Here is a 144,179-nt window from a genome sequence, read left to right as displayed (position 1 = left end):
AAGGACAACAGTGCCCAGGCTGCACTACCAGCTAAGTACACAACCCTTAGCTGGCGGTCTTTTGTCATCGGACGACCCGTGGAAGCGTGAGATAGGGACTTGTGGGGACCAGAGCTCTGTTGGGCGCTCCTTCCTTGATGTCAACCCACCATTTTGCAGCCCTCGCCCTTGTTGGAACGGACGAACCATTTTTACGGGAAAAGCTTGAACGATCTCCCGATTTTCGTTCAGATTTCTTCATGTGAAATGAAAACTCATCGGCATATTCTTATCACCTTATCTTCCTTTTTCGCCATCTGACTCGGTGAATGTTGGGAGTTAAGTGCACCATTTATGCAAGACCTGTTTGCGGTTTTCAAGGAAAAAGGAAAATACTTAAAGCTCAAGATAAGTTGGGCAACAAGAAGAGCTCTCTGAATGATTTACCACCGGCGATGTGTCGTCTGTCTCTTTCCGTCCTTCGAAGAAGTGTGATTGTGGATTGTGGTGTGAAAGATAGTTTGCGCTTTTTAAGGAAAATGTTTCGCATTTCAATAAATACTTAATCAAATGGTACTTATGAATCACAGAGCGATACATTGAAATGTGAACAATGATATTTATACTTAAGCTTATACTTTCTGAGACACCCTATACTCAAAATTTGAGTAAAATATATAACTTCGATAAAATGATGATTCCGCTCAAACTAGGATCTGTATGCTGTAAAATGTACTCGGTTAGATAGAAAAACTTGATGGGCATCATGTCCATTTTTTTAGATTTTGAGGATTTTGGTGTTTTTGGGATAAAAACTAACCTCCCTCTCTCCCTTCCGAAAAAAAATTCAAATTTCCAATGATGGAAAGACATGCTTTACTTTCACGAAATTATTATTTATATATTATTTCATTGAAGTAGTATCTTTTACTACATTTACAGTTACAACGTATATGAAAAACCCAGCAAAAGTGATTTGGATTCGACTCAATTTTGAGTAATTCATTTTTAGGGTGTAGACACTATTTCCAATTTATCACATTTCTCAATTATACCCAAGGATCTGAAGAGATAGCTAATTCGTCTAACAAATTCCTGAGGATGATCCTCCACATCCCTCCCAGGACAAGAACATCCGAGGTAGATGGTGGACCGGGCCGTTACTGGCCGGGATAAAAACCTTACATGAACGCTTTGGTGAGTATGAAAAAAAGTTTAGGGTCCGTTGCCTGCACTCGGACCAAGAAGCGCTTAGGGCGCTAGTTCCAATCTAGGTAATCGAATTCTTATTGTAAATATTAGTGTACCGTCGTCGGGGGTGACAATGGGTCACTGTTTCAATTGCTTAGAATGCTTGTAGAATAGATTGAATGTATCTGAGGGCAAGAAGACTAAAATATAAGAGACCTTTTTGAACGATTTTGCTATACGATGACCCATTCTCACCCCCTGACCCATTGTCACCCCCGATGGCAGTACATATTAGTTAGGTTATCAAATTTTCTAAATTAATCAATGCCTCCTTAAGGCTATTCTGATACAGAGATGTGCTGCGTAGGTTGCCTTCTCCCTGATTTGGCTCATACAGTGAAATGAGCATAAGTGTTGAAAGCTTCAACCAGAATTTACAACCCTTCGGTGGTTCACAAACCTGGTCACTGGTGGCCACAATCAACAGGTTGGAAAGGTGTCAATGAATGAGAAGATATGTGATCAGCTCACAGATTTCCAAGAATCCTTGCACCGGAACCAGGCACACCGAGTGGTTGTAAATGCCAATCACGTGACTTCTCAAGCCAGCCCAGCTCAATGCCCTAAAGCGAAACAGTCACAATGTAGCATTACGCATGGAAAAGCGAAGTATTGACTTTATGTGCCACAAGTGCTTCGGGGGTGGACGTCGTAAAATTGTTCGCACACACATCATAATATACATACACACCCCCACATGGGCTCATATCTGTATTCATACTCGATAATCGCATTATCAAGATGGAACACGTTCGGGCCGTAAAGACGCGTTTACTGTCTGAGGTTGATGCGTTCCGTCGGTTGTCTTACCGCTCACTCTCTGGCCACACAGTGAGGACGGTCAGGACGAGGGCGTACTAAGTTCGCATGATGACCCAAATGGGAACATTGCCGGTCATGTTTGCTGAAGACAAAGTTCGAGTGCCCTCGAAGGATGATGTGCGGAAAGTACGTACATGTTGTGCATTACCGTGGATGGGGTGAGATTTGCGGTCGTGGTGCGGTGGGATAAATTTGTTTTATGCTTCGGCAGGGACGTGACGATTATTTTTGGTAGTAACCAAGTGGTATATTTTGGGCTTGAATTTATTGCATTAAGTCACTTGTTCGATTTAAGTAGATAGACAAATCAAATTAATCCTTTGTTATTTAGATAAAGTATTTATTGCATTATCAATACCGTGCTCCTGTATATTATTATATTCACAACGCATTGTTATTTGACTTTGCTATCTGATAGTATTACCTACAAATATTGCTAGATCAACATTTTAAAAGGGCGTAACAGCCAAAATGTATTCCTTTTGATTCGTCGTCTACATACGCTACATAGCTATATATTTTTCAAAATTATTCAAAATTTCGTTTTGATCATTGCGGCTACATGAAGTGATGTTTGCTTCTAATTAAAACTTCTAGAAACAACATCGTTTGAAGTCTTGCTTTGCTCCGTCCTCAGAATGATTTAACTGAACTGTGAACAGTACCCTCACATTGATTGAGCTTCGTTGCTTTTGTCATCGCGTGGTTGTTAGGGCCCAAAGGAAGCACAAAAGTAACAAGGCCGAATGCCTCGTCTTGAATGCCAAGATCGAGCTGCACAGCTCTTGCGTATAGGAAAGGTCCATGTGCAAGCCCAACGTTATGGTATCGAACGGTAAGTGGCATTACCTAGCTAGCTATGGATACTGACGACGACGTTGACTTCCATTGTTTGCACAAACACATCCGCTGCTTGCCACAATGTCTGTAATGAAACGACATATGTGCGACTTGCGCCAGAGCTGGTACTAACGCTGATTACCTCACATTCATTTACCGCATTTTCCACTATCATTATTTATACAACAATTCTTATTTATTCACTTTAATCTTTTCCATTCATTTTCACTTTCATGCACATTCCCTCGGCATTCCCCATCATCCGGCGACACCCATCATCCATCATCTGAATCTGAATCATCGACCATATGTGCCGGGTGGCCCATTTATCCCACGGTGCATGGACGTCACCTGAATCAATGGAAATGTGCCTCCGCGGGCCACCCTGCTGACATCCTCAAACCAATGCCAATCAATGCAAAACTCAAGTACGATGAGCTCGAGCGTCAAAAATACCTGATCCTGAATGGCCAATACAGTTGGCACAATTGTCCTCACCGTCTGATTCCGCTGCACAGTGTCGTTTTGGTAAGGATTCAATTTCATTATACATAGCGCTATTCCAAGGTTTATCTATGCTGCATCAGTTATTAATTAAAAATATGCGGCTTGTGCGTATGGCGCATCACTAACAATGAGCCCAATTTGGTTGTCTTTTTCTGTGGGTAAAAGTGTATCAATGCCAGAAAAGGAAATATTCATAGGAATACCAATAATCCTGGGATTGTTAGTATTTCTTAGTTAGTTTTTGTCATCATGAATATTGTAAAAATCTCTAGTTAAGCTAGGTACCATGTATGAACGATTTAAAACCATATACTCGTTATAAAAATGAAATTATATAAATCACCTCCATGATAAATAAAAATAAAAATACTTGTGATTAGACGAGTTTATACTATCCCATTTAAATCCACTATTTGATTGTACCTTTGACGGATACGTATTTCGACCTTAACAGTAAGGCCGTCTTCAGTGTTTCGTACTTTCAGCCCGAGGCTGGCTAGTCTCGAGTCCAACATTTGAAAAGGGCTTAACAATCAAAGTTTATTATTTCTGCTTCCTCGTCTACATCTATAGATATTAGAGTGGGGCACCCGCACCATGTCTCAATTTTTCAAATCAATAGTTTATGAAATCATTTGGGGTCCCGAACAAAATCTTAACCCGATTGATTGCTTTCTCACTTTCAACATCGCGATTGAAGTTTGTATGTAAATAAGTATGGGAAAACGTAGATTTTTGCATTTTTTACTCCTAGAGGTTCCAGTTTATCGAAACCAAGTGATACATTGCGCTAAAGTATACTCCAAAGGATGCCGGAAAACTTTCCTGAAGGATGTGCGTTCCTGGAACGTCTGCAAAAAAGTTATAGCGCTTCGGAGATTGGTTGTTCAGTCCACATGCAAAAAACCGTTTATTCTGCCAGTACTGCTGAACTAGCTGAATGTTGTTTAAAAATTATTTATCTTGGGTTGCTGCTTGGAGTTACTCGGTATCATTTCTGCAAGCTAAAATCCAGACAATAAGGTATTACCCTCCAACTATTATAGGTGGCCCGGTTATGGTGGCAGAAACATTGTTTTCTTTCACAAGGCTTGAACAATTAATCTTCGAAGCGATATTACTTGTTTTTAAAGACGCTCCAGCAACGTGCATTCTTTGGAAAAGTTTTTCGGTATCTTTCAGACTATACACTAACGTTCTGAGTCACACTATTGACGACAAATTTAAACAGCAGGAGCAAAAATGCAACGACCAAGGCGACAAACAACGGTTCACGATTGGAAGCTTGGAACATGGCACTGCAAGTCGCTAGGCTTCGCATGTTGCGACAGGATAATCTACGATGAATTACATCCCAAGACGTCGTAGCGCTACAGGAAATCTGCTGAACAGGACAGAAAGTGTGGAAAACGGGCATCGAGCGGCTACCTTCTACCAAAGCTGTGGCACCACCTACGAGCTGGGAACCGGCTTCATAGTTTTGGGCAAGATGCGCCAACGCGTGATTGGGTGGCAGTCAATCAACGCAAGGATGTGCAAACTGAGAATAAAACGCCGTTTCTTCAACTACAGCACCATCATCGTGCATTGCTCGCACGAAGGGATGTCAAAATCATCATCGGCGACATGCGAATGCGCAGTGCGAATATTGAATCCGACCACTACCTCGTTGCAGTATGTCTGCGCTCAAAACTCTCGACTGTGTACAACACGCGTCGGAGTCGTCCGCCGTGGCTAACTAATTGGGCGGCTACAAGACGGTAGACTAGCCCAAGACTACCGGCAGCAGCTGGAAGTGGTACTCCCAACGGAAGAGCAGCTAGGCGCAGCGTCTCTTGAAGATGGCTTGAGAGATATTCGATCCGCCATTGGAAGCATCGCAACCGCTGAACTAGGCATGGTGCCCTCGGATCAGAGAAACAACTGGTATGTCGGCGAATGTGAGCAGTTAGTTGATGAGATGAATCCAGCGGGTCCGCGACGTTAGGCATAAGTACGTTAGGCATGAAGACGTTAGGCATAAGTACGTTAGGCATAATGGACCCGAATCCAGCATGGGCGAGATTGCTGCAACACCGAATCACCGCGAACGAGGCACGATACAAACGGGCGCCGAACAGACAAAACTCAATGCTTTGAAGCAAAAACCGCCAGCAGGAAGATAGAGACCGTGATAAGACGGTTCAAAAAAATAAACACCAGAGTGTCCATTATATGAATATTTCGGGGGGTCCATAATAGGGAAGAAGAACGTCCCGAAACGGGACATAAAAATCAAATGAAGTGTCGACTATAGGGAAGCAATTTCCTATAATGGACCCCCAGAGGGTCTACTATAGGACGAATTCAGTCAGACTTTAAAATTTTAATTTCAACGAATAACGTCGTGTATTTGAGTGTTTTATGTATGTATCGTAAAGAGGAGATGCAGAACTTGTTATTAGATATCAAGCAGAAATCTCGCTTAACTTTTCAAAAGGTCCTAAGTAACATTTTTTTCATGAATTAATTTGAGTACTGCAATCATAAGCTTTCATATAGTGATGAACTTTGTACCATCTTAATAATCACTTTAATAAAGATTAAAAAAAAAAAATAAGCTTTCATATTGTTTTATTGATTGCGCTGTTCAAATTAATTCATGAAATAATGGTTACTTAGGTCCTTTTGAAAAGTTAAGCGAGAAATAATATGTTGAAAATATCTAATCCTTATGACAGGAAGAGCAGAATTCCGCTACTAGGGGGTCCACTATTGGACAGTATACCCTAAATGGGAACCTTCCTACAAATGAGCGTGAGGTGATCCAAATGTGGCGGTAGCATTACGAAGAGCACCTGAATGGCGATGTGGCAGACAACGGTGGCGGTATGGAAATGAACCCAGGAGCATGCGTGCAGGACATATGACTTCCGGTTCCGAATCTCCAGGAAGTCCAGGAGGAGATCGGCCGGCTGAAAAACAACAAAGCCCCTGGAGTTGACCAACTACCAGGAGAGCTGTTTAAACACGGTGGTGAGGCACTGGCTAGAGCGCTGCACTTGGTAATTACCAAGGTTTGGGAGGATGAGGTTCTGCCGCAGGAGTGGATGGAAGGTATCGTGTGCCCCATCTACAAAAAGGGCGATAAGCTGGATTGTAGCAACTACCGCGCAATCACATTGCTGAAACGAACTTCCAGATAAACTGATAGGTTGATCCAGGCGACGATGGATCTAGTGATGTGAGTAGTTCGAGTTTCAGGGGCATTCTCGAGTTCCTTCGAAACGCGCAGAGGGTTACGGCAAGGTGATGGTCTTTAGTGTCTGCTAACATCGCTTTGGAGGGAGTAAAATGAAAGGCAGGGATTGAGACGAGTGGTACGATTTTACAGTACGGATTGGACATGTCATCAACACGTTGAAGACGACGTACATGATACGAAGAGGCTCGAGAGAGGACAACGTGAGCCATTCACCACGTAATTGTATTGGTGGTGACGAAATCGAGGTGGTTGGAGAATTCGTAAACTTGGGCTCACTGGTGATCTTCGATAACGATACCATCAAAAAAAAAATCGGAGACGCATCATGGCAGGAAATCGAACATACTTTGGTCTCCGTAAAATGCTCCGATCGAATAAAGTTTGCCGCCGTACCAAACTGACTATCTACGAAATGCTTATTAGACCTATACGGACACGATACCTGGACGATGCTCGTGGAGGGCCAACTCCCATTGGTAGTTTTCGAAAGGAAAGTGCTGCGTACCATCTATGATGGGGTGCAGATGACAGACGGTACGTGGAGGAGGCGAATGAACCACGAGTTGCATCAGCTACTGGGAGAACCATCCATCGTTCACACCGCGGAAATCGGAAGACTGCGGTGGGCCGAGCACGTAGCCAAAATGTCGAACATTAATCCCGTGAAAATAATTCTCGACAACGATCCGACGGGAACAAGAAGGCGAGGTGCACAGCGAGCAAAGGAGTTGATCAAGTGGAGGATGATTTGCGGACCCTCCGAAGACTGCGTGGTTGGCGACCAGCCTTGCGTCCAGAGACGTAGGATTGCCAATCCAAAGATGGCGAGCATATAGGTCCTAGAGGCCATGTGCATGATACATGATCGAGATATGTTCAAACCGGATGTTCTAACTTAGGTTCTAAGAACTTAGGTTCTCCAGATCGTTCTATAATTCATACCAATTGATCTACCACGTCAACTGGGCATAATACAAAGCCAATAGCAACCCATGGTGTTCATACAAACTCTAAGAGGTCATATGCATGATTTACGATCTAGATATGTCTAAACCGGATGTTCTAAAGTTCTCCAAATCATTCTTAAGTTCAGAACTATTGATCTACCATATCAACTTGCCTAAATACAAAGCCAATAGGAACTTATACAGGCCCTTAGAGGCCATGTGTATGATTTACGATATAGATATATCCATTATATGTTTAAGTCAACTGTGGTTGGTACAAAGCCTGTAACAATCCATTGTGTCTGGCTATTGGCGCTCAGAAACAATGTGCATGGCTTACGATTTAAATCTGTCCAATTCGAATGTTCTAATTTATCCAAATCGTTCTGGAGTTCAGACAACCTTGTCTACCAAGGCAACTGGGCTCGATACATAGCAATATCGGATGGACATATAGCCGCCTTAGAGCTGTAACCGTTGGTACAATGAAATCCAATAATTTTTTAAAACGCAACATGTAAATCGAACATTCAAATGTTCAAATTAAAATCGTATCGCTCAAACCCATGGGGCAGTCCGGCATGGCCATGTTTAACGGTTGGATGTCGACTAGCTTAGTAAAATGGGGATCTGGATTTTGGCGGGAGGCTGAAGGGTTCGTAGGATGCTCTGTGGACGGCCATCGTTCACTTTTAATCAGTGGAGCGTGTAGATCAGAAGTGCGAGTGGAGTGTCAAGTAAATTCGTGAACCCGGAAAGTTAGTGCAAAAAAGTTGTACAAAGGCCACCTGAAAGAGCGTACACTTTGATTCAGGACCTTTTTTCCGTTTTGATTTAGTGCTTCTGGTTGGCGAGTCCGAGGACCGCCATTTCATGGTAAGGTCAGTGACCTTGGTCACAAAAGGACCTAAACGTAAAGGACGATTGTTCCTCTAGCCCATAGCCATTAGCGTCACATCGCTGAAGACCGTTATTCCAGCCAACCGACCGACAATCTGATCCATTACCAACCCCAACCGACTTTGCTGACATCGTGAAGATCCTTGAGGAGGTGCAGGAGAAATTCCACCGGTTTGGATCCGGTAACTCACAGCGAGCGCTCGCAGGATTGCTGATCAACGAGAAGGTACGTGCCGTAAGCCCTGTGAAATCCACACCAAACTTTCGCTAAAATACAAGTTGTCAACTAAGCCTTAATTGATTAGTTTATTTGAGTGATTGAGTGCCATTTTGTACCCGCGTAGCCCCTCCGGTTGCCCAGTAGTGCGCCGACCCTGTGACTAGCTCCGAGTCTCGCACTACTGAGTTGTTGTCGGGTAATAAATCAGTTTCAAAGCCATGCTTGCGCATGATTTACGATCCAGATATGTCTAAATCGGATATTCTATTATGACTTGAAGAGCTTAGTCATTCTACAATTCGAACCGATTGTTCTATCATATCAGTTGTTCTCGGTACAAAACCAATAGCTACTTATGGATCTAAATATTTTATATCACTCAAGAGTTCGGATGAATTGATCTACAAGGTCAACTCGGCACAAAGCCGATAGCAACCCAAAAAAAATTCGCTCAATCGATTCTTTGACTTATTTAAGGTCAACTTTCCCAAACAACGCCTCTAAGTATTTTTAAAATTTAAAACAAACATCGAAAAGTGCTGCTTTTTTAGATTGGCCCGCTTTTGAACGAACATCGGGTGAATTTTTCAGGCCGGTTATCACGAGCAGCACTTTTTCGGTTTTTGTGTTCAATTTTAAAAATAGTTAGAGGCTTCAAAAAATATGGGTTCTTCGGGAAAGTTGACCTTAATTAAGCCAAAGAATCGACTGAGACAATAAAACGAGATACAATTTTTGACGGGAAAGGTCAATTTGGACATAGCAAAATCACAAACCATGCGCATGGCTTCCACGGGCCTACATGGATACCATGGGTTGCTATTGGCTGTATATCGGGCCCAGTTGTCTTGGTAGACCAACTTGTCTGAACTCCAGAATGATTTGGAGAACCTAGAACATCCGGTTTGGACATATATAGATCGTAAATCATGCGCACGGCCTCGAGGGGCATGTGTGGGTTTTTTTTATTCCTTTATTTATTTGGTAGGCACTCTGTGTTACTTAACCGCTACTGTGCCGTGATCTACTGTGGTATTCTGCTGCCAGAATCCACACAGCATCTATTTTTAGATTTTTTACATTATTCATTGTTGTTGTCATTGCTGGTCCATCTCACCGTAAGTCCATTGTGTCCATTTGTCCGTGTCGTGAATTCAATCTCAATGATCGTTGCGCATTGTTAGGTTACCATTTTATCCGGGTACGTTGGAGGAATGCCTCCGAGAAGAACAATTTGTCAGTTGTCATCAGGCAGTCGTAACGGCAAGGGCGCTACCCAATACGCCACCGTATAACGCTGCGCATCCGGCGACTGACGAAGGTTTGGTGGAGGGGCTGGGAATCGAACCCATGACCATTCGCTTGTAAGGCGAACGTGTAGCCAACTACGCTACGGGACCCCCCTACCATGTGTGGGTTGTTATTGGCTTGATCTTCTTCTTCTTATTGGCATTACATCCCCACCCTGGGACAGAGCCGCCTCGCAGCTTAGTGTTCATTAAGCACTTCCACAGTCATTAACTGCGAGGTTTCTAAGCCAAGTTACCAGTTTTGCATTTGTATATCATGAGGCTAACACGATGATACTTTTATGCCCAGGGAAGTCGAGACAATTTCCAATCCGAAAATTGCCTAGACCGGCACCGGGAATCGAACCCAGCCACCCTCAGCATGGTTTTGCTTTGTAGCCGCGCGTCTTACCGCACGGTTAAGGAGGGCCCCAATATCAAGCCCAATAATCTTGGTAGATCAATTCATCTGAACTTCAGAATTATTTGGAAATCTTAGAACATCCTTTTGGGACATATCCAGATCATAAATTATGCGCATGGCCTCTAAGGGCTTGTATGGACATCATGGGTTGCTATTGGCTTTGCATTGACCCAATATTAGGTACATTTTTAAGAAAAAACAGCAAAAAATCGTCGATTCGCGATATTCGTGTGCAATTTTCTTCAATAAAAAGTGGCCAACTGACGATCCTTCCTACGACGCTTAAAGCATGTAGGTGTGACCGATCAACAATCTGAGGTCAGTTTTGGAAAAAAATTGAGCTGCCGATTATTTTGTGTATATTTACATGTGAAGTCCAATCCGGGTCAATATAACCCGAACGCCATAAGTGTGAGATTTTTATTTGAGCCCTTCAGGAACGTCGTACAAAGAAGATCAACATTGCGGATTATAGTTTCCACGAAATAGGAAAAGTAGAGAAGTTTCAGACCTTCACATTGCTGCGTAGAAGGTTATGACAATTTGAAAGTGCGATTCGGGTTATATTGACCCGAACACGTTAGGAAGGTTTCCAAAATGTTGGAACGGTAGAAGACCAGATTTTATATCTTTCGAAGGCCCGTGGCCCGTAAATATTTAATTTAGAGAATTTGTTAATATCCATAACAACACTTGGAGGCCATCATTGTAAAAATGTATTCGTAATATAAATTTTTTGTCCTACTCGTTTTTCTTGTTTTATTGTATTTTGGATGAGATATTGTGAAAGTGTCATTTGATTCGGTTTGTAGCTAGTTTTAAATGTCAGATGGGTTCAATTAATAATAAATTAATAGATAAATTACAGCAAGATTGATGTTTATGGATGAGAAGCAGGGAAACCGCAAGTATTTTCGTTAAGGGGTTAAAACCAAAGAAGGCAACGACCAAATGAGCTTTCATCTTACAAGTTAGTACTTGGACGAAAGCTTTCAAATATATCTATCAGCTGAGGGTAATAAAACGGATATTGGTGTTAAAATCACTCCATACGACTTGATCAAAGTAAAATTACCCTGCGGCCCGCGGGCCGCACTTTTGTTTTGCTTTGATCGTTTCGTACGGAGTGAATTTAACACCAATATCCGTTTTATTACCCTCAGACGGTAGATATATTCGAAAGCTTTCGATCAAGTACTAATTTGCATGGTTAAAGCTCATTTTTATTGTGTGAGAAGTAAACCACTGTGCTAGAACCTAACAATAGCAAAACGTTTCTCCTGATCTTACGATTTGGTACAGAAGAGTTTGACAAAAAAATCAGAAGGGTTATGTACAAGACACAACCGCCCAACGTAAACTACGTAAGGCAGTTTTGTTCATTGAGGATTGTAGTGCCATCATGCATAGGGTGACCATATGAAATTTTTCCAAAGGAGGACAATTCACCCAAATCGTAGCGAAAAAGGAGGACATTTGGTTAAATAGGAGGACATAAAAAACATCGATCGATTTTTGTTTTTTAACATGATACATTTTTTTTATCATGTTTTTTAACATGATATGAATATTTTTATTATATTTGTTAGAGTTTTGCACACTAATGTTTATGGGAAGAAGTTTTTGTGAGACCAGTAAGTAACTCAGCAAACAAAAGATCATATAACATTGCGAATAGGTGCACAAAGTCAAGATCATATACGAACACTTTGCATGAACTCAAATAAAGGCATGTACCTATATCGCCTCCAACTTACACTTATTTCCTAGCACATGCAACTTTGTTTTAGCTGGGAGATTTATTTATTTATCATCAGACTAAGGCCGGAGCGGCCTGTGCTGCACATAAAAGACTTCTCCATTCAGCTCGGTTCATGGCTGCACTTCGCCAACCACGCAGTCTGCGGAGGGTCCGCAAGTCGTCCTCCACCTGATCGATCCACCTTGCCCGCTGTGCACCTCGCCTTCTTGTTCCCGTCGGATCGTTGTCGAGAACCATTTTCACCGGATTACTGTCCGGCATTCTGGCTACGTGCCCGGCCCACCGCAGTCTTCCGATTTTCGCGGTGTGAACGATGGATGGTTCTCCCAACAGTTGATGCAACTCGTGGTTCATTCGCCTCCTCCACGTACCGTCCGCCATCAGCAACCCACCATAGATGGTACGCAACACTTTCCTTTCGAAAACTCCCAATGCGCGTTGGTCCTCCACGAGCATCGTCCAGGTCTCGTGTCCATAGAGAACTACCGGTCTTATAAGCGTTTTGTAGATAGTCAGTTTGGTACGGCGGCGAACTCTATTCGATCGAAGCGTCTTGCGGAGTCCAAAGTACGTACGATTTCCAGCCACTATGCGTCTCCGAATTTCTCTGCTGGTATCGTTATCGGCGGTCACCAGTGAGCCCAAGTACACGAATTCTTCAACCACCTCGATTTCGTCACCACCGATAGAAACTCGTGGTGGGTGGCTCACATTGACCTCTCTTGAGCCTCTTCCTATCATGTACTTCGTCTTCGACGTGTTGATGACTAGTCCAATCCGTTTAGCTTCGCTTTTCAGTCTGATGTAGGCTTCCTCCATCCTCTCAAAGTTACGTGCCATGATATCAATGTCGTCGGCGAAACTAAATAACTGGACGGACTTCGTGAAAATCGTACCACTCGTGTCAATCCCTGCCCTTCGTATTACTCCCTCCAAAGCGATGTTGAATAGCAGACACGAAAGACCATCACCTTGCCATAACCCTCTGCGGGTTTCGAAGGGACTCGAGAATGCCCCTGAAACTCGAACTACGCACATCACCCGATCCATCGTCGCCTTGATCAACCGTATCAGTTTATCCGGAAATCCGTTTTCGTGCATTAGCTGCCATAGCTGGTCCCGATCGATTGTATCATATGCGGCTTTGAAGTCGATAAATAGATGATGTGTGGGCACGTTGTATTCGCGGCATTTCTGCAATACCTGACGTATGGCGAACATCTGGTCTGTGGTAGAGCGTTCACCCATAAATCCCGCCTGGTACTGCCCCACGAACTCTCTTGCAATTGGTGTTAGTCGACGGCATAAAATTTGGGAGAGTACCTTGTAGGCGGCGTTCAGCAATGTGATTGCGCGGTAGTTGCTACAATCTAGCTTATCGCCCTTTTTGTAGATGGGACACACGACACCTTCCATCCACTCCTGCGGCAGAACCTCATCCTCCCAAACCTTGGTAATCACCCAATGCAGCGCTCTAGCCAGTGCTTCACCACCGTGTTTAAGGTGGTTATACAACAAAGCCACAAATCGGCCATCTTGGAAACCACGTGCTTTTTCTAGTGATTTTTCAAGGGCACGAATTGAGAGAACTACAATGCCCATGGGGATGAAACATCCGTAGATCGTTTGGTTACTTATGCTAAACAATCGACTTTAATTTCAGCATTGTACGAAAAATATTACGCTGGATTTGAACTTTTCATAACAGGAGTAGAAACCGAGTGGTGAATTTGAAATTCACCACTTGGCTTGATTGTATAATCACCTTAAACAGCTCTCCTGGTAGTTGGTCAACTCCAGGGGCTTTGTTGTTTTTCAGCCGGCCGATCTCCTCCTGGATTTCCTGGAGATTCGGAGCCGGAAGTCGCATGTCCTGCGCGCGTGCTGCTAGGTTCATTACCATACCGCCACCGTTGTCTGCCATATCGCCATTCAGGTGCTCTTCGTAGTGCTGCCGCCACCTTTGGATCACCTCACGCTCGTTCGTAAGAAGGTTCCCGTTTATGTCCTTACACATATCGGGCTGTGGCACGTGTCCCTTACGTCTCATAGAACTTTCGTGTGTTATTAGCGCGGTACAGCTCCTCCGTCTCTTCACGGTCTCGATCTTCCAGCTGGCGCTTTTTCCTCCGGAAAATCGAGTTTTGTCTGTTCCGCGCCCGTTTGTATCGTGCCTCGTTCGCCCTCGTGCGGTGTTGCAGCAATCTCGCCCATGCTGCATTCTTCTCCTCAACTAACTGCTCACATTCGCCGTCATACCAGTCGTTTCTCGTTATAAACTTCCAGCACCTTCTTTGTAATGGTAAGATTTTAGCTTCAACTAATTTTGAAATCAACAGTGAACAGAATTTTAACAAGAACTGCTAATCGCATACAATTCTGAAAATTTGTAAATAGATAACTGACTGAACATTAGGTTATATAAGGACGGAACACACGATGCATAGGGAACCAAGTTCTTAACTGAATCAATTTAAAAATGCTAAGATTTAGACTAAAGAAACTCAACTGTTCAGATTAGTTCAGATTTCTATTCCATTCTAGGCATGGCATAGGGACTGCTCTTTGCCGCACATATTCAAGAAACGTACCGTGCGATGCGTTCCAAAGGCAATTCAATGGGTGTTTACTCGTAGAAAATTTTGAAAAGCATTTGCATTTTTCCAAATCCATTTTCCAATCCAATACCTATTCTTCTGTTATCTTCGACATCTGTGTTACTGCAACTCAAGCATTTAATTTCCGATATTAATAGTAATTTTATTCAAAAACTTAAAGAAAAATATTTCATATTAGAAAGCAAAACACCATAATATGTGCAACGATTAATTTGCGAATGGATCTCTGTTGCAGTAACTAGAATTACTACGGGAAAAGTTTTTTTTTAAATATTCAAAAAGGAGGACATTTTAGTGCAAAAGGAGGACATCTGATTTTTAATGAAAAAGGAGGACATAACCTCCTTAAGGATACCATATGGTCACCCTAATCATGCATGAATATTTTTAGAAAAGTCATTTGATTACTTATGTCACTGGTTTCGAACAAAACTAGCGTATCTTAAGATATGAAAATGGTTGGATACGACAATTGTTTAAAAATTTACTATGAAAACCCAAATTTATTCCTCAGTGGTAATGATGCCTTTCTTGGATCCGAATTGCCTACATTTGGGTTTTGAAGCATTTGATGAAATATTTCAAAAGAAAGAAGCTTTAGGGGAGCATCTTCTTTTCCGTTTGCAACATTTATTATTCAGAAACATTCCAATTATAGGCATATCTTGTTTTTCGTGCATCACTAGATATCATAAAATGTCAATCATGTACCAAAACCCAATTAATTTGGTTGTGATGCGCGCGAGTAGTAAACGTTGCGGACGGGAAAAGAGGGTGTGTGTGTTATTACAATCTAACTCCCACTGTCTGTCAATGTCACCAGTGTTGGTAAAATCTCAAATTTTCAAATCATATCGGCGATTCAAACCATGCGTGATTCAAATCCCATCAGAATCATGGCCCAGAGATTTGCTCATGATTTGAATCGCAAATTGCATCATTGCATGATATTTACGTGTTCTTCATTGTTGAATGCATTGAATTAACTGTTTTTCGTCTATATAAACAATATATAAACAATAAACAATATATAAACAATAAACAATATATAAACAAAACATACGCCTCGATTGCGTTTTGACGCTTTTTAGAACGAAATCATTTTTCGGTGAGTGAGCGAAGCGATGCGATTCTGGCCGAGAAACTCAAGCGCGATGCTCCCTCTACAGAATCGCAGGCGAGTTAGCTCGTGCATGAAACCTCGATGATTCAGATTTGAGTATGATTCTACCAACACTGAGTGTCACTATGGATAAAATATTCGTGCAACCATTTTATTAATATCATTGCAAGACTTTTGAATCAGGGAGCAATTGAATCAGGGAGAATTGGACAAAATATTATTAGGCCGATATAAATATTTTTTTAAAATATGTCCCACCCCTTCGGATTGTTTTGCTAAAAAAAAACAATTTAAGGGGCAACAAAAAAAATTTCCGTTGAATTTTGAGAACTTTAAAACTTTTTTTAAAGAAATCCGAGCAGTTTATTTTTTTCTTTTTTCCATTTTAATATTTATTTTTTACTAGCAGACCCGACGAACTTTGTTTCGCCTAAAATTGATTTATTCTCTGATTAGTTCTCGAGTTATGCAGAAATCTTTGGTTCATTTGTATGGGAGCCCCCCTTTCCAGAAGGGGGAGGCGTTGCAAACAATCACAGAAACATATCTTCCCTTCCAAAACCTCCACACGCCAGGTTTGGTTCCATTTGCTTGATCTCGAGTTATGATGAAATTGGTGTTTCATTTGTATAGGAACCAGGATTCAAAGAGGAGAGGGGTCTCGAACCATATTAAGAACCCGACCCCACAAATCTCTGCATTCAAATTTTCACGCCGCTCGATTCAGTAGAAGAAGAAGAAGATTATCCCCTCCCTCTTGAATTTGCGGAGACCAGTAGACTGTGACCTTGCGTAGACCATAATTTTTAATAAATATGTGTAACGGCCTTATTAGTTTTCAGTTTGCCTGTAAGTGATGAACATTGTACTACACTTAAAAATCACTATATGTAACGAAGAAAAAAAAATTCGGTTTGCAAAAAAAAATGCTCAACATTTTTCAAAAGTCGTTTTTTAATATAAACATGTTTGCACAATTACATTGTGATGATTGCACTACTAGCAAGGCCATTGGCATTGATAACAATTGATCGTTTCATGCCTGCACAAACATGTCCCTATCTGCTTCACTTTTACACCATGCACATTACGCATTTTTGTTACATGTTTTGTTTCGACCGCGGTCACTGGTCCGGCTCCATTGTTCTATTTTTTTTTGCGAAACACCGCACAAAAAGCAGAGTCCAAAAGCCAACCGCACTGAACAGCGACGGCCGAAATGAGACTCTTGCGGACAAGAAAAAAGAGTGCAGCCAAAATGATCCGATACCCTATTTTAACGTTCATAACCCAAAGTTTCAATATAATTGACAAATTGGTAGAGAATTTCCGAGTCGATTGATATATAAATCTCAAAAATCCATCGGAAGATAAAGGCGTGACGGTTTCGAATTTGGAAATTTTCATTTGTCACCCTTTATCCGAGTCTTCCCCTTAGACGTAGTTTACGTCAAAAAATCGAAAAAACAAGATGAAAAAGCTCAGACAGATAAGACGAATAAGGTAGAGGGATAGGTAGAAGGAAAAAAAGAATATCACCTCTGAAGATTGGCCCCAACAGTCCATTACTAATGGTTTTGTAAGCTTAACTAGGACGGATTTTGTTTTCTCATTTTTACCATGAATGATCACTGATTCTAAAACCATAAAAATGATAAAACAACTGTTTTGCATTCTAACACATCGTCTTTAAGATGTATGGGTTTAAGCTAGTTTTATTTTTATTCTCCACTAATTGACCCAGCAGACATAATTCTTCATTGTAGGCAAAAATGCGCGGGGCCATGCGAAATTTCCATACGAATCTTAATTTTGATTTTTCACGGTTTAATCAACCTTACTAGTGATTTTCGCATGAGGTGATATCATATAAACCCGTAGGAAACGATGATGACCTTACCCACTGAAGGAATGAAAAAAATCCATCCAGCCGTTTTCGAGTTATGTGGATACGAACACAGACCATTTAATTTTTTATATATGCAGACAGAAGATATACACTTTCTCGTACAACTTGATTCCATTAATTATCCACATTGAGAAATTCTCACTTTCTTATACTAACAGTGCATATAATTATTCTATTCCTTTCTAATTAAAGGCCAAGGAGCTCGAGAGGGAACGTAACCTCATCCTTTCCGGAGCCGGAGACTCCATCCCGGATGATATGAGCAGTTCGGTTTTCACGGTCAACAAAAAAACAAACCAACACATCTGCAACAAACGCGAAAAGGTTTTTCTTTCACTAGAAATAATTGGAAACTACGTGTTGAATTTCTTATTTTCTTTTCCAACCTTCAGCTCAAAACCATCCGCGAGAAGAACGCCGAACGGTTGATTAAACAGGGGCTCCGATGGGAACGGGAGCGTCTCCAGATGGAGGACCACAACCGTCAGAAAGAAATCGAACGCAAATCCCGGCGAGAAGCGCTGCTCGAAAAGGAAAAGCTCTACATGATTGAGGATAACGAGCGAGCTTTGAATTTGCTGCGAATGAAAACAAAAAAGGGTCCCTGTCGAGATATGGATTTGCGAACGCTGTTGATGCAACAGCGGGAAGAATTGGGACAGAAAATCCAGCAGCGTGATTTCGATTTGAACGATGACAAACGAATGGATGCCGACAGGAGCAAGGAGAAAAAACAACGCCGTAAGAAGCATGCAGCTAAGAAGGGAGCGGATACGCAGCTTTCCTCCCCGGAGGAAGGTTATAGCTCGATGAACCAGCCGGCCAGTGATATGGAAACTTCGATTATGATCAAAATTGATAAGGACAGCAAGGACTCCGGTGATGACACGGATGCACTGGATGACGTTAGTACGGCTGAGGTTTCGGAGGTAGCCGGTGGATCGGAGGCCGAGGACGCCGAAGCAAGTGAGGCTGCGGACGCGCTGGATCCGGCGGAAGTAGCAGAAGCGGAAGCCATGAAGGAAGAGTTAAACAAGGCTCTGGAGAAGAAAAAGGTAAAGGCACGTAATGAGGATCCCAAAATTACCAGATTGAAGGAGGCTGACGTGAGTGTCCAATTAGCATCGCATCGCGATACTTATTGATGATTCTATTTTTACTTACAGACGGTAAACGAAATTTACAGCATTGCTGATGAGATAATTGTTTTGGAGAAGAAGAAAACTAAGAAAGGCTTTGGAATGAAGTAAGTGCTGGTTTAGTTTGTGGCCTAGCAGAATTTTAGTCCTGTTATGTGCTCGGTGGGCGCATGTAAAATTGATTGTGATAACAAATGACCCAACTTAGAATAGTTCAATTTATGGGAAATAAAACAATGTTGAACAGTTTTAAAAATCATTAATTCATTGAATACCGAAATTTGCATAACATGCCAACAACCAGGCAAAGAGAGAAACTTTTTAATTCATCAGTGATGTATGCAGTTACAACGCAAAATTACACTCTATTATATAGAGAAAATTGCGCGAAAAAGGGTGAAACAAAATTTGGATATAGGTATTTAACTATCAATCTTTTTTTTTCGAGCTCGTTTATTAGGTAGTCTCAGGCGTGCGTAACACTTTACCATGGTTCTTTGTGATATACACCTAATCAATATCATTTTATTTTACGGTTAGTAAAAGAGGAGCAAAAGCCAACGTACTCGTGGTGACTCGAGGTTAGTTTACAATGTTTAAGCAGTTTAAGGATGTACGGGGCTTAGGATTTGGGTTCAGGAAATTTCAGCTTCTCATTCGGGCTTTTGGCGTCAAGGATGATGTCTCGTCGTGCTCGAGGAATTGTTCGACTGGGAGCATTCTCCGGATGGCAAGATCTATGTGCTCTATGGAACAAAAAGGCAGAGACTAAACAGACAAACTTTGAAGAAAGAAAAAAAAACAAAATATCAGATTTTTATGTCAAAAGTAAAAAGCAAACTATAATTGGTCTGCATATAGGCAATATCACGATCTCCCAAAACACCTCAGACTTCCCTGAAGGGTTGTTACCTCGGACCACAAGGGTATCCAATAAAATTGCTCTCTGGTGGCATAATTTTCCGAGCAGAACCAAACTACGTAATCGATGTCATCGTAACCGGCTCCGCACCTACATAAGTTGTTATCGACAAGGTTGATTCCGTATAGATGTGCATTTAGTGAATGATTGGACATAAGTCTCGACATAGCGCGAAAAAATCCTCGACTTACACTGCCGTTCTACGCATAATTGTCACAGGGGTTAGACAAAAAGGTTGAGATAGGTAAAAATAAGTCGAATTTCAAATCAGCATAACTTTGCGTATAATAATCCGATTTTGATAAAACCAGGACCATCAAAAGCGCACACTCTTCTAGTATACTGGCTACCTGCAAAACCTGAGATTGGTTCTTGGCCACCGGAAATGTTCCGGGTTTTCCGAGGGTATGTTCAAGATGCGTTTTTTCCACTGCTTGTCATTTTATGTGACGTTAACTTTCATCATGTTTTATGCTTTCTCCGAAAACTAGAACTAATATGCTGGCCAAAGAATGTGCAGGTTAAGGATCAAAGGCCGGTTCTTCAACTTCAGCATAATCAACGTCCATAGCCCACACTCCGGTAACACTGATGATGATAAGGACGCATTATACGCGCAGCTGGAACGTGAGTACGACAGCTGCCCAAGCCACGACGTCAAAATCATCATAGGAGATTTGAACGCTCAGGTTGGCCAAGAGGAGGAGTTTAGACCGACTATTAGAAAGTTCAGCGCTCACCGGCCGACGAACGAAAACGGCCTACGACTAATTGATTTCGCCGCCTCCAAGAATATGGCCATTCGTAGCACCTACTTCCAACACATCCTCCCGTATCGGTACACCTGGAGATCACCACTGCAGACAGAATCACAAATCGACCACGTTCTGATTGATGGACGGCACTTCTCCGACATTATCGACGTCAGGACATATCGTGGCGCTAACATCGACTCTGACCACTATCTGGTGATGGTTAAACTGCGCCCAAAACTATCCGTCATCAACAATGTTCGGTACCGACGACGGTACGACCTAGAGCGACTGAAGCAACCTGATGTCGCCACTGCATACGCGCAGCATCTCGAGGCAGCGTTGCCGGAAGAGGGTGAGCTCGATGGGGCCCCTCTTGAGGACTGCTGGAGTACAGTTAAAGCAGCCATTAACGACGCAGCGGAGAACAACGTCGGGTATATGGGTCGAAGTCGACGGAACGATTGGTTCGACGAAGAGTGCAGACAGATTCTGGAGGAGAAGGACGCAGCGCGGGCGGTCGCGCTGCAGCAAGGTACCCGGCAGAACGTGGAACGTTATAGACGGAAGCGGAGACAGCAGACCCGCCTTTTTCAGGAGAAGAAACGCCGCCTGGAAGAAGCGGAGTGCGAGGAGATGGAACGGCTGTGCCGTTCTCAAGATACACGCAAGATCTATCAGAAGCTCAACGCATCCCGCAAAGGCTTCGTGCCGCGAGCCGAAATGTGCCGGGATAAGGATGGGAGCATCTTGACGGACGAACGTGTGGTGATCGAAAGGTGGAAGCAGCACTACGAGGAACATCTGAATGGCGTGGAGAGTACAGGCAGTGAAAGTCAAGGCAGCGGAGGAGATGGCTACGTCAGTTCAGCGGACGATGGAAGCCAACCAGCCCCACCTTGAGGGGAAGTTAAGGATGCCATTCAACAGCTAAAGACCAATAAAGCAGCTGGTAAGGATGGTATCGGAGCTGAGCTCATCAAGATGGGCCCGGAAAAGCTGGCCACTTGCCTGCACAAACTGATAGTCAGAATCTGGGAAACCGAACAGCTACCGGAGGAGTGGAAGGAAGGGGTTATATGCATCTACAAGAGAGGCGACTAACTGGAGTGTGAGAACTTTCGAGCGATCACCATCCTTAATGCCGCCTACAAAGTGATATCCCAGATCATCTTCCGTCGTCTGTCACCATTAGTGAACGAGTTCGTGGGAAGTTATCAAGCCGGCTTCGTTGACGGCCGCACGACAACGGACCAGATCTTTACTGTACGGCAAATCCTTCAAAAATGCCGTGAATACCAGGTCCCAACGCACCATCTGTTCGTTGATTTCAAGGCGGCATACGACAGTATAGACCGCGTAGAGCTATGGAAAATTATGGACGAGAACAGCTTCCCTGGGAAGCTTACCAGACTGATCAAAGCAACGGTGGATGGTGTGCAAAACTGTGTGAAGATTTCGGGCGAACACTCCAGTTCGTGCGAATCGCGCCGGGTACTAAGACAACGTGATGGACTTTCGTGCCTGTTGTTCAACATTGCGCTAGACAGTGTCATACGGAGAGCCGGGTGTAACAGCCGGGGTACGATTTTCAACAGATCCAGTCAATTTATTTGCTTCGCGGATGACATGGACATTGTCGGCCGATCATTTGCAAAGGTGGCAGAACTGTACACCTGCCTGAAACGTGAAGCAACAAAAGTTGGACTGGTGGTGAATGCGTCAAAGACAAAGTACATGCTTGTGGGCGGAACCGAGCGCGACAGGGCCCGCCTGGGAAGCAGTGTTACGATAGACGGGGATACCTTCGAGGTGGTCGAGGAATTCGTCTACCTCGGATCCTTGCTAACGGCTGACAACAACGTTAGTCGTGAAATGCGAAGGCGCATCATCTGTGGAAGTCGGGCCTACTACGGGCTCCAGAAGAAACTGCGGTCGAAAAAGATTCGCCACCGCACCAAATGTGTCATGTACAAGACGCTCATAAGACCGGTTGTCCTCTACGGACATGAAACATGGACAATGCTCGAGGAGGACTTGCAAGCACTCGGAGTATTCGAGAGACGGGTGCTTAGGACCATCTTTGGCGGTGTGCAAGAAGACGGTGTGTGGCGGCGAAGAATGAACCATGAGCTCGCCCGACTCTACGGCGAACCCAGTATCCAGAAGGTAGCTAAAGCCGGAAGGGTACGATGGGCAGGACATGTTGCAAGAATGCCGGACAGCAACCCTGCAAAGATGGTGTTCGCTTCCGATCCGGCAGGTACGAGACGGCGTGGAGCGCAGCGAGCGAGATGGGCAGACCAGGTGCAGAACGACTTGGCGAGCGTGGGGCGTATCCGCGGATGGAGAGATGCGGCCTCGAACCGTGTATTGTGGCGTCAAATTGTTGATTCAGTGTTATCTGTTTAGATGTTAACAAAATAATGAATGAATGAGTACTCTTCAGAGTTGACAAAGAAATTGAACACACAACGAACTTGAACGGTGGCCCATAGTTCCAAAAGTTTCTGCGCGAGCGTGGTTCAGAGGTGAGGACTTAGGTCGAGGCTTTATTCGCGTGATGTCGAGACTTAGCATTGATAAAAGATTATAATTACAAATTCTCAGCAGATGAGGATCAAAAACAGTGTATTCTACAGTGAGTTATGGAATATCGAAAAATGTATAAAAGTTCGAAAAAATCTGGGCTCATTTAAGAACCATGTAAAAAATAAATAAACATACGCTATTTCCACACAGACTCTCTAAGAAATAAAGTATTTAACTTTACTGATGTATGACAGTCCTTAAATTATTGTTGTTATTGATACACAATCGATTTTTTGGAGTGCTGTCAAAAATCGACTTTTAAAATGTTAGGGGAAATTGAACCCTCTCAAGAACTTGCTTTGATAAAATTAGAAGATGCCCTCAGATACGCAGAATTTTCGAATTGTTGTGCGTATACACGAACGATTTTTGTTTTTGAATTCGACAGCACATGCAATTTTAAAATTTGAGGAGACTTGAACCGATAAAAAAAAATTTTAAAAAAAATTCTCAAAGTTTCATGCATTTCAAGTCCTTTGGAATAAAAAAAAAAACAAAAAAAATACTTCCCCCTTGTGAGAAAAAAAAAGTTTTGATTAATTTTGAGCAACCCTAAATCACGCCAGATTCAAAAAAAAATACGAGATTATATCAGATCTTGACGTTTCATGCATTTGTAAGTCATTGGGCATCTAAAAAAAATCGGTTTTCGACTTTTCGTCGTTTTTTTAAATTCCAAAATGTCATTTTCATTAGCATTAGGGTGCCATTAGGGCGAAGACAGATCAATACGGTAGCAACATCCATGTCCATGTCCATGAAGAATTTGAAATTTTCCATAAGAAATTAGGAACCAGTAAAGAAAACAGTGTATGAGCTTTAAAAAAAATTATCTTCCTTTTACTTCCAATAAATTTGTTTTTTCGTGTCTACACAAATACGTATTTCGTCCACTACTTGTGGACATCTTCAGTGTGTTGTTTATCGACGAGTCGATAAACAAATCACTGAAGATGTCCACAAGTTGTGGACGAAATACGTATTTGTGTAGACACGAAAAAACAAAATTAGTGGAAGTAAAAGGAAGATAATTTTTTTTAAACCGTGTAACATTTTCCCCTAAGACGCTCGAAAATAATTAATAAGTGTATGAGCAATATATAAATATACAATTTCCACAAATAATGCAAAATGTCAATAAACAATTAAGAATTTTCCATAAAACAAAAATAAATAAGCACTTTTAAAAGCAAAAATTGCAATTATAAAAGAAGAATTCTCCATAAAGAAATCAAAATGATCCAAGGAAAAAAATACAAAATTTCCATAAATAAATTATTATTAGCAATTAACAATTACAAAAATTTTCACAAAATAAATATTCTTTTTTCCATAAAAAAACACAAAATAGTCAATAAAGAGCAATCAAATTGATAAAATTTTCCATGAATTTTAAACGATTTTAAAGAAGAAATCATCTATGGAAAAATGCTCAGTTTCATTGTTTTTTTTATATTACTTTAAGGAAATTTCCACTTTTTTTATTGGTCTTTATTGACTTTTTCGTGTAATTTTTTTATATATTTTTTTTTTAAATTTTTTTTTTTTGATTTTGGTCGTAGTAGCCATCGCGAACGGTTATGTTTTGTGTTTGGTGACGTTTTTTATTTCATTTTCAGCTGGTTTTTGGCTGATTTTTTAATTAATTTGATTATCACGCATCTGTGCCGTAGTTTAACTATTCTCGCGGTAGTGCATCTTGTCCGGACGTACTTTGTGATCAGTTCCCAGCGTGTTGGTGGTGCCGAAGTTGCAGTTACAGCCACTCAATACCCGTTTTTCCGTACTTGCTGGACGTTCATCAATTTGGTGAGATCAATCCAATATTCTACTTTTAATGTTACATCCAGCGGACTGTTAGATTTTCATGCGGTTCTGGGTTGGAGCCTGCCGGGGTCTGTGTGGGAGTTGGGTATGTGAGGAATGTCTTGCAAGATTGTAGGTTGGATACAATATTTATACAAGAGTCTGGAAATTTCGCATGTGCCTGGTTTTCATATGGATTTTGGTGGGTTCTTGTTCGAGGAGGTCTGAAGGACGTTGGTTGGGTGTATTTATTGGTGCTGTCCAATGAGTGGATCGAGGTGGCTCGGGGTTGTTCTTGTCCTGCTCGTTCTTTTTCGTCAACAAATGGACATCCCAAGCAACACACATGTTGTAAATCAGTTATTTCAACCAAATCAATGTGAATTGTGCTGCTAGGGATGGGAGTAGCTTCGGGCTGCTTCGAGCTGCTCATTGAACAGCATTATTATTGTAACTGTATTTGGATGCCGCTCATTCATTTTTTTTAATATTATGTTAAGCAACAAACATCTCGTTATAGATCTGCCTCTTAACATTATCAATATCTGTTCCACTACTTTCCAACTTTGTATGTATTATAGGATTACCGCTCCTTGAATTCATATTCGAGTACAAAGAATTGGCAGTGAGCACGCCGAATAACAACGAAACACGACACAAATTTAGCCTAAATTGCCCGTTTTGAGAGTGTTATTGATGTGGGAGCATATTAATTTAATTCCTTGTAAATTCGTGTCATAATATCACTTTTTTTCGAACGAAGTGTACCGCGTTTCAGTGATGATATGTTTTGTTTTTCTCGCGTTGAATTTTAGCATGAACCGATTTGTTTGATCATTCCTCATTATAGTTGTAGCTTAGACCACCTTGATCCGGGAAGGAATTTAAAAAAAATGAATGTCTAGAACATCTGTGTCTAATGTTTAATGCAGTTTATGCAGTTTGTTTGTAGATGAGAATCGGGAAACTTTTTTTTTTTTTTTTTATTAATTTTATTTGCTAATTATCTAATACATGCATTCATCTCTTAGACTAGGTGTTCCGTGTTTTCTTAACACTATCATCCTTATTTGCTATGTTATATTTTTAGTTATTTTTAATACATTTCAATTGCCTCTGGCAGTTAGAATTTTTCCTCTGGTTGAATTGAACCATGTAGGAATTACATTTTTTTCAACTTAAACTAATCTTAACCTATTTTATACTAAGGGTACAAGGAGTTAATCGTTGCAATAGAAGATTGCAACGATTTTTGTCTAAAATTGGAAATTATTTTGTTGGACATTTGTTGCAATGTCTCAATATTAGAAATTCTATGAAGTTCATTGGTACTATACCACGGAGGCAACTTCAGAATCATTTTCAGAATTTTATTTTGAATCCTCTGAAGTGCCTTCTTTCTGGTATTGCAGCAACTAGTCCATATTGGCACAGCATACAACATGGCTGGTCTAAAAAATTTTTTGCAAGTAAAAAACTTGTTCTTAAGGCAAAGTTTTGATTTTCTATTTATAAGTGGATATAGACACTTAATATATTTGTTACATTTGGCTTGAAGGCCTCCTATGTGATTTTTAAATGCAAATTTTTGGTCTAGCAGAAGTCCTAAATATTTGGCTTCGCTAGACCAATTAATTGGAACCCCATTCATAGTGACAATATGTCTGCTAGAAGGTTTCAAATAAGAAGCTCTCGGCTTATGTGGGAAAATTATAAGCTGAGTTTTGGAAGCATTCAGGAGAATTTTCCATTTTTGCAAGTAAGTGGAGAAAATATCCAAACTTTTTGCAATCTACTACAAATGACACGAAGGCTACGCCCTTTGGCTGAGAGACCTGTGTCATCTGCAAACAAAGATTTTGACACCTTGGAGGTAAATCAGGTAAGTCAGAAGTAAAATGTTATACAATATGGGCCCCAGTATGCTGCCTTGGAGAACACCAGCTCTTACAGGTAATCTATCAGATTTAGAATTCTGATAGTTTACCTGCAGTGAGCGATCTGATAAATAATTTTGAATCAGTTTAATAATGTACAGAGGAAAATTAAAATACATCAATTTTACAATCAAACCTTCATGCCTTCGAACCTTCAACACTGTCAAATGCTTTCTCTATATCAAGAAGAGCAACTCCAGTCGAATATCCTGCAGATTTGTTGAGCCGAATTAAGTTCGTAACTCCTAATAACTGATGAGTGGTTTAATGCCAAAGCGAAAACCAAATTGCTCATCAGCATAGAATTGTCATTAATATGAACCATCGTTCTATTTAAAATAATCTTTTCAAACAGTTTGCTTATTGAAGAAAGCAAACTGATTGGGCGATAACTAGAAGCCTCTGCTGGATTTTGTCCGGCTTCAAAATTGGAACAACTTTGGCGTTTTTCCATTTATCTGGGAAGTATGTCAATTGAAAACATTTGTTAAATAAATTAACCAAAAGGATAAAGAGCTCTCAGGAAGTTTTTGATAAGTATGTAGAAAATACCATCATCACCCAGGGCTTTCATATTTTTAAATTTTCTAGTAATAGATCTTACTTCATCCAAATTAGTTTCCCAACGAAGGGTCAAAAACATTATCTTGGTTGAGAATGTCTTCGAAGCTCCGTGTAACCTGATCCTCAATTGGACTAGTGAGACCTAGACTAAAATTATGGGCACTCTCGAACTGCTGAGCAAGTTTTCGCCATTTGTTAATAAAATTTTATTTCCCTCTTTAAGCGCTGGAATTGGCTTTTTGAGGTTTTTAAGAATTTTCGTTAATTTCAAAAGGGTTTCGAACTGGGATCCAACTTCGAGACATTATTCTCAAAGTTGGTATTTCTCAGAATAGCGAAACGTTTTTTAATTTCTCGCCAAATAACTTTCAACGCGGGATCGCGAGTTCTTTGGTATTGCCTTCGCCTCACATTTTTAAGACGGATCAGTAGCTGAAGATCGTCGTCAATAATAATGGAGTTGAATTTAACTTCACATTTCGGAATTGCAATGCCTCTGGCTTCAACAATTAAATTTGTCAAAGATACGAGAGCATTATCAATATCACTTTTGGTATCGAGAGGAATATCAACATCAAAATTCCTATCGATATACGTTTTATATAAATCCCAATCAGCTCTATGATAATTAAAAGTAGAGCTGATTGGATTATAAATGGCTTCTTGTGAGATTTCAAACGTCACAGGAAGGTGATCAGAGTCAAAGTCAGCATGAGTTACCAATTGGCCACACAGCTGACTTGAATCCGTTAAAACTAAATCAATTGTAGAAGGATTTCGACTGGATGAAAAACAAGTAGGGCCATTGGGATATTGAATAGTATAATATCCCGCAGAACAATCTTCAAATAAAATTGTCCAAAATTTGTTTCAACAGAAACTCCCAAGGTTTCAAAAACTTTGGTTTCAAACGAAGAAAATAATTTATGTTTGATACGTCTATTAATGACAATGGCGACCCCACCACAGGCGCTGTCAAGGCGATCATTTCTGTAGATAAAATAGTTTGGATCTCTTTTAATGGAGAGTCCTGGTTTTAAATACGTTTCAGTTATAATGGCAATATGCATTATGAACTGAAAGGAAGTTGAATAATTCATCTTCCTTACCCTTTAGAGAGCGGGCATTCCAATTTAGAACTTTCACACAATTATTTGGATCCATTGAAACGGAGTCCGATAACAATTTTTTGTGTGTACTTTATACCAACCTGAACAGCTTCAGGAATGGTATTTGCTTTGAACATTGCATCAATCATGTGATGCAATTGTTTAGTTAAAAAATCAAAATCGGAAGCAGTCATGCTACCTGAATCGGCAACATGACCGTTATTTTCCGTTGGGACATGGGTATAAACCTCATTTTGAGAAGAGAAATTTTGTCTACCAGCAGCGATGTTTGCATACGTAGGTACATTCGAAAATTGTAATTTAATGAAGTGCTTGCTACCCGTTGACGAGCGGCAAAATTTGTTTGGGAATTGTGGTGGGTATGAATTGCTCGACCGGTAACTGGTTTCGAAATTTGAGCGTTTGAAAAATTTCTACCCGTAGAATCTGGGATCCGATTGGAATTTCCCGTCATCAATTTTGCACTTACTTACTTACTTATGGATCCTGTACACCTCCGGTGGTGCCGACTTGAAAGATCTCCATCCTGAGCGATGCCCGGCTATCGCTTTAACCTGTTGCCAGGTTAGATTTCGGTCGACTTCTTTTATTTCTTTATTGAGGCTTCGCCGCCATGAGCCTCTGGGTCTGCCTCTGCTGCGATGTCCCGCTGGGTTCCAGTCTAATGCTTGCTTACAGATTTCGTTTCCGCCCCTACGTAGAGTGTGGCCGACCCAGCCCCACTTCCGATCCCGAATTTCTGTTGTTATCGGCCTCTGGTGACAACGACGATGGAGCTCGTTGTTTGAGATCCAGTTGTGAGGCCACCAGGCCCGAATTATATACCGCAGGCATCTGTTAATGAACACCTGCAGCCGTTGAGTGTTCTCCACTGATACACACCATGTTTCGCTAGCGTATAACAGCACAGATTTCACGTTAGAGTTGAAAATTCGTATTTTGGTGCGTTCACTTATCTGCCTGTTTTTCCAGATATTTCTTAAACTCGAAAACAGCCCTTGCTTTCTTTATCCGTGCGCCTATGTCGATCTTGGTACCGCCGTCTGACGCCATTTGGCTACCAAGATATTGGAAGCTTTCAACATTCTCCACTGGTTGCCCGGCTACTGTGAAACTGGAAGGAGTCACCGTGTTTACATCCAACGATTTGGTTTTGTTGACGTTGATGACTAAACCTGCCGAGGAGGAGCGATCGGCAAGGTCGTTGAGCTTACTCTGCATATCAGAGCGCCGTTGCGCGAGGAGTGCAACGTCATCCGCCAATTCGAAGTCGTTTAGGTGCTCCATGGTTATAGGCTGCCATAACAGCCCGCGGTTTGGTTCACGGTCAATCGCATCTACCAGAATCTCATCGATTACGATGAGGAACAGTAAGGGTGATAGAATACATCCTTGCCTCACACCAGCTACGACCCGGATAGGGTCGGACAGGACCCCATTGTGCAGCACTCTACACGAAAAGGCCTCGTACTGTGCTTCGATGAGGCCGATGATTTTCTCAGGAACCCCCTTGCGTCTCAGGGCGCCCCACATATTCTCGTGATTGAGACGGTCGAAAGCTTTTTCGTAGTCAATGAATAACAAGTAAAGGGACTCTTGGAATTCGTTGACCTGTTCCAGAATGATACGGAGCGTGACAATATGGTCTACACAGGATCTTCCGGCACGGAATCCGGCTTGCTGCCGCCGGAGAGTCGCATCGATCTTCTCCTGAATCCGGGCTAGGATAATTTTGCACAGAACTTTGAGAACGGTACACAGCAACATAATGCCTCGCCAGTTATCGCATACAGTCAGGTCACCCTTTTTGGGCACCTTCACTAAGATACCTTGCATCCAGTCGACCGGGAAAGTTGCGGTGTCCCAGATATTACGAAATAAACGATGCAGTAGTTGAGCGGATGTCATGGGGTCAGCTTTGAGCATCTCGGCTGATATGCGGTCGACCCCTGGGGCTTTATTCGATTTCATGCTTTGGATGGCTGTTTGAATCTCTAGCAGTGATGGAGCTTCGGTATTGACACGTGTTATACGTCGGATCCTAGGCAGATCATGCCGAGGTGGTGATGGCCTGGTTGGTCAGCTGGTCAGTTGGGTCGGTCAATAACTGATCATTCGCGTCTTTCACAGGCATCGTTGCATTCATCTTCGCCCCGCTTAAGCGTCGTGAGATATCGTAGAGGAGGCGAATGTCCCCGGTTGCGGCGGCTCTCTCTCCTTCGTCGGCCAGAGAGTCTGCCCACGCTCGCTTGTCCCGTCGACATGAGCGTTTTACTTCCTTCTCAAGAGCCGTGCATCGTTGAGGGGCTAAGACTTTGGCTCCTCTGGTTTTCGATCGCTCTATCGCGGCTTTGGCTTCTCTTCGCTTCTCTATCTTCCTCCAGGTCTCATCGGTGATCCATTGTTTTCTCTGGGTGCGTAGTTCGCCCAGATTGTTCTCGCTGGTGGCGATGAAGGCATTCTTGATGGCGGTCCACGCTGCCACCTTCCGGAATATCTGCAGCACGCGTCTCCAGTTCTTCAACGAAGGACCGTTTCACCGTGGCATCTTCCAGTCGGCGTGTGTTGAATCGTCGTCCAACTCTTTCCTCCTGCCGACGAATCCGCGCAATGCGCAGGCGTATTTCGCCGATGAGGAGGTGATGATCAGACGCGATATCGGCACTACGTTTATTCCGTACATCAAGAAGGCTCCGTTTCCATTTTCGGCTGATGCAGATGTGGTCGATTTGATTTTCTGTAAAGCCGTCACGGGAGACCCCGTGACCTTGTGAACCGGTCGATGAGGGAAGAGCGATCCCCCGATCACCATGTCGTTATTACCACAAAATTCTGCGAACAGCTCTCCGTTTTCGCTCATTTCTCCGAGACCATGGCGTCCCATAATGCGCTCATGGTTCGAGTTGTCGGATCCGATCTTCGCATTGAAGTCGCCCAAACAGATCTTGATATCACCCTTCGGAATTCTATCTACGACGGCATTGAGTTGACTGTAGAAGTTCTCTTTGTCTTGCAGATCGGCAGCATCGGTTGGCGCATAACATTGGATTATCGTAAGGTTTCGGACCCGTGTTCTAAATCTGGCAACGATTATCCTTTCACTTATAGGTTCCCACTTCATAAGCGCAGAGTGTGCCTGAGCGCTTAGTAGGAAGCCAACTCCGCTATGCCGGGGAGCGTGTTCACCTCGTAAACCAGAGTATAGCAGAACTTGTCCCGACGGCGTTCTGTGTTCTCCAAAGTTTGGCCAACGGACTTCACTCAGTCCCAGGATCTCAAGCTTCATGCGGCGTGCCTCATTGGCAAGTTGTGCCAATTTACCCTGCTGGGCTAGGGTTAAAACGTTCCATGTTCCTATTCGTGTCCGTTGTTTCGCGCTAAGAGTCGTCGCCGTAAAATCAGTCCGTATTCTTTCATTATCGGATTCTCGAACAAATTGATGTTTCGGGAACAGTAGGTTGTTGGCCCAAGGTTCCCTATCCACCGGGATGGGGCTGCCATCTTAGGTATAGCTTCCGGGAATAGCATTTCATACTCAGCCGCTGGATGCCAGAACAGACGCTGTTGGAGCCGCACCTCCTTGGTGGACAGACGCTCGATCAGTCGGGTCAAATTTGTTTAAAGTCCCACCCAACACCAGGACTAGGCTAGTGCGCTTTGAGCGGCACACGGTCGCTTTGATAGGGCCTACTTGGGGACACATGCAGCATTTTATAGAAGTTCAACAGAGCCCACTGTCGAACCCCACCACATCCTAGGCAGACCCCACAGTACGCACCCTCTCACTCTAGCTGATGTCAGAAGGACAACAGTGCCCAGGCTGCACTACCAGCTAAGTACGCAACCCTTAGCTGGCGGTCAATTGTCATCGGAAGACCCGTGGAAGCGTGAGTATTGGAACTTGTGAGGACCAGAGCTATGTTAGGCGCCCTTCCCGGATGTCAACTCACCATTTCGCAGCAATTTTGCACGGGAATTCAAAACTTTTTTGCGTGAAGGGCATTCCCAGAAATTGGATTTATGATTGCCCCCACAATTTGCACATTTAAATTTATTGGAATCTTCTCTCACAGGACAGGCGTCCTTGGCGTGAGAGGTTCCACCACAAATCATGCATTTAGCATCCATGTGACAATGTTTGGTTCCATGACCCCACTTTTGGCACTTACGGCACTGGGTGGGGTTTTGGAAATTTCCCCCAGGCCTGCGGAAATGTTCCCATGTAACATGGACATGGGACATAATACAGGCCTTTTCCAAACTTTTCATATTATTTAGTTCATTTTTATTAAAGTGAACTAAATAATATTCTTGAGAAATGCCCCTCTGGGAAGTACCAGAGCGAGATTTCTTTTTCATCTTAATTACTTGGACTGGTGAAAATCCAAGTAATTCAGAAATTTCAATTTTAATCTCATCCAGTGATTTGTCGTCACTAGGGAGACCTTTCAAAACGACTTTGAACAATCGCTCAGCTTTGTCGTCGTATGTGAAGAATTTATGGCGCTTCTCAGTTAAATACTGAAGAAGACGTTTGCGATCGTCAAAGGATCCCGGCAAAACGCGGCAGTCACCCTTCCTAGCAATCTGAAATGAAACCTTGATCCCCTGAAGGTTACTCAAAATTTCATTCCGAAAGCCAGAAAACTCGGCAACAGATACCACAATTGGCGGAATCCGTTGTTTCTTCGCATGAATCGAATCACCTGGGCTAGAGATAGATTCGATTTTCTCAAATTCGTCGTTAATCAAATCGAACTGATTGCTCAGTTCGATAGGAGATGAAATAATGTCAACGTTAGAGTTAGAAGGAATATCTGAAGTCTCCAGCTTCCTTTTATTTTTTCCGCGCTTGGGCAGGACGGTCTTGAAACCTTGTTTCTTTGAAGGAAGTGGAGAATTCAGAGACTCCCCCTTCCTCTTGTTTTTATTAATGCTCATTGCTGAGCGTGGAGACGTGACCTTCTAAGAGGTTTTTCCCAGAACGGTGTCCCTGCAGGATTACCACCGCTTGCCGGAATTTTACTTCCGCAAACGGGTCCAACGTAAAACGAAGGCACGGGTCCTTGCAAAGATCGTAACGGGATCAGTGGGTACAAATAGCGCTAAGAAGCACCGTTGAAATTAAAATAGCTTCGGGTAGTATTCAAAACTTCCTTCCGCAAAGAGAGAAAGCACCGCACAGCACGAAAGCACGATGCGGTCTGATAATCGGGAAACTGATTAAAGTGAGTGCGCGTCCTATCGTGTTCTGTTGACCACGCAGAACGATCGCGCGATCATCGGAATACTTTGTTCTGCCTTGTGCGGTTGAGTTAATTATTTAGCAAATAAAAATCAGGACGCCTCCTAACGTGTTTAGTTGATCACGCAGAACGATCGCGCGATCATCAAAATATTTGGTTCTGTTTTGTGCGGTCGATAGTTCAATTAATTAGTGCGCGTTCGCTTGTGTTCTTGTTAAACGTTGATCAAATTACATGCTACACCCCGCATTCTGTTTACCAAAACGAACCCTGCTACACTACCTACCCCATACATCCAACATCCCTGTGATTTCTCGTGGAAGTGCATATGACTCGTCGGCTTCCATCAAAGCGAGTATCACGTCAACATTTTCCTACCCATTCCTTAAGTGACCTGCATTCGGACACGGCCGGCGCTGGTATTGCTTAATTTTTGGTCACCAGTTCTTACACATTGAAGATAATGTTAGTCCCAAGCATTATCTATTGGTTCTCTGTGTAATTACAGCTGACCTTTCAATAACGGAGGAGCAACCGTGAGCGGTCAATCATGCTCATGCTCATGCTCCTGCTGCTAATTTTTTTATTTTTTATTGGAAAAAAAAAAATTTGTAAAAATTTTGTAGTTGTTTATTGTTAATATTGCTACATTTTGATTTTTCACGTGATGAACTTGTAAAAATATTTATACAAGAGTCTGGAAATGATTTCTTGATTGGCATTTACCTATTTTTTTATGGAAAATTTATAATTTTTTGGAAGAGTTTTTATTTTAATCCTCTACAATGCTCATCAGTCGATACAATGCATAACAAGTTACATTTCGATTGTCTCGTTTCAAAGAAGCAAGGACTGCAACTTGGGTTCTCACTCAGTAAACTCATCAAGTTCGATCCTTATGTTGAGACTTATTTTATTTTCCAATACCGTCGCCTCTCCACATCTTGATATTAAAGGAACCATCGAGGGAGAGGGAGAGATCGAGGAATCGAAGGAAAATTGAAATGGGCAGGGGAGAACAGTTCAAAATGCACCCCTTAAGCTTTTTCGATGTTTTTACCAATATAAACAAGAATTCCGAATCATTTCAACGTGTAGATGAAAAATTTACAAAACCAGATACATTTCACAATGATCTTTTATTCAAAGCAATAAGGTTTTCATGACTTTCTAACGTATTTAAAATGTTTTAAAAACAGGTCTGGGGGCAAAATGCCCAAATGGTGGTGTAAAATGACTCAATTGCATATATAATAATGGTGAACGCATGGTAGTTTGTTTTTTCTTAATGTATTGTACAGCAATCTTACGGATGAGGTGGAAAAATCGCAAATCGTTAAATTTGAGTGAATATGAAGGGATTTTCCCCACTTTTCCAATGGAGCTCAATAATTGATAACTAATTATTAATTGTAATGGTAATATTCGTTCATAAATGTCCTACAACAAATTATATGAGTGATTTTGTGTGTGAGGCCATTTTGCCCCAGGAGCGCATTAAGGTCACTCCTGACAGAATCCAAGTTTTAAAGTGCTCGCGTTTTCGGGGGCACACCACTCGATACGGAGGCGGCGAACAACTGTCATTTTTGTTGATTCAGCTTTGCTGCGTCGCAGCAGGCGTGAAAAAATAAAAACGACAGTTGTGCGTTGCTTCCGTATCGAGTGGTGTGCCCCCGAAAACGCGAGCACTTTGAAACTTGGATTCTGTCAGGAGTGACCTTAAGCACTGTTCTCCCCTACTACTGCCTTTCCTATCAATGTTTAGACTTCTGCGAAAATTGTCAACGACTGGACTTATTTCCTCATCCTAGTAATCTGTCAAATTACTGTTGATCAGAATTGAGAAGTTGACATTCTACAAATGCGTGTATGAATAGATTAGCTTCTAATGTTGTTGTCTGATAAACAGAGACCCTTGCATATCTTTTCTGATTGGCTCCCAATCAACACAAGATCGTATATGATGTCACATAAGATGCTAAAGTGGAGGCCATATAGGTACTTCCCTATACAATATGTACGTATATCGCCTCCACTTTAGCGTACATATTGTATAGGACGTATATCACCTCCACTGTTGCATCATATACGATTGCCAAGAATATTTAGTCTGAAAACATCCTGAGTCATACCGAGAATCAAATTCTGTGATCCAAGCCCAGAATTTATTTAATACATTATTATAACTACACATTCCATATACACTAGACTTATGATATTCATTACACTTCCAATAAGTCCCTCCAATTTCTTCTTTCAGCTCAATATTTCGACTATTTGATATTGTTCCTTCGCATTAATCCATCGATATACAGAACATTATAATAATTATATCCATTATACTTATTATATTTGTTATTTGTTAATGTATTCACCGTTTTCATTATATCTATAATCTCTATAATAATAATGTCATAATATTGTTGGTTTTTGAATTATTTTGTCATTGAAGATGAAAAGAAGAAACATAAGAAGTCATTATTTTTATAATATTCATTATATTAATGCTATAATGAACGCACGTGTTGTTGTTTTCGCGTCGGTTTGCCAATTTTTCTGCATTTTGTGAAATTCGGCGGGTGGTGTTTCGGGCTACGCCACCCAGCAGGATAGTGATTTTCTTGTGTGTTTATTGGATACCGTGGAAAGTAATAACGATTGTAAAATGTCCTTATATGCGTGTAAACTCTTCATGTAAAAAATGATACGCAACAAAGTCAAAGTACTGTTCCTGCTGGCTTTGAACTTTGTGGATGCAGATGTTAATCTGGTGAGCAAGTTTCATGTTGGTTTTCAACGTGTTTCAATGTTAAGTCGTACAACTGTATTGGGTATAGTATTTGCACTATTTTTAGGAGTGTGGTGACCGAAAGTCATTTAGTTTGTTTAGTCTGTTTAGTTTCTTCTTTTTACTATAACTAAACTTTTCTCATTTTCTGAGTGATGATTTTTTAAATGAATTTTATTTCGAACCTTTAACTTATGTCAGCCCCAGTTAAACTGTTCTTTTCACTAGCTCCATTTTCACATATGGTCGGATGAATGTGTAAGTCACTGTGTAAGCTGTCGAATAAGTTTGGTTTGTAAAACGTTTTATTCAATCACTATGTTTCATGACTAACTTCCACTAAACCTCCACCCTCGACTACCTTTAATATTTTCTTAGCACTTTGGGGAATGTAGCAATTTGACAAACGAGTCATTAGCATTAGCATAAGCATTAGCATTTAGCATTTCGCACAAATTCGTAGGTGGTACAAACCAAGACTATTGTATGAGAGAAGCATCACTTTCATCCGTTACCACAGATATTGATTTGGGACTAATCACTAACTCTTAGATGGAAGCAATGCAGTCTCCAATAGTCGAGATCTGTCCTGGCCACGTCCTTGCGAATGCTGAGGAAGGGAAAGGATGGTTTGTTGGACACCTACTTAAGAAAGATGCAGAGAACTCTACGTCATAGGTGCCACAGGAGGTTTTTTGGATTGTGTGGAAGGTTATAACAGTAGGAATCGTTTTGGTATAACGTGAAACACAGAAAGAACTTTGATAGAAATACAAAGTATGAAAGGGACGAGCCTGGGATTGAACCCACGACGTCCTGCTTAAAAGGCAGAAGCGGTAGCCACTAAACCACCGAGCTCGTCTAGAAATTTGACAAACGAGTCATCGAAAAAAATAATCAAAACAACCCTAGAAACATCGTAGCAGCGTTTCATATCGAGCTGAGAGATAAATAAATAAATAATTTCAGCTCAGGAATCTAATAAAGTGCAAAGTACGAGTGCGTGTTGGCACTTGTTTCGGACGGCAGAACGATCGCGCGATTTGCCGAAATTTTGTGTTTTGTTTTGTTTTTCCCTTATGACGGTTCGTAAGTAAATTGATGAATATATTTTATTATTTTTACAGCATATACTGTTTTTGACCAACGCGCTATGTTGTCGAACAGAGCTCCCTATTATTCACCTTTCCCACTAACACAAATTTTCCTTACCGAGACATCTATGAAGGTAGTATGGGTTCCTGCATCTTCACTAGTAGATGTTGAACTAACATTCCTTCCTTCCTTCCGTGATTGTAAGGACGTGGCCAGGTATACAACTGCTACTGTATAGGAAAAGGTACTAATCCCAAGTACCAATTTGCGACAATATACAGTAGATTGCTCAATTCAAGCTCTGTCTGGTGGGGGGGCAGGTGTCGCGGGAGAGGGTTCTCTTCGTCGACTTCCCCTCATTTGAATGAAAGTGACAGGCAGGGAGTTTCTTAGCAGTTTATCACCTCAGAATGCTTCGTTCGCATTGTTTTCTTTCGTTCTGAAGTGATAAACCACAGAGAGATCTGCTGCTTGTCACTTTTGTTTAAGGGAGGGGGGGGGGTCGACGGGGAGAGTCTTCTCTTGCGACATTCGCCCTTATTCCGGATGGAGCTTGAATTGAGCATTGTATAGCCACCCACGATTTGTACAATCACATATGCTATGCTATGCTATGCTATGCTAGGAGTCTAATAAAGTGCAAAGTACTCAATATGTAGATCCAAAAAATCTCGTTGCTTCGAAAACGACAACAAAACTTATGTTATTTACTGTTGTTGATGTGTTTGTTATTGTCCAAAGATAGTCTAATAGCCTAAAAATTTTAGAATATACACACGGAAGTTTGTGAATGCCCATGTAATGGAGTTAATTCACCCATTTTTTTTATTTTGTTCCGATGTGTCAAATATGGGTATATTTTCCAAAACAGAAAAAGGGTATTTTATCCCCATTCATAAGATTGTACATCAAGCTTAATAGTGGATAAATGTTTGGATAGCCAAATTGCCATTTTTCTTTTCTATATTTCGATTAAGAAAAGATGTTTGTACAAAATTGAATCACAATTTCACTGGAGAATTCTAGCGCTGTGCCAAATTCACATGAGATACGAGGTAAGGAAAACAAAATATTATTTTAGTTCCAGATGTTTGTTAGTCTAAATTATCCATCATTCGTGCAGTACGTGGAAATAATCAAGGTTCTTTCTGATTTTATTTCTACAGTGAATCCGTTGACCAACTGTAAAAGTTGAATCAGAACTAATCGTTTGAGTCGCTGCTTCCAGTAGACGCTTGAACGTTCCAACAATGCCAGAACAGTGCCTGCTGATGCTACTTGAATAAATCGGTGCGATACCAGTGCCCAACCAATATTTGAAATGAAACCAGCCGATTTCATCAGTGGCTAGTGCTTGATTTGGAAACAAGTATCCTTATATTTGAAAATTGTATTTATTATGTACTAGCAGACCCGACGAACTTCGTTTCGCCTAAAATTGATTTATCCTCTGATTAGTTTTCGAGTTATGCAGAAATTTCAGTTTTATTTGTATGGTAGCCCCCCTTTCCAAAACGGGGAGGGGTCTCGAACCATCTTAAGAACCTTCCCCGGCCCCAAAAACTTCTGCATACAAATTTTCACGATCGATTTAGTAGTTTTGGAGTCTATAAGGTTCAGACAGACAGAAATTCATTTTTATGTATATAGATGTAAGATGTATATAGATTGAAATATGGTGGAAATAAACATATTTGTCCATCCTGTTTTAAATAATCTATTTTTGATTTCTATGCCCTAACCGCAATATTTTGTTTATATTAAATGTGGATTTTTTACCCATTTCCTATCAAGAGTGAGTTTGGTGAACTTACTCATTAATGGGTAAACACGATTTACCCATTAAATGAGTTATGCCGCTTTTGTTTAAAATGGGTACGAGAATACCCATTAATGGGTATTCTCAAGCTTCCGTGTAAAAAGAGATATCGAGATACTGAGGTCTCCAAGCAGATTTTACCAACACTATCACAGAGTGAATTTTTTTGCTGTATACTGAATCAAAATAAAAATTATCATTTTCACCTGATGTCTAGTTCAAATTTGCGATATTTTTCTTAGTGTTTCCACGCAGTGTCATCCACAGCAAACAAAGGAAAATTTTGTAAACACAGCACCAACACTGATGGAGAGGGCTATAGAACATCGGGATTTAGAGAGCCGACTGTAATCATATCGTAGCGCATTAAATGCGTTAGATAAACAAATTATATCATTAACTAAATTTATGAAATCACGAAATGAAAAGTTCTTGGAGTATTTTCGTACCATGAAATAAAATGTACTGAATTCCTGAAATCATGAAACCATTTCATTGAACTCATTTCTTCCTTTGTAGTTCATTGATATTCCACGCTAGACGGTTTGAATTACTACCCCATTCAACACCACCACTTGATTTTTACTTTTCGAAAACTTATTCAAGGTCTCGAATTTGACTCGAGAGTCGTGATAAGTCCACATACAGAAGATGAGCATTATGTCAAGGGTGAAAAAAGGATTTATTATTTTACGCTTAAGTAGCGGCATTAAATGGAATAGTACTAACTAGTCGAAAACATTCTACCAAGAAGCTTTAAAATTATTTTGCTATTTATCAGTTGATCTTTGAGTCGATTTGTGAGTCTTTTTATTCAATAAGGGAAGAACATACCCCGTGCTCTGTTTATCCCCATTACTACAACGTTAACCCTATGTGCCAAAATACTTAATCACAAAACTTATCAATTCATTGCACTGTTGATAGCCAAAGTCCACCAAGTATCTAATCACCCGGCTTTGTCTCATTCTAGCCACCTCACGTTCTCGAATATGTAAATACCACAAACACGTCCCACATGCCCGCCTCAATTTACTACATCGCTAGGGGGTGGCGTCCGAACAGGTGGTCTCGATTCCAATTTATGAATGAAAGTCCCGTTCGGTGCGGCGCAAAAGCTTCGGCATCCAACACGAGGTTTTTCGTGTGGTGCCGCCGATGGTTCGGATGAATTTTCCGCTTTCCTACCGACTGGGTGGTTGATTGGTAAGTGAACAGCAGCGCGCAACAAGCGTTTCAGTGTGGGATTCATTCCTCCTCCTTGCGAGGAAACCACACTCGGGAAAAGCGGATGGCACGCGGGCTTAGAACAGCAGCAGAGTGTATAAAAGCGTGCTGCTGGCGGAAAAATTCGCTCAATCGCGCTTCAACAAGTGGTTCCGCAGTTTCCGCTGGCTGATAGAACAACGTAATCGGTTTTTAATAGGGTATTTCCCCCTCCGGTGTGTGATGTGTTACGGATGCATTTAAGTGCTGTGAAGGAAGTGACTTTTTGAAACTTTTCCTCGCCCGTCGGTGAAAAACGGCGGAGTACCTTCGCGTGTTGGAAGTGTAATCTTAAGGCTCTCAACATCACTCGCGGCTATGTAAGGTAGCTATCATACATTAGCATTGATGGGAAATGTGTGGATTTTGGTTTCTGGTGGACTGTACAATATTTTATCTATTGTGTAACCATTAGTCAAAGACTAATGATGTTCAGCTGGAATAATCGAACAAAAACGGACGTGAACTAAGAACATAATTATATTTGGCTGGTAATGTATTATGAAGCTTACGATTTGAATGTGATGAAGTGGAAGGTCGTCTAATGAGATCAAAAATGTAGGGGGATGTATCCCCCGTGCTGGATACATAAGCCATTTATCGAAAAACTCTCTAATATTCCGGATTAGGTTTTGCTTGTATACCATATATACAAAATATGATCATTAATGAATCATACAAACTGTATTTGCTAATTTGAAGACCTTTCCAGAAAAAATATTTTAAGCTCTTTTTAGTGGAATGTATTCAACCGTCTAAGACGAGTTAAGTAACGTCCATTTGATTCCACCAATTGGTGGAACAGGTGCAAAGAAATGAAAATTCTCCTATCTGGACCTGGGGGACAGCTACCGGATACAGAAATGGATTTTGCAGCACAATTACGATATCTATCACACACATCACACATCATTCAAAATATGGCTAATATTGACCATCTCCACATGATCAGAATGCATTCGATTGGTTATTATATTGTTGATCCAATAAAGGTCAATTATTTTTTTACTCAATAAGAAACCAGCGAAAAGCGATGGACATGTTTTGATTCGTTCTTGGTACCGAAGTGTTTTGAAAGAGATCTTACTTATGTATTGCTGAATATTTGAAAAATTAAAACTTCTTAAAAGTAATATTCGCATTTTCCCGGGTTTTTGTGCTTCTTCGAGAAGGCGTTGCAAATATTTCGGACGGTTCTGCTTCTGGGGTTAGTTTTGTTTGTGGACACTATAATAGAGAATTATCTACTTACCGAATGAAGAAAATTAGTTCTGTATTTAAATCGAAAAAGTTATTCACAATATTGTGAAAATATGCAATTGTTACCATAATGATGGGTCACTTTCATGTAGCATCATGTAGAATATGGATGATACCATTTTTTTGTTATAGCTATTTTTCGCTTGATAAACCTGGGGTGAAAATTGGTCTTACTGACAGTTTGAAGGTCGGAAAACAAAATCGTTCAAAAAGATATCTAATAATTTAGTTTTCTTGCATTAAGATGCATTCATTCTATCCTAAAAGTATTCTAAGTATTTGAAACATTGATCTATTCTCACTCCGATTTGACCCTTCGTCACCTCGGAGTAGGGTGGCCATAGTTCATCCATATCCATATCTAGTATATCCAGTATATCGACCATATCCTAGTATATCTATATCCTATAGTCCTCTTTCTTCAATAAAAATCGGATGTCCTTCTTTTGCGCTTAACCTTCCGCAACTCGCTTCAACTTTCATAACACGAGAACTCGCGTGTTGTATAAAGTACAACAATCCGAAAATCCGTTATATCGAAGCCAATTAAAATTATATCAACGTAATTTTTTTAGGATAATTATAAAGGGGAAAGATACTGTCATTGAGGATATCTTTTTAAGTCCAATGAATCTTTTGCTGGTCCTCCGGAAGATCCGGAACCAACGGAAGGCCGATGAAAATAGTCAATTTTCTGAAATAACGACGCGGTGTTTCCTACAACATTTCTAAAAATCCGTTGTGAAACAAATTCTAAATCCATCTATGATCCCATGCGGCCCTATGAGTCAAGAAAAATAATGATTTGGAATTCTTCCACTTTGCGGCACTGGTGCATAATGAACCTACCAGTTTGGTTCGTTATCTCGGGATCTATGAGATTATTATGAGAGGTTATTTTCCGTTCTCTACAAAGTTGCTCGAGGATTGGAAACCAATATGTTGAGAAGCTGTTAAGTTTAGAATTTAGCCACAAGGCGGCATGTATATGAGCTATTAGTTTGGTTCGATATCTTGGGATCTGTGGGAATTAAAAAGTTACCTTCTTTTTCAAAGTTGATCGAGCATTGGAAAACAATATGTTGAGAAATTGATTAGTTTGGAATTCATCCGGAAGGAGGCGCTATCCCGACAAGAAGGTCATATCAAAATTATATCAACATATGTTGTTATGTTATACTAAATTTCTATTACAAAATTTGTTAGAAATATGATGCAGAATGTTGTTAAAATATCTAAAGTTTACGTTATCGTTTATTATCGATATCGTCATCGAGTTATAGTTTTGCTCTACAGCTTTGCTCGGGAAGTTTCTAGTGCGGATGCTTTGAGAAGGATTAAGTTTTACATATAAATAATTGGGAGATGGGAAACATGAGTGTATCTTGATAAGTTATAAACATATCGTATTGAAAAATTTAAAGCAGTTTTAAAATTATTGATAGCTAGAACTGAAGCATTTAAAAGAAAAACGTCCCTGTATAAAAAGTGTGGAAGTAACAGGGATTTGAACAGTTGTAATTTAACAACACTGGGTAGCATATATGTCGAAAGCCTCAAGAGCCTTAATCCTCTCTAAATTTCGCTGCACAAACTCTTGATATGGCAGTCTCATTCAAGGTTATTTTGAACAACGTAACCAAGGTTGGTCACTTTCTTAATGTACTCTTGTTGGACGTTGTCTAAATAAATTTTTAGTAAAGCGTAATGCTGATCATTTCTTGAGATAAGCATAACTTTAGTTTTAGATAAAAATCGATTAAAAAAATGAAAGCCCAATTAGAAATGTTCAACAAATCAGCATTAATCTTTTGGGACATCAATGATATAGGCATTCCCTTAAGAGCAAAATATAATTGCACGTCGTCGGCAAACATATAAATTTTACAATGTTTCAGAACATCAGGTAAATCGTGAATGAAGCAAGAAAATAGCAGTGGTCCAAGTATAAACCCTTGTGTGAGAGACCTTGTCAAATGCTTTTGCAAAATAGATTAATAAAAGGAAAGCTACACCTTTTCTTTCAATATTTTACGGAGTGAATGTCATGATGCACTTTAAGGAAAGCAGTGGTTGTACTATGACCGTGACGGAAACCCGAGTGAAAACTGTACAGAAGGTCAAAATTATCGATATGGTTACGTATTTGATCTTTAAGAATACATTAAAAAACCTTGGATAGCGCACATACAAATACTGATGGGTCGAAGATTTTCTAAAATATATATTCCAGGTTTCTTTTTAATTGGGATTATCTTAGAACACTTCCATGAATATGGAAGTTTGGAGGTGCGTATGATCAAGTTGAAAATGTAACATATAATCTGGCAAACATAAGGAGTTAATAAATTATTAAAATTATTATGGAATGTTATCTGGTCTTACTGCATTAGATATAATCTAATTGATGGCAATAATTACAACATTTTCTGAAATTTCTGTAAACCTGAAACCATTTTCATTTGAAGGTGCGATTCGAAACAGATTTGTATCATTAGTAAAAGTGGAACAAAAGTATTCATTGATATCGTCATTGCTGTAGTCATATTTTTCATTACGAATAACAGATGTATTAACATTCATATTTTTTTATTTTCCATAGATCTTTTTTTGAGTTTTAGAAGATGTTAGATTACCAGACACATGGCTTCTTTTTACGATGTTTATCAACGTGGTAATTCTGATACAAAAACTCTTAAACTGACTATACGATTTAAAGCAGATCTATTTGTTTTCCAAAGTTGATGAGCGATGTTACGCTCTATTATTGCATGTGCAATTTCTTGGCTAAACCAAGAATTTTTCTTTGGCATCCATGTGAATCGGAACGAACTCATTTACCAAATCAAGTAACATCATATAGAAGAAAATAAACAGCTAAATCAGTATCAGATATGCTAGAGAATAAGTTCCAATTAATTTGATAAAATGCGTCTAATCCGTGGAAGCCATGGAAGCCAAATTGCCATATTAAAAAATATTTTCTGGGTTTCTGTGATGGTCCCTTCAAACAGATATCCAAAGATTTTCTATTCCACATCTCGATATTTCCATGAGTCGATGGTCCCTTCAATATCGACTCACGGAGGTTTGACTGTATTGTTGTTGTAGGGTAACCAATTGAGTTGCACTCACAAGACTACATTTTCTTGATTTCTAAGCTGCTGCTTATTCCGTTGCTGGCTTACAAAAATAAATTTGTTCTGCATTTGTTTGACTAGTTTCTGGTCAATGAAACAGATATTCAAATGATATTTTAATGTGATCACTAGAGTGATTCAAATTTTGACTTTTTTGCCCCCCGATGCTTAAACGATTGCATCTCCCATTTTAATAATCCTCCTAAATTTTTAAAAAATTTGGATGTAATTAAACTATGCACACGTCATTTATAGTTTGTATGGAAGTTACAGTGAAAACTGACCCTAATGTGAAAGACCGCTCCGTGAGGTGGCACATGAACTCTTTAAATATAATCAATACATTGAGTACACAGAATACTTCTGAAGCTGAAAGGCAGTAGTTTTTGCGAAGCGAAGTCAAAATTTTGAATCACTCTATTGATCACTCTGTTTAAAATGGTAATCGTTACAACGTGTTACTCTTCAAATCGTGCTCCGTTAACGTGTTCGTTAAAAATCTGAGAATGTATACACAATAATATGAGGTGGTCCGGAAAAGAAAAATTACGTTGTTTGCCAGTGTTATTAATGTTCAAATTAAGTGTTTCCGAAGTAATGTACCACAAATATCCATACCAGACAGTTATCGTTAGACCAAACATTAGACAGGCCCAAGTAACATTTTAAGTTTTATAACGCTCTTGAAGACCATAATTTACTCTTCAAGAGTGTTATAAAATCATCATATAACCAAAATGTTACTAGGGAAGGAGCAAGCATATTATTTTCCCCTGAAGAAGACACCAACCCCGTGTCGAAACGTTGGGCAAATAAAAATCTTGTTCCAATCTTCAAAGAGCCAGGTTAAGGTGACATAACAATAAACAGTATCAGAAAATATATTTAAAGCTCTTTTTAGTGGAATGTATTCAATCGTCTAAGATGAGTTAAGTAACTCCATTTAATTCCACCAATTATTTCGATATCTTTGCAGATACATATTTCGACCACACAGTTGTGGTCGAAATACGTATCTGCAAAGTTATCGGAATAATTGGTGGAATTAAATGGAGTTACTTAACTCATCTTAGACGATTTAATAAACAGTCGATCCTTCAATACTATATATACAATAAGCTCATGTCGGAGTTGTGAATTAAAAACGCAACGATCTTCTTATTGATGCATTACAATGGAAAGATAAGACTACGCATTGGATCGTTCGGACAATGAAACACGAAAATTCGTTTCAATTTGGAGTGTCCAAAATGTGTACATTTGGAGGGCTTCTCAGATAGTTGCAATTTTGGAACATTAATCAACAACTCATTTGAAATTACTATTTCATAATTATGTCATATTGTGACATCAACGAAATGGAGATTCATTTATTTGATATTTCATTAAGATTTCTTTCATAATATAAAAAGGTATTGTGGCAAAGAGTTATTCACACTACTCATCCAACACGTTAGGACACGTTATGGTAAAATCCATAATTCGCTCCTATAATGCAGTAATGTAAAAATTTTAAATTTTGAACTACTTCCCTTCTCACTGTGTAACGCTTTTTATACGATGGATGATTTTTTCTTGAATTATGCGCAACGTTAGGGCACAACCCTTTCCCTTAAAATGTTATGTAAATTGTGTACGTCACCAAATTTAATTAAAGTGACATTATTGAGTAACACAGATTAAAATTTAAAAATAAGAAGTTTACCAAAACATCTGATTAATCCCCTGTCTTGTGTTGTCTTTTTCGTACATTATAAGAAAATGTATTTTGGCCTTAACTTTTGAGCCCATAGTTCGATCCAGCCTATTTTCAATAGGGAACAATGGGCCAACATTCTCTGACGAATGAAACTTGTTGCGAGTAAATCGGTTTAGAGTAAGTGCTTAAAAAAGAGTAAAGACCATTTTTGCTCACACACAGACAGAAAGTCCCACACACGTACACACTGACATCACCTCAATTCTATGAAATGAGTCGATCGGTTTACAACACTATTAGTGTTTGAGCTTTTTTTAAATGCTTTTAGAGCGATCATATAGCTTCTAAGTATACAGGTATATATGGAAAATTCGAAGCAAATTTTTTTCTCAAAATTTGTGTTCAAAGATTTGTGTGAAAGAACGGCGCGGCTGAAAAAAAAAACAACTTTTACTGCCCAATTGGTAACCTTCTTTAAGCAGCAAATCATTTGAGAACTGCTAACTTACATTCCAGATACTCAAATTATCTTCCTGCTGTACAGCATCAGTATAATCCGCAAACCTCGAGTTGAACAAATATAAATACCAGGATATTTAATAACAATGTGAATGTAAAGACTTCTTGTTGATTTTTCAGTTTCTCACAGTTCAAATAACAATCCATTTCGTCCAGAAAAAATAATGCCAGATTCGATACTTCATGTAGTATTGAAATAAGCTTTTCCAGTTTCCTGGGAAAACTGCGAAAAAAACATGCTTGGTCAAATTTGCTGAATGTTAATGCGCCCATCCGCCTCTTGCTCAGTTCCATTCCCTACACTTCACTCCACGTATTAAGGGCAGAAAATGGTTTATTAGCGAAGATCTAACAGCTTAATACGGACATCTCATCACTCGCTTCTCACCAGGGACGGGAATGGTTGACATTTCTTTTTACCATTCCTTCTTCTATGCAAAAAAATAAAAACAAAACCACGGCAGCCACAGCAGCAGCCACGTCAAGCAGACGACAGTCAGCACATGCCTTTACCATTTTCTCTCCCCACAATTAATGTTTTCGTACAATAATTTCACAGCGTATAACCGTTTTTGGTGGGAAATATTCATTTCATTACTACTTGCTTGATTTAGAGACAAGAACGAATAAATCAGTACCTACGGATAGCACTCCTTCTAGGCTTTGCGCCACAGGTAATTGAACTCGATTCTGTGCTGTTTGCGCTGCGCACGAGCCGAAACAAAAATCTCACGCAAATGTTGACCGCGCGCCGGCACGACTCTAACGTAGCAGCAAGCAAACAGTTTGCTTCATCGGAAAAATAAATGTCACGATGTCGCGTACATTTTTTTTGGCAAACTGTTTCGGCTTGTTTGGCGCAAGAAATTTGACTGAAAAAAAGATAAACATTCGCATAATCAAAGTGTTTTAATGTACATTTCCCAACACTGCTTCTCACACTGATAATTCACATAAAGTTTCCATATAACAGAGATCACCTAAAATACTCGTTATCGTTCCACACCTATTTGTAAGGACGTGGCCGTGGTAGTCGTTGATTAATAAAATACACAAATGCAATGGAATTTGCAACGTGAAATTGGTAAATCAATCTAGTCAGCCGATCATATAATTCTCGGGTACTTATTCAAAAGGCCCAGTCAACACAAGATCGTATATGATGTCACATAAGATGCTTAAGTGGAGGCCATATAGGTACATCCCCATACAATATGTACGTATATCGCCTCCACTTTAGCGTCTTATGTTGCATCATATACAATTTTGTGTTGACTTGGACGTATCTGGTTTTGTAAACAAAGATTCAAACGTCGATTTATCCAATCTGATGGCAGTCCTTTGCAAACCAACACTACCAACAGGTAGCCGAAGGGTTCCCCTACCTGTCTGTGGTGATGGCTTGCGTGGGAGTGCCATCAGACTGGACAAATCGACGTCCGAATCTTTGTTTACAAAATCACATACGTCCTTTTGAATAAGTACCCGATAATTCAGTGTGCGGTTTCATCATATATAACTTTTAAAACACGCCTTCCTGGCTTTTTTGTCCTAATGTACCTTAATAACTATAGAATCAATGTAAAACATGACGTAGAATATTCAACGGATATTTAAAACCTCTAAACAAGAAAAAAAATTGAGCGAAAAAAAAAATGTCCATATAATCGAGGTAAAAAGTCCATATAATCGAAGTCCATATAATCGAGGGTCCATATAATCGAGGTATACCTGTACTTAGTATACGCGAAAGGCAAAAATGGGCAATTTTTAAAATTTATGTATCTTACAATTGGTGAATTTGGGCAGAATTTTCTTCATGGTCCTCAAAGCTTAAGAGTTCAATAGTGTAGTGCATGATGTTTTACTGCGGGGTATTGCGGGGTACCAAACTGTTTTGTTCCTTAAATATTGCGTAAAATATGCTTTCACAGAACTACTAAAAACTAAATTGTGGACGTAGCTATTATTATATTATTAAGCCTGTTGCATAGATCTGTTAAGGAGCTTTGTAACGATATATAAATGTGTTACTTTTGAGACGAAAACATGGCAAAGCTGTCCGTTTTCCCAAAAAACGTACAAATATAATTTCTAGGAGGGGCCAGTTGGAACGCCCCACCCCTCCCTAAAAAATCTAAAAAATAAAAACCGTCCTGATTATAGAAATATAGGTTATTAGATGTGTATTAATCACATTTAACTCACCCAAATCGAAAATTGGCCTTTTGGTAGTTTTGGCTACTCCTTTATATGGGGCAGTCCTATTGTGCAAGGTCAGAAACATAATTGTTTAATGATATACATATTCCTGTTCTATTAGACTACCTTTGATCCGATTCAAAATAAACTTACTTTAGAACTACCGTCGTTCGGGGTGACATTGGGCCTAGGGGGTAAGATTGGGCCAAAAACGAAAAATGTTAAACTCCTAATATCTCAGAAACTGTTACGAATTTTGAACAAAACTTCAAACGGTTCAAAATTAGGGGAAGGGGGGGCAATATGCCCTAGCTAAGCAAACACTGCTCTATGGTCTTATTTGTAACGCTATTCATGGGTATTTTTACATTATGCATCAGTTAAACAAGATAGCTAGTTGATGCCATTCAAAAATTGTCAAAAATCTCAATCATATTGATAATATTCACATTTCAAAAAGTGGTGATATTTTGTTGCCGGAAAACTCATGAGGCAAAACGCCTTTCAGCTGGCGGCTCCTAGGGAACAAAGTACCACGCGTCGGCGAATCAGCATTCTAGTATGGATAGTCCGTGGAGACGCAAGTACTTTGTAGGTTATTGCCACTAGGGCGTTTTGCCTCGCCAAAATGTTAGATGTTTCTTCAAAATGTGGAAATTTTCGGTTTTTCCGACCTTCCCATGCACTATTTTGAAACTATCTTCGCCTATCCTACATAATTTTAGATCTAGTTTTGTTACGGACATATTCATGACGGTAAATATGAGGGAAACCACAAAAGGCGTTTTGCATCGGGGGGGCGTTTTGGGGCCTCTTCCCCTATAGTAAAATTCACGTCTAGTAAATCACAAAACAAATTTAAAGAACTAATTGTGCTCGTACCATATTGCTTAGAATTTGAATGTAAAACTATTGATCGAATGAACCCGTATTAAAATAGTGTCAGTAATGCCCCACAAATCTATTACATAACTAGTTTTTAGATCGATGGATACCTGGTTATCATGTTACGATAATCTGTTAATATTTTATCGAATTTTATGAATATTTATATAGCGGTTCTGGTTTTTCGTAGCAACGAGCAATGCACGCTGAAAAGGGGTGAGATTGGGCCAAGCCTTTGGTTGATTTGCCATACATAGTTGGTAAAAGCCGTAATGTAGGCAATTATTTTTAATGAACGATTGAATCGTTGCATCGTCACCGCTGAACTTTATTGTACTTGGCCCAATGTCACCCCCTGTGAGGGGTGAGAATGGGCCAATTTTAAACAACATATAACTTTGAAGAATTTCCCTCATTTATTATTTTTTCCCACACAGTGGTAAATTCATTGTTCAAGCTTGTACCAAACTAATTAAAACTTGATTCCAATGTTAACTACTAGAGCTTTGTAACATTTATTTGGAGCATACCACATTTTGGCCCAATGACACCCCCGTTGGCGGTACATCAAAAGAAGCACTGAAACGATCATTCTTTCAAAAATCTTCGAGTCAATCGCAAAATATGTCGCAAGTAGTTGATTAAATTCGTTGAAAGCTTTTTGTTTTCGCTACTCAATACAATTCTGCCACAGAGAGATATCACTGTTCCGACCTTACAGTCGAGGAACTTATGTCTAAACAGATATAATTAATAATAAGGATAATTATTGTTTTTTTCGGTGATAATTATACTACTCACAGCGAAAGGGAGCAGATGAAACCGCAAGCATGCAGCAAGTGTGAAGTGAATAGAAACTAAAGATTAGCAGAGGGCCATATGAGAGATCAAGCATTGTTGAAATCGCAGTTATTCTGTCAAACGTCCACCCAGGAAGCGCTTGGATACTGACGTGCTGATCACAGACTACTCCTGGGCAAATTCCAAAACAATTTCACAAGAAGATTAAGAAAAAATTTTAATGGAAAATAGAAAAGTATTTCCTATTAGCCTTCCTAATGCATTAAAAAAAAATACTCATTGTGCATTGGAGTCCATTTTGAACCAAGATTTCATCACGATCCCAAAATCTAAAATTTCAGCAGATTTTCGATTTTTTTTGGCACCAAACGAAAGCTGTAGGTTACAAGAATGTCTATGTGAAGATTTATCCAAATTGAACGCTCTCTAGGACTCCGGAAAATCTGTACCAAAGGAATACGGTTTCACTTTTCAATTGGACTCCTAAATTTGGAGTTTCATTCTATGAAATATAAAATCGCTAACGTATATGCGCTCCGATGATTCCAATTCTATTTGCAATCATATGTGCATCATTTCTGGGAAATTTCATCTAATCCTACAGCTTTCGTTTGGTGCCAAAAAAAATCGAAAATCTGCTGAAATTTTAGTTTATTCGATCGTGAGTATATTAGATCGTGATGAAATATATTGGGTTGAAAATATAAGAAAAAATACAGGGAGGAATTCCTGAAAGAATGCGCTTCAGAAACTCAAACGAATTTCATGGGGAATTTTGTAAAATTTTCTGAGGAAATGTAAAAAGTTTTTGAAAAAAAATGGAAAAATTTCCGGAAAAATTCTAATGTAACTTTCTGAGAAAAATACATAAAAGAATTATGAGTAAATTGTGGAGATTTTGCATGGAATTTGATAATAATTTGCTATGAAAAAAATTGAAAAAAAAATCCTTCTTATTCGGAGACTAGCTTTCTTGGGAAACAAAAGAAGAACAAACAGATGTGATTTCGGGAAAATTAATTACAATCTTCCGGTGCAAAGATAAGAAGACTATGAGTTTTTTTTTCAGAAAATTCTGAATTTCCCGGAAAACCCAAAAAACAATTTCTAGAAAACAAACTAAAGGAAAAAATAGCAACGTCGATTCACGTCGCCGCAGACACCTATTTTCGGACCGTCGCCACACCTCTAGTTTATTACAGTTACCATTACACCTTTTCAACAGTCTCCATTTCAATTGAGGCAGGTTTCAAACGGCCTATTTTATTTTCAGTACAACCAACACCAGATCGATAGTGAATTTCTGATCAACATGTAATTTATTATTTCTAAATTCAGCAAGCAGATCTCTACATTCGCTTTCTTTTTTCGGAACCAATCTTCGCATCAAAATCGCCCTAACAACGAAACAATGATTCAGATGGCGCCGTACGCTACTCAACTGGCATGTCCTCATAATAAAGCGAACGCTAATGAAGAATCTAATTAGATTTGAATGGAAATGTATCATAAAGTTGATGTGATTTGCTTGCCATGAAGCAGTAGGTGTCCTGCTGGAAAGCTGACAAATTTATATTTTCATTTTCATGAATAAGAAATAGACTGAACAGCAAAATAGACCGTGTGAATAATTTAGTGGGGAGGAAATCGACCTCTTGAGTTGTGCGGTTTTTATTTAGAATATGTTGAACGGTGCCACTCCGACGGGGCACCGAGGTGACATCGTTAGTCACAGCGACAAATGAAAAATTAAAAGCTCCCGTCAATTGTGGTGGGCCCCGCTCGGTCCTCGGTACCGAGTGAATAAAATGAATAGATTGAGCGCAATCGAACTTCGGCGAGGGATAAAGGTACGGTGATCCGTGGTAGCATTGATTGGGATTAAAAAGCGTAAAGTGAATAAATCCGTCGAAAGGTGATGGTTATCCCGCTTAATGAGATTCGGATGGAATTTTATTTGATTTACTGGCATCGAAGGGAATTGAACGAGAGTGAGAGCAGACGATTTTAAGATCGAAAAGAAATATTCGTCATTTTTTGTACATAAATTACTGTTCCTCTTAGGTAACCTTTGTGCAGTTGTTTCATTGAGAGAAGCGAGTACCGTACCGAATTATTTCATAATTTAATTGAACATAAATGCTTGGAATTAACTATTCTTACTTTGTACGATACTGATGTAACCGTGATATTTAAACAAGAAAGAAGCGGTGACTTTCACATCAGAAAACTTTATCTAGTGATAATAAAGCTCGTAGTCTGAATAGCATATTGTGGGTACACTTTCTCAAAGTCATAACCTTCAATAACACCAGAGTTTTTTTTTTTTTTTCACGCGCACAGTAATTTATAGAGGAACGGTTCGGCACATCATCTTATAGCTCCCATTTCCATCCCATAAAAAAGCAATGGCAAGGAATTTGATTTGTTTATTATTTTTATGATTTTTTCAGCAGTGAGCACGAACAAAGAGGAAGCGATGAATTTGGTGCCGTATTTCTTTGTTTAGCGATGAGATGGATATATGTACAGTGAGATGGAGATCGGAACATTTCCCTATTTGTGGAAAAATAGTGTTTGTAGATCCTATTCATTATCCGTTTCCACGTAAGCATACAGCCTTATGGTTCACACAGAATAGAATATCTCAGCTCGTCCTCAAACATGTTGACTAGAACGATCTAAAAATATTTTCTCCATGCAAAAAAAACTGAAAATATAAAGATGACAATTTGTTCTATTTTCAACCACTTACATGCGAAACTGTGAAAAATTATTCCCAAGGGGAGCGGGCTCGCCCTGATTGCTGGAGATTTTGCTTATGGATTTAGTTTCCCTCGACGGTATAAAAGATTCCCAATAACATGCTTTTTGGCTTGATATTTTGCTAGCAACCACATTGTTGCCTTCGACACCAAGATCGAAAAGATAAGCTGGCATTTGTTACGTATGATTGTACCAATGCAGGCAACAGTATTCCTGAGAAGTTATTTCATATATAAATGGTTTGATGTATCGGTTCGATCCAAATATGAATGAAAGATGATACCCAATATATCAATTTAGTGTTCAACGAATTCTTCATTTCGTAAAACTTACTATTCACGGGTGATATTTTATACTTTTTATTACCAATTTGAATACTTACTAAATACATTTCTAATTCTATACTAAAAACGTTGTAACTCATAAGAAAATTTGTTTTTGCTGATATGTAAAACCCACGATACATCTACCCTAGGTTAGATAGAGTTGATGGAGTAGATATATTTGCGTTGTCTCTTCCTTATATTGATACGCCGAGCCGTTCTATGTCGTATGGTATTATAAATGGATTGGAAAGAGTATCTTGATTGGGTTCATGCTGTGAAAAAACACATTTTCACGAGTCGATTCATCATGCTGAAATTGGTCAATATAAAACTTATTCTGCGCCATAATCATAGGCCCATAGAAGGCTTACCATAGTGTGAATGAAGTCATTTTTTATATATTTTCTAACAAATCAAATCAATAGTGAGTATATATTTGATCATTTGAACACGTTTATCGATGATGTCTTTTGATGATGAATTTTGTTGAAACGGTTCACAATCACGGTTCAGAAAATTGTCTCCAAGTACCGGACACTATTGAAACATGTTCAAATATGACCATGTTCCTGATACGTGAGTGAAGACATAATTTAGAATATGAAAATGTGTCCTTCTTCTTATTGGCACTACATCCCCACACTGGGACAGAGCCGCCTCGCAGCTTAGTGTTCATTAAGCACTTCCACAGTTATTTACTGCGAGGTTTCTAAGCCAAGTTACCATTTTTGCATACGTATATCATGATGCTAACACGATGATACTTTTATGACCAGGGAAGTCGAGACAATTTCCAATCCTAAAATTGCCTAGAACAGCACCGGAAATCGAGTCCAGCCACCCTCAGCATGGTCGTACTTTGTAGCCGCGTGTCTTACCGCACGGCTAAGGAGGAAAATGTGTTAGTAGAGCTTATTTGACTCTCCAGTTACATCCTATTCCATTCCAGTCTTATATCCTATTCCAAATTCTTACATTTTTCAATGACATCTTCAATTTTGTTTTTGCTTATTTCTGTGGCTTTCTGATACCTTAGCAAGAAGATACAATTGAATTGAAGTAAGTTTTACAAAACAGGTGTAAATAATAGCTATTTGATCACAAGAAAAATCTCACTGTTCGGACATGGGGGACAGCTACCGAATACAGAAATTGATGTTGCTCCACAGTTACGTTATATATCTAACAAATCATTATCGTTATTTAAAATATGGCTAATTTGCATTCGATTGATTTTAATATTGTTGATTCAAACTTTCTAAAGTTAGTCCATTTTTTAAATTTCGTACCAAGTTTACAACTTGAGGATCTGATATTTCATGCAGGTAGAGCACTTTTCAATAGCTGCAAGTATCATTTTGAGAAGTGTCCGGCCCTATAAACTATGCATAATTCGAATCACCTGCTTGCATCATTGCTTCGTCGCATATGTAGAATAATAGATAATAGAGCGAATTGGTTTTTTGGCAAATTAATTCGAACGAATTTACCAACAAATCAGTTTGCTCGAAAAAGCGTTCAAAATCAATCGGAGTTAGATTCATTGTTTACACTTGCAAAAGTATCTATTGTTCTAATCAAAGAAAGCACTGCAGTGCTACAGGCAGGTACATTGCTACAATAAATGGCAGTAACATCATCTTCGTCAATGAGTGGAAAGATATGATTTTATATAAGTAAAAAGTAAATATTCAGTAAGAAAAGTTTCGCAGGCCTTTTCCCCTGCAGGGACAACCAAGGATGGAGTCGTTAATTTAGTCAGAATTAAACTCTTTTGTCAATAACTTGTTCCAGAAGCTGAATATCGAAATATGCTGTATGGAGGATTTTTAGCAAGGTGATTTTGTTTCAATGTTGTCCAATATTCACAGCATGAGAACGTTAGTAAGTATCACATAATAAAATAAATGGTAATAAATTACGACCATTTAGTGTAAGTTACTGTATTTAGCGCTCTAACACTGTAACTAGTTGCACTCAAATACGGAACCTGTACAGCAAAATTATAAAAACTCTATACTGCCGTTATACGCATAACTGTTACATGTACAAAGGAAACTCAGCAAAAAGTGACACATAGGCGTATTACCGTACATAATTTGATGATTTATTGGCAAATAAGTTTACATTGGACTAAAAGATCGACACCGTGTCTAGAGGCGACCGGTATTCGTCTTGATCACCAAGTGCCGCCAAATGATGACAAATTATACGTAAGGCTATATGTTCGCTCCTAAAACAAACTTTTTATAGGAGGCTTGGAGACACATAGTGTTATATACCAATTGACTCGATGAATTGAGGTGATGTCTGTGTGTGTGTATGTGTATTAGGGTGTCCCGAAAAAAAATCTATGTTCGAAAAGTCATGGTGCTCAACCCTGAAATGAAAGATATACCTGACTGGATAATTTTTGTAGAACAAACCGAATTTCTAAAAAAATCATTTAGAGGTCGCGCCAGATCGATTTTTGAAAAATGAGCCTTTTTTAGGTAAAAAATCAAATATTGGGTCCTTTCACAATTTTTTTAGGGTCACCCATTCGTTTTATATTTTTTTTATTTTTCTGTGGATCTTTGCCCATATTCTCCTTGAATTAGTTTTTGGTATTATGCGTTTTTACAGTCTGCAGAACTTTTTAAATATCGAAAAACAAACATTTTTTTGGCGAATTTTTGAAGTTACTTCATCCTACCCCAAACAATATTTTTTTCCCCTTCGGAAAAACTTACATACTACAAAGAGAGCTATTTATAAGGAGTATTTTCATAAAAGATCCAAGAAATGTTGTTCTGGGGCTGAGATATTACAGTTTTAGTAAATAGTCAAAAAGTGTACAAATTCGGTACTTTTTGTTTCCATGTTATAATTTCATCGAGATTGCACCAATATTTCAATTTAAATTAAAAATAATTCAAAAGCGAATAAATGGGAATATTTTCTAGGTAACATAGCTTTTCTTTCCGATGGAGATGGTTACATGAATTACAGGATTTGGTCGGAGTATATGGATGGAGCCAATTATAAAATGATATCACACCCAACAGCTAATATGTAGCAATATACAAGTAATCAGGTTTACTATGATCTCTTTATTAGTTTTGATTCAATAATAGGATGCTTTTCACGACATACAAAAAAAAACAAGGCAGGCTCAGCATGTATGTAAACATTCAGTTTGAACGTAAACATGTGTCGTCACTACTATCTTCGCACAAGCTGAACTGAGACGATGCTCTAGGGTCTCAGCATGCTTACTTTTGTACTCTAACATGTGGCGATAAAATATGCGTAAAATAGAATAATCCACCTAGCGGTGATGGTGCCTTTCTCGTTCGTTCAAAAGGTTTGGAAAAATCTAAAATAACGCCAATATGTGGATTGGTCTTTTCCTCGTTTGTCGGGTGAAGATCACTGCGTCCAGATTTTAGGACTATTGTGATATACCCTTTTACTGTGAAATACGCAAGTTATCTCAGTAACATGTTTGTCACTGAGATACCTTGGTATCGACTGAACTCAAGACCATCTATTATTGATGAATAGAGATCCTGAGTTACAGTATGTGACTCCCCCATTCTGGCGAGACTAGCTTTATGAAGCCAACCACGTCCTTGGGGGATAAGATCCATATGTCAGCAGGCCCTAAAAGGGCTTGCTGAGAACTTTGAACCTACGTTGGGTGAGTGCACTGCAATAGCAGAGGATGTGTTCTGATGTTTCTCTCTCCTCGTCACAGAAGCGGCAATTTGAGGTTTGGATTGCTCCGATCTTTTGTAGATGGTATCTGCAGGGGCAGTGTCCAGTTATTAGACCGGTGTAGATGTTGAGATCCCTTTTGTTGAGACCTAATAGTTGTTGGGTTTTCTTGGGGTTAATCGTTACGAGCCTTTTGGATTGGCTCGTATGGGGAAGTGCATTCCAGTTTGATGTGATTTGACTGACCATATATTTGTTCAGTTCCATTTTACAGAGCAGTCTGAGATCCCGCAGAAGGGCTCAGGGCCAATGAACCTTTCATTAGATCCATTCCTGGCTAGCTCATCAGCAATCTCGTTTCCCTTTAGACCCGTATGTCCTGGGATCCAATATAGGTAGATTCGATTGCGTATGGATAAGTTTTTCAAAGCCAGAATGCATTTCCACACTAGCTTTGAGTTACAAGTGTAGTTATTAAGCGACTTAAGTGCCGCTTGGCTGTCAGAGAAAATACATATTTTTGCAAATCTATACTTTCTCCTCAGGCATAATAACACGCATTCTAATATTGCATATATTTCCGCCTGAAATACTGTGGGCCACTGTCCTAAGTGGACAGAAATTTTTGTTGTAGGGCCATAGATTCCGGATCCTGTCAGATTATTCATTTTCGAACCATCTGTGAAGAAATTTATAGAGCCTGTTGGAACGCTGGGTCCACCTCCTTCCCTCCTGGCGGGAAGGAATGAACACATCGTAAGGTAAGTCATAATTGACTACCGTTTCCATCCAGTCACTACAAATTCCTATTGCAGGATTTATGGCAAATTCATTTAATATGCTGAGGAGACCCGTAAGGTCTCCCGACAGCAATGTTTTTATTCTCTTTAACCTTAGAGCACTTTTTTCCGCTTCCAGCTTTATGAATTGATCTAACCGGGGCAGGTGAAGCATTGCGTCTAGGGCCAAAGTGGGTGTACTACGAACTGCACCAGTGATGGCTATGCAAGCGGTGCGTTGGATTTTGTTGAGCTTAGCCCTTGCAGCAGCCTCATTAGTTTTAGGCCACCAGACAAGGGAAGCGTAAGTTGTCCTGGGACGGACAATGGTTTTATATATCCACATGATCATACTTGGTTTTAGGCCCCATCTTTTACCAAGGGTTTTGAACAAACCCAAAGTGTATTGAGACCTTTCTGCACAACTGATTGGAGATGAGAGTTCCAATTAAGCTTTGCGTCGAGTATGACACCTAGATATTTTACTTCACTTGAATAAACTAATTGTGTTTGATTCAAGAAAAGGGGTTTCAGTTGTACCTTTCTCCGTTTGGTGAAAGGGATAATGGAAGTTTTTGTAGGATTTATGCCTAGTTGATACTTTTGACACCAGGAAAAAGTGTGATTTAGGGCAGATTGCATTCTTTCCACGATAACACTTTCGAATTTGCCTCGTACAATAATGACAACGTCATCAGCATATCCAACCACTTCGAAGCCTCTTCTCTCTAAGCTGTCTAGAAGCTCATCCACCACCAGTGACCACAACAAAGGAGAAAGCACTCCGCCTTGCGGACACCCCTTGTTGCTTTAACAGTGATGTATGAACCGCTAAGCTCAGCGGAGATTTTCCGATTAGCTAGCATAGCATGTACCCAGCTAACAATGCATGGGTCAGATTTTCTCCTCAACATTGCTCACCCTATAGACGAATAAGAAGCGTTATCGAATGCGCCCTCAATATCAAGAAATGCTACAAGAGCAATTTCTTTTTCATTAAGTGTTTTTTCGATTTTTTGAACTACCGTATGTAGTGCCGAGATCGTAGATTTTCCACTTTGATAAGCGAATTGGATTTTTGACAAAGGCATGGCTTTCATAAATTTGTGATTTATGTACTCGCAATATTCCATCCATGCCAGGAGACTTAAATGGCTCGAAAGATCTCACAGCCCTCTCAACCCTGGCCCGAGTGAAAGCTTCCTTTGCAACCTTTATTGCGTCTTTTTTTAGACCCAGAAACCCATGATTGGATCTCTTGTGGATCTGAGACAGCAATTCCAGTGCCTTGGTCGCCGATGCTCGACTCAGGGATTGAATCAGGGAAGTGGATCTTTAACAATTCGTTCAGTGTATCGCTAGGCTCTACAGTGAGCGAACCATCCGTCTTTCGGAGGCTACCCACACCATTGGAGTGGTCTTTTGAAAGAGTTTTTTGGAGTCTGGCCACTACGGGTGTATTCTCTATGCTTTCACACATTAGAATCCACGATTTCCGTTTGGCTGACCTTATTTCTTTGTTGTAGTTCGTCAGGGCCTTTCTGTATAGGCTCCAATCGCCAGTTCGCTTAGCACGATTGAACTCCCTACGCGCAGTTTTCCTAAGCTTCTCAAGAGTTTTATTCCACCATGGAACGTCTCTACTCGAACTAGTTGATTTAGTTGGACAGCTCTCTTGGTAGGCGTTAAGGATTTTGTTTTAATGGATTTGGACGCATCTTCCAATTGTGTTATGGACTTGATGTGACTTTCTATGATGTACTCTTCGGATCGTAGGATAGCTGAGTAGGATTCCCAATCAGTTTTCTTAGGATCTTTAAACGTTTTTTCCATCCTTAGAAGGGAAGGGGTCCCATTCGAAGATGATGTGTTTATGGTCTGACATTGATATTTCTTCAGAAACATGCCAGTTTTTATTTTATCAGAGATAGACCGACTACATAGAGCCAAGTCCAAAACTTCCTGACGAATGGAGTTTTCAAACGTGGGCTTGTCACCAACATTACAAATGTCAATGTTCTTGGAAGAGAGAAACTGTAACAGGTACTCACCTCTGGTGTTTATATTGGTACTTCCCCATACGGTGTGATGTGCATTTGCGTCGCACCCCTATGACGAAAGGGATGTTGTGTCGGTGGCTGTAGGCTACGAGCGCAGCTATTTCTGGAGGAGGATTTCGTCCACGTCACCTGGGAAGTATGCCGAGACCACCAAGATCTCTCTACTCCCTCTGGCGGAAGGTACCTCCATCCTGACCGCTACGATGTCCCTTTTTATGAATTCTGAAATTGGAAAGTATTTACAGTTGTTATGTAATAAAATAGCCGCTCTAGGAGAAAGCTGGCTGTCATCATATACCAACTTACATGAGTGTTTGGTGAACCTCCGACAGAGCACACCCGTGGCGCTCTCAGCATGGTGGAGGTTCACTTGCAGAACTTTATTCGCCATTTCCGGGGTTCCCACTTTTTCCGGACGACGACTGTCCGGCTTTTGGATGTTGCGGATCATCAGGATGTCGTTTGGTATTACAGTCTGGGTTTCTCTCTTCCCTGTAGCAACCTGGCCCGCCAGTTTCGCCTCTGTGGTCAAACTGTCGCTTTTGCACCCCCCTTTGCCCTGTTTAGATACCTTTGGTTTGGTACCACTAGAGCAGGGGTCGCATGTAAGCTTCGAGCTTTTCCTTTAGAGGCGGACAGACTAGCCTTTATGGTGCTTTTGGGGTGAGATTTACTAACCTCGCCCGAACCGGAGGCTTCCTCAGATTGCTCTTGGGTAGGCCTTCCAGTCGGATTGGCGGTAGCGGCAGTCGGTTGATCTGTAATCTTCCTTAGTTGGATTTCACCAAATCAGTAGTTGAAGGTGTATTTGGACTTCTTCAACTTTTCCATCGACGCACCCTCTACTGTGAAGATCCATTCAACATGAATATCTTTCAGAATGGATCGTTTCACAATACGCCAATTAGTTGTTGTGATGTCATTTTGGCTTTCTATGAGAGCCTTTATTCGGTCGTCATCATAGCTGGAGCTTTGTGGGAAGAATGCTCGGATCATCTCTGGACGTGGAATCGCCACTTCGTCCATTGCCATCAGCTCTGCACCTTCCCAGGGTTTCATGGATGGGGATATTCTCTTTAACCACTCAGCAGTCTCTTGATCCTTACAGATTAGAACCATGTAACCGGACTTGTAGATGAGGTTGTTGAATTTGGGTTTTATTGGCTCGTTTCGCTGTTGAACTACTCTGAGCAGGAGTGCTTCTTGTAGAAAGGTCTAGCTGGGCTGTAGTGAGTTGGATGGTGGGGAAGAAGTCTTTGGGTATTATCCCGACCTTCACGCTTTTGGCCATATCACTGTAGCTGATACCAGCTGTTTTCCTCATGGGTGGGTTTTGTTGTCCAGACACGTTTTTCTGAGGCGCGCGGTTTGAGGACTGTTGGGCGCGCTCTCTCGGATCCAGATGGTGCTTCACCCTTTTTTTGTTTGGGGTCCTCTGTGGCGGATTTGTCTAGGTCGTTTCTCGAGCGTTTTGAGGAAGTGGGCTCGCTCTCCTTATTCAGGATTATGGACAAGGCCTCATTCCGGTCTTTTCCCTTCTCCCGGAGAGTTCTAAGCTGCTTCCTCTGCGAGCGTGTGAGTGTGGGGATTTTCTTTCTCAGGCACCCTTGGCTTCCAGTAGAACCCTTGTTATCTTCGGATCCTTTGCTACTTGCTAAAGATTTTTGGGGGTTGATGATGATCCTTATACCATCATCTTCGTTATCTTCCATGTCCAACAGGTTGGAGTCGGTTGATGAGGGGTTGTAGATCTGGATCAGCTTTGTCGAAACATGTGCTGCTCCGGGAGATAGGCGTTGAGGCAGGATATTTCCATCTTCTCCCTGCGAACTACTGAGTAGCTGGTCTTCGGTAAAGGCCAAGCTGACTCAGAGTATTCTCCACTTCGCTCTCACACGACTGAGAGAGGCAGTCGTCACCTGTGAGGGTTGTTTGTAGAATTTGTACTCATTTTTGGTCCCACGAGTAGCTAGGAAATAAATGTCCGCTGCACCAGTGCCCCGCCGTAGTGCAGTAAGGGCTGCTTACTGGGGTGTTCGCCCTGGTGCACCCCAGGCTCCGTTCGCAGTTGAGCATGTTTAGAACCCCCTCAACCATTCAGCCCTCGGCACGGGTCGCATGACACCTTGGCATTGGGGTTTATCCATTTTTGCTTTACACGATGGCCATGAATAACAGCCATCGCAACCTTCCTCCTTTACCAGGGCTTAGGACCTGTAGCTCAAGTTCTCAATAGTTTCACAATCTTTCGGACATGCAACTACAGCGAACCATCATTGCTAGCGGAGTTATAGGCATAACGCCGAACGCAACTTGTTGCAAACAAATCGGATGAGCATAAGTGCAAAAATGGGATTTTGTTTTTGTAAAATTAGTATTTTCGCCATAACTTCTGATCCAATTGTACGATCCGGCCAAGTTTCTATAGGAAACAATGGGACATTCTGCGTGCAATTTAATGCGAGCAAATCGCGTAGGGAAAAGTGCCCGAAAAATGAGTGACATTTTTTAGCGATAAATTTGTATTTTGGCCATAACTTTCGATCCCATAGTCCGATCCGGCCGATTTCAAATAGGAAACAATGAGACAATGAGACACACACACATTCGTTGAATTGAGTCGATTGGTATATAACAATATGGGTCTCTGGGCCTTCTATAAAAAGTTTGTTTTTGGAGCGATCATATAGCCTTTACATATACTTTGTATACGAGTTAGGCAAAAAGCCGTAAAAGTCTCACCAACTTTCAGAGCCATTTCGTTTAGTTGATATTAAAACCCTTCGTAGCATTAATTACACATAAATTGAAGAAAGCGATTCATTTGGTATGTGAGTTAGGAGATGACAAATTCTGCTTTAATCAGAGCAATTCAAAGTATCAAGCCGCCCAGCTAGCTTCCGGCGTATTTTAATTTAAATATTTCACAATTTTTGATTTATTTTTTCCGCATTAAGGCTTCTGATTAACTGTTTACAATTTAATAACTTCAAATAAAATTATTTTCAATTTTTAGAATTGAAACTGCCATAGCATCATTCCATAAACGAATATGTACAAGATACAGTGATGGCTCAATTTTTAGCATGTTTAAATTATTTCTGATTTCGTCTACATCTGATTTTATTTCAGTTTTAATGTGATTTCCTCACGATCCAATTTTGCAACATTTTTGGAAGTATGTATGACAGTCAAAAATAATTAATTTCTTTATATTTGTTCTATTCGACCTCTCTAAAGAATTTTTCTCGACACATTTTATAATGAGCGAGAAAGGCATCATCACCGCTAGGTGGATTAATTATCGGCTGTCGGATAGAAAAGAAAAACTCCAGTTTCTTTTCTATCCGGCAACGGGACCACTGTCAACCACTTGGTGGCGAAACAAGGCTTGGTTGTGGACAGCGGAACTTTTATTTCACTACGGATTGCAAAGTGCCAAAATACAACTGGCCTGACCTGCCGAATACCGTTCGGCCGAATGCCATTTGTTGTTTGGCCGAATAGACCACTTGGCCAAACAGACCATTAGGCCGAAAGAGACATTTGGCCTAAAAGGTCATTTGGTCGAAATGGTCATTTGGCCGAAATGGTAATTTGGCCGAAAGGGTAATTTGGCCTAAAGGGTTATTTGGACGAATATATGTCCTATTAGGCCTAATAGGTCATTTGAAAAGTCAGAAATAGGGTGGGAAAAGAGAGACGTCGCACTTCCCACTAATTATTTCGCACTACTCACTTTTTACAATTAGAAATGAGGAGTGAGAAGTGAGACGTCTCACTCCCAGTCCTCATTTCTCACTTATGACTTCTTACTCCTCATTCTCTTTGATGTTTGTGTTTGTGTCTTTTATGTGAGTAGTGAGACTATTCACTTCGCGCTTCTCACTTTTTACAGTGAGAATTGAGAAATGAGGAATGAATAGTGAGACGTTTCACTTCTCTCTCCTCATTTTTCTCTTTTCAAATGATCTATTCTGCCATGTCTTATTCGGCCAAATGTAGTATTCGGTCAAAAGTCGTATTCGGCCAAACGTCGTATTGGGCCAAATGTCCTATTTGGCCAAATGTCCTAATCGGCCAAATGTCCTATTCCGCCAAATATCCTATTCAGCCAAATGATCTATTCGGCCAAATGTCCTATTCGGCCAAATAACCCTTTTCGGCCAAATTACCCTTTCGGCCGAATCGGCTGGGATCGATTCGTGGTCCGGTCTAGAAAATCTTCGGGTTGCAAATTTTCTCAGCAAAAGTATAATGATAAACATGATAAACGAATGCAAAAATGGTATGCACATCAGCCTATAAGTTATCTTAAGCTTTTAGGCGTTACCCATACTGGACCTCCGTACCGCAGCATTGAAGCCCCCACGTTTTCTAACAGCCTTGCGGAAGCTGGAGTACACCCTAAAGCTGGTCGCCATCATTCTTTATAGAGCCTCTGTCGCCGTCAACGCATGCTGGCAGGCGTACTCGACATTTCTGATGAAGTTTAGCTTATTGTCGAGCATCAATGGAATCTCCGTATATGGTCATCGGTGCATCCCACTAGCTTGACTCCTGGCGGGAGTTTAAACCTCCGTACACTATCGTACACCACGTCCTACATCAATGGACCCTAGGGAATTATTCAAGATATTTACGAAAAAAAAAATGTCAGAAGCTAATTCCCAAAAAGTTCTTGAGAACATTCAAAAATTCTGGACAGTAGTCAAACACAGCTTTGGCTATAGAATTGCTTGCTAGAAAACCCCACAATATATCGTGATCGTAGTCTATCCATTTACCTCAGGAATTCCATGAATTGGAAGTTTTTTGAAAAACATTCCATAGAATTCCAAGAGACCTGTTCAATAAATTAATTATTAATTTATAGACGATAAAAATCAATTAAAAACTGCCTGATATTTTTTTAAATTGATTTATCGCTTGACTGATTAACCCCTCCATTTTTGGTTCTTATTACTGACGCTAAATTATAAATGAACTTGAGCAAGTTCAGCTTCAGGTCTCTCGAAATTTTGCTCCGTTCAACTTCACCGATAATGTCATTGAGTTCCACCATGACGATGATCTCCATTGTATTGTGCTGCTGCATACCGCCCATTGGCGCAACTAGCTTCTGGCCTTGCAGAATTCAAATAGAGCGATTCTGGAGCAGCATACACCATGCCGAGGAACTTGAAACTAACCCTATTTGAGGGTCACCATTCTTTGCAATGATTATTTACGCTTTTTAAACAAAATTTTGTTCTTGAAAACTGGACAGACCAACTTAATCAAGTTATTTTTAAGTAAGGGAGAGTGTTCCGAAACTGACCCCGGTCTATCTCACAGATGGCGTTGTCGGCGAGAATGAATACTGCCACATCAGTACTAATTTGGACGTAGGCAGCCATCTTCCAAGGTTGTGTTTTTTGGAGGGTCCGAGCCATATTGTGTTTGAAATTTTTTAGCTGCAGGAGCTCTTGCTTAATTAAATACTGAATGTTATGCTGACAGCCGCACGAGAATATTAGAGATTACCCGGCGAAGTTATTCGAATGTCTACTAGAAAAGTAATAAATTCACCCATACAACACTACAGTAAAATGCTAAGAACTTTGCCTGAGAAAGCTAAGGATGGCGACAGAACCTCTAACGAATAGTAGGTCAAAATGCGTCCCTAAGCAAATCTCTTGATTTAATGGTGATTTCATCCGAAATACTGTAATTTCGAAGTGTTCATCAATAATCTAGCATATCAGTCATTATATGGTCCAACATTTTTTAAGAAAAACCAGCAATATTACAAGAAAACGATTTCATTCCAAAATAGTGCATTTTCATTCAAAATGAACGACGCTGGACAATATGCGCCACCCAAAAATAATAATCAAAATTTTCTAATATTTTTCAGTGAAATAGTCACACTATTTTGCAAAAGATTAGTGTCAGTCTTATACTTTACGGTAGTCAATATCTTAGACTAATTAAAAAAAGGAGAAAATATTTTTTATATATGAAGAAAAGCATTGTTGACGTAAACACTGAAATTGCATCGGAAAGAGTCAAAAAACATTTTATTTTTAAAAATTGAAACACATAAATTTTGACATTTTTTTGTGTAACGGCTGGCAAATGTTTTTTGGCTACAGTCGTTCACAAATTTTGAGTCAAAATTTGGGTTCATAACCAAGAAAACGTGGTGGCGCATTTCATACGCATTTCCTCTAATACAGTCTACTATCTACATCTCGATGTTCTATATCTCGACATCTCTCCCTATGCTAATGGCTTTCACGGGCTCTACAATTTACATAGGTACATTACATACCATTTTATATCTCCCTATGTCAATAAATTCAAATTTCTAGACTACTAGATCAAATACATCAAAAACAAGACATGACATCTGTTTTGTTGTCGTTCCCGGGCAGAAGCCATGAACAGAATAACAAAACATGATATGGTTTTGATTGATATAAGAGATAAAAGAACAGGCAATAATATCAAAAATTTGCACCGAAATATCATTTGAACATCAAGATGTGCTATGGATAAGAACAAACTAATGGCACATGATATTGATCACTTCTTACAAATAGCATAACTTGATCTCCTCGTGATATTTTAGTGCAAAATATTGATATTGTCGTCTGATCTTTTATCTCTTATATCAATCATGTCAATATCTCATTTTGCTATCTTATCAACATTTGATATTAATGAGATATTTTCGTCTACTCGGGTTTTCATACCAACGAGTTTTTTTTCGATCCAGTAGACATTCCAATTTTCCTTCCATTCATCGATCTCTCCTAATCTCGATGGTCCCTTCAATATCGAGATGTTGAGAGGTGACTGTAATCCATCTATTCTTAGATTCTAGGAAATCATTCAGCGATTTTAAAATAAGAATCCAAACAAAATACATATTTTCCACACCAACAACTGCTTTCCGAGGCTTTGATTTTTATATTAGATGCGATTTGATGAAGTGCTGACATACTATTCTAAGTAGATAATTATGCTAGCACCAAGTGTCTAACTATTGTTCTATTTGCTCGTGTTCTGGGAAAAATATCAGAAAAAAGCAGCCATCATTCGGATGGCTTTGTCGCACATCTACCTTAACGGACTACTTATCAAGAAACTGGAGCTGCTAAATCCTAACCTACGTTATTTACCAACGTCATAATCATCACCTCCGATTTTGCCTAATTGATTGAAGATGGATTACCATGCCCGATGCGGCAAACAGTTGACATATCCCTTAATTCACTTGCAGCCGGTTTATTCAAAGCAGCTGGCCGGTATTTTGGGAAACCCTCAGGGCACGAAAGCTTATCGTCTGAATCGGTTCTTTCGCTTTCACACCCACCAGCCCCACTGCCCACCGTTCGTCATCGCGGTATCATTTGGGACCAGAGCTGTCGCGGTAATTAATTAATACGCGACGACCGAATACGCTTCCCACTCATTCGGTCAGGGTCTATTTACGATAGAGATGTTGCTTCCTGTTTTCTTTGGAAGGATCAGAACGGTTTCCAAATACGGACAGATGTGACAAATCGATCGGTTTAGTTCGATAAAGCGATATCGCTCTATCGGGAGATGGATACTATTGGGAGACGCGGATTGTTTTGCTACGGTGATTCCCAGAAATGGGAATGAATTATAGGATGACGAAGTGCCTACGATGGCGATGGAATCAACTTCGTGATAAACAAGTTAGGAACATTGTTGATTTGTAGTTGAATGGGAAAAACATTTCTGCCTTCCAAAAGTTAACTTATGTGTAAAGTGTTATTTATAGTAGCGTTCGGTTGATGACTATTATTGGATGAGATACAAAAAACCCAGATTAATCCACCTAGCGGTGACGATGGCTGTCTCGATTCAATTGTTTGGTTTCGCCTTGCAAACGCTGTATAGCGAATCAACCAACCAAGCTTATATGGTGCAACACACCATTATTTTACATAACTTTTGAACGCAATGACCGATCGTAATTACATTCAATAGTGATCAACTAGGATTTGTCCCCCGGCGATTGCAACTTGTTGCGAGAAAATCGGTTATGAATTACTATATGAAAACGTGGCTAATGCTTTTCGGTTTTCGTGTGCACACACACACATACACACGGACAGACAGACATTTGTTCAACTCGACGAGCTGAGTCGATTGGTATATAACATCATGGTCTCGGAGTCTCGGAGAACTTCTATAAAAAGTTCGATTTTGGAGTGAAATGATAGCCTTTTGGTACAACTTTGTTGTAAGAGAAAGGCAAAAAAGGTGTGATATTTAATTTTACTTTTAAAAAAAATTATACACACAGCGTTGCTTTTCAAAATTTAAATAATAAACACAAATTATAGTTTCAAATCGATTTTTAAACCCTCGCGTACGAGAATGGTAAAGTGCACATGGCACAAACAGATTTTAATCCAATAAATACCACACAGATAGAAAAATTCATTGAAATTTGCGCTAAAAATCATGCACATAAATGGAACGCCATTATCAGCGTGATTCCACACGTAATATAGCCTAAATGTATACAATATTTGACGTGAATCGTCAACATTGCTTGCAAGTTGTATGCAAACTTGTTAGGAAGAGAACCATTTCAGCGTAGAATAGTGTAAATTTCCGCATCTCTAGTTTTACGCGCTTCTTACTTTTCATTATTTTTTTCTGTGCAGCAAGCCTCCGGTCTTTATAGATTTGAAGCTTTTAAACCATCAGATTAACTAATTAGTAGCAGAATGCCATCAGTGGAATCAGAGCAGCCAATGTGATGTGGATTCTTTAAAATCCAATCAATACAGTTGCAAAAGTTCAATCAAAGCATTAACCTAATTAGGCTACAGCTGGAGGGCTATATTTATTCCTACGGTTTTAAAGTTAAGCCAACGTGGTATTTTTCCACAATATAAAAAAATCGTCTATCGTATGCATCTATTAAATAGATTTTCCGAGAAACAGGTGAATGTCAGGAACGAGGAAAGGAAAGTGGTCTAGGAGTCAGAATAAGGAAGTGATGACACCATATTATATATTATATAGCATTTTTTGAATGATTTTTAAAGCTTTCATTTATTGGCTAGGTTCAGTTGTTTTACGGGAACAAAATTTGGTTTTATTTTACAGTTTTAACGCCATTTTTGTGCATAGTGTTAAGAAATTTATAATGTACTTCATACGATTTTAGGCTGCTGGGAGCATATTTGCATACGGGATACGGCTAAAAATAAAAACTTCTTTGTGAATATTTTGAAGTTATACTCGTACTATAATTTAATCAAGCTCTTGATCAGTGATCCCCAAAGTGCGGCCCGCGGGCCGCATGCGGCCCTCGAAGCGTTTTCCTGCGGCCCGTGAAGGGTTTCAGAATATACACTACATGTGGCCCATTGACAAATATCACATCCAGGAAAAGCTTTCACCGTGTCCAGTTTTTCGTTGTACTTGGGCTGGGCATACACACTTAAATTTTTTTACCGAGATCTCAGAAATTTGTTCAACTTGTACCGGGATTCACACAGCCGAGCCCCAGCAAACATGTTTTTCGCCAAGATATCGGTCAAAGTTGCTTTAAATCAGCTAATAATTTGCCGAAACCCAGCTAACAAACCTCATTTTCAATGAGATATCAGTTTTTTTTGCTGGGCACACGGCTGTGCGGATTTTGCCGAGCTGCGGAAATAAAATCTGAGTGTGTATGTCTAGTTCACATTATTTTGATGTTCAAGAAACATATAAACAAAGAATCTGTTTATCATCAAGATTAAATAAATTTCTCACTTCATACATGCTATGTAGGCTAACGGTAACATACTTTGATGGTATTTTTGGCGCTTTAACCAAGCTGAATATATAACGTTCTTAGGTAAAAATGACAACATTACATTGCACCCTAATATGAATTCTTTCATTCTTCAAAATAAGTTAAGTTGTGGCAAAATTCGATTGAAAATTTCTTGATTTATAATTTGCTGAAAATGCGTCATGTTAACGTACCACTAAGAAAACTGTTCAACGAAATCAAGATTTTGTCATGCTGCGATTAGTTGGGATGATCAAGAAAAGGTTACCAGAAAATTTAATTACTTGAAAATAATGAAAATACGGTAAACAGTTCAGAGTTCTATTCAATAATGCTGGTTAGTGCTTGTAGTTCGACTGAGATAATTGTTCTTGTTTTCTGAATTTGTTAGTTTGAGATATTCAAACGGGTTTACATTTGCAGTGTCCGACGTTTCGGCCCGTTATTGAGTCTTTTTCCTGATGAACATTTTCCTTGAAAAAAAAAAACAAATAAACGAGTCGACATGTCGGGCAATGCAGGTTTAATCCCGTTTGAATATCTCAGATCGAAAAAGTCGAAAAATAAGTACTGCTGTTTAGTTCACCTGGCCTCAAAACACGATTCAAACATGCTGTCGTTATTTGCAAAGACTTTCATTGAACAATAATCCTCAAGGATTAAAAAAAAATTCTTAGAATCGGTCGACAGATGTTTATGCCAACTAAGTCGAGTAGATTTTGTTGCGAAAGTAAAATTTCACGCTAAGTCCGCTATCGCAGAAGTGCGTAACAATATGAACTAAAACTCAGCTGTACTACGCTGTAGTATGTAATGCCCTTACAAGTATGTTTTTTAAACAGATTTTGTGATTACTTTGTATTATACTTCAAAATTCAATTTGAAATGATAAACAAATATTGCAAATATACCGCGGCCCGCTTCAACAGTTTAAAATTGCTGTGTGGCCCTCGATAGTAAGCCGGCTGGGGACCACTGCTCTTGATAATGTCTGAAAATTCCATCCGATATTGCACATCAATCTCAATGCAAAATCCTAAATTTAACTTGATTAGGATCTATCTTCTTGGAAGAAAGGAGAGGCTGTTGATAAGGAAATTAAATCTTGCCAAATGCACATCAATATTGAGAATCTAGGCAAATTTTGCCGGTTGAGCAAGTAGCCTTCTCACCATGTTGCCGCGTTTTGGGTCTGTTTACATTAATCCTTGGATGAGCTTCATACTCATTTGCAGTTCGGTGTATTGCTTCCTTCCTGTTGGTTTTGACAACGCTAGGTGAACGGGGATAGCAGCTTTTTCGTATCACTTTTATAAGGTCTTTCGTTGATCGATCGCAGCAAGCCATGCGCGCGGATGGTTGCTTTTAAATTTGCTGTCACGTTTTTTATCGTTTCTGCAAGAAATAGATTCGGCTGATGTATATATTTTGCATATGTAATAGAAGAAAAAAGTTTAAGTTATCTGAAGTTTGAGATTTGGTGACATTTACTCAAGTGTATTCTTATTAGAGCGCGAAACCGTTTGTGTAGTTTGTTTACGCGGATGTAATTGGTGAAAATATGTTTGAATGTGTGATAATATCAGGAAAATATGGAGCAACAACGAATTGCTCGGAATAGCGTTGGAAGAGTAGTGATTTTTAGTGGACACTATTTGTGGTCTTTTCTTTCTCAGTGCATTTATCCGGAATTTGATCAATTTGGTGAGATTGTTTCAATATGTTTTTATATGATTCCAAAACTAAATACGCGCTGGATTTAAAAATCCGGAAGTTTGTTAATGGATCCATTATCCAATTGATAATGGTAGCATAAACAGGCGGGGCTTATTGCAAGTGAAAGTGACCTCGGACTGGACATGAGTTACCAGGCAGTCTGAAGTGGGTCACTGGAGCTGCAATAGAGCTAACACCCTCTAATTCCCGGGCTAAAGCTGACTTTATTACAAACAGCTTTCTTCCATAATACCACTGCCGGACAGTGGGGGTTAGATTGAAGATACACACACACACACACACCCTTTTATAAGGTCTTTCGTTAAATTTGACCGCGAACGGAAGAAGGGTAGTTCAAAGGGTTGAAAAACATCGGACATGTTAGAGCATTCCGACACTCTGTGAAGGCGTTTGCTGCCTCATTGCAAATCATCGAATAAATTGTAATTATATGTGAAAATAAGGTAACAATAAAATAAAGGGGGTTTAAGATAATTAATTTATGAATAATTTATCTCATCCTGTTCATATACCTGACAGTAAGACTTTTGGTCATTGAAATGGGAAGTGGGCTTTGAAATTAAATAACAAAAATTAAAAAAAAAATAAATCGCCACCCAGCAAATGCGGATTTTCAGGTGTCTTTCGTTCGCGTGTTCATCATAACTGTTCGAAAAGTGACTGCATTTAAATTACAAATTGCAGTTAACTAAATAAGATCAACGAGATATATATCAAAGGGATCACTTCGCAAGGTGCGTATTGAATTATTCACAGTGATAGACTAGTCTATCGATCTCCATTGATTCAAATATTTAGTTGAAAACCAGCGGTACCGATTTTGATTTTTGATGTAATGACTCATTCATTATTTTATCATGTTCTATGTAGTTTATAATGGGGAAGGGTCGTTTGGCCGAAGCCCAGTTGGCCGAATGCCACTAGGCCGAAAGTTATTTGGCCGAAAGGGTCGTTTGGCCGAAAAGGTAATTTGGCCGAAAGGGTCGTTTGGCCGAAAGCGTCATTTGGCCGAAGGGCCATTTGGCCGAAAGGGTCATTAGGCTGAAAGGGTCATTCGGCCGTCATTTGAAATATGAGAAATCAGGAGTAAGAAGAGAGACTTCTCAATTCTCATTCCTCATTTCTCACTTCTCACTGTAAAAAAATGAAGAGCGCGAAGTGAGCCTAATCCGTGACATTCGACTCTGCAAGGACAAATACAAATTTCACCGTAACATAATCAACACGGGAGTGAGTCTCGAGAACAGTTCTGGGCCAGGGACTGTATTAAATGAAGCCGACAAATTAATTTCATTTTCCATTTCTGGTTTCTCTCTTATTTAATTATCTTGGGGGAAAGAACGGACCCTGAGTAACAGGCGTAAATTACAACATTCATGTTTCTATGGGTTAACTCATGTTTTCGATGTTTTTATACCTGCTGCACTGTCATAATCTGAAAAAGTTTCCAAAAATGGTGTTAAAGAGTACTACTCATCGCGCTCTTTAACAGAAAAATGTCGAGATCAACGCAATAAACCTGTTAAACTAAATTTTTGGTTTTGACAACGGTTATGAGTTTAACTTTTCGGTTTCGTAGTGGGATAGAAGGCTTAGAAGTTTCGCTTTTGGGATATGAAGGCAATAACAAGGCATCGCCCTGAGGTCTCGGTCGGTTACGGGAATTCTATATTTAATAGCATCCATGCTTCAAATCAGGACTTCTTCTACCGCTCCAATTGCAATTCGATGGTAGAATCAGTAAATTCGCATGTTTCAAGGTTAATCTGAAAACAAATTCATAATTGTTAAAAGAATAATTAAAATTACTTCTTTTTTCAACTCTGCCTAACAGGTCGATGTTTGAATTTAACTTGTAACGGAGCTATAGCGCTAGTAGCAGTAACTCGTACTAAGTGATAACAAAATTTCAATCATTTAGTATAAGTTAATGCTACTGGATCTTCTTCTTCTTCTTCTTCGTCTTCTTATTGGCATTACATCCCCACACAGGGACAGAGCCGCCTCGCAGCTTAGTGTTCATTAAGCATTCCACAGTTATTAACTGCGAGGTTTCTAAGCCAGGTTACCATTTTTGCATTCGTATATCATGAGGCTCGCACTATGATAATTTTATGCCCAGGGAAGTCGAGCCTTCAAAGCCAATCCGAAAATGGCCTAGACCGGCACCGGGAATCGAACCCAGCCACCCTCAGCATGGTCTTGCTTTGTAGTCGCGTGTCTTACCGCACGGCTAAGGAGGACCCCTAAGGCTACTGGATCTATAGCTCCGTTATTAGTGAAAATCATACAACGAACTGTTAGGCAGAGTTGTAGATAAACCTTCGCACTAGAAGTTCGCCATACAACACCTCTGGAATGAGTTATTGACAAACTACTAAATGATCGAGCGCAGATTACTAAATGATCGATAACATCCTTGGGTAAGATATAAAACAGAAAGAAGAAGGAAAGAAAAAGAAGTAAAAAGGAAGAAGTGAAAAAGAAGATGAAAAAAAGACGAAGGAAGAAGTAAGAAGAAAAAAGGAAGAATAAAGACAGAAGGAAGAAAAGGGACAAAGGAATGATGAAAAAGAAAAGTGAAAGAATTAATAAGGTTGAAAGAAGGGAGAAAACGGAAGAAAGTAGAAAGAAGAGAGAACTTTCTTTCCACTTCTTACTTTTTATTTATCGGTTTATTCTCATTTCTTACTTCTGACTTTTTACTTCTCACTTTTCACTCCTAACTTTCATTTCTCATTCTTCACTCCTCGCTCCGAATTTCTTATTTCTCAGTTTTCACTTCTCAATTTTCACTTCTCTCTTCTCACAGCTCGCTATTCACTTCTCACTACTCACTTCCCACTTCTCAATTTCCATTTCTCATTTCTAACTTTTCACTTCTTTCTAACTAGGAACGAAGGAGAAAGAAGGAGAAGGGAGGAAGGAAGAGGGAAGAAGGAAGAAGAAATAAGGAAAGGAAATGAAAAAGAAAATAGAAGGAAGAGGGAATAATGAAGAACAAAGATCACTTAGCACTTCTCACTTCTCTTGTCTCAATTCTCACTAATCACTTCTTACTTTTTACTTCTTACTTCTCACTTCTTACCTCGCACTTCTTTTACTTACTTCTCACTTTATACTTTCTTCTGCTTACTTTTCACTTCTCACTTTGAATTTCTTATATCTCATTTCTCACTTTTCATTTCTCACTGATTACTACTTACTTGTCACTTCTCACTTCTCAATTCTAAATTACCACTTCTCACTTCTTACTTTATACTTCTCACTTTCCACCTCTCACTTTTCACTTCTCACTTTGCTCTTCGCACTTCTCACTTCTCCCTTTCCGTTTTTCATTACACACTCCCCACTTCTTACTTCGCGCTTTTCATTTCGAGTTTCTCACTCCAACTTCTCATTACTCACTTTTCAATACTACCAATCTAAGTTCATGCTTAACTATTCGGCCAAATGGCTCGAGAACGTTTATATCGTGTATAACAACATTGAGTTAGCGAGGTGAAAATGCATTGGAAAATTACTTCGACTTAGAGAATATCGAGTAAGGGAGGTATCGAAGTGGGGAGGGAGTGCAGTATGCTAGATGCAAGGATTTTGCATTTCATCGAGTGAGGGAAAATATCAAGTTACAGAACATTGAGTTAAGGAGAGTTCACTGTTCATATATATTTTGTTAACTGCCCGTGCCAGTGCGTGCCAAAACAATTAAACAAATTTTACGTATGCTACAAGATCCTTTCTAAGAAATTCAAACTTCATTCTCATGGTGAAACTCTGAAATAAAACTTTACAGTGCAGAGAAACGAAATTTTCATGAAAATAAATTCTTTTGTAAATTTAGGTTTTGCCTATCTCGTATTACATATAAAGTATGTAAATACTAACTGGTTATCGTTCAATAAACAAATAATTACAACTACAATTATACTAAGTACACTTGAAGGCTATAGCGTAACTCCTAAACAGAATTTTTGATAAAAAGCTCGGAGACCCAAAGTGTTATATATCAATCGACTCAGGTCAACGAAATGATTTGATGTATGTATATGTGTGTGTATGAGTGTGTTCAAAAATGTGAGACACTTTTTTGGTACATATCCGATTTGCTCGCAACAGGTTGCAATCGACGCGGCATGCGGTCTAGTTGGTTCTAATTAAGAATTGGCCCGAACAACCATTTTATTTATTTATTTATTAACAATTACCATATAGCAACATAAATAATCACATATTGATTTTCAATGCTTATGCTACTATGCAACATCTAATACCAATAACTACATACTGAATAAGATATTTAGATTCCGCTTAAATAAAGAAAAACTTCTTTCGCACCTATGATTCCTAGGTAAATCGTTCCAAATTCTTATAGCTCGTAGGCGGAAGGAGTCTCTTAAACTGTTTGTGAAACATCTAGGAACGATAAGTAACGAACCTCGCGAAGAACGAGTATATCTGAAAAAATCTCGAAGATAAATTGGAGAGTTGTTAATAATTTTGAATGTTTGGATACAGGTTCTGAACTTTAAATTATTTGTAAAATCAGTTCCAAGAATAGCCTTTTTATAATTGGATAAATGATCAAACTTTTTCAGATTAAAAGCATATCGTGTAGCAGCGTTGAATACTTGGTTTAGTTTTTTCGTAGCTACAAGCTACAAGGCCAAACAAAATATCACCATAATCAAACAGTGGAACTAAAAGAGACCTGACCAGTTGAATCCGGATATGTTGGGAGTACACCGTCTCAATAATACAAGCGAGTGTAAGGCATTATAAATTTTACTGCACACGGCATTAACCTGAGGTGACCAGTTCAAGTTAGTATCCATCATTAAACCGAGATTTTTGACGAAATTAGAATATTCAATTATATCGTTTCCCACTCTAACTGATGGTACATTCGACAAAACGGCACATTTTGTGTGAAAAATAATCGTTTGGGTTTTTCCTCCGTTAAGAATCAGGCCGTTTTGCTCGCACCATAACAATATACTCTGAATGTCAGAGTTCATTCGATTTACCATTTCTGATATTGTGCCAGGGACCCCAGATATGTATAATTGACAGTCGTCTGCATACAGGTGGAATCGACAATGTGACAGATTCAATGGAAGATCATTAATGTACATTGAGAAAAGTAGCGGCCCGAGAATTGAACCTTGAGGCACCCCGCTTAGAACAGGAATTAATTCAGATTGTTGGTTGTTGAAGTCAACGTATTGCAATCGGTTGGACAAATATGACTGAATTAATTTTATGGAGAATTGATCTAAATAGAAGTTATATTTTAACTTGTTACACAATTGTCTATGATCAATAGAATCGAATGCTTTACTAAAATCAAGAAGAACCAGTAAAGTGACCATCTTCTTGTCTAACGCTTCTCTAATGTCGTTTTCTATTTTAATAAGCGCGGTTACGGTGCTGCATGATTTCCTATATCCAGACTGGAATGGACATAACAGATCATTGTGTGTCAAGTAGTCATTCAGTTGCTGAGAGAGTAGTGATTCGAATATTTTTGAGAGGGCACAAAGAATACTGATCGGACGATAGTCTCTTTCAGTAACTGGGTGGTCAATCTTACCTATTGGAATTACTTTTTGCGATTTTCAATCAAGTGGGAAATCTGAGGAAGTGATACAACAATTAAAGATATCCTGAATGTATGAGAGAGTAACACTTAAAGACATTTTTAAAACTTGTAGTGGAATTGAATCATTGCCAGCAGCATCACAAGAAGATTTAACAAGCTCACTAAGTATTTTGTCATTTGTAACACACCTAAATGAGAAATTCGGGTGTGTTTCAATGTCGTCATTTTGATTGAATGAAAGTGGAGTGAAATGAGCAACAAAGAATGAGTTCAGAGTATCAGCACTTACATCCCCTCCACCCATACAAGTGTTTGTTTGTTTTAAGCCTAATCGTTTAATGTTCTTCCAAAGTTGCTCAGCAGGAAGGTCAGCTCTTAACTGTGAAGTAAAAATATTGACGTTTTGTACGTTTGGCCTCTTGGTTTGTTAAATTCCGAAGCCAAGTAAAATTTTCCCTTTTACGCTGATTCCCTCTATCGCGTTTCCAACATTCATAAGCCTCGGACCGATTTTAATCAATCGATGAATGTGAGTATTGATCCAAGGAGTACTTGGATCTTTTAATCGTTTTTTTCTTGAGCGGAGCATGCTTATCAAGAATGGTGAAGAATACATCATTGAAACATTTTAGTTTTCCATTAATCCCCACACAATTGAACACACCATCAAAATTTACGCTACGTAAATCAGACAGAAAAGTCGATTGATTAATTTTGTGATATTCACGTGTCCAGTATACATTAGCACCAGGTTTAGGAAGCTTGAATTTGTAATCAATGCAAATAAAATCATGATCGCTAATTCCTCCACTGATGACTGATAAACGTTCTTCATGTTCTCTGTGCAATTACTTGTGAATAAATCAATGGTGGATGCAGAACCGGGCCTATGACAAGTTGGATGAGTTGGAATCAGTTTAAAGGATAATGCGCTTAAATGATCAATTAGTTTTAATGTCTTGTTAGAGTTCTCCATCATCAAATTGATGTTGAAATCGCCTGTAACCAAAATATTGGGTTCTGTAGAATTCAGAAACAATGCAGAAAACTGTACCTAGTTTAGCAACTGTCACGTTTGGGGGTTTATAGAAGACTCCACAGACTAAGTTGGCCTGTTTTAATTTGATAAACAAGTATTCAATTTCGCTTTCTTTCCAGATTTAGTGATAACAGAGAATTTGAGATTTTTCTCACATAAAAGGCGACTCCACCCCCTCTTGATTTGTTCTTATTATCGCGATCAGATCTAATAATTTTGTATCCCTCAAGTTCAACTGATATGCTCGTATTTGAAGGTTTGAGCCATGTTTCTACAACAGATTGAACATCTAATTTTGAATTAACAACCAAAGAACGATAGTTTTCAATGTTGCTAGTTAAACTCCTTGCGTTGTGGAGAGCTATTTTAATAAAGTTATTGGACCGTTTCTCTAGAATAGTTTTCATTTTTCCATAATCTAGTGAATGTAGCTTCAGTTTCAAATCGTATATAGACCCATCAAACCGCAAAGGAGCTGAAGAAGTATTGGAATCAGTTAGTGCATTGATATTTGAATCAGTTTGGGCATTGGTATTAGAGTTACTTACGCTAATCATTTCGGTACTAGCAGGCGTGGTACGTTCACGTTTTTGGCTGAAACTCGCGAATTTCTACACCTTCTGGCCAATAAAAGGATCGTTAATTACAGCGACAAGATCTTCACAAACAGAAAGTTTGAACGATACAAATGATAATTCATTAATGTCCTTATTACGCGGCACTAGTTTAACACAATTTAGCGTAAACTGGTCGATGTTGATGGTTTCTCGCAGATACTCGATGATATCGTCTTCAGTTTGTTCGACGTGAAAAGGTGTGACATAGAACGCCTTCATCGTTTCTTCGTTTGATGTTCGACGCACTGGGGTTGCAGTCTGTTTACCACCTTCAGGCGGCAATCTTGATTTGATGATGGTGGAATAGAGCGGGTGAGATTTGTGCCTTGTGAGTGGTTGCTTGGAGAGGCACTATTTGAAATACGATTCGAGACAGCAGCAACAGCATTGGCTCTCGAGGTGACAGTGGCGTAGGTGGTAGCAGCGGTGGGTGGAGCGGTGGATGGAGCGGTGGATGGAGCGATGACGGCAGCGACGGCATTGATGGAAGAAGTGGCGATGGAGGAGGTAGCGTTGGAGGAAGCGGTGGCAGTAGTGGCAGTATTCGTCTTTGTGGTGGCTTCAGCATTCGTACCCGAGGTAGACGCGACAGGCAACATGATTTCGGTAAGAACCGGTGGTACATTTAATTCACGGTCACGGTTGTTGTTATCATCATTATCCAGAGATATATCTAAATCTCCCACATCTGCAATTGTGTTGTTCGCAGCGCTAGAACGAAGCGACTGATCGAGGTTGAAACGATCGATGCTGTTGTGAAACTCAGTTGGATCGTGCATTGCCGGACCCGACATCGCGAACTGTTGAAGTCTCGTGGAAAAGTTTGAGTCACGTCGAACCGTTGTGGAGATTGACATTAGCCCATTCAGCGTTTTCAGATTTTCGCCAAATTGACCAACCCGCAGATCCATCGAGTCAACACGCAGCAGAAGATCCCTCATCGTTTTCAAGATAACAGCTTCTCGGTCCATAACGCTCGGATGGAAATTTACTCGGCAGGTTTCACAAAACCAGAGTAAACCAACATTAGCTGCCCATGCTTTGAAGTTTGTAACATTCAACCCAACGCACCCAGGATGAAAAACCCTTCCGCACGACCCACTGCACAAAACACTCCTATCAGACCGCGCAAAATTCCTAGCGCACGCCTTACATGCCTCCATGATTACCAATTATCTTCTACCTCACAGATAAATCAACCCAAAAACTATTCCCTACGACAACGAAATTAAAGTGATGTCGTGAGGGCAGTTTAAAACAGCAAACACCTTGTGTCCAAGCTCATACAGCGTGTTCCTAAAAATCCTCCTTTATCGTTTCGCTTTGCCTTCACTTAAGCCGTTGTTGAACCAGAGCATGCACGTCGATTGAATACTTCGGCTTTTGATACCACCGATCGTACCAAGACACACTACTCTATCCAACTTTCAGCACCACCGCGAATGAAGCGTGTGGATGCGCACTGAATGGATCTCCACCAAAGCGGTTTTCAAAACAGAGTCACGCGCGTCGACTGAAATGTTTCGGCTTTTGAGACTGCCGAACGCACCAGGATCTGCTGCTCTAATCAAAAACAACAGCACCGCTTCGGGCGGGTGAATGCACAGAGCAAAACAAACCGGGGGATTTTGTACTAATCGACTGAGTGGCTGGATCACATTTGTGAGTGCGGAGATATAACGCCTGCACGATATCACTACTGTTGTTTTCGGTACTTACTTTGTATTTGGATAGATCCCGCTGAGATGAAGACAATTTTGGAATCACAATTGCACTCCGGTTTGCATAGAAACAGCTTAGCCTTCAGTTGTGTTCCGTTTAGGAGCAGTGTTTCAGGGTTTACCCGGCACAGTCTAACCGAATGAACGGGGAATACTTGGGAAAAAATAACCGAGAAGAGGATCACCAAAAAAAACGTTGCGAATAGCTAGTAGGCGTTACGTACCACCATTGCGTTCCAGAGTTATTCTAAAAACACTGTTTTTTCGGGTGAGGTACAAAAGATCGAATGGACAAAATTTTGAAGGAAAAAAAGAACAGAGAGTCGAAAAGAACGAAGGGTCGAAAGAGACAAAATGACGAAAGGACAAAAAGTCGAACGAGACAAAAGGTTGAAATTAAAAAAGTCGAAAGGGACAAGACTCTGAAACGAGGAGAATCAATCTCACACAATACAAGTTTTATTCACTTCTTCAATCAACAATCTTTTTTATCTCTATCTCTAACAGAACTATCTAAATATTCATAATATTGTTACATAGTAATTACTCCTTCTTTGATAATTGCTTATTCTTCAACTTTGATTGACGAGATGAGTTTATTACTTCTGCTGGAAGTTAAATGCATTTAATAAATTCCGTTGGAATACACCCAACTTGTTCTTCATCAACCTTTTGTCCCTTTGTCCTTTTCAACCTTTTGTCCCTTTCAACCTTCCGGTCCTTTCAACCTTTTGTCCCTTTCAACCTTCTGTCTTTTTCCCACCTTTTGTTCTTTCGACCTTTTGTCTTTCGACGTTTTGTCATAGATTCGTTTTTTACCAGGGTCCTTAAAAAAACTAAAATCAATTTTTTTTCAGAGATTGCTACAATGCATTTAAATGACCCCAAATAGATATAAGTGATTGGAATAGTGAAAAGTGCTATTTCAACTTCCATTTTTCTTCTGTTTTTCTCATTTTTATATTAAGCAAGAAAGACACCACCAAGGAAACGATAGGTGAATTAATCAGGGATAATCTTTTATTCAACAACTTATATGCATCCTGCAAGATCCATTCTATGAAATTTAAACTTTATTCGCAAAGTGAGAAGCAAGAAATCCAATAATTTTTGCGAGGAAAGGCTTAGGATTGCAAATTCGGAGTAGGCGAGTTCGATTCTCAGCCTGGTTCAAAATGTTTTCGGATAAGAAAAATTCTCGACTCCCTGGGCATAGTGTGGCCATTGTACATGCCACCCAAAATACATATTCATGCATTGACGAGCATAGAAAAGCTTTCAATTAATAACTGAGGAAATGCTGATAATTATAATTGATGCAGTTGAAAATTAGGCAAAATTCCAGTTTGAATGTAGAGCTGTAGAAGAAGAAGACGTACTTTGTGAAATAAAAGCAGCTCTTCTTAAAAATTTGATTTGTTAAAAAAACGAATCTATTTCTGAATTCAGCGAAGAATACATCTTTCAAGTACATTGAAAATCGTTGAGGGGAATGAAACAATGGTCACTTCTGGAGCCGGTGCGCTTTTCCTACGCATATTGTTAATTGTTTTGTAGAAACTCCACCCGGCGTGCTTGTCTCAGCAAACCCCCTATTAGATTTTTAATAACTTAGAAGACCCGACCTTATAAGTTTCACGATGGATATTTGAAAAAAAAAATGGGACCTTCCTTAGCCTGCAGTAAGATGACTATCCTGTCCAGAAAACTATCGGGATGGAAATTATCTCGACATCCCTGGATATATAAGTTTTCTCGTGTTAGCCTCATGACTACGAATGCAAAAATGGTAACTTCGCTTAGAAACCTCGCAGTTAATATATGTGGAAGTGCTGAATGAAGTTGCGAGGCGGCAATGTCTCAGTAATGCCAATAAGAAGAAGAAGAATGCAATGAAATACGATAAGTCAGAGTCTTCAATAGCAGTAGCAATTCCATCGTAAATAAATTTATAAATAAAATTGATGTTCTTAGTTGGTTATAATGCGACGCTTTAACATCTAAAACCGTTCAAGTTTGTTGAGGGTGTCGTAAAATTCACACATTCTTTTTTGAAATAAACAGGACAATGATTTGTGGATAATAAAATGCCGTCAAGTAATAAAGTTCTCACGAGAAATGTGTGTGAACCATAGCCTAATAAAAATCCGAAGTAGAAAAACACTCCACGAAAAATCCGCAATTTTTAAACACTCGGATGTGGCTCTGATGATATCTCACTTTTGCTCGAGCTTTAAGCATACATTATGTCACAAGAAGACTGAATAAGAAATGAACGATGTTTGCGTGTTATCAATAACCATCAACACCTTGTTGTGCATCTCGCCATTCGTGTCTGTTCGACCAAGAAGTTACGTAAGGAAAACACATGTTTGGGCAGCAACACCTTTTCCCGGTCACGGCACCAAATATTCACTCGTATTAGATCCAAATAACTTTATTTTCAATGCATTGCTCTAAAAGATGTACAAAATTAAAATCGTTCGGTTGAAATAATGCTGAGACTGAATGCCGGGGCCGGGAATATGAGTGCCGCCCAAACGGAGCTTCTCCCTACAAGTTGCTTATCTGATGACCGACATCAGGCCGGCTTGTCTTATCTCGTTCGGCTCGATTACATCACATAATTTAGCGCAACTTATCCGTCCGGAGCAGTGTCTGCATCGTTCCTAGCGGTAGGTACTCGTAAACATTTCCGATCCACGGCCTTCCGTCGACATCACCGTTTCCGTCCGTCGTCGTATGACTGTATTCATATGCCTGTACTCGTTATAGACGCATAAAGCGTAGAAATTGTCGTCTCCAGGGGTTGCAGCCATAGTTTTCCGTTTTTTCGCGTCGTTGTGCCTGTTCGACGACAGTAAATTAGCTGCACATTAGGGGAGGCAAAGATTGATTGCGCGAGAGGGGCCACACCTAATTGCTAATGTGTTGTTTATATCTAATCTAAATTAGGATCGTGCCCGGTGGTGTGGAGGTGGGAAACGTGACTTTCGTGCTGATTTGGATATCGCCCCGGTTGTTGGAATAGTCCCCGGTGGGAGTGTGCTCATATGAGTACAATCGAAATCGATGAACTCTCGATGTAATGGCAGATATCGGCTTTATTGTTTTACTGCTTCCAATAAACAGGACAATTAATTGCAGCGTGGAGCATCTGTTGTGCTGCACGCTCATTGGCAGGTTCAAAAGTGAATTAATTTGTGGCAATTCCGGGGGATTCGATGTAGCGGCCGTCAGCGACCGGGTTAATTGACAATGATGAGGGAATGCATTGTCCAAAGGCTGATCGATTCTCGGTGGGTCAAAAGACTCATCACCTTTGCCTGTTTCGGGAAAAAAGAGTAATTCAATTTCAGAGGACAATAGTGTGCCTGTCATGTTTAATGTGGGATGAAAATGATGTAACGACATCAACGGTAATTTAATTTATGTTTGGGGAGCAGTTGTGCTCCCCCACACATGCATATTGTTGGATCCAAATTCCATCCTTTTCGGTCAGCTTGCGTAAGGAGAGGTGATTCATCGAACCAACACTGTAATGTACCTCCCTCATGATGGGGCCACTTCATGGGTACTCAAATTTGATTTTTATTGACATCATCCCAATAGAGTTGGGTCGAGCGTACTTGAATTTGAAATAGGATACATAAGAGTAGATATTTTGGTGAAAGGGTCTACATACTGTTGATAGTTATTTAAGCAACGAATTGTAAAACAAGGACTTAACACAAGTTGCAAGTTTATCCAAAATCTAACTGTGGGGTATGAGTAAGTTACCTTCACTGTATATTTAGAGGCATACCCCTAAACATGTTGGTAAACGAATGAATACCGATTCATCTACCCGTTTAACGATTACAGCATCATCATTATCGATTTGCGCATAGCAAGCCATGACTCTGCCTCTTTCTTCGTCGGACCATCGTGCTGGCCGGTTGCATCACCTTTTGATGCTCACGGTCAGCAGCTATTTTCCCGGGCGCAAATACAGTTCCCACAGTGGCGATCCTGCCAGGATTTATTGCTATCCTGCGACTATTTCGGCGTCCATCCAAAGTTATCTAATTGGTAAGTTTGAGAACGATTAATTAAGTGCAAAGAGAAAAAAATACGAGTGATGCGGTTTGAAGTTTTTCGGAGATAATTTAGAAACGATAGAATTTTATTTTTTATTTTTAAAATGAAATGCAAATCGAATGAAAAAGTATGACACTTGGATCTGCCACCAAATGGGACGTTTGGTGATGAATGATGACGATGGTGATGGACGAATAAGAACTTCAGAGAAAAGCCCATATGCAATGGAGGATCTCTAGAAAGCCACTATACGGGACGTATTGTGATGAGTTTGGTTTGCAACCAGATGGAATGATCGTCAGGCGGGACGTCTGATTGAGTGTTAAGTACTACAGGTTGGGACTCCTGTGATGAATATTGGCTACGAGATAGAACTCTCGATGGAAAATGCAGATGCTACCAGACGGGACGTTTGGTAAACCATTCGCATGCTTGCAGCATGCAACAGCATTTTCAATGATGCGGGACGCACATTGGAAATTGTTTCATTGCCAAAAGTGAACTTTGGTTGATGGTTTGAAGATCACATGCTGGCGTTCATGTGATAAGCTGTTTAGAATGCTGCATCCTAAATGGATCGTTTAGTATTTATTGTGGTCACGTTGTCAACGAACATGTGAATGTGGATGCGAATGTTTATACTTTGAGTTAATCCAACAAAAAAGGTGCTCGCTTAAGCCTAGAACTTAAGAAAACAACGATCTGCAAACGAGCATGGAAGAAACTCTCTCTCCTATGATTATACGATCTATTAAAGGCAATTCAACATGTTCCATGTTAGAGTAGGTATATACGTATCGGCGCCATCACGTGGTCAAAATGAGGTTATTTTATATAATGTCGACATTGCTCCAGTCAATATTCAATCGTTTGATCACAGTTCGGCTGGCAGTCGAGTAGATGAGATCTATTTTGGTTTTGCATCTCAGTATGTTTGAAACGAAAAGAAAAAAGAGTTTTCAAACAATCCTTTTTTGAGAAATGTGAGTTCAATTAGTTAAGTTTATTTCCTTCTAGTTGGTTACAAGGATAGTTGACTCTTGGGATACATTTTATAATCGTTTATCAATTGTTTAATACTTTTCGTCACTTATATTTATATTCTACAACGAGTCTGTCTCTGGCAGTTGAATGAGTTAAAGGCTAAAAGTGGCATAGATTCTTAGCATTTCGATCAGACCCATACATTTTGGTCGCAAGCTTTTTCGTAGCGTACCGCTTTCATCAATCCTCTACGTGGCTTGAATTGCTTGAAAGATTGCAATCGTAATTCAAAAATAATCGATCCAGATATACGAGAATAGTTGTTAGAATACATAAAATGGCAAGTTGTATAAGCGTTGAAGCAGTATGTTCAAACTGAAAGATAAAGATTATTTTCGCACATGTGATTTAATTCTGAACGAAGTCGAGGAATGAAGGAAGTGATAGCCAAATACTTCAGAGTCGTATGTTGATTAAGATAATGATTTAGCCGTTATTTAATCTGTCATGTGATTTCCCCGCATAGTTCTGGTGCGTAATGTTTTATATCATCTCTCCATTCGCAAGCACTTGTACACCCACGCCTTTTAGAACACTTAAACAGGAAAGTAAGTTTGTTCTAGTTATCGACAAAATGCGATTCCAGAATGCGTCTTTGGATAACTATTGTGGCTTCGAGTCTCTTTTTGGTATGAGAACCCTTGGTGCCTTTGCACAAAAAGAGCGACGAACCGGTGTACGGATCCAATTGAAGGTGAAAAACGCCGCATCTTATAAGGTCGATTCCCTATAGAAAATCGGGACATACCTCTTAGAATATAAACATAAATTAGTTGAGAATAGATCGAATAGAGGAGGGGCCCTCCTTAGCCGTGCGGTAAGACGCGCGGCTGCAAAGCAAGACCATGCTGAGGGTGGCTGGGTTCGATTCCCGGTGCCGGTCTAGGCAATTTTCGGATTGGAAATTGTCTCGACTTCCCTGGGCATACAAGTATCATCGTGTTAGCCTCATGATATACGAATGCAGAAATGGTATCCTGGCTTAGAAACCTCGCAGTTAATAACTGTGGAAGTGCTTAATGAACACTAAGCTGCAAGGCGGCGATGTCCCGGTGGGGGATGTAATGCCAACGAAGAAGAAGAAGAAGAAGAAGAAGATCGAATAGATCAAACACTCTCAATTGAGCTTTGCATTCTTGATTATTTCACCAAGATCCGCACAGTTGAGAGAACGGCATAAAAAAAATCGTTTTCCTTAAAGTGTCAAAATAAGTGACACTCAAAGCTACTTGGTTAGGGTAACCAAAATATGCGCAGACTACCCTCGGATAGGGAATATAATTATCACAATAGAATAAGGAGTGAGATAAAGATACTTCAATTATAAAGAAGAGTTGAATATAAGATGTTGAATTGTTATCACCCAAAATTTTGAAAAAAAAATCAGAAATTAGAAATTTAAGTACTTGACATTTCAACTGCAATATTGAACGGGTGTTTGAGAGTACTATGACTTACGTAAATGCAATACAAGAATGAGCTTAGGCATAGAATATAGGTACGAAGTTGATTTTTTTTTATTTTCACGTTATTACATACACCGTGGCATTCGTTTTAATTTGTCTTCATATGAAAGAAGAAGTGGAATGTGTAGTATATGGAAAACTTCCATTAATGACACATTGTCGGATGACATGGTGCTAGTTTACATGAGACTACCAATTGAATTAGATTAACCTGAGATTCACAATGTTGACACTTGAAAAGAATATTAAATTAGGTAAAACCACTTTAAGATATTTGACATCACTAATTGAAGTAAACCCTAGAATATTCTCATAAATCCATCGAAAATTCAAATTGTTGGAAGCTCATTGATTTTAATCATTTGCTCAGTAGCCCACGTTAGATTTTTTTTTTCTTTTTTATGAGAGAAGAAGGGGAATGTGGGGTATGAGTAAGTTACCTTCACTGTATATTTAGAGGCATACCCCTAAACATGTTGGTAAACGAATGAATACCGATTCATCTACCCGTTTAACGATTACAGCATCATCATTATCGATTTGCGCATAGCAAGCCATGACTCTGCCTCTTTCTTCGTCGGACCATCGTGCTGGCCGGTTGCATCACCTTTTGATGCTCACGGTCAGCAGCTATTTTCCCGGGCGCAAATACAGTTCCCACACTAACTTAAACAGTACTTATGGAACTGAAGTGATAGCACAATTATCATAAGATGAAGGAAGGCAGCCGTTTTGTCACATTAACACTAACCATAAAATAGGCATTTATGATTCAAAACTGCATAAAATAATTTTACCCAATTCCCATCTAAGTAATTTATTTTGTGAATCCATATATGAAATATGAATCTTATTATATTTTATTTATCTTTTTCTTCTGACTTTTGGAGTCTTAGTGAAGTGATATGTGATGGTGAAAGGTTCACTAGAGGCAGCCACATTTTGCCGAGTTCTAAAAGGCGCAAAACCCCTATTTCTTTTATACAATAACAGCAAATATAAACTTTACAAAATAGCTTTTGAAATTAAGTAAAATATAGAACTGCATCCAGTATCCAAACTATTGATATGATAACATCAAAGAAGATCGGTCAGTGACAATAAAGATCATCTATCTCGATCAAGTATTTCATGTTAAATTCGATTTTTAAATGTGTATGATGTTATACAGTTGAAGTCGTAGAGCGCGTAAAATTCGTTGAAATATGCGGACATATACCGGATAGTATTCCATAGTTGACAGAACGAAACGAAAGAAAAAAGTGAATGAAATTTCTAGAACGCAGAGTCTGTATTGTAGCGTAGATTCCGAATTACAGGACTATCCATGTCTCCGTTCAAAACTTAAGCGGGGAAGGTTGCCTGTGCCACACGCCTTTTTTTGAAGGTATCGAGACCTAAAAGTCGACACACTGGTCTGAATATGGAGGGAGAGTTTCCGAGTTATTCCTTATGAGAAACCGTAGGACGTACCGTTTGAATGTTCGATGGACGGATTTCAGTCTCGTGATCCAAACAGAAAGAAATAAACACCACACAATCATGCCAAATCCTTAGGATCCATCAAGCGTTTAAGTTTCATCAAAACTCCCGAATTGCAAATGGTGTTGGGCCAATTGGCAGAACGCCATTTCACCGAATGCTATTCGACCAAACGCCATTGGGGCGAATGCCGTTTGGCATAAGGGACCAAGAACGTCACGCTCTTAAGGAAAGCAGCATTTTTAAGGTTTTATACAAAAAGTGTAACGAAGGGGAAGTGGTGGTCGAAAATCGCCAAATTTAGTGTAACGTACTTTATGGATCTTCCCTAATGGGTCGTTTGGTCGAATAGTTGAGAAAAAATACTTAAACAGCGATTAAAGAAAAGTGAATCGCGAAGTTTGAAGCGAGAGTGAGGCCTTCACATAAGAAGACCAGAGGAATAAAAAGTTTAAGTGAAAAACAGCAATTGAGAAAAGTAAGGAGCAATAAGTGAGAAGTAAGAAGTGTGCAATTGGCAATGAGAATTGAGAATGTGAGTTTTTTTTTAGGGAATACTAGTCGACCCGGCAGACGTTGTCCTGCACAGTAGGCGAGAATGTGCGTTCCGAACTGCCCATGCAAAATTCGCATAGGAATCACAATTTTAGTTATTCACGGTTTGCTCAACTTTACTCGTAATTTTCGCGTTAGGAAACATCATATAAACCCGTCGGAAACTGTAACGGATGTTTCTGCTGAAGAAATGAAAAATCCATCCAGCCATTTTCGAGTTATGCGGATACGAACACAGACCATTTCATTTTTATATATAAGATTAGCAACGAAGAATTACAAAAAATCCACAATATAAATATATTTTTACTACAAAAAATTAAAATATCTCCGTCGTTTGACCGAAAGGGTTGTTTGGCCGAAAGGGTCGTTTGGCCAAAAGGGTCGTTTGGCCGAATGGGTGATTTTGCCGAAAGGTGAGAGGTAAGACGTCTCACTTTTCACTCCTCATTTATCATTTCTCGCTGTAAAAAGTGAGAAGCGCGAAGTGAGTAGTGAGACGTCTCCATCAAGCCTGTTTCTCTCTGGACTGTATACAACCACTACCACTCTGAATAATGCACTGAGGAGTGAGAAATGAAAAGTAAAAAGTGAGAAATGAAAATGTGAAAATTGAAAATTGAGGGATAAATCCTTATTGCTCCCTTCTTCTTTTTTCCTTCATCATTCTAATTCATATCTCATATCTCACCACTCACTTCTCAACACCTTGCTTATCACTTCCCAATTGTCAAATTTCACTTCTCACCGTTTGCTTCTGTTTTTTTTCTCATCACTCATACCTTATTTGTGTTTTGTTACCTTTCACATCAAGTCCAAATCCAGGTAGCTCACAATAAATTTCTATTTTATCATATACAACCAAACTCAGTCATATATGAGCTACTGCAACGAAATCGGTTTGAGTTGTACTGCTAGGCAATTGCTCAGTTGAGCATTGTATAGCCACCCACGATGTGTACCATCACCTATGCTTTGCTACTAACTACTTATCTTGAACACAAAAAAAAATGCTTTCCATAATTTAAAATTCTTCAGTATAAGTACATGTTGGATTAATGTAGTCCTCTCCATTCAAAATGGTAGTACAGGTTTCACAAAACGGGAAAACAAAAACAAATGCTAATGAACTACACGTGTGTCTCAATACACCTATACGCAGGATGCCTTCGAAGAACCAGCAAGTGAATACCCTAATTGATAAACATTCTGTGTTAAGCACTTCAAAACATGAGTATGTCTTCATACTAAAATCGAATAGCAAATTCATCCATAGGGTTAGGGACAACAGGAGCTGTGAGATGCACACCACCAAACGAGGGCCATAATTGAATTTCCTTTTAAAATAAGCTTCTGCAGCGGCTGGTGCCACCAGTCTACCAGAGCCTTTAATTTATTATGCTTTTTATTGAAGTCAACTTTCTTATATTAATACTATCCAGTGGAACTATAAGCTGCAAACATGCCTTGGCTCGCGAAAGACTGGTGAACAAAACCTTTACACCATAAATATCCATTTGCCTTGTTCGCATCTGACGATTCTAGGCTGCCTTTTATGATTTCCACCCAAGGTATGATTAAATTTGTATCAAGCTACCTTGAAGGTGCTTGAAGATTCAACTACTAAAATAAAAAAGGTTGGCAATGTTTCACTTTTTGTTCAGTGATCGAATACTATGCAGTTATGTATCCATCGTTCCTCTATATTCTCTAGCTTCTAAACTCCAACACATTAAGTTGCGACCATTAACGCTACTGTAACGAGAATAGGATATTCATCAGCAGACCAAACCGCCATCATTCTGTCAACGCCACATTGCCCCACACAGCCTCAGTCCACCTTCAACGAAACAGCATCACCAACCGCCCCTTATGCATGACTACTCATCAAGGCAGTCCCAATGGAGCGTTGAAGTGTTGTGGTCGTGTGCCAAAGGGCACACTTGTCACAGAAGCTATTCTTACGTTGGACTGTAACTGTTGAAGAAAAATGAACGTCATGGACACCATCTCCTTGGGAAGCAAGGCAAAAGAACACTTGAACAAATGCCATCGGATAGAACTCCATTTGTATGCGTGCATCCGAGGTCGAAGAAACATTTTTCACGAGAGGAAAATAGCTTTTCCGCTATAGGATTGTGGTTAACTACTTTAATGTGAATACACAACATTATTATTAAAGTAATCGAATCCTTTTAAGGAATCGAGAAAAAAATCTGGTATGGTAACCTTAGTGCAGGTAGCACCAGTAGTTCAAAAGAATCTAATAATTTGATCATTCATATGAACATCAGGATATAGAAAGCTAATCTCTGTTTGCTTCAGTCGGTTCTAGACCTTGACAATGGACGAGACTAAATTTTAATAAGACTAGAGGTTATTAAGACAAATTGCGAAAAATCTGTGAATTCAAACAAATAGATCAGTAAATTGGAAAATCGGGAAGTAAATTGAAAAATGTAGAAATGAAGCGTAGGCTACTGTGACTCGTTTGGTACCACCCTGAAGAAATGTTTCCTCGCTCGACTATGTTCTTTCAAAGTTGTTGTGGATGCACAGTATCGTCAAAACACGCTCATAACTACGAAATGGCCAACTGGTGTGAGATCTCGAGAATTCAGAAAAAACTTTAATTTTTTGTTTGAAGGCCCAGTAATAGGACAATTCAGTTTGAATCTGTAATTAGTTCATAATGCCCCACGTCGTGTATATTTGAAACTCTGATGAATCTAATGTAGTTATATTTTCAATATTTATTATTTTGTTACTAATATTTTATAACCAGTATTCTGTACGACTTTTTCGAAGAGAGAATAAAAAAAGTAATTTGAATTTTGATTAATCTTGGAGAATCTTCCGAAGGAATTTTTAAAGTTATTTCCAAGAGAATTTTAGAAGAAATTCTAGGAATCGGTATTTCGGCGGGAATTCTATTTAAAATTGCATCGTGAATGCTTGAAAGAAATCCTTTGCCAAATCAATCCGAAATTTTTTTAAGCTTTCCTCTGGAAATTTCTCCAGGAGCTCATTCGAAAATGTCTTCTAAATATCCTTCCGAATTGATTTCCACCCCAGGAACTCCTTCCAGGAATAATTTAGATTTTTTTTTTCATTAATTCCTTTTGATATTCCTTCGAAATATCCTATGGAAAGGCCTTTGTTAATTTATCAAGAAATTCCTTCGGAACTTCTTTTTCTTAAAAAAAAAAATATGTTATTCATATTAAAAGTATTTCTAGATGATTTTATCGAGAAATTGAAGTTATTTCTAAATGATTCGCAAAAGAATTTATTTATGAATTTCTGGAAAGATTCCCGAGATAATTTTCTAATAAATATCCGAAGGTGTTGAAAAGTTTCTAACTAAATTTCCGGAGAAATGTCCGAAGGCATTATAAAGACCAAATAACATTTTGAAAGAAGGATGAAGTTCTTAACAAATTCCTTAGTGAAATTTCAAAGGAACCCCAGATTATTTGTTCTAGATTTTCGGAAGAGATTTCTTGAGGAATTACTGGAAGAATTTGTTTGATAAAAACTGACATAATTGCTGATGCAATTCCGGAGATGGCGAGTTCGATTATCGGTCCAGTCTAAGATGTTTTCGGGTTGGAAACTTCCTCGACACCCTGGGCATAGTGTATCCATTGTACTTGCCACACAAGATGCATAATCATGCAATGGCGAGCATAGAACAGCTTTCAATTATTAACTTAGTAAATGCTAATAAAATACTAAGTTGTAAAGCAGGCCAAGTTCTAGTTGGAATGTAGAGCTATTGAAGAAGAAAAAGAAGAAAAAGAAGTCATAAAAAAAAATGAATTCTCCTAAAAGGTTTCCATTGGAATTTCAAACAAATTTCCAACAGAATTTACAAAAGAATTGCCGAATAAATTCCTAAAAGAGTTTGTAAAAGTATTCTTAAAGGAATCCCTAGAAGAATTTCTTTAGTACTGTAATAAAGTTATGTTTCCGAAGACAAATTGAAAAAAAAAGCTATTCCGAAAATAAATTGGAGGATTCAATTTGATATTCCTCATAACATTCCTTCGAAAATTCAAAGTTTGTAATTATAAGAAAATTTCGAATTTCATTTTAAAATATCTTTACGAATTATTTTAGGAATTTCTTCGAAATATGTTTTCAGAATTCTGCCAGTACTTTTTCAAAAAATCATTTCGAAAGCTCTAGTAATATTTTCTTGGAGTTTCTTCCAAATTTCCTCCAAGAATTTCTTCAGATCTTCAAGAATTCTTTCCAAAATTCTTATAGGAATTCCTTCGCGCATTCATCCGGATAATTATTAGCAACTCTCGCAGGAATATCTTTAGATTCGTTTTGAAATATCTCCGGAATTCCCTTTGAACATTCTTTTGGGAATCCCTTAAGGACACTCCTCACGGAATCCAAATTTCAAAGTGCTCGCGTTTTCGGGGGCACATTACTCGATACGGAGGCAGCGCACAACTGTCATTTTTGTTGATTTAGCTTTGCTGCGTCGCAGCATGCGTTTTCTTTTAGAAATTTTTTTAGGAATCCTTCGAAAATTTCATTTATAAAGCCTTTTGAGAAATTCTTCAATAAATCTTTAAAAATTTCTTACGAAATTCCTCTAGAACAGCGGTTCTCAACCAGGGGTACATGTACCCCTGGGGGTACCTCGGACAAAAATGCGTAATGGCGGATATATTACAATTCCAATCAAAACTTATTGAAAAAGCTTTGATAATTGTGTATTTTTTTATTTCAAAACTTTGTCTTGTATATAATATGCATGGCGACCAGTGAATCAAAGCTAATTGAATCCAGCCCTCCACAAAGACTGTGGAAGAAAAGATCAAAAGACAAAACGTCGGAAGCCTCAGTTCAAGAGTCTCGGCAGCATCATTTCAAGAGGGTTGGAAGACTTCTTCAAGAGGCTGGAAAGCTTCCTTCAAGAGATTTGGAAGCCTCTTTTCAACAGGTTCGGCTCGGAGGAATCCATTCAAGAGGCTTAGTAGCCTCTTTTCAATAGGTTCGGAATCCCCCCTTTCAAAAGGGCCGGAAGCCTTCTCTCAAGAGGGCCGGAAAGCTCGGCTCAATGCTCAGTAGCTTTCTTCTAAGTGGCTCAGAATTCTTCTTTCAATTCTTCTGCCGCTTCAGGTTGGAAGCGTACTTTCAAGATGCTCAGAAGCCTTCTTCTAAATGAATCAAAACCCGCCATTGAAGATGCTCGGAAGCCTTCTTCCAAGAGGCTCGAAAGCCTCTCTTCAAAGGGCTCGTAATTATTATTCAAGAGGTGCAGAGGCGTCTTTTCAAGATACACAGAAACCTTCTTTTAAGTCGTTCGAAAGCCACCTTTCAAGAGGCTCGAAAGCCGCCTTCCAAGAGGCTCGAAAGCCGCATTCCAAGAAGCTCGGAAGGATTTCTTGTATGAACTTAATTTGAATTGGAAAGGCATAATGAACAGCCCACTTATAGAGAGCCATATATTCCGTTAGTTTACAGGTCCATTTCTCGTATATCTTTTGAGTTATTCTTATTTTCATTTACAGCAATAAAAATAGGGTTACCGCAATAAACGCATAAGTTCGAAGTTGCCCGGCATTGAACGAACATCGAGTGAATTTTTCAGGCCGGATTACACGTGCAGAACGTTTTCGGTTTTTGTTTTTGATTTTTTTTTAGATATTTGATGGCCTAAAAAATATGGGTTCTTCGGGAAAGCCAAAGGATCGACTGAGACAATAAAACGAGATGCAATTTTTGACGGGAAAGGCGAATTTTTCAATCAACATTTCCGGAATAATTCCTGCAGGAATTTTGAAAAGAATATTCCAATGAGCTACTGGGTAAATTTTATGAATTATTCCTGGAGGATTTTCTGGAGAAAATTATGGAGGAATTTCAAAATGTATTTCAGGAGGAATTTCCGAATGAATTCTCGAAGATATTTTCAAAAAAACAACTTGAATAAGTTTTCTAAAAGAATTTCTTAGCGAATTTCTGAAGGAATTGTTGAATAAATTTCTTGAATAATTATTAAAGGAATCCACGAGAAACTTCCAAATAGAATTTTTAAGTAAATATTTATTGGGATTTTCATATAAATTTTTAGTTAGTGGCTCTAAACATTCCGATGAATGCATTTTTTTTCTTCTTTCTTCTTTCTTCTTCCTTCTTCTTTCTTCCTTCTTCCTTCTTCCTTCTTCCTTCTTCCTTCTTTCTTCTTTCTTCTTTCTTCTTCCTTCTTCCTTCTTCCTTTTTCCTTCTTCCTTTTTCCTTCTTCCTTTTTCCTTCTTCCTTCTTCTTTTTCCCTTCTTCCTTCTTTCTTCTTCCTTCTTTCTTCTTCCCTATTCCTTCTACCTTCTTTCTTCTTCCTTCTTCCTTCTTCTTTCTTTCTTCTTCATTCTTCTTTCTTGCTTCCTCTTTCTTCTTTCTTCCTTTTTCCTTTTTCCTTCTTCCTTCTTTTTTCTTCCTCCTTCCCTCATCCTACATCCTTCTTCCCTCCTATTTCTTCCTTCTTCTTTCTTCCTTCTTCCTTCTTCCTTCTTCCTTCTTCCTTCTTCCTTCTTCCTTCTTCCTTCTTCCTTCTTCCTTCTTCCTTCTTCCTTCTTCCTTCTTCCTTCTTCCTTCTTCCTTCTTCCTTCTTCCTTCTTCCTTATTCCTTCTTCCTTCTTCCTTCTTCCTTCTCCATTATTTCTTCTTCTTTCTTCCTTCTTCCTTCTTCTTTCTTCTTAATTCTTCCCTCTTCCTTCATCCCTTTTCCTTCTTCTTTCTCCCTTCTTTCTTCTTCCTTCTTTCTTCTTCCTTCTTTCTTCCTTCTTCCTTCTTTCTTCTTCTTTCTTCCTTCTTCCTTCTTCCTTCTTCCTTCTTCTTTCTTCTTTCTCTCTTCTTCCTTACTACGCACTAGTCACTTCTCACTCCCCACTCTCCAATGTCCTTCAGGGATTCTTTTGGCAAATTCCAAGGGAATTACTTAAGAGATAGATCCAGAAATCATTTTGGAAACGCATCAGCATACTCCTTTAGCAGAACCTTAAAAAATCCTTAATGAATACTTGTGTCTTGAGCACTTCTTCGAAATATTCCTAACAAATTATTTAAAAAATATTTCCTGGTCGGAATTCCTTCGGGAAATTCTTCGGCAATACCTATGGAAATTGTATCAGCGAAACCTTCCGAAATTCTCTTAAGAGAATAACTTCAGAAGTACCTTTTGGAAATTGCTCAAGAAATTCCTGCGGAAATTGGTTTAGGAATCCCTTCGAACTTTTTTTTACGAAATACCTTCAGCAATTATTTCAAGCATGTGTCAGAGAATTTCTTCCAGTAATTCCTTAAGAAATCCCTTCAGAATGTCTTTAGTACAACATCCAGGATTTTTTTCGGATTTTTTAGGAATTCCTTCGGACATTCCTCCGGAAATTTTAATGGTCTCAAACCTTCAGATACTCGAATTTTTTTTCGAGATCACTTCAGAAATTTATTCAGAAATTCTTTTAAGATTCATTCGGAAATTATTATAAGAGTTCTTTCGGAAATTTAATCTGGTAATTCCTTTTAATTTTCCATAAGAAATTTTTCCAAAAATTCCTTCAGTAGTGCCTATTTCATTCTAAAATAAGTTTCCTGGAAAATTCACCCAACAAAACTTACAGAATAATTACTGCAGGAATTTCGGAAAAAATCCGAAATTTTCGAAGTATATCCTGGAGGAAGTTTCTAGAGAAATTCCGAAGACATTTACAAAGGCCCTTCCTTATGATATTTATGAAAAACTGTCAGAAGTTTATTCCTAAGTAATTTTTGGGAATATCCGAAGAATTCGGGTCAGTAGTAAAACCCGGTTTTGGCCCTATAATTGCATGCTAGAAAACCCCCCAAACTGTCACAATTACAGTGTATCCATTACCACACACGAATTGGAAATTTATGAAAAATCCTTGTGAGCTTTTCAATTACAGACGATAAAATGCACTAAAATTTATTAATACTTGAAACTGCCTGATATTTTTTCGGTTGATTTATCGCTTGGCTGATTAACACCTCCAATTATAGTTCTTACAACTGACGCCAAATTATAAATGAACAAATTACGCCAAAAACGCTGGTACCCCATCATTACCACAATTCTGGCGCCGCCAGTAGTGCCCATTTGTCATAAACTTATTGGCAACTCAAGGGCAGATGTTCTAACACCGCCGGAGCCAGTATGCCCTAGTGAATGTGATAAACCAGTACTTGTACGTTGAAAATAAGCTTTACTCCCAAAAAGCATTGCTGGTGGCTCTTTGTACAAGAACAATCGATTTCATCTTCATTAGATAGCAACTATGAACGACCAATTATGCTTGAGTTCAGTTCAACAATTTCAAGGAGGAAAATTGGTATGCCAAACATTTGATTTATTCATCTTTGATGCTTTGCGTTTATTCTATCGTTAATCTTCCACAAAATTGAAATTTACTCAATTTAAGTCCGAACTGCAAATTGAGGTCTGTTCACCGTATTGGTAGCCCGGAGCCATGATACTCATCTAATGCTCTTAAATGGCGATGTGAAGTGTGAGGGACGTTTTTCACGGTAAGGTTTACATCTTGTTTGTACAACCGCGGCAACGCCTCTTGAAGGTTTTCACTCCTGTGAACCAATTAGTGACGATAATTGCATTGATCATCATGTGCCTAAAACCTAAATTTACAAAATTTCAACATCCCGCTTGGTTTGCAAGCAGAGGCGTTGGAGGCGTCATACTAATAGTGGCAATATTTCTATGAAAATTAGGGCTTGTTAATATCTCTATGGTCAACATGCATGCGTTAGGTGTCTGAAGTTTTTCAGCCATTTTAATTTCTTTTCCTGAATAGGGGAACTGTCCCGGTCTCCATATCACTGAACAAATATTCAACTCATCGCGAAACAAAGAAATATAGCATCAATTTTGTTGCTTCTTTTTATCAAAATAGGGGAAATGACGGCTTTGGCAGGTTTTGTTCTATTATTGTCATTATTGATATACAAAGAGTGCTTAGGCCAAATTTGAGCATAATTAGTTATAGAAACCCCCCTGACAATAATAGAACAAAACCAGAGCCAGAGCCAGAGCCGTCATTTCCCCTACAAGAATGATAAACAAAGCAAATTGTTTTCCATTGCTTTGTTTTTGATGGGATGAATATCGAAGCCATGAGATGAATACCAGGACCAGTTCCCCTAAATATTAAATTGAATTCTAACATTTATGCTAGTTATTTACCATTTACTGTGACGCTAAAACTGACAGGATTGAAAATATCGCATTTTTTATATCGACAACAAAATAGATATCAAAATGTGTCAACGACAATTTTATCAGTAAATGCTATTATCTACCTATTTATATTGGTTCATTGTTATCTGCAAGCCTAGGTTCATGTACTAATAGAACCATGGTAGTGATAATTATACTGTATTGGATAATGTGAATGAGCGTTTCATGTTTTATTGTGTGTTAAATTTTCTAGTAAAATTAATTCATACATTTCGAACTTTAAAGAGCACTAGAAAAATTAAATAAGAAGATGTTGGAATGTTATTTACCTACGCTTAATTATTAAACCTCAAATTTTATTTCAACTCTATCACAATTCTAAGTTGCCATTTAAGCTATTCTTTCACACATGTGCCACAAAACAAATCTAGATAATGCAGAGCACTCCTAGTTATCAGAATTTACCATTACAAGGTTTACCTTAAGCGGAAAGTACTCCGACGAGACATTCTGCGAACAATTCTTGCACAAACAGATGTACATATAGAGCCAAATGTCATGCACCGCCTGCCTGCCTGTGCCACTTCAAACACCATCGCAAGCAAAACCATCATCTTCTAGCCGTCACGTCATCCCACACCGTCAATTGGGCACACTAAACGACACGAGATTGATGGCTTGTCACAATGTCACATGGCTAGGAGGGCTTCTTAGGTGCGTTATTTAAAGATCGGTTAACGGACGGAGGATGACGGCCTCACGGAGAAGGTGGAAAAGTGAGTCAGTAATGAAATGTAGGATTCGTCTGATGTTGGAACAGAGCATGCCAATCACCTCCCTCGCTGTGTGGTCATTTCCTGCTCGCACAGTCAGGAGAATTTGATGACTTCTTTGAAGCATTTACGGTCGGTAGTAAAGCAGAAACTTGTGGATCAAACTCAATGGAATGTTGGATTATATTTTTATCCATTTCCAGTGTTGCATGGAAATAAGCAATCGATATTGGATTTCGTGGGAAATTTACAAAACAGTGGTATTTTAGCGCGAGTTAAGATTACTAATATTAAATGATTTCAAGCCAATTAATACCGAATCAATCAATTTGGTATTCTCAATGATACCACGTCAGATTCGTTATTCTAACAGTTTCCCGTATTAGTATCCACAATTTCCTATTTACTATGTTTTAATGACAATATTACTTCTAAATGTATATCTTTTTTACATTGTTTATAATTTAAGATAATCTACGCACACTATGAGCCGGAACTGCTGAACAACCTACACGAGAAAGGAAACCAGAAACGCAGTCACACCACGCAAAATTGGACCCCACAAATCGCATACCCATAGTGTTACGTTTCACCTGCAGTGTGGCTGGCAATTGACGCGCAGCCAACCAAAATCAAAATGCCGCCGATAGTAATTTTGTGCTTACAGCTATTCATAGGAACTTTGTGTGGTGCTTCCCTTACATCCGCTCAGCCGTAGCCGGCCCTACAGCAATGTTTCCTTCCTCCGGGCCGACTGGACATCGCACATCATCGACATCCAGCATCAGCACATCAAAGCGCCAACCGACGACACTAATTGAATCTGGCGATGGTTTTGCTTATCGGCAGCATCATCAGCCACCTGGCCAGCTGCAGAAGCACCATCAACCGCCGGACGAGGGCTACCTTTACGGGCAGCACCATTTCCGACAACCGCAAGCGTATCCTCCGGACCATCACCTTTACCAACCAGGGCCGATGTCGCCATACTATCGCGATGAATCCACTGCGGACGGCTACATGTCAGATACGCTACCAGAGTCAAAAGGTGAGTAGACAGTTTTTTTTCTGTGATTTACTTTCTACTGATGACCCATGGACTGGGCGACTGACTACTGTACCGTATGGGCAAGGCTCCACACTGTATCGCACTTCTTTCGCAGAACCTACATAAACTATACGTCGAATAGGTTCGTTGTAGCTTTCATGATGGTTTTAGGGAACCTTCGGAATAACTGACAAGACAAGAGCATCAGAATTACATTAGGTCGCTAAAAGGTCGCAGAGTACTTATTCACAATGACAAAAACTTTATCGCCCAATTCGAAGAATACGAGGACGATTCATCCCGGTGTTCTGTAGAAAACGATTTGCTCGCTACAAGCTGCGTCCGATCTGTGTTTTTTAATTTACCGTTCAGTAATCTTGGAACGCTCAAGCAATATATATCAATATTTTGAAACAAAAGCTATGGATTAACCAAGAAAATAAGATTGCTTATCACATAACTATAAGTACGAGCTTAATTTTTTGTTATAATACTTGTTTTGAGTGCTTTTTTGGCAGCTTGCTGTGAGTTCAAAAATTAATGTTGATTGGTATATAACACTATGGGTATCCGAGCCTTCTATCAAAAGTTTTGTTTTGGAGTGATCAGGCTATATGATTACGTGTACTTAGTATACGAGAAATGCAAAAAATAGGTGTGTATCAGATTTAAATTTATTTAAACTACAGCAGTCTTTACAGCGAAGCTGAAGACCAAATAATCAATAAATAGATAAATAATTAAATAGAGAATACAGTCGACTCTCTACATCTCGATGTTCTACATCTCGACATCTTTCCTTATGTCGATGATTTTCTCGGTCCTTTCAAGCCACATACATTTTTGCTTTCTACATCTCGATAACCTCCCTATGACGATACATCTTTATCTAAATGTGTTTTGGGAATATTTTGTTCAAAACTCACTCTCCTCCCTATGTCGATGTATTCAAATTTCTAGGCTACTAGACCAGTTTGAGGCAATAACAAACACATCAATAACAAGAAATGACATTTGTTTTATTGTCGTTTTTCACAGCAAAGAACTTTTTTGATCCAAGGAACCCATTCACATTTTCCTTCCATTTCTCGATCTCTCCCTATCTCGAAGGTCCCTTCAATATCAAGATGTGTAATAATATTGTCTATCCGGAAAAAAGTTAGACCGATTTTTCCACCGAAGTTGGATTTTTCTTCAGATACAGGCAACTTTCCCAACTTCGGAAATAGTGCGCTAGATTCTCCTTAAGATGCGCTAAACAACGCATCAATTAGTTTGACAGATAAAACTTCGGAAGAAAGTTCGGTTCGGAAGTCTCGACTTCCGAATTCTAACTTGGTGCTACGCCGACAATATGTTCGGAGCACTCTCACTTGTGAGTAGCGACGTTCCGATACTTCCGATAAATCGGAATATCGATATTTTTGTTTCGATTTTCGATATTTTTGTATCGATATTTTGCTTTCAATACATCGGTCATATCGATATTTTTGCTTTCGATATCGATATATTGAATCAGAAGAAATTAACACAAAAATAACTATTGCATTGTTTTTTGTGAAAGAAAGTACTTCAAAATGGATCTGAAATGTCCTATTTTTAATGGTTCAGATGAATTTTCTCGGTGGCGCGGGTGGTTTGAGGTGTGCGCTGCCATTACAAACACTTTGCGTTGTCGCGTCCTTGTGCAACATCTGTCATGCCGCTGGTATTTGATCCTTACGGGAATTAAATTAAATATTTGATGTGATAAATTATATAAATTAACTTTAGAAATTAGGAAGAGATTCGTTGAATTGAGAATTTGGAAGAATTGGAAAACAAATGAAAATTTCCTTCCGAAAATTTTAAGAATTTGTTTTATAATGAAAATTTTGAATTTTATTTGATTAAATGCGTCAATTTTGAAGAATGTCCGGAAAAATGTGGAGAGAATTTCCTGCCGAAATTCCAGGGGATTTCATGTGAAACAAAAAGATAATTGAGGGGGTTAGAAGCAGCGGGGTGTAAGTGACATTTTGGTTAGAATTGAGTTGGCCACAGGAAAAAATACTTTGGTTTTCAAGCTTTGCAACAATATGTTAATATATAGTTTGTACGTTGTTTAGAAAAAAAATGTAAAAAATCACAGAAAATGAGTATTTTTTTGAACTTCCATACAATTTGTATGAAGCAAAAAAATATTTTTAAAAACTTTGCACCCGTTTGTTTTGAAAATAACTTTTTGACCCTTACGCCCCTTTGCGTTTGATCCCCTAAATTTCTCGTGAAAGTTTAAGAGTATTTCCTCTTTTAATAAAGAATATTGCAATGGATTTTTCCGTGAAAATTATAAATATCAAATAAATTTAAAAAAAATCTATCGTGGAAGTTGTGAAAAGAGAATCTTCTGTTGTTAAGAATCAGAATAACTCGAATAGAAATACAAAAAAAATGTCAGTGGAATTTCAACAAATTTCTCAAATCTCCATTTAATTTTTCGAGCGAACGGAAAATAGTGAGGTCAGTATCATGCCAAAAACGCCGCCACTACCGGTTAAAATTACGACGAACGCCGCCGCCGATGATTTTTGGACTGGCACACTATAGAATCGGATTGAATAATGTAATAGAAAAATAAAAGTCATTTCCAATCATTATTGTTAAGGGCTAATACGGTAATACGATAGTAATTGAATAACTACAACATTCTGAATATTATCATTTCTGAAATATCATATGAGTTTCCGATATATCGATATTTTCATTCCAATATATCGGAGATATCGATACTTTGAATCCAATCGTATCGAATCAAATATCGATATTTTGAAGTATCGGGACGTCCCTACTTGTGAGTCTTTTTCTACCGCTAGGAGCTCATAAGGCCAACACAAAAGATCTCTTTTGGACTTGACCTGGGACCAGGTCAGTTTGATATCGACCTCCCTTAATAACTTTGTGGAGGCTTCATCGCCATGAGCCCTTAACTCTGCTGCCATGTCCGATGATATTGATATATGTCCGATGATATTGTGTTCGACGGCAAAATCAATTAAGGTGACATTATTGTAGATCCAGTTGAAACCCGAACTGAGGTCACGCGACAATCGCATTTTCTCACATTTCCGGATGTCGCAACTGCATTGCGAGAAGTGCGCATCTATGTCATAATCGTGCGCCAACATGCGCACCACTCGCGATGCAGTTGCGACATCCGGAAATGGTAGAAAATGCGATTATCGCGAGAGCTCAGTTCGGTTTTCAACTGGATCTACAATATTTAAGTGTAACGGGGTACTGAACTTCCCACAATTATTGAGCAATTCAGATGAAATTTTAAAAAGGAGTATGTACCAAAATTTGTATATTATATATTTCCAGCTTTTTATTTTACGCTAGCCATAAATCAGCTGTGATAGCTCAATTTTGACACTTACTGTGTACAGTACTTATGGCCAGCGATGCCAGATTTGAAGACATGTCTTCAATTTGAAGACATTTCAATCTCTGTGAAGACATTTATTTTGTGAAGACATTTTGAAGACTTTTCGAAATATTCGAAGACTTCCCAAGTAACAATTAGTAGCCACAAACAGACATCATTGTCGAACTAAGGTTTAATAAAAGTATTCGTAGCTGAATAATGCATAGTATTGAATAAGAAGTTGAGCAAACAATGCTGACATTAGTAACCATCTACTGTTCCACTTTCAACTATATATCTGAAAAATTCGTTTTAAAAGTTGCCGAAACATTTCTTTCTATTTCGAAACTCATATTGAACAATTAGCTGAATACAAAAACTTAAACTTGCAAAGTTTCTCCTATTCATCATGATTCATATGTTTAAATAATTTGTGTTTGAATCATTGAACAAACGCTTGAAAACTCTACTACAATCTAAGCACAACACAAGCTTATTTAGAAGTCTAATAATTGACGTTATCAGTAAACAACATCGCTTCTGTAGATGAATCCAATGAAATTTTATTAACATAATCTTGAAACACTGAATAAACGTTTTACAATTTGCTTATTGCAATAACAACAAAAGCTTTGAATAAACGTTGTACAAACGTTTTTTTTTTTCATTCTTTAAATTGATTTATTTAAGCTGCTGTGCTGTTTATTGGTAACATTGTAACTTTCTGCACTTTTCAATTCACTGAATTCACACAATTAATTTATTCTAATACCTACTTACTTGGGGAATAATTGACAAATCCTACAATAATCTGCGTTTTCCACGAAGGCAGATAATCTCCACAATCGCCAGCAGCAGAAAGCACCGTGAATCAAAGACAGCAGAAGCACCGTGAATATTTCTTTTATTTTGGGAATTGTCACACTGATTATATTTACCATTACGTGCAGTTCATGTGTAATGGATTAATAAACGTGAACTGCATGTAGGTTGCTTATAAAATAAATATACAATAGCAAACTATCATACCAGAACTATAATAGTTTGCTTTCCGGTGTGACATTTTACACTAGCTATAACATCATGAAATTCCTGTTCAGCTTTTGTACGATTGTTGTTAACTTTGAAGGATAATGACCAACAATCCCATTACAGCTATTTAACCAGTATTATTCAACAACGTGAGATTTATATTTCTAATTCAGCTTAGTACTATCCAAGGTGACAAATATAGCCGATAGTAGTCAAGAGGGCTGGGAATTCAAAGGTCGTGGCATCGATACTGGTAAACTGTTTCCGATTTGTTTTTTTATCTGAGCTCCAATGTTTAACAACGCCTGAATTAGCGTTGCAATGTAATGAAATAAAAGGATTTGAAAACACAAACTGAACGAATCGTAATCAATAAGCAATAATATAGACCTCACGTTGTTGAATAATACTGGTTGAATAGCTGTAATGGAATTGTTGATCATTACGCTTCAAAAGCAATCGTACAAAAGCTTTACAGGAGTTCCATGATGTTATACAACTATGTTTACAACATCATGGAACTCTTGTAAAGCTTTTGTACGATTGCTGTCAACTTTGAAGCGTAATGACCAGCAATTCCATTACAGCTATTCAACCAGTATTATTCAACAACGTGAGGTTTATATTTTTTATTCAGCTTGGTACTATCCAAGGTGTCAAATATAGCTGATGATAAACAAGAGGGCTGGGGATTCAAAGGTCGTTGGATCGATACCGATATCCTGTTCATAAATGCCTTCTGAATTCATCTGATCTTTTTGACATACCTCTGGATATCCATCGGTAAACTTTTTGAATTTTCTGTGGATTTGAAAAATAATTGTCAGTGAAAATTTAAAAGAATTCTTGGTGTAAAATAAGAAGAATTTCCGATGAAAAATATCAGGAATTTCTTGTCTAAATTCAAAAGCATGAGTATGAGCATTATGACCGCACAATTCGTAGTTGCTACTCCGTGATTGACTGATCTTGCGAAATTGTACAGAGAACACAATGAATGGGGCTTGGAATTAGCTACCCATTCTCAATGTACACGTTTCAGGAGCTCAAATATTTAAAGTCAATAACGGCGCCGGCCACGTCCTTACGATCATATAGGTATGGAAGGATTGTTAGTCCGTCTCTCGTTGCTACTAGAGACCGAGTATACCTCTGCATCTCCACGATTGTCTTGGGATAGGATATCGTCTTAGTAACAAAGGATAATTTATCTGGATTCACTTTGGTAAGCGATGCGATCTATGGGATGGGAAATAACACTAATATACGAGTTAAAAGCTAAAAAAACATGCACGCCCGGTGGCATATGAAAGCTAAGGAGATTCGCGTTTTGGACGACCGCGCGGAAGCACAGCACTCTGTACTCACTTGCTCGATGGCTACAGCAAACTATTGAAGAACTCGCTTTTTTCGACCGCGCGCGACATGCGCATGAGCCACCGAACACAAGATAGATATTTTATTTCTTTCCCGACGACTAAAACACGCACTGCACTTACTTGTTCAATAGCTACTCTTATTACCGGCCGCGCAATGCAGAACAAATATTTCGGCCGATCGCGCGATCGTTCTGCAGTCCGAACCAAGAGAAATCTCGTACTGAACTGATTTTTATTACCAGACGCGCAATGCAGAACAAAATATTTCGGCCGATCGCGCGATCGTTCTGCAGTCCGCAACAAGAGAAATCACGCACCGAACTGATTTTCAAAAGAATTGAAATTAAAAATTCAGTACAAATTATCGTGGAAGTAAATAATAATTTCCATAAAGAAAAAACCCAGATTAATCCACCTAGCGGTGATGGTGCCTTTCTCGTTCGTTCAAAAGGTTTGGAAAAATTTCAAATAACACCAATATGTGGATTGGTCTTATTTTTCATATTTGTTTATATGCATAAAAAAATTCTCTCCAAACGCAATTTGTTGCAAACAAATCAGATGAGCATAAGAGCAAAAAATGGCATTTTATTTAGTAGTTTTAAAATTAGTATTTTCGCCATAACTTTTGACCCAATTGTACGATCCAGCCAAGTTTCTATAGGAAACAATGGGACAAGATTCTGCGTCGAATGCAATCTGTTGCAAAAGACCTGAGAAGCACACATATTGCACATCAATCACAGTAACTTATATATGACCGGATTCAGTCACAATATAGTTACTGCAACCAGATTTGTTGAAATTGTGTTGCTTGGGGAATAGATGAAGTCTAAGTGCTAAGAAAGTGAGCTAGACTTTTTTGAACTCTTTTTTACAATAAATAGTAATTCGACCATAACATCTAAGCCCATAGTCCGATCTGGCTAATTTTCAATAAGAAAATATGAGACATTCTGCGTCGAATGCAATTTAATGCGAGCAAATCGGTTGAGGAAAAGTGCCTGGAAAATGAGTGACATTTTTTTAGCGATTTTTTTCATAACAAAATGGTATAATTTTCGATCGCATAGTCCGATATGGCCAACGGGACAGGATTCTACGTCGAATGCAACTTGTTGTGAGCAAATCGATTGAGGATAAGTGCCCGGAAAATGAGTGACATTTTTTACGCGATTTTTTGTATGAATTTGTATTTTGGCCATAACTTCTGATCCCATAGTCTGATCTGACCAATTTCAAATAGGAAATAATGGGACAGGATTCTGCGTCGAATGCAACTTGTTGCGAGCAAATCGGTTGAGGATAAGTGCCCGAAAAATGAGTGACATTTTTAACGCGATTTTTTCGTATGAATTTGTATTTTGGCCATAACTTCTGATCCCATAGTCCGATCTGACCAATTTCAAATAGGAAACAATGGGACAGGATTCTGCGTCGAATGCAACTTGTTGCGAGCAAATCGGTTGAGGATAAGTGCCCGAAAAATGAGTGACATTTTTTACGCGATTTTTTTGTATGAATTTGTATTTTGGCCATAACTTCTGATCCCACCCTAGCAACACAATTCAGACCAATTTGGTTGCAGCAACTCCTCTATGACCTAATTTGGTCATATTAGAATCATAGTAACTCGTCTGTGACAAGTGTGTTGCTAGGGCATAGTCCGATCTGACCAATTTCAAATAGGAAACAATGGGACAGGATTCTGCGTCGAATGCAACTTGATGCAAGCAAATCGGTTGAGGATAAGTGCCCGAAAAATGAGTGACATTTTTTACGCGATTTTTTTTGTATGAATTTGTATTTTGGCCATAACTTCTGATCCCATAGTCCGATCTGACCAATTTCAAATAGGAAACAATGGGACAGGATTCTGCGTCGAATGCAACTTGTTGCGAGCAAATCGGTTGAGGATAAGTGCCCGAAAAATGAGTGACATTTTTTACGCGATTTTTTTGTATGAATTTGTATTTTGGCCATAACTTCTGATCCCATAGTCCGATCTGACCAATTTCAAATAGGAAACAATGGGACAGGATTCTGCGTCGAATGCAACTTGTTGCGAGCAAATCGGTTGAGGATAAGTGCCCGAAAAATGAGTGACATTTTTTACGCGATTTTTTCGTATGAATTTGTATTTTGGCCATAACTTCTGATCCCATAGTCCGATCTGACCAATTTCAAATAGGAAACAATGGGACAGGATTCTGCGTCGAATGCAACTTGTTGCGAGCAAATCGGTTGAGGATAAGTGCCCGAAAAATGAGTGACATTTTTTGAGTAGTTTTGCGCACACACACACACACACACACACACACACACACACACACACACACACACACACACACACACAGACATCACCTCGATTCGTCGAACTGAGTCGATTGGTATATAACACTATGGGTCTCCGGGCCTTCTATAAAAAGTTTGTTTTTGGAGCGATCATATAGCCTTTACCGTATACTTAGTATACGAGAAAGGCAAAAATGGTATAATTTTCGATCCCATAGTCCGATATGGCCAATTTTCAATAGGAAACAACGGGACAGGATTCTACATCGAATGCAACTTGTTGTGAGCAAATCGGTTGAGGATAAATGCCCGAAAAATAAGTGACATTTTTTACGCCATTTTTTTGTATGAATTTGTATTTTGACCATAACTTCTGATCCCATAGTCCGATCTGGCCAATTTCAGATAGGAAACAATGGGACAGGATTCTGCGTCGAATGCAACTTGTTGCGAGCAAATCGGTGGAGGATAAGTGCCCGACAAATGAGTGACAGTTTTTTACGCGATTTTTTCGTGCGAATTTGTATTTTGGCCATAACTTCTGATCCCATAGTCCGATCTGACCAATTTCAAATAGGAAACAATGGGACAGGATTCTGCGTCGAATGCAACTTGTTGCGAGCAAATCAGTTGAGGATAAGTGCCCGAAAAATGAGTGACATTTTTTACGCGATTTTTTCGTATGAATTTGTATTTTGGCCATAACTTCTGATCCCATAGTCCGATCTGACCAATTTCAAATAGGAAACAATGGGACAGGATTCTGCGTCGAATGCAACTTGTTGCGAGCAAATCGGTTGAGGATAAGTGCCCGAAAATGAGTGACATTTTTGAGTAGTTTTATGCACACACACACACACACATACACACACACATACACACACACACACACACACACAGACATCACCTCGATTCGTCGAACTTAGTCGATTGGTATATAACACTATGGGTCTCCGGGCCTTCTATAAAAGTTTGTTTTGAGCGATCATATAGCCTTTACCGTATACTTAGTATACGAGAAAGGCAAAATGGTATAATTTTCGATCCCATAGTCCGATATGGCCAATTTTCAATAGGAAACAACGGGACAGGATTCTACATCGAATGCAACTTGTTGTGAGCAAATCAGTTGAGGATAAATGCCCGAAAAATAAGTGACATTTTTACGCCATTTTTTTGTATGAATTTGTATTTTGACCATAACTTCTGATCCCATAGTCCGATCTGGCCAATTTCAGATAGGAAACAATGGGACAGGATTCTGCGTCGAATGCAACTTGTTGCGAGCAAATCGGTTGAGGATAAGTGCCCGAAAAATGAGTGACATTTTTTACGCGATTTTTTCGTTCGAATTTGTATTTTGGCCATAACTTCTGATCCCATAGTCCGATCTGACCAATTTCAAATAGGAAACAATGGGACAGGATTCTGCGTCGAATGCAACTTGTTGCGAGCAAATCGGTTGAGGATAAGTGCCCGAAAATGAGTGACATTTTTTACGCGATTTTTTCGTATGAATTTGTATTTTGGCCATAACTTCTGATCCCATAGTCCGATCTGACCAATTTCAAATAGGAAACAATGGGACAGGATTCTGCGTCGAATGCAACTTGTTGCGAGCAAATCGGTTGAGGATAAGTGCCCGAAAAATGAGTGACATTTTTTGAGTAGTTTTGCGCACACACACACACACACATACACACACACATACACACACACACACACACACACAGACATCACCTCGATTCGTCGAACTGAGTCGATTGGTATATAACACTATGGGTCTCCGGGCCTTCTATAAAAAGTTTGTTTTTGGAGCGATCATATAGCCTTTACCGTATACTTAGTATACGAGAAAGGCAAAAATGGTATAATTTTCGATCCCATAGTCCGATATGGCCAATTTTCAATAGGAAACAACGGGACAGGATTCTACGTCGAATGCAACTTGTTGTGAGCAAATCGGTTGAGGATAAGTGCCCGAAAAATGAGTGACATTTTTTACGCGATTTTTTTGTATGAATTTGTATTTTGACCATAACTTCTGATCCCATAGTCCGATCTGGCCAATTTCAAATAGGAAACAATGGGACAGGATTCTGCGTCGAATGCAACTTGTTGCGAGCAAATCGGTTGAGGATAAGTGCCCGAAAATGAGTGACATTTTACGCGATTTTTTCGTTCGAATTTGTATTTTGGCCATAACTTCTGATCCCATAGTCCGATCTGACCAATTTCAAATAGGAAACAATGGGACAGGATTCTGCGTCGAATGCAACTTGTTGCGAGCAAATCTGTTGAGGATAAGTGCCCGAAAAATGAGTGACATTTTTACGCGATTTTTTCGTATGAATTTGTATTTTGGCCATAACTTCTGATCCCATAGTCCGATCTGACCAATTTCAAATAGGAAACAATGGGACAGGATTCTGCGTCGAATGCAACTTGTTGCGAGCAAATCGGTTGAGGATAAGTGCCCGAAAAATGAGTGACATTTTTTGAGTAGTTTTGCGCACACACACACACACATACACACACACATACACACACACACACACACACACACACACACACACACACACACACAGACATCACCTCGATTCGTCGAACTGAGTCGATTGGTATATAACACTATGGGTCTCCGGGCCTTCTATAAAAAGTTTGTTTTTGGAGCGATCATATAGCCTTTACCGTATACTTAGTATACGAGAAAGGCAAAAATGGTAAGAGACCTGAACCGACGTAAGAAAAAATCGTAAAACAAATCGTTAAAAAATTTTTCCGAAAAACACTTAGATTTTTTAATTTGAGCAAAAAAAAGTGGTTAGAACCCGAAACCGACGTAAAAAAGCGCGTAAATTTTTTTTACGAAAAAAACTTAAAAAACCCAGATTAATCCACCTAGCGGTGATGGTGCCTTTCTCGACCTTCGTAAAATGTGTGTGCTTGAAAAAAGATGAGCTAGTGGCTAGGAGTAAAAAAGACAAATTTCTTTGCCCGTTCTATGAAAATCAGATTTATATTATATATTCATCGCCCGGGAACCCTTCCCAAAATGTCGAAATTCTTATTAGCATATTGTAGATCCAGTTGAAAACCGAAAATCATATTTTGTCCCATTTCCGGATGTCGCAACTGCATCGCGAGTGGTGCCCGACTATGGCACAGTTGCGCACTACTCGCGATGCAGTTGCAACATCCGGAAATGCGAGAAAATGCGATTTCGCGGGACCTCGGTTCGGTTTTCAGCTTGATCTACAATATGCTAATAAGAATTTCGACATTTTTGTTTCCTTTTCCAATCTTTTTGACGTACATAACCCTGTTTTATTTCACCCAGTCATATATTTTAAGGATATCACTGTTGGATGTTAGTTGAACTGAAGCTCCGACTACACACAAAGAAAACGAAAATGTCATTCCAATCACGCGAGCGGAGGGCAATATTTGTTATGATATAAATCTCATGACCGTCTTTCTGCCAAACTCCCGTATGAAGTGGGAGAGACAGAGACATCATCTCAGTTCGTCGAGCTGAATCGATTGGTATATAACACTATGGGTCTCCAGGCCTTCTGTAAAAGTTTGGTTTTTGGAGCGAACATACAGCCTTTTCGTATAAAAAGGCTAAAATGGTATTTCGGCCATAACTTCCGATCCCATAGTCCGATCTAGCCAATTTTCAATAGGAAACAATGGGACAGGATTCTGCGTCGAATGCAACTTGTTACGTGTGAATCGATTAAGGTTAGGTGTCCGAAAAATAGGTGACATTTTTTGTGATTTTTATGAAAAAAGGTATTTTGGTCATAACTTCCGATCCCATAGTCCGACCTGTCCAATTTTCAATAGGAAACAATGGGAAAGGATTTTGCGTCGAATGCAATTTGTTGCGAGCAAATCGGTTGAGAATAAGTGCCTGAAAAATTAGTGATATTTTTTACGCGATTTTTTCGTATGATTTTGTATTTTGGCCATAACTTTCTATCCCATAGTCTGACCTGGCCAATTTCAAATAGGAAACATGAAGACAGGATTCTGCGTTGAATGCAACTTGTTGCGAGCAAATCGGTTGAGGACAAGTGTCCGAAAATGAGTGACATTTTTTACGCGATTTTTTCGTAGGATTTTGTATTTTGGCCATAACTTTCGACTCCATAGTCCGATCTGGCCAATTTCAAATAGGAAACAATGGGACAGGATTCTGCGTCGAATGCAACTTTTTGCGAGCAAATCGGTTAAGGATAAATGCCCGAAAAATGAGTGACATTTTTTACGCGATTTTTTCGTATGATTTTGTATTTTGGCCATAACTTTCGATCCCATAGTTCGATCAGGCCAATTTCAAATAGGAATCAATGGGACAGGATTCTGCGTCGAATGCAACTTGTTGCAAGCAAATCGGTTGAGGATAAGTGTCCGAAAAATGAGTGACATTTTTTACGCGAATTTTTCAAATGAATTTGTATTTTGGCCATAACTCTCGATCCCATAGTTCGATCTGGCCAATTTCAAATAGGAAACAATGGGACAGGATTCTGCGTCGAATGCAACTTGTTGCGAGCGAATCGGTTGAGGATAAGTGCCCGAAAAATGAGTGACATTTTGTTGAGTAGTTTTGCGCACACACACACACACACACACACACACACACACACACACACACACACACACACACACAGACATCACCTCGATTCGTCGAACTGAGTCGATTGGTATATAACACTATGGGTCTCCGGGCCTTCTATAAAAAGTTTGTTTTTGGAGCGATCATATAGCCTTTACCGTATACTTAGTATACGAGAAAGGCAAAAATAAAGGAAATCCTCCAGAATTTAATCGGAAAATTCTTCCTAATTTCCACAAGTTCTTCTGAACTCCCACAATAAATCCCTCTTAATTTCCACAAGAAATTTGATTCAAATAATTTCGATAGGAAATTCTTACAAATGTCGACAAGAAATAAATTGTTCTGATGTTTAATAAATATTTCTCAGACTTTCCATGGTAAATTTCTTCACGAAAATCTTCTTAAAAGAAATTTATGGAAATTCAAAATAAAATCGGTGGAATTATAATTTCAAGACTCAGTAGAAAATGAAAACATGTTACTCAGCTTCGTTAAATTATTCCTTTGGTAATTCTTCTAGAAATATCTTTGGAAATTCTTCCAGCATTTTCTCTGAGAATTCCTCTATGAATTTCTTTAAAAAAAAACGTTCTGGTATTCTTTCTATAACTTCTCATGAACTTTCTCCAGGAATTTGTCCGGAAGTTTGTAACAAGTGTCAGTGTGTGGTCCAAGAGTGGTGAGATTTTCGCGTTTTGTAGCACTCGTTTTAATTGTTTTAAAAATATGAAAATGTTTGTAGTTGTTGAATGTTAAATGACCCAACAACTCCCACAAACCATGAACGCAGCCAACGCTACACTACCCCATGACGTCAGTGTCAGTGACGTCAGTGCTACCGCTACTCACCACCAGGGACGCCGAGGAGAACATCGAATGGGCGTCCATGGGGGTGGTGAATTGGGTGGCGAACTGGGTGGTCAGCATGTTGGAGCCTGGTGATAGTAAAGAATAAAGGTTGATTGGAAAGGAGATAAAGTTTAGTTTTTGCAAAAGCGGAGAAAAGAGTGGAAAGTTGAACACTAGACATCTAGGTAGTTACCGTGGCGTTCGAAATCACCGAATGAGATTCACCCCATTCCATAAGTGACCCTAAATTCCATTTTATATCCCCCATTGTCCCACCAGGACCACGCGACCTCCAGGAATTTACCCTAGGAGTTCCTCCATAAGATTGCCCAGAAATTCCTGCGAAAGTACATTAATGAATTCCTTCGGAAGATCCTCCAGAACTCCTCCGCTAGTTCCTTCACGAATTATTCCTCCAGCAGTTCTTCCAGCAGAATTCCTCCGGAAGTTCCCCCAGAAATACTTCCGAAAGTTCTTCCAGGAATTCCTGCGGAAGCTCCTCCAGGGATCCATTCGGAAGTTCCTCCACAGAGAACAGACGTTCATCTTCATTCGCGTGCTTGTGTAAAGTTTTTACTGGTCATTTTGAAGTATGTCGTTATGCCCCCGGTGCGCGGTGCTAGTGTGCTGATAAATATGGTTAAAATTTGCCGTGTTTTACTTTTTAGCGCTAGTGTTCACTTCGAATTGCTCCTAGTCTCGCTCCTAGGTGGCAGCACTACATTGTTTATGTAGTGTATGCCAATGCCATCACTTAGTGAGATTGAGTTTTTATGTCGGGCAGCCTGCGTTGGCGGCGCTGAGGTGCGATTTAAATCTTTACACACATTTTTACCGAAAATTTGTTCGAGGATCCATGTCTGTTCTCTGTGGTTCCTCCATGGATTCCTTCGTAAGATTCTCCAAAAATGTTGCCGAAAGATTCTCCAAGAATGCCTTCTAAAGTATACTATGGAATTTTTCTAGTATTTCCTCCAGATTTTTTTTCGGAAATTTCCGCAGAAATACCTCAAGAAGCTCCTCTAAGAATTTATCCAGAACTATCACCAAGATTTCCTTCAGAAGTTTCTTAAGAAATTTCTTCAGTAGTCACACCGAAAATTCCTTAACTTGTTTCTCAGGAATATCCTTCAGAAATTCATCAGGAAAATCCCTCCGGAATTTATCCTGAAGCCTACATAAACTTCTTCTTATGTTCTTCCAGGGAAACATCCTGAAACTTCCTTCCAGCAGTTCCTCCGGAAGTTCCTTCAGAAATTTCTCTAGAAGTTCCTTCAGTAAATCCTTGGAATGTTCTAACAGGAATTGCTCGGGAAATTTCTTCATGAGTCCTCCAGAAGTTTCGGAGGTGAACTAGCCTTGGGCTAAAAACCTCTTTAATAAAGATTTTAATAATAAGTTATTAGAAGCTCCATCCAGCAGAAATTAGTATGAGTAATAAGATGCTCCATCAGGAATTTATCCAGAAGTTGCTCCAAAAATGTATCCAGAAGATCCTTAAAATATTTCTCTGAATGTTTCTTCAAGTATTACACGGTCAATTTTGAATCCCTACGGGGTATTCTTTAAAATGAAATTTGGGAGAATTCCACGTTGAAATTCAGTTAAAAAAATCCGGTAGAGTTTTAATTAAAGACTCAGTAGAAAATCCAGGGGAAACTCGTTATACACTATCTCGTGAAAATTTTAAAGTAAATTCTCTTGAATTCTAACAAATGTTGAAAAATAGACATTATTCCACATTAGTTAAAAAGGAGATGTTTTTTTTTGCCTTTCTCGTATACTAAGTATACGGTAAAGGCTATATGATCGCTCCAAAAACAAACTTTTTATAGAAGGCCCGGAGACCCATAGTGTTATATACCAATCGACTCAGTTCGACGAATTGAGGTGATGTCTGTGTGTGTGTGTGTGTGTGTGTGTGTGTGTGTGTGTGTGTGTGTGTGTGTGTGTGTGTGTGTGTGTGTGTGTGTGTGTGTGTGTGTGTGTATGTGTGTGTGCGCAAAACTACTCAAAAAATGTCACTCATTTTTCGGGCACTTATCTTCAACCGATTTGCTCGCAACAAGTTGCATTCGACGCAGAATCCTGTCCCATTGTTTCCTATTTGAAATTGGCCAGATCGGACTATGGGATCGAGAGTTACGGCCAAAATACAAATTCATACGAAAAAATCGTGTGAAAAATGTCACTCATTTTTCGAGCACTTATCCTCAACCGATTTGCTCGCAACAAGTTGCATTCGACGCAGAATCTTGTCTCATTGTTTCCTATTTGAAATTGGCCAGATCGAACTATGGGATCGAGAGTTATGGCCAAAATACAAATTCATACGAAAAAATCGCGTAAAAAAAGTCACTCATTTTTCGGGCACTTTTCCTCAACCGATTTGCTCGCAACAAGTTGCATTCGACGCAGAATCCTGTCCCATTGTTGCCTATTTAAAATTGGCTATATCGAACTATGGGATCGAAAGTTATGGCCAAAATACAAAATCATACGAAAAAATCGCGTGAAAAATGTCACTCATTTTTTGGGCACTTATCCTCAACCGATTTGCTCGCAACAAGTTGCATTCGACGTAGAATCCTGTCCCGTTGTTTCATATTAAAAATTGGCCATATCGGACTATGGGATCGAAAATACTACCATTTTTTTATGGAAAAATCTCTAAAAAAATGTCACTTATTTTCAGGCACTCTTCCTCAACCGATTTGCTCGCATTAAATTTCATTCGATGCAGAATGTTTCATATTTTCTTATTGAAAATTGTCCAGATCGGACTATGGACTTAGATGTTTTGTTCAAATTACTATTTATTGTGAAAAAGAGTTCGAAAAGTCTAGCTCCCTTTTTTAGCAATTAGACTTCATCTATTCCCCAAGCAACACAAGTTCAACAAATCTGGTTGCAGTAACCATATAGTGACTGTATCCGGTCATATATAAGTTACTGTGATTGATGTGCAATATGTGTGCTTCTCAGGTCGCTCGCAACAGATTGCATTCGTCGCAGAATCTTGTCCCATTGTTTCCTATAGAAACTTGGACGGATCGTACAATTGGGTCAAAAGTTATGGCGAAAATACTAATTTTAAAACTACAATTTTAATTTTTTGCTCTTATGCTAATCCGATTTGTTTGCAACAAATTGCGTTTGGGGAGAATTTTTTTTATGCATATAAACAAATATGAAAAATAAGACCAATCCACATATTGGTGTTATTTTAGATTATTTAAAACCTTTTGAACGAACGAGAAAGGCACCATCACCGCTAGGTGGATTAATCTGGGTTTTATTCTTAGAGTTTGTCGACTGGCTAAGGGAGATAATCATAATTTTAATGTTGAAGACATTTGAAGACATTTTTAAACAACTATGAAGACATTTTAAAATATCACCTGGCATCCCTGCTTATGGCACAATTCTTGTTGCCGAGGAACCACGCAAACTGTTTACGAGGTGAAAATTTTACTTTGTTTGTTTTGAGACGTAACCTACCGTAACCATTTTTTTAAATAATTTATTTTCATCCTTTTTTACATCCATTTTCTTGTTTTAGATCAAGAATTAATTAAGGCTTCATTGGCGCATTACCTATTTAAATGTCCTGCGCACTCCTGATTGCGCAAAGGGTCGGAAACCAAAGAATTACAACCGTTCTCTCTTGTCCGCATTGTGTCTGAACCAGCTTCTTAGGTCAGTGGCCACCAGTTAGTAGTCGTCTCTGGTGGTATTTGGAGCCCGTATTAGCCCTTGTCAAAATTGTGGTCGAAAAGTTTTGGCGAGTGCCGGTTTCGGCGGTCTATGAACGCAAGCACGCATGGTAACCCACCATCATTGTACACCTTTCACTCTAATTAAGCATGTCCTTTCTTCGAACAGCACAGCAAATAATACAATAATTATTTTAAAAAGAATAAATGTCTTTTTATTTTTATCATATTTGGACCGTGCAGATTTACTTTCTGAAAAATGTTTTGTGTTGGACAGATTTTTTTGGTATTTTGAAGCAAGTTATAACCGACCATGTGGAAGAGATTCCACAAGGGCAGCCCAAAAATTGTCCATTAAAACAGATGAAATTATCCTTAAACAATTGAAAAATGCTCCTTAAAATAACTGATCATTTTTCCTTAAATTATTGAACAAATTACCTTGAAATATATAAAATGCTCCGTAAACATTTGAAAAGTGTACCGTAAAAACGAAAAAAATGTACCGTAAACAATTGAAAATGCTCCTTAGAAAATTTTGTAAGCGCAGATTTCGACAATTTCGAGTTCCTCAAGCCGTGGGTGTTTATAAGAGATATTCAAGTTACAAGATAAAAATTGTCGCTGTCGTGGCTGCCCGGAACATCTTTTGCTGGCGAGGATAGGGTGCCAAATGTCAATGAAGGACAAATACATACAATTTGAAAGTTTGGTACCCAACATGTTTCGGACAGCAGAACAAAGGGAACCGAAGCGACAACATTTATCTTGTAACTAAGATATCTTTTGTGGTTATGCAGGGAAATTGATGAATAAACCTATTAGCATTATATGCAATGTGATTTTAATGAAACTCGTATCGTCAAGCATGTTTATGCGATGTGCAGTTGTATGGGACGTCTGTTTGTCTATGAGCAGACTGGTGCACAATTTCTTCAACAATGCTTTGAATTGCTTGTAGGCTAAGATTACATTTTGTATGAGTTTATGGAGCATTTCATTTTTTTACGGAGCACTGTTTTTAGTTAAGGGAGCATTTTCTCAGGTTAAGGAGCATTTTTTATTGGTTTAAGGAGTATTTCTTCTTTTTAGGGAGCATTTTTCTTAGTCTTCGGAGCATTTTTCTGTTGAATAGGGTTACCAAGTAAAACAATCAGCTTCATACTCCAGGGGCTAAACAATGGTGCATAAGATTCTACTTAAGACAGCCAATTTCAAGGTACTTTTTCAACTATTTCACAATAATTCTTATATCAATATACTGCGCAATTATCATTAGTTAAATAGCAAATCTTTGTTTTTCTAAGGAGCATTTTCAATTGTTTATGGTACATTTTTTTCGTTTCTACGGTACACTTTTCAAATGTTCACGGGGCATTTTATATATTCCAAGGTAATTTGTTCAATAATTTGAGGAAAAATGATCAGATTTTTTAAGGAGCATTTTTCAATTGTTTAAGGATAATCAGGATTGTTTCATGATGCATTTACCATTTTCCCATTCCACAAGCTAGCCAAAAAACCAAACTACAAACTACAGAATCCAAGACAGAATCAGGAAAACTCAACATTCGCTGATATGCATTAAATGTATTGTCGTAGCCACGCAAATCCGTTCTCCAGCTAGCTTTTTTTTTTAAATAAGCGTTGGACACTTGCAAACAAAAGCGTGTTTACGCCCAGGATTGCCACATTTAAATCTGTATATTTTCTCCAGGAAATCTTCATAGCTGTATCTCAAGTCAAAAAAATCTGTATTGAAAATCTGTATCCATCTAAACCCAATCAAAATGATTTTTGAACAAACTTTGTTTTGAAAAAGATGTAAATTCAATAATATGTGAATAAAATATGTCGAAAGTGCGTCTTTAACTATAGTAGCCAAATACGCAACAACTTTAGTGGACCAACCACATTGCTCAGTCACACTAAACCCACTAAACAGAACTACTGATTACTTGTTTCTAAATATGTAAAAAAAAAGGCTAAATCTGATTATCTTTTATAATTGCTTGAGCTTTTTCTGAGATCCCTGTATTCAAATATGTTCTGAACATATTTACGGAGCATAATCTGGTTTCAAAATTGTTGATTCGCAAAAACTGTTAATAAAAAGTAAAACCAGAGCTAACATGTTCTGTCTTTTTAAATTAAGATTTTGCTAGTTTCAGAATAGCCTTCAATATGATCAGTTTGGTGGAGAATTTAATTTTATAAGCCTAAAGAAAACAGGTATTTACTAATAGCAATTATTTATATAATTTTATTATAATTTTCATTACTGCACACTTCAAGAAATCTGTAAAATCTGTAATTTTGCTAAAAATCTGTATATCTGTATATACAGATTCTTGGTCACCGCTCTACCCAAAAAATCTGTATAATACAGAATAATCTGTATATGTGGCAACCCTGTTTACGCCTCAAGAAACGAACACTGAATGACCTTTATTTATTTTCTTTGTCCCCTGCTAACAATCTAGAATTCCCTGTCAGCCTACTGAGATTCAATTTCAAATTTCTTCTCATTAGCTTCTTAGTATGCTGGCATTTCAAATACCTACTACGATAGAATTTCAAATTCGTTATCAATGTAACCAAAAACTGCAAATGCTTTTTTCGGGCTCACTTTATTCCCCACATGTATGACATGTTTTTGTGAATTTTACTGGATAAGGATTTATAATCAAAATGTATTCTTCAGCCTGAATTTCAACTGTTCTTGCACTCAAACGCTACCGAAATCCAGGTATCCACACCCAAAAAAATCTGCACGTTGTTTCCACCTGAAAAAGTACGTAGATTTTTTCCACCTGAAATTCACGTAACTTTTACCTGATTTTTCGATAGAATTTTCATTCTACGTGAAAATCAGGTAAGTTCTACCTGAGTTTTGGATAGAATTCACCGGACACGTAAGTTTCACCTGAATTTTTCTGAAGCATTTGCAGCTACGTGTGCACGTAAAATGTACCTGAAAATTCAGGTGGAAACAACGTTTAGATTATTTGGAGTGCAGTCTCCATTGGAGACTCTTGCCAATAATTACTGGACGGAATACCTGGAGTTCGGTAGCGTTTGAGTGCAAGAACAGTTGAAATTCAGGCTGAAGAATACATTTTGATTATAAATCCTTATCCAGTAAAATTTTCAAAAACAAATGTTGGAGACTCTCCAATGAATATGCACAAAATGATAAATAGATATCTAAATTACTCAAAAATATTCTAAATTAAATGATTATGAATAACCAAGCTGAAAATAGGAAAAGAAAGTGAAAATTATTGACGTATTATTGTGAACCAAGTTCCTCAGGTTGCTAAGGGGCCCCACATACGCTCCGACGTGTTGCACAACTTTGACTCCGCCCCCAAGAAATTTGGCTCGGTCCGACTTGGCTCCGACCGAATCAAATTCTCTGGGGGCGGAGTCCAAGTTGTGCAACTACTATAAAATCTGAATCTGTACACACCATGTGTCAAAATTAAAATACCATAGTAGATCCGTTGCTATAATAAAAAGCTGGATTCAATCAAGCGGTAATGCTTCTCCTTTACATTAAAAAAATGTATTTTGTCTACAGCTTTTTAGCCCATAGCCCGATACAGCCCATTCTTAAAAGGAAACAATAAAAACGAATTCAACGAATTCTTTGCAGCAAACAAATCTGTTAAGGATAATTGCATTGAAAATGAGTAAGCTTTTTGAACGCGTTTTATGTACCGTAATCCGGAGGAACATTGATAATTGATTTTTATTATGATATGGAAATGCTAATATCATCTTCCAAACTTGGACGTACATGTTCATGATAGCATTAGAGGCGAAAGTATAGAATTGATAGTTCCGTTAGGATACGGCAGGCATGAAGAATGTTTTTATAGAAGTCGATTTAAAAGCGAGCGGAGGGCAATATTTGTGATGGCACATATCGCACGACCTTCCTTCTGCCAAGCTCCCGTATGAAGGGGGAGGGAAGAATATCAGTGTGGAAGCTGATATATCTCCACTGGCTTGTTTTGTTAATATTTCCTCTGTAAGTAAATCATGGTTTTTTTCATATTTTTAAACGATCACTGCTACATATAGAACATAGAAGGCTGTTCTTGATTATTTGATAATTTTAAACTTTTAAACTTTGATCATCTAACGTTTATATCATGTATCTATAAAGCAAGCGTCTGTACACGTCGTAAGGTAGGCAATCATAGTTATGCCTTACACTGAAGCGATGTGCATCGATTGTTTCGAAAAGGCATCATCACCGTTTTCAACAATGAAAAAAATTGAAACAAAAAATATGGATCGACCAAGAAAATAAGAATACTTATAACACAATTATAAGTACTAGCATATTTTTTCATTATAATATTTTGAGTGCTTTTTTGGCAGCTTGCTGAGAGTTCAAAAATTAATGTTTTTTTTTTTTAATTTTGGCGAAAAATTAAGGCAAATTCAATCGAAGGTTATATCATTCAGCAGCAAATTTAGTCCAGATTAACCTTTTGTCTGTGCTCAAAAAAACTTACGTTGTCTGTGCTCTGGGGTCAAATTGACCCTAAATTGAAATTGCCATAATTTTTTAATGTTTGGTTAATTTTGGATTTTTGGGGCTGTTTCGAAAGATAATTTAATTATCTTATAATCATCACCCCAGAGCACAGACAACGTAAGTTTTTTGAAAAAAGTACACTGTAGCGCATATTTTAAAGATTTTTCAAGCGAATTTGCACCTAGAAGACAGATCTCAGCGAGTTTTACCAAACTACCAAAAATTATGAGAATCGGTTCATAACTAAAAAAAATGGCAGCCACTCAAAGTGGCCTGGGGTCAATATGACAGACAAAAGGTTAAGATACCTAACTCACGATAAGTACTTGTGATAACAGAAAATAATATTTTGTTAAGAAAATTATTTTGAGCTTTTTAGTGGAATGTCTTCACTTGTCATAAGACGAGTTTATACAATCCCATTTAATTCCACCACTTAAATAGTACCTTGACAGATACGTATTTCGACCTCAACAGTAAGGTCGTCTTCAGTGTCTCGTACTTGACTCGACTTCGACGAAGAGGCAATGTTTCAGTGGGGGTGTAATACCAACAAAGGATACCACCGCAATTTTGTGCCTGTTACGACATTAATAAGCTTTGAATCGAAGACACTCCCTTTGAATGGTTCAGTAACTTATTTACATTATTGTCATAAAAATTATTATTATCAAGTAGCTTTATTTAATATCATCAACTTTGTTCACAAATGAAACTACAACGCTATGGAGACTAATCCCTGACTTGATCATGTATCAGAAATAACTCTTTTTCTTCATTTGCTGAATATGGCAAAAACAGAAATCCTATGATGGTCGTAAGTAAGCTCTTTTAGTTTACGACTTGTAGTAAGCTCTTTTAGTTTACGATTTGTTATCTTTACAGATACGTATTTGGATCACAACAGAGAGGCCGTCTTCAATGTCTCGTACGTCATGTACGAGACACCAAAGACGGCCTCACAGTTGAGGTCAAAATATGTATCTGTGAAGATAACAAACGTAGGGGGATTAAACGGAAAAGTACTAAACTCGTCTTAGACAGTTAAAAAAATGCCTGAATTTACTTTACTAACTTTAACTGATAACTCGGCTAAAATTCGGCATCCACAATGCGTCTAAAGAATACCGACACCTTCAACCGCACTAGTGCTGAGAAATCCAGATTAGTTTTTTCTTCAACAAAACTACATTATCGTTAGGTGGTCGAAGTGACTTTGGATTGGTTTAATGTCCTGTCGTGTTAAAGAAACAAAAAAGACAATACTTAAAGTCCTTACGTGAAATTTCACCAACGACCGTTTAGTGAAGCTCACAAACCAAACTAAGTACTGGTGCCGTTAAAGTCTAGAAGATTATTTTTACCAACCATACACAGCCACCTTTCAAGTGATTTTCTTCGCAGTACAGCCCAACAGTATTGCCTAAATAAGGCTCATTTCCATTATCCTATACCAGCGAAATGGCAAAATTCATTGATATTCATTTTTTTTGTTTGCTCATAAGCTTCCAAGGAGATTTTCTGTTCGAGCACGCATTTCCTTCCAACATAAGTAAAATGATGGGGAAGAATGGTTTTATAGGTACTTACTCAGGGCTTTCTCATGTGCCCACTCATGAAAGCGTATGGAATATCATGGGGTATTTAGAATTTAAATCAAGTGTTTAATTCGGGTCAAATATTAAGAAAAAACTAAGGTCGTTTTTTAGTTGATCATGCAAATTTATTATCAATATTATCGATTCAATAAAATATTTTTCCTATTCAAAAAACCACATATTCAAAAATGTATTCACTATATATAACATCAACGCCAGCACTATAAACTGGCCGTTCAAACGGAAGATGTTAGAAGGCCTTAGAGGCTTTAAGGAAAACATTACGAAACCCGAATGTAGCCGCCCCAAAGATGTGCACTGTATTGCATATGATCCTTTATTTATGCTTAAAAAATCACATTGAAACGACTAGAAATGTTTGTCTTAAACATTGTATTTCCTATATTTTTTTCAATACATTTATTAGAATTGCGAGCGTTCTTTTAAGTTGCACAAAAGTACCATCTCTTATTTGATGCGTGCTCGCATCGTTTCCTAATTATGTGCCCCGACCTGGGACAACAACAGGCGACCCACCTTCCCTCGAAAGCAATCTAAAAAATTCAGAACCGAAAAAAATCGCATTTAACTTTTTTCATTCATTTCCTCCGCCAGACTACAACCGCCACCGAGCCGATGGATTTGACTTGACGTTCCGAGAAGTGCCACCGTCGTCATCGGTGTCGGCTGAAATGGAAAACGAAATCGACGGCAATCCGGTGCTGTTTACCGACGACAGTAAAAAACCATCATCTTCCGGCTCCGGCGGCAGCACCAACAATATCAATCACAACGGCGTGGGAGGAAGCGGCGGCGAAAGCTTCGATTTGATCCGCCAAAGCTTGGAGCGGATCAGGGAGGAGGAGGACATCGATATCAAATCGGAACTGCTGATGAGGCTGCTGGAGCAAATGCCCGAGGGACCGCTCCCGGTTGTGTACATAGAGGATTCGTCCGGAACGGGTACGACGGGCACGGAAGCGAACGGGAACGATGATATGGGGTTAGTTGTCGACGGAGAGGACCAGTTGACGGACAATGGCAATAAACGATCGGGACGGTACTATCGAAGGTATCCTTGGAAGAGGCAGAACTCGAGGAGCAGGACGTGAGTATGAATCGTAGGTTTAGGCAGTTTTTATTAATGGTAACTCTTAGTTGGAATTACAACTCCCAATGGGACATTGCCGCCTCACAGCTTATTGTTCATTGAGGTTTCTGAGTCAAGTTGCCATTTTTGCATTCTTGTATCCATGAGGCCAACACGCGGATACTCCTATGAGAAGTCGGCCACATTTCCTACCCTAGACAAAAATCGAACCCAGCAACCTTCAGCGTGCATAGCTTTGTAGCCGCTAGGCTAAGGAAGGCCCCTTATTTTATTTATAGTATATTGAGGGTAAAAAGCATTCCATGAACAACGAAAAAACGCTTCACATTGTAATATTAGTAACAGTCAAAAAGGAGCACGCTCCACTTCTATTATGATTACATCGCAGAAGTTGACGTCCCATGAAATGAAAGCTCGTCTGTTACCGAACTTGCCAAATTGTTTGTACCTATTTATAGCGGCAGGTGTCAACCCATCTTTAAATAATAACCATACCAGTGGTGAATTAACTCATAGCTGCTGATTTATCCTCAAGTGATGCTTCATTTCAATGTAGTGTCATTTTCATTCAATTTATGGCTCTAGAGTAGACATGTTTTTGATTTGCGATGAAGCGTTCTGAAACAATTTGGTTTTGACCCCACTCAGCGATAAATCATTTCATTTAATCTCATTTCGATTTTACATATAGCTATTTTATTTGTTACACCATCTTTCATGGAAATATAGAACTACCGAAACTATGGTTTACTTTTTCGATATTACAAAGCCTTTCACCTGAATGAAGCGAGGTTCATTCGATGCTGTTGAAAATGTTTGAAATAATAATTTCTAATTCTCCCCATCCATCTCCATCTCATTTAGTTACGACGCCGACGCCCGCTATCTGTGCGTCCCTAGTCGGGATGATATATTCAAGCTGCTCGTCGGCTTGCACGAGAACCGAACCGGCAATCAACAAAGGACGATCAATTTCTGCAACCGGAAGCGTCCAGCCAAAGCCATTTTCACAAACATCCGATTCCTGGGGTAAATTCCTACTCACCATCCCGGAGGTATTATTGCCATCATCTTTCATGCAACGATTGCTTGTATCAGAACCCGACCGTGATTGTATAATTTCCCCCATATTGCAATTGGCGCGCGTCGAGAGGGTATACCAGCGCAAAATAAAAACCCCATACAGAACCACAAAAAACAGCAAAAAAGGCAGCAAATAATAGTATTGTGTAGACATGCACTTTTCAAACAAATCTGGCACAAATTGAACCACCCACGACAGTAGCTCTAGACGTACTTGTGTCGCGTAGATTTTGTCTGTTCCTTCTCCGGATGACAATTTGAAGGTGCAAGAAAGACTTACATCATTAGAATCGATTAGTAAAGCTGATCATTTTAAACTTTTTCTTTCTTCTGAGAATAAATACATAAAAGGGCTCATACATACAGAGGACAACAGAAACGGATGATCACCAGTTTGTAAAATTGTAAACTATAGGTAGCTTATGGATACTTGTGAATAAGATAAACATAAATATTAAAAAAAAAAATCAAACCAATTACAGTCTACTGAATAAATAAGATGTGGTAACTTATGTGAGCAACTGAAAGCCAAGCAGTATTATTATGTACCGTTTTACCAGTCGTTTTAGCGATTTAAGTGCATTTATTCTGGAATAAAAGGAAATCTATTTAAACTAAAACATGTATGCATGCGAAAACGAGCGTTTAAGTCTTCCATGACAGGAAGCTCTGCTCCCTATAAAAAAAATTGCAGTTAATAACCAGGAAAGCGGGGTAAGTAAACATCATGCACTATTATGATGAAGCTGTAGATCTATAGAGCGGATGTCGTTGTTGGCTGGGAAGGGTGCTTTAATTATGTTGTACTTCCGGATGCTGACGGAGTGTGGGATTCCATCTCAAAGGGTAAGTTTGTGAATAGTTAAGATACTAGTCATGTTTAGGTTTAACGCATCTAAGGAGATTGACTTTTGTGAAGCTTACTGAAGATTTTGTTAGTAAAGCTTGCGACACATTCTAGGTTTGAAAATTGCCACACTTAGCGTAAAATAATTCGTATTTGATCCCAAATTTGTCAATCAGAAAATTATATATGAAAAAAGATAACACGAGCTGTAAGAGTGAAATCGAATAAGCAATTATTCAGATTCACAGCAAACTTTCCAACCTTAACGAATTGAAAATGTTGGGGGGGGGGTCTAAAAACATGTTTTTTCACATGCTCAATGACCCTCACCACCGTTTTCGGTGCTAGCATTGGATTTTGATACAATGCTGGATTTAATTTTAGCATTTAAGTGATACAAGATTTGGTTTCTCCAATCCTTTATGATTGAAGGATGACCTTTATTATTCGTTTGCGTGAAAAATCGCATAATCACATTTAAAAAGCATGCAGTTATACAAATTTACAAGTCGAGTCCTGCATAATTCTTTGAGCGATGATATTGGGAGGTTTGAGTATTAAGGCTCCCTCAGACCTAAGCGATTTCATCGCCGCAATGGCGACAACTAGTCGCCGCGATTCCAATGTTGGGTCGCTGCAGGCAATGTTCCACTTGCGCTTCCATGCCATCGGCAACAGAATCGCAGTCGCCAAGCGATAGAATCGCGTCGCGATTGTCACGTCGCGTGTGTTTGGGGGAGCCTTTAGAGTTGTAACTTTGGCGCTATGCAAACTACCTTGAGCAATTATATGTACTACCGTTCAGCATCGGACACCTTTCAATACCAGACATTTTCAAAACAATACTTGAAGGTCATCTTTTACAGTGCAGAGGAAGCTATTTATATAGTACTTTACCTGCATGAAATATCACACCCTTCATATTCTTCTTGTTAACACTTAAATTATTTTGTCGACCAAATTTTCGTCGAGATTATCCACAATCATTAAGGTTCCCTCAAACAAACGCGACGCGACTGTTACACACCGCTAATTTTTATTCCACGAAATGATCGATCGCGAAAATGAATTCGGCTTTTTTTTTTTGACGTCTGTCTTTTCTATATTGGGGTACACTTTACGATTGCGAAAATCGGGAACCGTCACGAAAATATGATAGTATTTAAACTTTAATATCTCATCCTTTTCATTATGGATTTTTATTTTTTGACCATTCGATCAAGGATGAGTCAACGCTTATTTGTATTTATATGAAAATACTGATTTTTAACTATTTGTTATCGATAATTGATGAAAAGTTTATAAATGGGTGAACCAACCAATCACGTACATGCATCACTAGCACAGACATCAAAAATCAATCACTTGCGGGTTTGGATCTAATCCTCAGTTTGAACAAGATTTCTCGCAGAGCGGACGCATCAAAGCGATCGCAGCGGAGCGGACACAGCGTCATGAAGGCACTGGTAACATTTTCAACGGAAATTCATCGCATTGGTGGTGGTCCTCGGTGTGTTGCTGCAGATCAATCAACCTCAAAGAACCAGCATTTTATATGAAGAAAGGGTTGACTACAAAAATAGTACTATTGCGATCCCGTGTCGCCAGTGGTGATGCTGAAAATTTATTACAAATTGTGGTGTCAGTTTGTTGTTAGAAAAGCGCGTTGGGGAAAGAAAATTGGTTCTTCTCAGGACCAGCATTTTCTGAACAGAAAGGTTTAATTGCAAAAATGGACTGTTTCAGTGGCAACGGCGTTTGGCGTAGAAGCTTGGTTTCTGTTAGTGATTCCATCCATTCAAATTTACGGGCTTAGGGGAAGGGGGGGAAATATGCCCTAGCTAAGCTAACACTGCTCTATTGTCTTATTTGTAACGCTATTCATGGGTATTTTTACATTATGCATCAGTTAAACAAGATAGCTAGTTGATGCCATTCAAAAATTGTCAAAAATCTCAATCATATTGATAATTATTCACATTTCAAAAAAGTGGTGATATTCTGTTGCCGGAAAACTCATGAGGCAAAACGCCTTTTAGCTGGCAGCTCCTAGGGAACAAAGTACCACGCGTCAGCGAATCAGCATTCTAGTATGGATAGTCCGTGGAGACGCAAGTACTTTGTAGGTTATTGCCACTAGGGCGTTTTGCCTCGCCAAAATGTTAGATGTTTCTTCAAAATGTGGAAATTTTCGGCTTTTCCGACCTTCCCATGCACTTTTTTGAAACTTTCTTCGCCTATCCTACATAATTTTAGATCTAGTTTTGTTACGGACATCTTAATGACGGTAAATATGAGGGAAACCACAAAAGGCGTTTTGCATAGGGGGGCGTTTTGAAGCCTCTTCCCCTAATTGATTGAATACAAAAAAAGCTGCTTTCCGGCATTTTGATCAGGATTCCGCAAAGAGCGATTTAACCATTTATAAGGCAGTGGCAAATATATTGCCACCAACAATTTATATGTTTTTCTGTTTATTAACAAGAGCTCTACTTATTATTTCCCATCTAGTGGCTATATTTGCTACCTAGTAATCCCGCAGATGAATTTGGGCCATAAAAATTTAAAATTCATTTTGAGAACGGTTTTTTACGAACAGATCGTAAGTTTCGAGAGAAAGAAGAAGGATTTTCAGTTATCATTCGTTGAAAAAGACGACAACGATATACTTTTTCCCATTGGTAATAATTATTTTGAATCTCATGAGTTAGATTATGGCGTAATTAGCGTGGAAAATGCTTTGCCTTTCTTGTATATTTGGTTTTGAGATGTTTGACGAAATTGCTTGGGAAAAAAGTGCAAACCAGAAAAAAACAGTTATAAGGCGTTTTCCAACTAGGACTCTTCGCTAAAAAAATGTAACGTGCCTTGTTTTGATTTAAATAACGTAATACTTAGTTTTTTAATCTTTTTCTTATTTTTGTTGTTGCCTTTTCTCCCGCTTGCAAGGCAGTGACGAATTACATTCTCCGAACGGCCCGTTGCCTGCGGAATCCCGAACAAAATTCGCGCGTCACGCGCGACTTAAACTGACTTAAATTAATTTATTTTTGATTTTTGTTTGTTACACTATTTTTATTAATTTAGAAAATTTGATAACCTAACTACTATGTACACTAATATTTACAATAATAATTTGATAACCTAAATTGGAACTAGCGCCTTAATTGTCGCCTGGTCCGATTGTAAGCAACGGACCCTAAACCTTTCCTTACACTCACCAAAGCGCTCGTGCAGAGTTTTAATATCGGCCAGACGGTGGACCCCAGAAGTTCGTGTCCTGGGAGGGGTGTTCATGATCATTCTCTGGAACTTGATTTAAACTCGTTGGAGTTTCAGATGATGAGTTTTTACGCGGCTCTACCAGACCGGCATGCCGTATCCGATCACAGGGAGGATGATTTGCTTGTAGACAGCAAGCTTATTTTTCAGGGACAATGACGACCGGCGGTTGATCAAAGGGTACAGTAGTTTCAACAAAACGTTACACTTTGTCACCGTTTTGTCAACCTGTTGGCGGAAAATAAGCTTGCTGTTAAGGGTCAAGCCATGGTAGTCGGCCTCATTTGCCCATTCCACAGTCGTGCCATTGAGGATGATTTTACAGTGGGGGAAAAAGATGTCCTGGATCTGGCGTTGATACAGATCTCCCAGCTGGTGAGGTACTCTGTCAGGGCATCCAGGCCTCGTTGGAGTTTTGCCACTAGCGCTCTGATCACTCTACTGTTGTAGACGATGGAGGTGTCATCTCCGATCCGCCTTCTGGAGGTTCTGGCATGTCGGAGGTGAACAGATTGAAAAGCAGGGGCCCGAGAATACTGCCCTGGGGGACGCCTGCGACGATTTTGTGCGCATTGGAACTCGCTCCGCTAATTGAGACCCGGAATGTCCTTGCCGACAGGTAATTGTTGATGAATTTCACCAGGTAGCTGGGAAGATTGTAGCGTTGTAGTTTGTACACCAGGCCATCATACCATACATTGTCAAACGCCTTCTCGATATCGAGTAAGGCCATGGCAGAGGTTTTTGAGACAAACTTGTTCCGCCTGAGGACGTTGGTAACTCGGGTCAGTTGGAGAACAGTTGATCGACCGCGTCGAAAACCAAACTATTCCTCGAGCAAGATGTTGAGATTTTCGGCAGACTCAAGTAACCGGTAATGAATAGCTTTTTTTTACCAATTTGTTTATTTGATTGGCTCAGTCGTGTACAAAAAAAACACTTTGCGGAGCCATGAGCATTATTGTTTATTTTACAATATTATAATTACATACAATTTGATAACCTAGAATTATTACATTACAATGTAGTTTGAAACGAATCATGATAGAACTGCATTTTATCTATCGGAATACCGAGGACTGCTGCTAGCCTTTGCATATCCTCTTCAATCAATGTTCTTCGTTCGTCTTCATCATCTAACCACTCATAAGTTCGTAATCTGTATCTATTGTTCCCGGATGAATATTCGGGTACTGTTATCATCCTACCGTCACTTTCACTTGACGCCAAGTTTTGATTATTCGATTTCTTTTGTATCTGGTTGACCACAACGTCCGGCTCTCGATCAGAATCGATCGATCTTTGTCGTTTCGTATCCGCCTCCCTCTCTTTCGGCTTCATCCCATCGTAGTAAACTCTACCTTTTCGATCACGAATGAATAGAACATCCGGAATTTCTGCTTCGATATCCATTTAGAGACCACGTACTCCGGTTAGCATATCAAGCTTGAACTCTGGCGGAAATCGCTCTTTTCCGGTAAGTTTAATGTTCCCAAATTTGGATAACACAGATGTAAGGTCAGCGTCCGTTATTTCTGGTGGAAGGTAAAATATGCGCACATATCTAGTGTTTCCCGCCACGGACATACGAACCATCACTTTCTTTCCATTCTTGTAATGGAATGGGAGTAATTGTTCGTTGTTGGCAATAACAAGTTTCATCGCTTCTTCGCTGTTGAAACGTATGAAAACAGATTTCTTAACAGAACTCTTGTATGCCGCTTCCATCATCGATAGGTCACCTTTGATGGATTTGATGGAGCTAGCCATGTCTGCAACTGTAGGCTGAACGGCATCTCCTGGGAACACAAAGGCCAGCGTATTTTTTACCGTGACATTACTCGACATTTTGACCGGAGAAGAATAAACCGATTCGATCAAAAACGAAACCGAAAACGAGCTAACGAGTGAACAAAAACGTCTTGTCTGATCAAATTATGATCGCTCACTGTGATGAATAGCTTGGATAACCCTAACTTTTGGGGGAGGAAGGATCCTTCCCAGGCTTACGGATGGGAATGACTTTTGCTGACTTCCAGGACGATGGAAAGTAGCTGAGCCGGAGACACTGATCAAAGATCAGCGAAAGATGCTCGAAGAACAGAGCACTCATATGTTTTAGTTCGAGATTCAGGATGCTGTCGAAGCCTGAAGCCTTCACGTTTTTCGATGACTTGATATAAGCCGTCAATTCGCTAGCTGAGATCTTCAACTCCTCCGAGAAGTCGTTGGGAATAAGATGGATGTTGTTAGCATGCTCATTAACGGCTGTTTCGTGTGGACTAACGATGTTCTGTCCAAGATTGTGTTAGCTGACGTAGTGACAACCTATTTCAGAAACCTTCTCTGCAGGAGTTATCAAACGATCCTTCTTCTTATTGGCATTACATCCCCACACTGGGACAGAGCCGCCTCGCAGCTTAGTGTTCATTAAGCACTTCCACAGTTATTAACTGCGAGGTTTCTAAGCCAAGTTACCATTTTTGCATTCGTATATCATGAGGCTAACACGATGATACTTTTATGCCCAAGGAAGTCGAGACAATTTCAAATCCGAAAATTGCCTATACCGGCACCGGAAATCGAACCCAGCCACCCTCAGCCAGCATGGTCTTGCTTTGTAGCCGCGCGTATTACGGCACGGCTAAGGAGGACCCCTTGTCCCGGCTAAGGAGAAGCCCCTCGTCGAGGCTTAGATTTTAGAATTTTTGTTAGCTTCCAGAACACTTTAGCACAGTCTGGGAGAGCGTAGATCTTATTTGAAAAATCATTATTCCACCATTGGCCTGGATAATTTTGGTCATGCGATTGCACCGGGCCTTAAGCGCACGCAGCCCAGTACGTTGGTACTTGCGTTGCGAGTAATATTCCGCAAACGGATCAAATCTTTGGTGAGTAAATCAATGTTTAGGGTGTTGCTTACCAGTCGAGCAGTTAGCACATGTTGTTCACGGGCCTGGGAGATCGTCTCTTGGATGGAGTGGAGCTGGTCGTCGATTTCCTCCGGTGTGGTCGGATGTCGCTGGTAGTTGATGTTTTCGTCCACACAACTTTGGAACCGGCTCCAGTCGACACGATGGTAGTTTTGCCGGGACTGCTGATGCCGGGTAGTGATCCGAGCTTAGCTCCTGGTAGACGACCGGCTGGGAGATGTGGTTGTTCATGTTTGTGATGTATAGGTCGATTGTGGAATGGTCGCCGGACCGACTCAGCCGAGTGGGGGAATCCGGGCTCAGGATCATATAGTGACCTTCCTCCATGTCGTTGCTCCAGACTTGGTGCTTGGCATTCAGGTCGTTGGCTATAATGAACTGAACTTGTCTCCGTGTAAGCTTGATGATGTCCCTCCGAAGGGCGTCCGATGATCCGTCGCCAGCTTAAGCTTGAGCGTGATTGTGCCGACATAGGTGCCGATGCGCAGCTGGAAACTTGGCAGCAGGCGACAGTTGATGTTGTAGCGAAGAGCGATGGTCACACCATTCGCTGGTGGATGGTGCCAACGATGCTGGAGCTTGAACCGACGTTTGTTGCAGCGCGACTTCATGCGGCAGTTCCTGGTGCCGTGCCCGAAATTGAAGCAGTTGGTGCACTGCGTGACGTCGCGGTACACTGGTCGATATCGCTCACAGTCAACGACGGTGTAATTTATAACGCCCAGCTTCAGATCCTTCCAGGAGGAGGAGCCGAGCTCCAGATGGATCAGGTAAAGCTGGTCGCGATATCTTCTCGCCTTGTCGTGCTGAGCGATCTTGTGCACGGCTACTGGCTTCAGTCCGCAACTTTCAAGCTCTGCTTTGAGCTCTTCCTCCTTCATGTCGTGGAGCCCTCGCAGCAAAGCCTTGAGCGGCTTCGTGCCGGAGTGGTCATGAGTGTAGTACTCATACTTGTGGAATTCGAGGAACTCCACGACGGATTGATGATGGTCCTTGTTTGCCGGCATCACTTTCACGCCCTCGCTGCAGAGCCTACATTTCAGCCCCTTAGCGATCAGCTGACGAATTTTTGGGCGTAAATCCGGCGGATCGCCCTTTACAAACACGACGTCATCAAGCGACAACGGCGAGAACACGTTGCTCTGCAAAAGCTGCTTGAAGGGGTTATGGAAAATTATTCGAAATTCCGAAGGAAAATTATTCGAAATTCACATGAGAGAAATTATTCAGAACTTGTGATATATTCAATTTTTCGCCGAAATCGGTTTTGTATCTAGACGGTAAATTTTTTGGAAGGTTTTTTTTCAGATTTCTTCAGGAAGTTCTTTTTATTGTCCATCAGAAATTCTTCGAAAGTTCCATGAGAAGGGAAGGGAAGGGTCGAAGATTATTCTGGTTGGTTGGAAATTATTCTGCGGAAAGCCATTGGGCCGAATAACTCGTTGGACCGAAAGTCGTCTAGCCGAATTGAATTCGTCCGAATTTAACTTTTGGGCCATTTTCCCTTTACCCAAAATGGTCGTTTGGTCGAATAGGCCATATGGCTAAAAATACCTTTCTGTCAAATGACCATTTCAACCAAATGAACTTTTCTATCAAACGACTTTTTTTTTTACCTTTCCGGGCGACAGTTTTGGTTGTTTGTCCACTCCGGCTAAATGACATTTTCGGCCAGGTGGGTTTTAGCCAAAAGGTTTGTTCGAGCCAGTGGCGTAGCCAGAAAATTGGTCTGGAGGCTCGAACAAAATTTCTTGCAAAACATGTGTAAACAAACAAACCGAACCTCAACGCCATCGTCGTCGACATTGTAACTCACAATTTCATTTTGACAAAACGATGGCACTAGTATACTCTTGCATGGCAAACGACGCTAGGACATTGTGCCATTTTTTGATGATGCTAGCGCTGATTATGCACATGATAACGGCGACATTCCAAAGTTATTTCAAAATGAACAGTAGAAAGTTATCACAACATAGTGAGTGCAGCTTCAACGTCTGTTCTCTGTGGTACTAACCAGTGCCGAAACGTAGGGACGCTAGGGTGGCTCAAATTAGTATGGGAAAACCTTTTTTCAATTTTTTGATGGGCCGCCCTCTTATTCGATCATATTTGATGCCCTGATACTCTGGACAAAATTTCAGACAAATCGGTCAACGTTTCAGTCCGCAACTTTCAAGCTCTGCGTTGAGCTCTTCCTCCTTCATGTCGTGGAGCCCTCGCAGCAAAGCCTTGAGTGGCTTCGTGCCGGGGTGGTCTTGAGTGTAGTACTCATACTTATGGACTACGAGGAACTCCACGACGAATTCATGATGGTCCTTGTTTGCCGGCATCACTTTCACGCCCTCGCTGCAGAGCCTACATTTCAGCCCCTTAGCGATCAGCTGACGAATTTTTGGGCGTGAATCCGGCGGATCGCCCTTTACAAACACGACGTCATCAAGCGACAACGGCGAGAACACGTTGCTCTGCAAAAGCTGCTTGAAAGGGTTACCCGCCTCCAAAAGCAGTGCACTTCGGCACTTTTCTCGCGACCGAATTGGCCACTGAGTCTCCCACGACGGGTCCGGGAGCAAATAACGCCAACGCGACGAAGCTAAAACGAAAACACGAAAAACGAACACGAACAAAAAAAAAACACTTGGAAAAAATGCGCGAGCAAAAAACACGTCCGTACGTGCTGCTGTCTCGAACTGGAATGAGGGTCGGGAGCATTTTTTCCAGAAAATTCTGTAAATTTTTCCAAAAGTTTTGGAAATTATTTTCGATTTTTCCACGTAGTTCGAAGCTTTTTTTTTAAAGTACAGTAGCCGTTCGATAACTGCAATGCATTCTAGATGTCAAACGATTGTCAAACGACGTCAGATTCAATAAAAGTGCATCTCAATGTGCAGCGCAATGCAGCTGTCATTGGGTTTGACATCAGTTTGAAGTTTAGCGGTTCGATAACTGCAAAATTGTTGCAACTATCGAATTGCAGTTAAAAAGCATTGGAGCTATCGAACGTCTACTGTAGTTTGAAACTTATTGTAATCCCGAAGGAAAATTATTCGAAATTCACATGAGAGAAATTATTCAGAATTTGTGATATATTCAATTTTTCGCCGAAATCGGTTTTGTATCTAGACGGTAAATTTTTTGGAAGGATTTGTTTCAGATTTCTTCAGGAAGTTCTTTTTATTGTCCATCAGAAATTCTTCGAAAGTTCCATGAGAAGGGAAGGGAAGGGTCGTTTAGTGTGAAATTATTCTGCGGAATAACACGTTGAACCGAAAGCCGAATTGAATTCGTCCGAATTTAACTTTTGGGCCATTTTCCCTTTACCCGAAATGGTCGTTTGGTCGAATAGGCCATATGGCTAAAAATATCTTTCTGTCAAATGACCATTTCAACCAAATGAACTTTTCTATCAAACGACTTTTTTTTACCTTTCCGGGCGACAGTTTTGGTTGTTTGTCCACTCTGGCTAAATGACATTTCCGGCCAGGTGGGTTTTAGCCTAAAGGTTTGCTCGAGCCAGTAGCGTAGCCAGAAAATTGGTCTGGGGGAAGTTTTCTGGACATATATTTTTTTCGAAAAAAAAATTCTTCTAAAAATGTTGTCTCTTGGGGGGGGGTTTATGCCCAAAACCACCGTGGCTACGCCACTGGTTCGAGCAAATGACATTTTCGGCTAACATATTCCGACCTTGTATCATTCGGGCAAATGGCCCTTCCGGTCTGTCGGCCGAAAGCCATTCGGCGGAAAGCTATTTGTTCGAAATTGGCCGAAAAGGACGAAAATTTTTTGATCGAAAATGTCATTCAGTCGAAAGGGACATTCGGCTGAACAATGGCCGAAAAAGTAGTTTGCCCTAACAAGTATTTTGGCTGAAAATGTTGTCGAGCCGAAATAGTCGTTTGCCGAAGGAAGTCGTTTGACAGAATAGGCCGAAAATGTCCTTTCTGCAAATTAACCATTTCGGCCAAACGGCATTTTCTGACAAATGACTTTTTCGGGGTTGGAACTTGTCTTTAAAGCACCACTTCATAGAACCCTAAATAGTCCCTGAAGATGGTACTAACCAGTGCCGAAACGTAGGGACGTACATAAAAATATCGTACTGGCAGAGTACTGAAACTACACACCCGAATACACCAACATAATTTAACTACAACGTCGGTTCAAAAGTACGCCTAATCTCGCCTAGTCTCGGCACTCTCAAGCAATTCACAAGACTTGTGATCACTTTCTAACCTAACTTGTGATCACTTTCTGATCGAGGATTCCCTATACTCAACGTGAACACAACTATGCTGAGCATCACGTTGGCGCAATATCCCGGACTTCTGAAAACGTTGGTCACCAACGATCCAAATAGCAGCGTATTTGCGATGAAGTGAAAGTGGGATCCATGGTCCTACTCAAGCAGAAAGGTCTTCAACATTTAGAGCTAAACTTGGGTCGTGTCGAAGCGGTGTCGCCCGGACGTGACGGCTATGTTAGAGTCGTGAAAGTTCGTACAGCATAGGCTTTATACAAGCATGCCGTGATAGAGTTGTATCAGTTACCAGTCAAAGATCCTGTCAAGGACACCCCAAGCTTTCTAGCCCTCTAGCAAAGGCTAAATTGGATTGATAGCAGCGCAACCACTGCATTTGAAACGATGTCCCAGGATCAGAGAATCGACTGGTATGGCGACGAATGTGAGCAGTTAGAGTAGGAGAAGAATTCAGCATGGGAAAAATTGTTGCAGTTGGTTGGAAAAGTTGTTGGTCAATCCAGCACGAGGACGAATGAGGCACGATACAGACGAGCGCGGAACAGACATAACTCGGTTTTCCCGAGCAAAAAGCGCCAACACATAAATCGAGCAACTGTGTTGCTCATGATCGCTAATCAGTCCCATCCTTGCTGGATTTTCTGGGACAAGTATGCGATTCTGGGCAGTGTACCGTGCTGATAAGGTACGAAAGTTCTATAACAAACCGTTCACGTACTTTCTACGTGTCACAGCCTGACAGCTTTATGAAGTTCACTGAATGACAATATGGCACAAACCGATGGCGGTAACGTGACGAAAAAGGGAGCACGCGGGCCCGACTTACGTTTTTCAGCTCCACATCTCCAATAAATCCAGTATTGGACGGCTGAAGCCCTTGGGGTAGACTAACAACTACCAAAACCGGTATCACCAGGGAGGAGGAAGTTCTGCTGCAGGAGTTGATGGAAGGTATCGCGTGCCCATCTACAAAAAGGGTGACAAGCTGGATTGTAGTAATTACCGTGCAAACACATTGCTGAACGCAGCCTACAAGGTACTCACAAAATAATAACATATGATGTGTTTTTCTTTTCAATTTCGCCATCACGGGATATACTCCCTTATATCCGGTTCCAGAAGAACGGATAATCCCAAGACAGGTTAGAAAAAAATCCATTATGGGCAGAACATGTCCGATATACATCCCCGAGTTGACCAATCACAGTATTAGGTAAATTTAACAACATAGACTGAAGAATCATTAATTTAAGTTTTAAGTTAATGTTTATCCCTACCGTCATAATGGGCAGAATGTCATTTGGCCGAACGGATCGATATTTTTGGCCATATTACCTGTTCAACAAATGACGTTTTCGGCCGCAAGCCCGTTCGTCCAAATGATAACTTCGACCAAACGAATTTTTCGTTCAATTTCCAGTTCGGCGATATGTCGCTTCCGACCAAATGATCCCATTTTGATCCTAATTACCGTCTCCACCAAATGGAGTTCGGCTCAATGATTTTTTAAATACTCACGCTCACCCTAGTGTGAACGTGTTGCGAAGGCCGACGGAGATCCTTCGAAGCTTAGTTGGTTAAAAGCACCAGTCTGGCGTACTGAGGGTCGTTGGTTCGAGGTTCCATTGAAGGAAAGTGGTTTCCTGCAATACATTTTTCAAATCAAAATCATCTTCATAATGTACATATTGAATATGTCATATTCACAAGTAAGTTTTCAGAACATAGTTAATCAATGTCCAAGTTGGGTGATCCAATATCCAGAAAATAGGCAATTAACTACGATTGAACTGAATTAACGTGTTATTCAGCCAAGTGGCTATCGTCCAAACGACAATTCTCTTTTTTGAAAAATTTCCGGTAGAATTCCAGAAAAATGTCTCATGGATAACAAAAAGAATTTCCCGTAGAAATCCAACGAAATTGTTTCAAAACACAAAAAATATATAAACCGAAATCGCGCATCATTTCAACGTGCAAGCATAGCATTTACAAAGCTAGCTTCATACTACAATGGTCTCCCACTCAAAATTTGTAGGTTCATGTGACTTTCTAAAGCATACAAAATTGATTTTCAAAATTGGGGAAAACGCACTTGAGGTGGTGCAAAATGACACACTTGCATGAGAAATAAAGGTGAACGCATGGTTGTTTGTAAAACTTAGATTGAACGAAAATCTTACGGGAGAGATGAAAAAACCACACAATTTGGTAAACTTCATAGGAGTTTCAGAGTCTCTGGGCTACATTTTGATAATAATATCTAATGTTAAATGGTAATAATAATAGCCACCCAGAAATGTACTATAAACGATTGTATTTGTATATTTATTGTAATTTGTATTAACTAGATTCTTCGTAAATTCATGTTTAAAAAGGAGTTTTGGCAAAATAATGTTTCTATCTTAAGTGTTTGAGTCTGTGTCAGAAATGGGACCCTGTCGGGAACGATCAACATTGGCGCGCAGGACGAAACAATAAACAGGACTGAAAACGAGTAAAGCAAAGCACGCTGCTCGGTTTGGCACGTTTTTCTTCACAGCCAGCAGCAAAGCACAACGATGATGACGACGCCATGAGGTGTGATTAAACAACCACTGTGTGGTTTGAGCTGATTTTTTTCAATTTTCCTTTGTATTACCACGGGATGTTTTCTTAAGCTCTACAGATTTTTTTTTCAAGTTTTCAAGGGGAAATTCCTTAGGAAAGCTAAAACAATTTCCAAGGAAAAATACTATTGAATTTCGGCGAAAAATCCCCTCAATTTCCTACTGAAAAGAATCAATATGCACTGGAAAAAGTGGGAAAATGTAACATGCAACAATAGTGCAGAATGGCAATATGGACACCGTTTCACTTTTTTCAATTTCAATTATTCTCCTTGCTGTGTGTGGCCCAGTCAACATTTTGGTACCTATATCTCTTGATATAGGTTATTATATAAGAACCAACTTAATCGTATATAATGCACAGATTGGCTATATACGTACCAAAGTGGAGGCGATATAGGTACATACGAGTTTTATTATACGATTTTTTCCGACATCATGAGAACAGTATTACGATTATACATAAAAATATGAAAAATAAAAAAAATCTTACCAGCACCAAGTCTCGAACATGCGATCTTTGGATTTGCAGGCGGATACTCTACCACTGCACCATACTGCACATCTTGAACTGATTCGGATTTTTGTCCAACATAAACTACACAATTTATATCTTTACAACTGCTTGAAACTTCAACAAGCCGTTTGGACTGAAGTGGTTTCGATTGTATTACGATTCACATAGGCATTCATTCGTACTCATATAGGATATTGCAAGGAGTATAAGTCATTACGAGTTTTTATTCACACAATTACGATTGATTTTCACTACGGTAAAAATTATCGTATACGATGCATTCAATACAACATCCTTTGACAATAATCTGACAAAGTTTGATATACAATGCGATTCAGATTTTTGATGGACGCAAATGCGATTTTATTTGCTGTTTGTTATACGATATGTGGTTTACTGGGGGCTCGCTTGAACCACTTTTAAGTTTCAGCTGCATTAAACAGCTATTTGTACCATGTCGTTGATTATCATCTATTCCGTAGAAAACACCGCATTGCAAACGTAGGTAACGTGGTCATTACAAGGAAGAACGACATAGTGTGGGTTGACTGCCAGCCAGACATATAATTTGATGACATATTTTTCCACTGTTTGAAACAAGAGTCACGCGCAAATACTAAAATATCATCTGGTAAGAGTTACGGAGAAAAATTGAGCAAAGTGCAAACCAGATTCAGGAAGGAATGAGATAGTTTTACCTCAAGTACACAGTGGTTGTAGAACGAACAAACCATAATCGAACTGTAGAAGTTTCCTTGCTAGATTCTTTACTTCTTCCCATCAAAAGTTTCTTATTAGAGAAGCGTGCCCAATTTACCTGATTCTCCTATTGGCAAGCGGCTTACAATCGGAAGCTTTTCTCAACCAAGTAGATGCGTAGGATACAATTACAAAAGTTGGCAGCAACTTGAAACGAACAATGCAAATTTATGCATTTTCTACGTCCTCAGTGATACCTGCCATGAATCATGCCGAAGGATACCAAGAAAAGGGTGGGCTAATGGTGTACTTTGCTCGCGTAGCCTTAAATTTGTTCTGTGATGAGAAAGGTGCTAATTTGAGCACAAACTACTGTTGCTAGCATTGCCTCAACTCGGTCATGATGAAGTTCTAATATGCTTTGCTTTAGCACGTGGAACCTTGAAATTGTAATAAATGAATCTAATTAGGGTAGTCATTTTCCTTTATGTAGTGGAGATCAAGTCATCGCGAGAGGCTGCATGGTAATAGAAAAGTTTCTCTCTTGAATAAAGTTTTCATCCAGTGAAGAAATTGGCCAGTGACAATTCTGAATCGATTTTTTTTTTCAATTCGATCTCGGTTTGAATAATTTGAAATCAGTTGCAGTGTTCTATCAAATAAATATACAAGTTTTAGCATGGTTCTTGAAATTAAATTTGGTAAGCAATTCAGTTTCAGACCAGAATCTAATTATTCAAATCCAACGAAGCTACGTTTTATCATTGAGCGATGATAAGATAGGAGAGTACATATACCCATCTTATGAGCGAGTGTGTCACGAAATTGTATTCAACGGAACATGTCTTTTGAAAATAAGCTTGTTCCCATTCCTCGAAAAGATTGGCAAGAACTACGCGATTTATTTAACGGCAATGATCTTGCCACCGAAATCCCTTTCAATACCATCCAAAACTACATCAATTGGACGACAATCGACCCTAAGATTCGTCATTTGGAAATCCTCAGTCTTAACGATACCTGGCGACACAATGGGACATTTATTATTTCGGTAAGCTTCGATAATGGTAATAGTAAAATAAACGATGTCATAAATAATTTTTCTCCATCGAACAGGATCGACATGAATTATTTTTCTACTCACTGGATCCATCCCTCGCATCGCTTCAAGACACGCTGGAACTTATCGACTGGGACTTCCCGTACCGAATATTTGCCATTTTAGATTCCCATCAAATGGTGTTGAAACGAGTGCTCAAAAAGCTCAATGTTCCTTATCCCGAGGAAACGGTAGCTTGTAATCTATATCGATTGACCAAAGAAGTCAGCATTCAACTGGACACCACCCCTCCGGTTGGCTTCCGCCTGGGAACGCTAGAAGCTCAGCATGTCAAAAGCATCAACGAAACGTGGACGTTCCGTAACGGTGGTTCCGAATACGCCCTGACGCGTTGCATAGCTTGGAACACTAGCGTGGGACTGTTCGACGACCGAGATAAGCTGGTTGCATGGTGTTTGCTCAACAATTTGGGTATCATTTGTGTGCTGTTTACTGTCGCGAAGTATCGTCGCCGGGGGTTTGCCGAACTGGTGCTAAGGTCAATGGTGAACAAATTGGCCCAACGAGGAATGAATGCCATCACAAGCGTGCTGCTGGCAAATGTTCCTTCCAGAGCGTTGTTTGAGAAACTGGGATTCAGAGGTGATTTGACTGTGCACGATAGTTGCCATCGGGTGGATCGGTTGGTGGAGTGGAACTTTTTATGAACGTCGTCGTCGCTTTGCGAGATGATGAAGTTTGTCAGCGGATGTGACACCACTTGGTGACAAAACGTTATTACAAAGCTACAGTCGCATCATAAAGATCAAACAAAGGCTTAGCTAGCCATGCCATGAGCGTGTGAAGGAATTTAATAATCGCAAAATGTGTACACAAGCGTTGCAGAACAAAGTGAACATTAATACATTGTCAAATAATTAACTTATTGAAAAACAAAACATATTTAATACAGAAAAACCCAGAATAATCCATCTAGCGGCGATGATGCCTTTCTCGTGCATCATAAAATGTACTGAAAAAATCATATAACAAAGGTCAAAAAACCACTTCAGGGATCTAGATCAAAATTTTTCTATC

The 144,179-nt window shown here is 39.4% G+C and overlaps 2 protein-coding genes and 1 pseudogene across 2 annotated transcripts in view; all 3 read left to right on the top strand.

The window, feature by feature from the left end:
- LOC134210321 (calponin homology domain-containing protein DDB_G0272472-like) overlaps positions 1–19,230 on the top strand; it is a 120,183-nt gene extending 100,953 nt beyond the window's left edge. Inside the window, exons 4-7 of the mRNA XM_062686370.1 lie at positions 3,322–3,420; positions 18,028–18,159; positions 18,228–18,941; positions 19,002–19,230. Of these exons, the coding sequence (XP_062542354.1) occupies positions 3,322–3,420; positions 18,028–18,159; positions 18,228–18,941; positions 19,002–19,085 (1,029 nt within the window). The 3' untranslated portion in view covers positions 19,086–19,230. The remainder of the gene's footprint in view (positions 1–3,321; positions 3,421–18,027; positions 18,160–18,227; positions 18,942–19,001) is intronic.
- Positions 19,231–40,998: 21,768 nt separating this feature from the next.
- LOC134217790 (uncharacterized) lies at positions 40,999–127,487 on the top strand (annotated as a pseudogene).
- A 15,396-nt stretch (positions 127,488–142,883) lies between these two features.
- On the top strand, positions 142,884–143,809 carry LOC134210319 (uncharacterized). Its single transcript, XM_062686368.1, has 2 exons — positions 142,884–143,093; positions 143,159–143,809. The coding sequence occupies exons 1-2, from the start codon at positions 142,884–142,886 to the stop codon at positions 143,807–143,809; spliced, it is 861 nt and encodes a 286-aa protein (XP_062542352.1).
- The last annotated feature ends 370 nt before the right edge of the window (positions 143,810–144,179 follow it).

This window comes from Armigeres subalbatus, chromosome 2 (assembly GCF_024139115.2).
Source record: "Armigeres subalbatus isolate Guangzhou_Male chromosome 2, GZ_Asu_2, whole genome shotgun sequence".
NCBI classification, from domain to species: Eukaryota; Metazoa; Arthropoda; class Insecta; order Diptera; family Culicidae; genus Armigeres; species Armigeres subalbatus.
This window is presented reverse-complemented; position numbering and strand designations above follow the sequence as displayed.

Excerpts from the sequence above, each read along its gene's own strand:
- LOC134210319 (XM_062686368.1), top strand. The coding sequence starts at position 142,884 with ATGTCTTTTGAAAATAAGCTTGTTCCCATTCCTCGAAAAGATTGGCAA. Across the intron at positions 143,094-143,158 it reads ATGGGACATTTATTATTTCG|GATCGACATGAATTATTTTT; the intron begins GTAAGCTTCGAT and ends TCCATCGAACAG.